The 144,179-nt window shown below is 39.2% G+C and overlaps 2 protein-coding genes across 2 annotated transcripts; both read right to left on the minus strand.

The window, feature by feature from the left end:
* Positions 1-8,982: 8,982 nt before the first annotated feature.
* On the minus strand, positions 8,983-119,135 carry igsf9bb (immunoglobulin superfamily, member 9Bb). The gene is made up of 20 exons (XM_051078711.1): positions 118,860-119,135; positions 91,177-91,368; positions 79,453-79,599; positions 69,512-69,663; positions 65,248-65,365; positions 54,169-54,310; positions 49,534-49,679; positions 45,793-45,935; positions 45,379-45,519; positions 45,123-45,239; positions 44,381-44,531; positions 41,169-41,280; positions 38,631-38,806; positions 36,606-36,832; positions 32,625-32,709; positions 29,657-29,821; positions 28,886-28,931; positions 19,112-20,749; positions 13,940-14,067; positions 8,983-12,668 (listed from the first exon to the last, which is right to left on the minus strand). The coding sequence occupies exons 1-20, from the start codon at positions 118,921-118,923 to the stop codon at positions 12,454-12,456; spliced, it is 4,305 nt and encodes a 1,434-aa protein (XP_050934668.1). The 5' UTR covers positions 118,924-119,135; the 3' UTR covers positions 8,983-12,453.
* Positions 119,136-139,045: 19,910 nt separating this feature from the next.
* On the minus strand, positions 139,046-140,733 carry LOC108893243 (BRCA1-associated protein-like). Its single transcript, XM_051078636.1, has 2 exons — positions 139,741-140,733; positions 139,046-139,621 (listed from the first exon to the last, which is right to left on the minus strand). The coding sequence occupies exon 1, from the start codon at positions 140,609-140,611 to the stop codon at positions 139,931-139,933; it is 681 nt and encodes a 226-aa protein (XP_050934593.1). The 5' UTR covers positions 140,612-140,733; the 3' UTR covers positions 139,046-139,621; positions 139,741-139,930.
* Positions 140,734-144,179: the final 3,446 nt, after the last annotated feature.

The following is a 144,179-nucleotide window of genomic DNA, read 5'->3' on the forward strand; positions in this document are numbered from 1 at the left end:
AGTCTGGTCTGATATTAGCATTTAGGTCACATGATTTTGTTTAAGATATCTGTCATTGTTTAGTCAGCCTGATCAGAAATCAAAATGGCCGCTAATGAAGCTGGACATGCCTCCCAGTGGATGAGTAATTACATACTAATGGGTTAATCATATTTATTTTCAATAAAACAACGACAGAAGTTCATAAAATGAATTAGAACCTTTGTCTTAATATTGTTTTTTAACTGTGTTTGTGATGTTATTTAGGAACTTTTGAAAAGTGTGTATCCTCTAAGATACATTGCCACATTATGGGGTAGAAATGGGAGAAATCTGGTTAGTGTCAGTATGTTGTTTCAAACTGGAAGGCATGTTAATAAGCAAAACCAGATATTACCATGCGCAGGTATGTATATTACAACAGTATAACTATATTTTATATTTTTACATATTTTTAGATGTATTTTCCCGAGTGGTTTAACTGAGGGACACTTGCATGTGCAGTCTTGAAGAAACCTCTTAAAGGTGCAATCCATAATAATTTTAGATATTTAAGTGATAGCAGCTAGTACATAAATGCATAATAGCTGCTACTTGTTAGCATGCTGCTAAACTAGGTAACTGTGGTGCATACTTGCTTATATGACTGCTTTTTACAAACAGCCTAGCACAGTTATGTACATATTACATATGTATAATTAAACATAAGGGTCTGATTGGGATTATTATCTATTATCATTGTGGTGTTCATTTGTATGTACCTTGTTTAAAAATGATTTAGGAAAACTGAATAAAATCAACTTAAAAATTAGAATGTATAATGTTAATGACCAGGGAAAACAACAATGTATATTTCCCCTCATGAAATTAAACATTATTATGTTAACCATTTTGACTCTGGTTTTTACCTTAATAGGGCAGCGTATCCTGGGAGACGCAATTCAGAAAATCCAAAATATACAAAATATTTTTTAAAAAACTGTGGAAATGTTTTACATAGGTCCAAAAGAGATAAGAAGTAACATGAAATTATTTTTTACAACTCATTTTCTACTGCCTGTTTAAGGGTTAAGGATAAAGTTCCTGTATAACCATTTTGGTTTGTCTTACTAATAAAAGGAGTAGGAAGGCCCTCTCAAAAACTCTACTGGATATTTCACCTTTATCACGAATATGTAGGAGTCTGCTGTAAAGTGTAGTAGTGTAGTTTCAGCTCAGACAGCCTGCACCATGCAGATGTCTAGTGATCATCACTTTGGGCCCAAAAAAAACCCAACAACACCTTTGTGAACATGAATGTCCAAACTTGCTGTTGGCCTGGATGTGACAATAAGAAGAAAATAACTGTGCTAGTTCACAGCCCTACCAGTGATGACAAAGTGACATGTGACATTAAATGTCATAATGAGGTGACTTCCTTCTCCATTCACTTGAGCTCCTGGCTGTGTAGACTAGTGTCCAGCCACATTATAAAACGTTGTATAATACCATACATGCAGTGTAAGGACTTGGAAATGTTAAGATGCTTTAGCTCCACCTGAAACTCTGCTTCAACTACAGTACCAATTGTACCTTTACTTCAAACAGATTTGTACTTAAACAACGCTACTGATCCACAATGACAACCCACTTCACCCAGAAGTACAGAGAGACAAGATTCAGCTGCAGAACTGCAGATGGATTAAGAAACTGGATTACAGTGATTACTCAAGGACAGAGGAGAGGCTTCTGGACATAATGGCCTAAAGAGCTATATTTTCTATTCATTCCACCCTGCTGTCAAAGGATGTTTTTGAGGTGCTATTCAAGAGGCCCACAGTTGGCACTGCAGATATTTCAGTGGGATTATTTTAGTAAAAAATAGGAAGTATTTTCTGCAAGTGACAATGACTTGGTTCTTGGGTTAACTCTGTGAAAGTCTACTGTACTGTACCAAAAACATCTGAAAAAAATAGTTAGACATAATTTTATGATGAAATATATGTCTTTCTTCTTTGTGGTAGCCAGCTAAGCTTTTACCTTTAATACCACTGGTACAATATCACTACAAACAAGATAAAAACAAGAGTGGATGCCCTGATACAAGCTCTTAGAGGCTGTAGTGATGAACACTTGACATTGTCAGCATGCTAACATTTACTAATGAGCAATAACCACATATAATAATAATGAATAATAACAATAATAATAATAATAATAATAATAATAATAATAATAATTTACATTTGTATAGTGCCTTTCACGAGACCCAAGGACGCTTTACAAAGACAATGTCCAAACAAAACAAACAAAAAAGACTAAGTGCCAAAGGCCTGGGTGAATAAGTGACTTTTCAGAGCAGACTAAAAAGTAACCAAAGATGTAGCATGGCGACTCTACTTAACCGGACACCAGTGTAGGTGAGAGAGGGTGGGGGTGGTGTTTTGCCAAGGCTTAGTGCAGGTTAGAACCCTGGCAGCAGAGTTTTGCACGTACTGGCTTTCTTGGGGAACCCAAACAGGGCTCCATTACAGTAGTCCAAGCGGGAGGTGATGACAGTGAGTACAGGTTGATGGCTCATGTAATTTGTTTTGCAGGTATTTGGTCATAAACCAAAGTATGGACAAATTAGATTTTTTTTATTTCTTTGTTTTTTCTTTTTTTTTTCCTTTCATGACTTTTTGTTGTCACCTAATTGTTCACTAATCTTAATGTTGTTAGACTGCTTTGAAAAGATCATACCAGTGGTTTTACATGCCAAATCACAATTGCTATAAATCATGTTTATCGCAGGATTACTTTGCTGAAAATATGTTGTGTTTTAGATGTGTATCTGACTTTTTTGTTCCATGCATCCATTGGTTTCCACTTCAGTTCACAATTTTTGTCATAGTAACAGTTTCTATGAGACAACATGGTCAGATTTATTTTACATGTACAGAAATAAAATGAAAGGAGATCAACAGCTGCCTGGAACAGTAGGGGAAATAAATCTCTAACCTAGTTAGCATCAAGCAATGAGGACCATTTTGCTCAATAACATGAAAAGTCATCTTAGAAAATTTAAACATTTTAATAAATAAAAACTGATGTAATATACACCATTATGAATATACAACTACAACAAGCATACCAAGACATTTGAAATACAAAAAACTGACAGTTCAATTTACTTGCCTTAAAAGCTTCAATTTTTAGGAAGAGTGGGGGTGAGCAGGAGTTACAATAGCCATACATTCTTGTTTGAGATTGTGCCAACAAATATAAAAAAGCATCATGAGTACTGACTTCTCAGAGATGGTCAACATAAAAAACTGAATAGTTACATATCTGGACTAAAGATTTCCATGAAGAGACATTTTGAGGTACTGAGTTGTCTACGACTGTAACTAACAGTGAACACACGTTTGTTGTTTTCCAGGAGGTCATCATAACAAAAACCCATTAAAAATGAAATCTGTAACTCAAGCCAGTTCTACACATCTCAGGAAGACCGAACAATTAAGAGGAGACAATGAATTAACCTTGTTCTTCTTCCACTTGTATTGCATTTTGTGATTTTAAAAAACAAAAGATATAAACATCTTCATGTAGCTTGTACATAGTTTTCATGTATAGAGTTGAGTTGAGTGTTTGCAGCAAACTATGAGACAATATCTAGGTGCTTTCTCTGGTCTTTAAACATAGTAACACTACAGGTCCCTTATAAACAACAACCTCTGCGGGTCTTGGAGTAATTTGGTTGCAGAAGAAGTCCAGTCCTATTGACTTGAAGGTGAGTGGAAGTCTTTATTTCACTCCAAACAATACAAGGGTACCTGCAGGGGGAGTTAATATGTTTACTTGACCTGACAGAAAGACTAGAGAAGAATTTCAATGTCTAAGATGAAATGAACACCATATCAAAGGTCATGGTGAATATATTTGATCGCTCAGCACCAAACACAATGTGTGGATACTATTTGCAACCACCAATACATTAGACTTTGAAGCACTGTGAAGGTCAACCAAAAAACTGTAAACTCAATCCCAAGAAAATCATTATGACACGTGTATTCAAATTAATGTCCTATTAAATTTCCTTGCTTTAAAATTTGCCATTCAAAATGTAAGTCCTATCTGATCTGTGTATTCCCTGAAACAACAGCAGCCAAAGAAAACCCTCTGAAACATGTGACCGCACCAGGTCAAATGATGACTTATTGGCCAAACAGTAACCTCCAGTACAGTACAGGATTGTGTAGCTACATTTGTCTGAAGCAAGGAAATAACTAACTTAAAAAAAGCACCACAGATGTTATTAAATAGCACCAGTTGTCAGAATGTATATGATGTGTTTTTGGCAATGTACAGCACTGAATTGAATGTCACCAATGTCAGGAGTAACTTTTAGCAGCTGCTGCTATGCTCAACCTCCACCTTTAATCAAAAGGCAAGAGAGTGTTGATCACATTACCTTGCACATGTTTCTGTTTATAACCTCCCCCCCATATTTTGATCCCCTTATGTCAGTTCAAAGCAGCATCATGAAGCACTGTGTCTGTTACATACATACTGTAAATACACGCTGTAAAACATCTCTATCTGCACAGTTTGTAAATTAGATGAATATACATTTATATTTCTGTGCTCTGCTGTGATACAGATTGCAAGGGAGCACCATAGTAAGGGGAAAAGATTCTCACCATTCTTTCATGCCAAAACATATTGAAAAAGAAGAATGTGTGACTGCAGAAGCCAGCCTGGAGAGTGACCATAAACAATCAACTAATAAACTAGCGAGGAGCTAAACTGCTGTCCCCTATAGAACAAATGATCAGTGTGATAAGATGATAGCCCACATATAATTCCAAAATTACATTTGCTATTCACACCAAATGGACGTTGCTATAAAAACTAGTTTGCTGTATCCTTCTCTGAGAGCCTGTGTGTAATAGACAGTGAGATATACAGTACAGTGACAGCCATTTTGGTGCACCATTCTCTTTTGTTTTGTACATAGCTGAAAACCTCAGACAGATGTTTATTTCTCTACTTTGTGTAAGATTCTGCATTGCTACAGTATAAAGCAACAAATGGATATAAAAATAATAGAATATAGACTTATACATTCTTGAAAACAATTACTGTTCAAATATAGATACTCATATAACCATTTGGTCATATATATATATATATATATATATATATATATATATATATATATATATATATATATATATATATTGTTTTTTTCTCTATATTTATTAAATTCATATACTAATTTCTAGCATTTAGAAGATTTCCATTACTCACATACAGTATACACATTGGTCTGTTACACCATGTTATAATGTGTCACTGAAGCAGACCCTACACTACTCAGTTCCCACTCAGTCTTCAATATAGATGATGTGCATCATATTTTCTTCTACAAAAAAATATATATGACAAGGTATGCTTATTTGAGATATTATTTACACGGTGTAACTAAACGTTTTTTAATTTTTTTTTCTCAAATCTGTAATGCCTTTTTGTACACTCAAGTTTGAACAAAAGTTGTCGTATCTCAATACTTTCTTCCATGTTGCCATGTTGATAGTGTATTGATGGCAAGTATCATAAAGAGTGATTTTACATGACCTTGGCTTTGTCTCAGGTTTAGTTTAGGTTAAGGAATCTGCCTGAACGCATCCTTCTGCTGTGGTCTTTCAGTAAATGATGATATCTCTGCAGTTGGCTCCTGTTTTTGTTTGTCATATATTGTTTCTACAGTTCCTGGTGGATGTATCTCTTAATATGCCCTCTTCTTTTAAAGGATGTTCTTAGTAATGAAGTGAATGCCCCCCCCCCCCCCCCCAAAAGTGTCTTTTAAAGTCTGACAGGTTAAAATATTACTGTGTAGCCTATTCATGGGCCTCTACTCATTGTAAGGAAAGTTAATGTCTAACATTTTACTGGCCTGTGAGCTATTATTTCATTGGAGAGACAGACTAAAGTTTTGTGATGCATTACAATGCACTATGTCATTGTATCAACTTGTCAGGATAATATTATAAGCAGTATGTCAGTACTGACCATGAGTCCACAATATGTCTGTTTATTTAAAGAGATCTCATTGATCTTTGTGGTATGATTAAACTCTATATCACATGTGGAAATTGCTCATTTGGCTTCAAATGTGTTCAAAAACATTGTTTCATTTTTTCTTATCTTTGTTCCTTTCTTTTTCTGTTTTTTTTTTTTTGTTTGTTTGTTTGGTTTTTTTTTGTTTGTTTGTTTGTTTTAGAGGAAACAGACAGAAGATGACATGACAGTTTTAGGTGCCAGATACTGTGAGCTCAGAGGGAGAGGTGCATTTCAAGAGCAACTCAATATGGTAAAAAGCTTTTTTTTTTTTTTTTTTAAACTTGTGTGGCATGTGTTAGCACCGGAGATTCTCCAATCTTAGCCTATGGGATAAAAGCCTGTTCAATATGCCAAAAATGTGAATATCTTCAACAATACGATGAGAAGTCTCTCTTAATGCACGTTAAAATATGTAAAGCCAGAGAAGAGTAGAGTGTGACTCCAACGCCAGACTAGTTCTTCTCAGCTCAAGTGTGATACAGTACAGAGATTTTCTTTATAAATTGTCTTTTAATGAGTGATAAAAAATGTGTGATGTTTTTTTCTTCAGACACCACAAACACGGCTAATTCTAGGCTATTTTAGAGTTGTGTACAGTACCACCAACTGCAAATCATCACTGTTATCTCAAAACGTTTAGCACTACTGGGGGCTCTTAACAAAGTTACAGTATATATGTGAATCATGTGCAGTTACCTTCATCATAATTCTGAGCTGGGCTATTTCACAACAAATCCATCATTTTCTAAGGTTACATCTATGGACTGTACTTAACACAAGCTACACTGCCATTTGACAAATAGAGCATCATAACTGACTTGTTTCTTTTTACTCCAAACTACAGTTTGTGAGGTAATGTTCACCTAACATGTACTATAAAAATATCAATTGATAAACATCACAGAAGAAGTAAAGAGCAAATCTACCAGCACATAATTATCAAATCATCTAGAGACAACTCTGGAAATTGTAGCTGTTTAAAATCCACTGAACTTATCGAACCACATGGCATGATGTGCTTTTATTGCATCAGAACTCTAATGTAGGAAAACTTCCTTTAGTATTGAACAATTTCTTGTTGTATGGTCTTGTTTCATTATCATTATAGAAGTGTAGAGTAGGTGTACAGCAGTGTTATCTGTTCAAACTAATATTAGAATTGTGTCTTCAAGTTACAGTGGGTGGTTTGAATAAATTTGTTGTCTATTCTTATTTCTCCAGGGCACCTATTGGAAAACAGTGTTTTATAGTCAGTTAAATGCCTTACTACTCACTTCAACCTTTCAGCTAAGCAAAGCTTTTTCACTAAACACATCACTGGTGTCAAGCTCTTCTTGTACATAACAGCTATAGAGTGTTTGCTCTGCTAGTGGTGATTCCCAGTTTTTGTCAGTGGCATTCAAATGTTCATACCATGCAAATAATATCTTTCACTATACACTATGTACACGGACACATTTTTCTGTGGCACATTAAGAGGTATACAGTACTTCTTATTTGAGGCAGATCTGACCTCGCCCTCAGCCTTGTTAAGATGTCTCACCCACCCAGCTCACGCTGCCCTCACTTCACATTTAAGTCTCATTAAAGCCCTTGGTGATGAAAGAACTGCACAGCCGCACAAAGCAACAATTTCCCACCACCGCTGGTTTGAAGAGCTGTCTTGTGACTTTGAGTTTTCGGTATATTCTCTATGTTGGTGTCCTGAAGTTTTCATGTAATTTTTTTTCTACATTCAACCTACATTTCAGTGCTTTAGTTCAGTTAGTTTATCATGTTCAGGATGTGGTTTTTCCAAAGCATTTTTACAGACTCACCCTGTTTGTTTCCACTGACTTGGACCTCCTCTGTGCTCTGAGGGAGACTTCACTCTCAAAGCTGAACTTAGAAAATATATATACTGCCTCTGTGAACACAGTCACAGCAGCATCTACATAAAAACTATTTCCATACTTAAATAAATAAAAAAGGGAATATATTTTATATGAATTTCTGTAACTGCATGCATATTATTGACCAATTTTAATAAAATATGCAATTTCTTATTTTATATGTTACAATATATAGACTAATTATATCTACAAATTTCAAAGAATCTTCTGTGTAATTTAGTTTTTTCCACATCAGTCAGTTGTAGTTTCTTTTAAATGTTGGATAATTACAACATGAAACAATATGTTCAGTGTAAAACTGGCAAAGTGCTTCAGTTATGATTTTGCAGATACAATATACGTAATAAATTGTAAAATTAATTCCTCAACAAAAATATTATAATAGTTATGTATATTGGGACAATATGTTGGTACAGTATGTACATTAGAAGCTATAATTTTTAATACAATTAATTTTGTTTTAAATTCTTAATTTAAACTCTTTAAATGAAGGTTTTAAATGCCTACCATACTGATCTAATATTGATTCCATTCCATAACTTTATATCATTGGTAGAAAACAGTGATTGTTTCAAAACAGCAATGTCTTGCTAATTTTTTAGCAGTGTAAATATTGTCATTAAAGTCCTAAATGGGGGAATACTTGCTAATTGATCGTAATCACCCTGCCCCTTTAGTGTGTGTAACTTGTATTTTCATACACAATGTACACATGCAACGACTTCTGTCTCCTCTATCATGCAAGTCCAGAAAGTCCAATGCCAAACAAACCCAGTGCCATCATTCATTCAGAGCTCTGCTAAAAGGACCCACAGCAACACAAACATCAGAAGGTCTGCAGTGAAACATTCAGTAAACCAAAGTACCTTCTGAAAGGAAACTATGGCACTCTTCTTCTTATATCAAATATTAATAATACCTTCCTAAAGACAGCATGAAAACAGTGATATTGAACAGCCAGCAACAAGGCACAATTATACATTTGACTTATGCATCAGAGTGCCTGCAGTGTTTTTTTTTTGTTTTGTTTTGTTTTTTTTAACATTGCTGTTGGTATGCCACAATAAAGACTTTTATGGAAGAAGAGGTCATTGCTTCCCTTTCAGTGTGATTTTGAATCCAACCACCACTCCAACAAGTGCCTTCTAAGCAGAGATTCATTTTAAACAAGCAGCAGTGCAGCCTCTTCTCATTGTTCTATATTAAAAAATGCACAAACAATTACATGGTTGTGAAAATGGAAGTGGCATTTTTAATCATTTATAGAAGAATCACCCATCGGAATAGCATTACTTCATGGTTTGCTTAGCACCTTAGGCTGCAAGAAGAGCCACTGTTTGACACCACTGCTAAAGCACCTGTGATGAGATGGTTTCTTAGCTGATATGTTTCAGTCCTTACATCTGAATATGTTGGTGTCACATGGTAGTTCCTTATCCCCTCTTTTATTTAGGCAAGTTAAACTATTGCGTGCACCGCCCTTCCAACACCATAGTATTGACAGAGATGGGCAGTGGCTCTCATTACTGCTGCAGTTGTTTAGATCACTGATTTTTCAGTGATGATCAATGATGTGGGTGTTCTTTGCACATTTTCACGCCACTTCTTTCTCACAGAAATTATTCATGCTGACTGTTATCTTTGGAAGTAGAGGCTGTGGCCTAACTTTAGTTTGAGATTGCATTTTATAAATTGTATTTTAAAGTTATTTCCACAATAAGTGCATTATATTGATACATATTGACACAGACTCAATACTTAATTGTTAGCCGCCAAATGCTCCAACCCTGGAGACATATTAATTCCATCGTAAATAAAGGCACTAGCTTCTTTACTGAAATGGTTGTTTTTGACAACTACACAACTCTAATGAATTAACTTTTTCCCAGTGCTGGATATGGTTATGAGTCAGGACACTTTTTAAAAAAATGTATAAGTATAAATTGCTCCCAGGGGACTTAGGATTCTATGTTTTGCTAAATAGATGTAAATTAAAAAAAGTGCGAGCTAAAAGCATTCATTGCGGAAATATCTTCAAGCAGCCAAATTCAGTTACTTAAAATGTGACTGGTTTTAGAAGACTATGTTGGAGTTGCAGCTGTGTCAGAATTTGCTCAAAATCACAAATGACACAAATCAATCAAGAAATACATGAAAAACATACCTATGAGATGTTGCATTAGGAGCCCAGTGTTAAGGATATGTTAACTTAACATTGACAAGTGAATACATCCTCTGAACAAATCAAGCACCTTTTGAGCAGAATTTAGGGGAAAAAAACAGCCTGACCTGTTACAAAACACACTCATCCTCTGTTGACTCTAAAACATGACTAAGCTACAGCATGTGTGATGTGTGATATAGCCGAGTTTCTGATGTTATGGCACTTCCATTACTTATCCAATAAAAATTGTTTTTAGCCCCTTAGTATCCTCATGTCTATGTTAGTTACACAGGCAATTCTAATTATCTCAATCAGTGGAATCTTTCAAAATAAACTGAGCAAAGAAGAAGAGTATACAACAACAACTTTTGGCTCACTTTGTGTTGTCTTCAGTGCCACATACTGTTAGTATTTACTCTCAGTATTTCCACTTTAAATGAGAAGCACATAAAGAAACAAAATACAAAAGGCTATGGATAGAAATCACCAAAAGAGGCAGGTGCTTACACAAGTGCCCACAAACACACAAATAAAATAATTTAAAAAAAGAGATAAGATAAAAATTTAGACACAAGTGAGGCAGGCAACCAACCAGATGCTCCATTAAGGCCAAACATTTTTTTTTACACCCTCTCATGAGTATGAAAAAAAATACTATCATATTCTATGGCACAAAATCCTATCCTCCAATATGTATGGTTTGTTCTTTTCTGTAAGTGGATTGTTTTTGGCATGACTAAAGTTCTTTGAGAATAGGATTTGGAGCCCTCTAAATTACCTAAAGTAGAGGAACTAGAGAGGAAGTTGTAAAGGAACAGACACATATCAATTGAAATGGACAAGATTTTGCTCCAGTGCAAACCGTTCTGACATATGAGAAGCTAAAGACAGAGCTGAGGAGTGGTTTAATTGGAGCAATCAAGTCAATTTATATTGTATCAAATGGTTTTCTCTATGTTTCTCGGTAATGTATTCTAACTGAAAATTTACAGTTTGTTTATAACTGAATTTCCACTTTTCATTGTGCCTGTCAGTGGTTTGATATGAGACTGTGTGAAATGTGAATGTAAGCCCCTGGTGAAACCCTGTGTGATTCACTGCTGAATGACATCTATTCACTAAGAAATTACATCTGGTGAGAATCAATAGAATTCCTTGTGTAGGCCAAGTAAAGCAGTTCAGGGTTGTGTTTCTGTTTATCAGACATTGCTTAAACAACACACCCATGTCCTGATCATTTATGGCAGAGAAGAAAAGATAAGTAAAGGCGGATTTCCTCATTTTTGTGGCAAAATTATTCTTCTGCAAGACAGATAAACTAAATTAACTAAACGCATGTACATCTAACAAACTAGAGGAAGCACATACATGAATGGGAAAGTAGAAAGCGGTATTATAAAAAAAGCGAATGGGGAACGATAAGGACTAAAGAGATGAAATACAACTAGTTTGTTCTGCTGGCTGATCCTGGTGGTTGTGTGGTCTCGTGTCCTGTGCTCTGAGGTATACTTGGTAGGAAGTGAGAACACCCATATTTGTGAGGTGAGTTTCTCGGCAGATAAGAGAGTTGCTGGCGGAAAGGATCCGGTGGGAGGTGCTGTAAACAGAGACCTGCAGGGCTTTTTGAGGGGATTGGCTCAGCACAAGAAACGTGACCCAGGCCTGGAGAAGTATTTCAAATTAAAAACAGTAACACTGGAGATTTAAATAAAATAGGAGAAATGGGAGTTGGTAATCAAGTATCGCCTCTTTTTGAATTAATCCTTTGCACTGGAGTAAAACTTTGGAAAACTGTGGCAGCTATCATTTTTGATTTGAATTGCTAGGAGTCTAACATTTTTAAAAGGGAATACAACTTGATTTAAGCATACACAGAGCATTCTTGAGCCTCTGGGCATCCCTATCAGTAAAATGAATCCAAACTTTTCAGAGGGAAAGCCTTAGAACCAGGACTACAACCTGTCATTGCAATTTGCCAATGCTGTAATTTCACTAACAGTAAGCTGAAACCAGCATTTTAGTCACAATCTGTACTGTTTCACTGAGTTTGAAAATAATTGTTGTAGGTTTTTGATCTCATTTCTCATTCTTCACAGATTAGCTCATGAACATGGTAGAATGCTTATTAATACAGACTGAACTGACCAAGGGCATAGCTAAAGAACATACCAAATCTGAATGCTGAAATTTAGTGCTATTCCCCTTTATAGATAATAAACATCTTTAACTGATAGTGTTGTCTTTTTTCCAACTGGGATGTAGCTATCGTTACCTACTGTTATTTTGGAATGGGGGCATATTGCATGGTTGTGACCATGTCCTCAAGGACTTTCAGAGGAGAGTGGCATGGTCTAGGTCTATGCTGTCCATGCTTGCCAAAATAGCCTTCTGGTCCTCCCGAGGTGGGCGGCGGTACAGCAGAGCAGAAAAGCGAGTGTATGGGTCATGGAGGATGGGCCGTTTCCTCTTCTTGCGGAGGTAGAGAGCTTCTTCCGGCTGGAGTACCTGAGAGGTGTAGGCCTGCTGGGTCTGAGAGGTGGAGACACCTGGAGGGGAGGGAGATGAATGGCAGGTCATTGCCACCAGAACTCATGAAGGCAATGTTTACAGGCCATTCAACATAGTAATCACACTGACATCACAATAATAGTTCTTTCCTATCCCACCACTATCTAATTACCTCCTCTGCCTCATGAAGTCCACATCAATATCTATTTAAAATATAGTAGATACAGTATATTATTTCCCTGAAATAATGCTTCTACCCCTGGACAAGGCTACAGAATTTCAGTGCTGAAAGTATATTTTCATGTGCTTATAAGTTTGTCAGCAGCTACTTTTCTAATGGTAAACTATTCTTTTCTGAAAAAGGCTTATGTGTGCTCTCTTGCAAAGAGTTAGATGAGAAACAACACAAGGAATTCTATTGATACAACTCTCATGTACACAGTACAGTACATTTGTACACTAAATACAGTATGAAGAGCCAGCAGGGAGTTAGCTTAGCTTAGCATAAAGACTGGAAGGGAGACAACTAGTCTCCATCCAAAGATAACAAAATCTACCTACCAGCATCTCAAACACCCCATTTATACCTGGCAATAAAATACATATCTAAATAAGGATTAAAACATGTTTATGGTCTGACATGTTTTGCATGCATTAACACATGTTAAATGCACACAGAACCTGTCAGACCATATCTATCAGATTTGTGGGAATGCAGGAAGTCACCTCTGGTTGCCACGCAAACACATGGTGATGACAAGGCTCCAGGAAGCCATTGCTCCTGTCCAAGAAGTAGTTCCAGCATGTAACGCCCAATAAAAACATTTTCATTTTTATCTGTCTGCAGAGATTAAACCAATGATGTCTGTGAAAAGATCATTTTTAGTATTATTTTTAGTAGTATTTTTAGATCATTTACACAGCTTTTTTCAGGTCACGCTAGCTGTTGCTAACATAAACCAAGCTAATCAGCTGCTGGATGATTTGGTAAAATACAGGTGATAAGAGGCAGCCAATTACAAAACTGGAGCACTTCCTTGTTAACGAAATATATAAGGCCAATAGACCTAGTTTTGTACTGACTCAAATGTAACACTCTGAAGCAACAATACCAGCAATGAGCATCACAGTCTTATGTGTACACTGCACACTATCACAGGCCAAACCAGCACTGTTTAATTCCACAGGTCTTGAGAAATTCTGTTTACTGGTACACTGTATTCGAAAAATTAAGAAGCATCATGATGCAGCAAGTTTTTAAAAAATATCACTGTTTAAAGAGTGAGAACAGAGAGAACAGGGTTCACACCTGCTTTCTTTCTGGTCTTGGAGTTATTGTTGTTCATTGTCATCTTCTTGGCCTTTTTAATACGTTGGTATCTCAGTGCATCAATCCTCTCAGACCCTGAAAGGGCACTCGGCGCACCTCGACGTTTTCTGGATGAAGAAGAGAGACAGGGGAGAACAGGTAACTCCAGGCCAAAAACAGTCAGTGGACTGTGTTTCTGCACTACGGAGCGCAACAAAACCAGAAACCCGCACAATCTCAAAACAGCACCGCTCGTGCTAAGCCAGAGGTGCAGCACATTGCCAAAGGATCAATGTGAGACACCTGTAGAGCTGTACTCTGAAATCCAATAAAAGTTATATTTTTTCAAAGGTTTGAAGAACAATGTGATTAGTTCTACTATTGCCATAACCCTGTGCATCATCTGGATTTACTAACATCCTTGTTTAGGTAAATGATGATTATGTTATGTTTTACAAAATAAGTTCATAAATCCAGATAGTATATAAAACTGTACACCTTGAAATTTCATTGTCCTTCAGATTAAGATATTTTGCTCAAATTGATCCAAACAATCTTTGGCCAAAGAAAACAAAGTATCACACGATCCCTGAAACAATCTATTTACTTCATGGTGTAGATTAAGACAGTGAGTTAAGTTTTTTGAAAAGATACAACATTTTAAAAGACTTGCACTGTTGGTTTCAGAGGAAATTCTGAAAAATTGAACAATATTTTCAACAAAATGTAAATAAGACTTTTTGATTGTTGACATGTTTGCAGATTGGATATTTCATCTAAAAATGAATCTGTTCCACTCTGAAAATAACAGATGCAAATATTTCTCAGCTGCTCATGATTGCATCTACAGACCTCCCTCCCATTCATGGAGGCACTTATGACTTGGCAGCCCACAGATTTCTGCCACAAACAGACACTCGGTTCTCTCAAGGCACAGAAAACAATTAGCATTACAGAGAGGCCATCTTCCCACCGTGGCTGCAGAGAGAAACCGAAGTTCATTAGTAGAGGGGGAGAATCACAGCTGAGCAACAAAGCATCATCAATATGTATTCATAGACATGGATACTGTCTACAATGGGCTTCACCATGCTGACAGGGGGAGAGATGGCGGGAGGGGAAAATGACTACTCGGGAACAGTCACATAATGAAAAATAAGCCAAAGAAAAGCGAAGCACTAGGACAACAAATGTAACAAGAATTTATCCATATAATTGTTTCTTTTTTTGAAACGGAAGAGCAATATTTAGCGATGGCATGCATGGCAGTTTGCACATGGAACACGACTTTAAAGGGGAATACATTCAAAAGCACTTCATTGGGCAGTTCACTCAAACATATAGGGGTTCTCATCTTCCCCCGTGTGCCCTCCCTCTGCAAGGCAAAATATTTGTTCCTTTGGATAAAAAGAAGTGCATAAGCTGTTTCGGCAGGGCACTTGCTTTATATGTCAGTAAGAACTGTTCTGCAGTCCAAACTTGCAAGTGCAATTGTATACTTAGAGTAGATGGCTTGATTCATGCTGCAGATGCTTTATACAGGGGATTAAAGCCATGTGTCCACCAGGATATCTTTTAAGTTTTTTGGGCTAAGGAGATGCTTGCGAGAAGTGCTGGTGATGGCTCCTGTTATTGGTTTGTGGCTGTTCAAAACCTGCAAGGAATCTGCTGCATTTCTGTTAAAAGCTGGAAGTTTTTTTTCTTTCTTTTTTTTTTTTTTTGTAACTTCTTGAAACAGTTGCTCAGGACTTTACGCATGCTAAGCTTTCATCACTGCCAGGAACATGCAACAGCATTTCAGCTGAACTGTTAATGCAAAAAAAGAGCTGTGAATGATGGCTCCCAGTGGACACACAGCTTAAGGTAACGACATAACGCCAATCTTACAAAAATATTTCTTGGAGATTGGAATCCAAAATATTTTCAGTTGGTGTCATACAATATAAGCATCTGTAAAATATAAATGGCAGAATGTGTCACGCTTGAGAAGAATGCTAAGATTGCTTTTAAAGTAATCATTTGAGTAAAAATGTCCATGTGGAAGAAATTCCACAGAGACAACTGTTTCCTTAATACACTGTATGCCACACCTTGTACTAATCTTTACAATGCAAAAAGACACAAGACCAAATTTAAGTGGTGACCATGCCTTAGAAAAGCAGATTTGCCTTTTAAAATGAAAAATAAATATCACCCAAATGTAATTCCAGTTCTGTGATTACATGCGTGGCCATCTAATGGACTTCATTATTGGCTATTTTTGATAAAGTAAGTAATGAGTGGGAGAATCTTTTATTATTAGCAGGATTCTTTGCTGGCTTCTGGCCAGGGGTTAAAGAGCAGGTGAGCCTGGTCTTTCAAACCTGTACTTGGCACATCTTCAGACTGAGAGAGAGGAGGAAGTCAGAAGTACCTGGAGCTAGACATCAGTTCAACATCTTGCTGGATGTCAGGTCCAAATAATGAGTGGGAGGAATAGCATGTTGAGGCGAGCTCATCACACATGCTTCTTTAGCATCAAAAGGCCCACCCAAAAGTGGGTTCCACCCTACTGTATGTTGCCCACATACACGTTCTCTCATGGTTCATAGCAAAGACCAGAGCCATCCTGACAAAAGGCTTTAGTGAGGGCCTCATTGTGAGTCTTGAAATTTTCTTTGGAAATTAGTTTTGCCTTGTGGTAGGTGAGAGAGGCAAGAGAGCTTGCCAAGAAGGCTAGGTTAGAGCTGCACTCTAAGCAGTATTAGCATATATGAAATTGGATGGAACTGAGCAGCAATTGATTCCATCCCAAGGAAGTTTACCCTGATAGGACAGATGGCTTACTCACTCGACTTGTATTCTTGATACATGCAATTCCTTAGTCTGACTGTTGGGTCTTGAACTTGACCTTGACTTGGATGTGAAGTTGGTGGTTGAGTCCTCCACTAGCATTTCAACAGTGGAGGAGGAAGAGAGATTACTATTCCACAGTGGCTGCCCTGGCATTGAGAACTGAACTGGTGTGGTGGGAAGAGGCAAACTTAGTGAAGTGGAGTGGGGATCTTAAGCCAACATGGAAGTAGAGAAAACCGGTCTTGTCCATGATATCTTGATTGTGACAGTTGTTATTGCTGAAAAGTTTTTTGTATTGATTCAAGGTGAAATGAGGGAGATGAACACCAATGGCAAACTACTAGCTAACTGGGTGTTGAGTTCATTGATCTGTCTCAGGATGTTAGGATGTTGAGGCACAGCCTCATTAGGTTAAATCAGTAGAGAAGTCCGGAGAGGTCTGAACTCATACAAAATACCATCAACCTTCAGTATATTGACAAAAAAAGTATAGGAGGCTTGGAGGAGGGACTTGTTTGTGCATTGAAAATCATTTAACATTTGGTTGATGTCAAACCCATGACATATAGGATAGAACTGAAGTGCAGTTTTATCTAAAAAGTTGTTTGTATGTAGAAAAATGCCTGATTCTCCTAACCATTCAGCTGGAGAATAGTGCAGTTTGGCTTTTGCGTCAAATACTATTCTGAAATGTATTACTATACATTCCCATGGGTGACCTTTGCTGAACTTATTTTAAGAACAGTGAACCAAGTAACCAGTAAATAATTCAATAAAGAAATAATCAAACTGGTTTTAGGCTGATGAGATTACCATTGTCTAATGTTTGTCTAAACCTGAGGCAGATTTATCTGTGGTGAGGTATTCTTATCAACAGATTAAAAAGTTGCACATGAATGTGGTCAGTTAGCAAACCACTCAAGCATGAAATTATGTGATACATCTCTAACCTAATCTCTTAGCTAATAGATGGCATATGCATATCAGTCAGAATGCATAATGTAATAAAGACTGCAGAACTTAAAATGCATAGCCACTTGGAGAAAAAGGAAAAAAGGAAAGAACTGAAATGAACTACACGTGTCGACTGAAGGAAGGAACAAATCAAACAAAGACTCAAAGTCTTGTATTCCCCTTTAAAGGACGAGGTGATCAAAAAAGTCCCACCTGCTAACCCCCCCCTTTCAGACATGGATCCAACCCTTACCTATTGCGGTGTAGAGGACCTGGTCACAACAACGCTGCCCAGATAGCTGAGATCAATCAAAAACAAAGCAGGTAAGACTCCAGGAGCCATCAAGAACCACCATACTGCCCCTAATTCATAATGATGGAAACATTGCAGTACATGAGAAGCGGACAGGCCCTGTGACACACTTTGCCCAACAACCTTTCCTTGGTAGTCAGACCTGGGGGAGTCCTGAGGGCAATTAAAGGTGTTGGGGAGAGGAAGGTTACAGAAAGGGAAGGGGTGGTAGGGTAGGAAAAAATCTGAAGGTAAGGGAGAATTGGTCATGCAGTCAGGTTACTAAGGCCGAGGATGGGCCGCAGGGCCTGCCAGGATGAACTCTTCTTAAAGCATCCCTCTGCATGATAAAGGCATCTTCAAAGGCTTGGAGCTAAACATAATGGGTGTTTGTTTTGTCTGGGGAATCAATTGGATGAATATTATGGGGTTCCTCCTGTTAGGTGAAAGCAGGGTAACGCATGATACAGATGGAAAAACAGGGAACCTGTGGTGATATCTGCAGATTCCCAGGCTTTTAGGGGCTTGTGCCAAACAAATTCCACTCTGCACTGACAAAGTATTTTTCATTTGAATTGCCTGTAGCCCCAAAAGGCCTGAAATGTAATCTGTGAAGCAAATGCATTTTCTTGTCAAGTCAGCAAATAATTTGTTTCACAATTTATATTTTTTTGATTTTTTTTTTCACTAGGAAGTGCTATGCATTTTTTCAAAGCAATAATTTTGAGACAATGCTTCACAGATGCAGTGGGTGAATACCTCTAACTTGATGTTTGACATGAAAAGCAGCACTGACCAAATTGAAACTAAACTGAAAACTTCCAGAGTTTATCAAATGAATCATCACAACAAAATGGTTTTCCTTCAACCATACAGTTTTCATTTTTCATATAAAAGTGTTGACAAATGAAAAAAATCATAAACTAAACTATCAAACTAATTTGCCACAGAGATGAATTTGAAAAAAAACTGATGGATATTAGACAGCTCTCCAATAACCAAAATGTCAGAGCAAATTCACACATCAAAGCATTATGGGTTGGGGCAGATGACTCAAATGGTATCCCTCTCTGCATGCCTAATGCACCTACCCTGAAGCTGACAACTGGGGTGGAGAGGGCTCAGATGGAAGGATCTCCTCCTCAGTCCTCCTCTGAGATGGCATCTGCCCAAATATGTTGCTGCTTTCCATGGGGGGTGACGGGGACTGGGAAGCTGGGTAGCTGGTTGCAGACGTGGCAAAGGCCATGTGGGAACGGTAGCTGGGGCTTGCTCTCCTGCTACCCTGGCCTTGGGCGGGTGAGGAGGAAGGGGAAGATCTCCTTGAGAAGCTGGCTGTAGAAGGAGGGAGGAGGGTAATCTCAGACATCTCTGGGGGTATGGGGGGCTGGACAATGCTGGGACGTGGCCTGGGACGCACTACAATCTCTGGGGAGCCCTCGTGAGAGCTAAGGGGACTTTGGGTGAGGGGTGAAAGTCGAGAGGGCTGAAGAACCACCTGATGCATGCCAGAATCCATCCTACGAGCCTGTCTGGGACTGAAACGAGGGGTGGTTTCAAACCATCGTGTGTCCAGGCTACTGAATGTGCTAGGGACAATATGGGCCATTGGATCGGTGTAAGGCAAAACCGGCACACCCATACCATGGCTTGTGTGTCTTAGCTGCCCTAAATGTGCCTCTTGCATAGCTAAATGCTTGGCTGGGGAGCCATGAGGCTTGGCCTTGCTAGGAGACTTGCTTGAGTGGCTCCTTGGGGCCTCCAGTGGCAGGACAGCTGGGTACGTGGGCATTGGGAGGGATGAAGGCTGGAAAGCACTAAGGGGAAGAACATGAGGCGGAGGAGGGTAGGGGGAGTCGTGGCGAAGATGCAAAGGGTGATGCGGTGGAAAAATGAACTGGGGCCCCTCCAGACTTGCAAAGGTAAAATCCAGTCCCTGCCAAATTTCCGGTGAACGAGAGGAAGAGGTGAGTGTCAGAGGAAGTGGAAAACCAGAAACAGCATATTGTGGGAAATCACCCTCTCCCATTTCTTCAGGAATCATGGGGTGACCAAAAGGACCTTCAGCAAGATATGGAGGGGAGGACATGACAGAGCTGAGAGGGCTGGTATCAGGCATGTAAAAAGGAGGTGGGGGATCATGATCCCCAGGGGGGCCTAGATAGCCATAGAAAGCCCTGTGGTGGAGAGAGCCTCGGATCTGCCCAGTGGCCTGGAGCCGACTGCTCTCCATGATGGTCATACCTTCAAAGGGCCTGTGGAAACGAGGACTGTAGGCTGGAGGTTGCAGATAGGATTCCTGACTGGAGATGGGGGAAATCTGGTGAGGCCGAAGGGGGGCCATAACTGGTGGCAAAGGCCTGGGATCATCATTCTCTTCATCTGACTGCCGGAATTCAGGATAGAGGTCTGATTCTTCCACAAAGGGGAAGCCCTCAATTCGTCGGGGCTTAACAGACATTTCTGCATCAGTGGGATCAATGACAAATCGTCCATCAGGGCCTCGGCTGATGAGTTCAATGGGTGTTGTTGCTTCAGCTTCATGCTTGGAGATGCTGTACTTCTTGCTTGTTATTGCTCTTTTGGTCTTCTTGTATAAAGACAATTCCTCCTTCTTCCCTGGACTTGGGGGTGGTTTCTTCCCACGCTGGTCATGACTATCTTCAGATGATTCAGACGGGGATGCCTTGGAACGAATGCTCTCTGGGCTCACCTTGCCTGAAGATGACCTACGAAAAAGAACATAGAAGAAGTGAATATTCAAACATCTTAAAAATCTATTATTCTGCATAGCGTCACTGATCATGCTGAAGACAAGTCCAGCTAAAATAGAATAAAAATTACAACACATCTCACCCCAAACATATGAATTATAAAAGCACAGGTGTAGGTGAGTTCTACGTCAAAACATCAGTTTGATCATAAATTATTAGTGAACAAAAGTATCCTGCAGAATATGTTGTCTGTTAATTTTCAGTTAGGGCAATAAAGATGCAAATGTCATGAATCTTCATTGCCTTGAAAATGAACATGGAATTATGAATAAGGAGTTATGAATAGTAATGACTCAGCGGTCTCTGATTTCCTTACCTACTTAGTAATGTAAACTATGCTTTTTTTGTTTAATCAATTAGCTACACACAAAGAGGGGATATCACAGATTACACATGGACCAGTGTGAATTTCTAACATATATTCAATTCATGCATAATACCACTACAAAGATGTTAGAAAAAACTGACAACAACAAAATGGTTTGTGAGTACTTGTGAAAATACCTTCCCTGAAGGCTCTTTGACAGGACAGATTTAATCATTTTATTCATTACCATAAATAACTGTAGACTGGACTTCATAAGTATGAAGTATGTTAACAATTATACTTCAGTTGTTTTGGCTTTTAAGTTAAAGAATTAAGTATTTTACTATAACATTTAATATTCATGTATTATTTATTATGTTATTCAGAATCCCAGCTAATCTGCTGCAGGACTGTGTGTGGCTTGATTAGAGTTGACTGACAGTGAACAAACAACACACAAACTGCCATTCAAAAGTTACTAAATGATCTGAAAGTGCCCTGAAATACATGACATCACATTTTTCTAATTGATTTCAAAGCAATGAGAAAAAAAAATCCTCTAGGTGAAATACCAACAACTATTACAACTAGAAAGAAAATAGTGTGTTCATGTAGAGCATGTGGAAGTTCAAGGTGAGCAATACCCTTTCTCTTTTTAACAAAGCCTCTTGTATACTTGATGCTCTAGGAGGATATGTGTTGATGGTTAAGATGTAAATGTCTGGAGTCAATCTTGGGAGTCAAACGTTGGAGAAACAAAGCTAAACCATGTCAGGGCCAAAACGTAATTGTCCGTGACAATGTCAGAAGAGGACATAATAAGGTTTTGTACTAGATTTGAGAAGCACTGTATCAATAGGGTTGAGGTAGGTGGCATAAACAGCAATGTAATGCTCTGGTATAAGGGGTATAACCGGCAGGTGAGGAAGAAGAGGCAATGATCAATGACACCTACAGAAAAGTAAGAGTATTACCAATCATGACTTGCTGTGAGACTGACTACTGTACCAAAATCTGTCAAAATCAGCTCAAACATCAGTCTTATCATGAAAGCAACTAGTTCAAATGACCCAACTGGGGCAACTGCCTTTCTCTTGTAGGCAGCTTCGGGTGTCTTTCTTTTTTATAACTGAGGCATCCTGCCCAGACTCATCACTATCAAAGACTTGACAAGTTAAGGGGTTATATAACTTGTATTTGATATATATCATATGATCAGTACATAACACACTTTAATATACATGATATGAAGCTCAGTTCCCATTTGCATTTGTTAGAGATGACTATAACAAGTACTGTAATAGGAAGGAGAAAATGAAACCACAATTTGCTTTGAAGCCACAATCACTTTATTTAGTGGTAAAATGAAACATATAGCCAATCCTCAGTGAAATTACTATAGCTTGTGCTTATAACGACTGAGCTATAAATATTTTTATTAAGCATCTGCCAAAACCATTGAAAACCCCTGTTAGATATAAGAAATATTCAAGGGTTGTTTCCAGGGTGCAGTGCCTTTTCAGATGTGGTTTCTGTGAAAAATCACATCTGCTTTATGAAGCTACAAAGACCACTTACACAGCTCAATTCAATTAATCAAATTTGACCATCATTCCTGTTGGTTACAATAAGATTTTAATCACAAATTTGTTCAGACAGACTAGGACAGGATTTGTTTTAAAGCTTTTTTTTAATTTCTCTAAAAAAAATGAGAACTACAACCATGAGGAATAGTGGCCAAAACGATAAAATACAGTCTGTATAAAATCACAATTTGCCCATGTGCTTAGCACACACACAGTAAAAAATACTGCAGATGCTCTTCAAACTGGCTGTATCTTTTCAAAACACAAATTAAGGCAACACAGCAATTACTGCCTCATTAAATCGCCACTGAATAAAGATTTGGTGATCACTACTGGTGCTGTAAAAATATAGGTCCTTCAAGTTTACTCTGTCATTATACAGTTAGTTAAAATACTGAATTTTCACAACATTTTCCCTAAGCTTACACATCAAACTGCAGAATAACAATTAAAACACTTGGCTTTCAATCAGTGGAACAAGGTAGACAAGTGAAGAACAAGTGTGATTGTGACGGCATCTGGGATGGGAAAGGAATAGTGATGAAGTCTATCAAGTGTTTCAGGTCATTTGTAGTAAGTGGGGACACAGTCACACACAGTTCCAAGTAGAACAATAGTCACAGAGCATAAGCAGAGTGCTGTGCAGAAAACAAGGATTGTGTTAAGGTACACTTATTTGCTTTACTGTTGACAGTTAGATAAGAAGGTTGACATCACTCTCGTATCTGCATTGTACACATAAAGCTATAGCCAGCAGCCAGATCGCTTAGCCTAGCTCCATCCAACAGTGAATACACCCACTGCCACCAGTAAACTTTACTAATTAACACTTTATAACTTGTTTATTTCAAACTAAAGCTGAAGTGTAATGACGCTAATTCACCATCCTACAGGCGCTAATAGGGAGATTTTGTGAGCTAGGCCAGCAGTTTCCCCCTATTTCGAGTCTTTCTGGCTGCTGGCTGTAGCTTCCATCTTCTCATTTAACGCTCTTACAGAAAGCAAACAAGTGCATTTCCCAAACCTTTAAAATATTCTAACAAATTACGTAAGGTAGTGTCCCTGAACACACATCTCAAGAATGATTTCACTGCTCTGGAAACAAGTGTCTCAAAATTTTGATTTTAACTTCAGACAAAATCAGCAGATTATAAGACCTATACCTTACAGCAATAATGTTTCATCTGCAGAGTATGTTATCATTCACTGCAAACAAAATTTGTTTTATTATCTGCCTTGGACTCATTGATCTTTAATTGAGTTAAACTATTACCATAGAGTGAATTGTCATTATACTCCATGAAGTTAACCAACGGGATCTCAGTTTCTGAAATCTATACTTATTCTCTTTCTCTTTCAAGAGTTGAATGAGACAATTGGTACCAATCTTACCGTTTATCTCTGAACTAAATATGAAGCTAGGGCCATGGGGCAGTTAGCTTGACAACAGCATTATGACTGGAAGCAAGGAGAAACAGCAAAGGCCAAAAGGTCACCAGTTAATTTGTTTTATCTCAATTGTTTACTCCACACAAAAACTAAAAATGCTAACATAATTTGTATTTTCAGGAGTAGGTGTCTGTCAGGTTGCTTCTTGGCCAGGATGTCCTTGAGTTATTGCCAGGCAACCAGCAGAGACCCAGGCTACCTCTTTCCTCTGCAGCCAGACTTTATGCTAAGCTAAGCTAACTGTTCCCTCACCTAATTTCACACATAGATGCAAGAATGGGATCAGTTCTGATGTAATTAAATGGAATGAGAATAAGCATATTTCCCAGAATGTCAAACTATGGAGTGAAAGGGAAGAGTAAATGTCCCTTTATCTACTCCTGCTGTGCTGAGTAGGTTGTTAAGTGTTAAGCTGACAGAAATACTGATTTTGTCATCCTTCCCTGTGTCTTTTTACGTGGCAAGATGAATTATTTATTTAAAATTCCCTCAACTTCTGATGATGAGGATCCTTCATTTGTCATGAAAGAAAAACTACGACCAATGTTGTTGTTGCCTGATGGGGACAACTGACCAGAAGCATGCAGCCGGGTCGGGAGTCTGAGGGGTTGGGGCTTAGCCCAAGTGCAAAGGGGTGAATACAGTGTGCAAGAACAGGGGGACAATGGTTGGCACACTCACTGAGGACTGGAAGGTTGGGGCCTGTACCTGCTTGCGTCCAGCCCTTCCCAGTAGGGCTCAGTGCTGGGAATGAAGCTAAGTGGACTCCTGTAGAAGTGGGGAGATCAGACAGTGAGAAGTGGGGAGAATATGGGGGTAAACAGGAAGCCTGTTAATGAGAGGTTTATTTTATTTTTTTTTTAAAAGCAACAGAAGAGGGAAAATAGCTTGGTATTATTAACTGGGTTGAAAAGAAACTGTCGTGACTCAGAGGGGATCTGAGAGAAAGAAATGTCAGAGGAAAGAGAGAAAAAGCTTGGGGACAAGAGCAACAAGAGGTAGGTAAAAGCAACAGAGAGGAAAGAAATATCAATAATGTGACTATTTATTGACTCTAAGAGTACAGGGCCAAAATCCCACACACTGTGATGCAGCTCAGGTTTGCCTTGTGTATTTGTTTTGATTTTTCTTTTTTTTTTTTAGTTCCTCCCACTTAAGACAAGAAGGTAGAAGAGCAGGTGATGAAGGAGAAACGGAGGCAACATGTATTTCATGAAATGAGACGTCCTTTCCAGTTACGTGCCATCTGAGGTGACATCACTTGCTGTTGACAGCCACACAGCTGAGGCACCGCTCTGTAGCATCTCTGTAGCCTCAGAGTTTTGAAATATTAGCCTATGTATGACAATCAATACTTCAATTTCCACACATGCACCAGAAACCTGTAAACTGTTGGACTGTGAAGATCAGTCAAACCAGGTTAATATATTAGGTATTTAGTTCAAGCACCCATGTATAGAAGTTTTACATGAAGGGTTATTCTGCTTTTATGTTTTTAGAAAAAAATTGGGCAATCAAGGTGATGATTTTTGTGTTGTTTGTATGTTTGTTTGTTTTTTCCAAATACTACCACTTCAAGTCACCAAAGTCAGAAATTTTCAATATCTAAACATGGGGGCTTTAATCTTAGAAAAAAGTTAGTTTTTGTCAGTCAAACTTTTAAGATAAGGCTGGTTATACTAGCTATTTTCTAGTTGTCAACAAATGCCATGAAAAGACCAAAACCAAAAAGACCACATCTGACCATGAGCCCCTGCTCTGTCTGTGGCTGTCAGCGCAAAGCCAATTGGTTCCTACTTAAGATGTACATTTTATATACTTGTATTTTTTTTTAAAAAAAGGCTAAATAATTTCCTGAAACAGCTGGTCACTAAACTTTTTTTGGAAAATATTGCTCGAAGAGGAAGTTAAAATGCATTTGTTAAGGACTATATTCACCCATGGAGGGTTAGCTACTATTTCTGGCATCAGGACGGTGCATTTGAGATTGACTCAAAATAAACTGCAGTGTGTGTTCATGGTAATAAAGACAGGTGTTATTTGTGTGTTTTTAAATTTAGCTGGACAACAATGGTGCTCTATGGCAAAGAAGATATAAGATATATTAGATTTTGAAACACACACACAATTTATTAATAGAATACATTCATTGCTGGTTTTGGTCTGGGATTTGTTGACAAACAGAATACTTAACCAGACCAGACTTATCCTTTAACACACATCAAATTACAGTGACTTCAGATTTATTCAGATTCTTCACTTTCTGCACACTTTGTGTTGTAGACTTTATTTTAGATTGATAAAATCAACATTTTCCCCATCAATCTACACTCAGTGACCCATGATGACAAAGTTAAAAATTGTTTTTAAGCTTTTTTACAAATATACAAAAAAAACCAAAAACTGACATCTTTAATTTACAAAAGATGCCCCGCTGGCAGCAATTACAGCTTCAGGTCTTTCTTGGTCTTCCTCTCAAGCTCCATCAGATTTCACATGCGTGAGCTTTCTCTGGCAGGACAGCCAACTCTAGGAGGAGTCCTGGTGGCCACTGCGCTCTGGGGAATACTTGAAGCTTTCAAAATGTTTTTATACTCTTGCCCTGATCTATGTCTCCCCACAATTTTATCACAGAAGTCTACAGAGAGTTCTTTTGGCTTCATGGCTTGGTTTTTGTCCTGACTTGCAGTGTGAATTGCGGGACCTTATATACACAGGTGTGTGTCCAGTATGTCCAGTGAATTCAGTTTGCCACATGTGGACTCCAATCAAGACTCTAGACACTCAAGGTAAATTAAAGCAAAGGGCATGTGCCTGACCACAATTTGAAGAGCGATAGCAGGGTCTCTGAATACACTGGTAAATGAAAGATGTAATTTTTTGATTTTTAAAAGCGTAGACTGACGGATGTTAATGGCAATGTTATCCATTTGAGTAAAATCTACAATAGAATGTGTGCAAAACATGAAAGGATCTGAACACTTTCTGAATCCACTGTAGTTTAACAAGTTGATTTATCAGAAAACAAATAAAGAAAATCAAAATTGATGTTGCTGTTATTTATCCATGCCAGCATTGATAAACTCAATTTTTTTGTAGTGATGTCATTTAAAAACAGCATCCAGTATGAAGCCGTTTAAAAAAAAAACGGGGAGCAGTGTGTACCTCTGAAAAGACCCATTCCTCATTCCTCATATTTTCTTACTCAGAACAGATCTTTCTCATACTAAAGTCTCTCTATAGTAAGCCTCTAGCCTGTGCATGCTAGCTCACTGGCACAGCTTACTGGAGACATGATTAATGTTATCAGTTCCACCTGTGCTCTTCCTGCTATGACATGCTAAGATGTCTGCTGTGAAAAAGGTCTGTTAAGGGACCTGAAATGTCCTTTGTAATGGTAGATTGGATCGATTTTCACACAGGACAGAGCAATGACAATAATGGGATGAAGCTTTTATCATTTGTACACTTGCTGTCATTAAATGCACAGTGTTGTCCAGTAATATTTGACAGATACAGTAAGTACTGTATATGACTGGATTTACAAATAAATAATCTCACTTCAAACAGATGTGTGAATCTAATTTATATTTATTTGAGCAATTTCCACTGTTTTCTAGTTTAGTGATGGATCTTTTCAAACTGAGAAAACATGAGTCAGCCTGTTTACTAATGCACAAAGGTTTGTGGTAAACACAGCTCTTAGCTCTGAGATACTCTAATAGCAGGGTGGCTAGCTTTGTAGAACATCATTATTTGTAGTTGTCTATCTTGCATCAACCCCAGTCTAAAAGCAAACAGAGGACTAACTGTACAGACTTCATTCTATAATGAACTATGAGGTACATCTTGAAGAAAATGAAAGGGGAAATACTCTTTTCTTGGAATTAGTAACAACATACATGGAAATTCTGAAGTGAAGCCAGAGGGCATCTAACAGCAAGAGGTGAACAATATGTTCTAGTTGTGCTTAGTTCAAAGACAACTACTTGTCATACATAATATCTGAATACCATATGAAAAGGGAACAGATTGCTTTCCATTGGACACCTTGATGAGTCATTTCCAACCCAAGAGGCAGAAATCTCCACAAGAGTTCAGCCCTTCCTGTGGGTTGACTTAAATTCAACATGTTTTATTCACTCCAGCATTTAGCTTCAAAAACTAGCCTTTAAATACACCTTTCTAACACTTTCTCAGGAGAACTATGGCAAATTTTCCATCAAGTTTGGAACAACATACCTGCTAAGTAGCCTACCTTAAAAAACTGTGTGCAAGCGTACCGAGGAGAGGTAATACTGCTTTCAAGGCAAATGATGGTCACACCAAATATTGAGGTGATTTAGTTTTTTTTTTTTTTTTTTTTTTCAGTTTATACAGTGTATATGCATGTATGTACAAACACAAGAAACATTCAGGAATGACAGCACATCCAAATGTAATGATGCAAAATTGCCATCAAGGTAACACTGACCTCTGTTTTTATTGCTATATACATTTGGCTCTGTGTTAGCAATAGTAGCAATGTTCCTCAATAATGTGAATAATAATGTAATCTATGGTTCAAAAGTATTGTGTAAATCTTACTATTGTCTTTGGTTTACAATTGTATATATATGCAGTTGTAAATAAATCCTGCCTGTTGTGCTCTTTGGTTATGGCTTTGTTGTAGAGTACTGTGCAGTCTTGCTCTTGGGAAAAAGTAATAGTGAATTATATTATGTGTCATGTGCAGTGGGGGTTACTTACGGAGTTTCCAGACTTTTTCTGCAATGGGTTATGGAAAGAGGGGGGTCTGGAAAAAGGAAGAGAGAAAAAGTTCTCAAGTTATCAATATAATATATATAGTTGTTATTCATTAACTACCTAAACAAAGGAGTTTGTGATACATGTTACAGCCTCTTTCCTGGCATTTGGTTGCAGATTGCAACTACTTAAGTCAGAGGCAGCTTAAATGCACGCCAGGTTAGTAACAGGTGGTGAATGAACTGTTTTCCAATTCAGTGATTAATTTTATTTTCAAGCAGAAGTTGTCTGCTTGTTGTCGAGAGAAATGTCTTTTTGGTATTCTTGGTAAACAACAAAGATCCAAGACATTTACATAAAAGTTTCATAAGAACTTCTTTTCCCAAAGACAACAGTGTTGCTGCTGCCAAGCCTAAGGCAGGGTTTAAAACACAGTCACAGAACAGTGTAAAATCACTAAAGACATTTTAACAAAAACCATATAATACAATGACTTTGACACGGCTGCTTTCTGAAGTGTCATTAAGCCACTCTTAGCGTATATTCTAAGTCAAACAATTGAATTAATCTTCCCTGTTTGAACACATGACACACATAAAACAGCATGGTTGCAAGTATATAAATCAGTTAAGTACATGTGTGGGAAGTGTGTCACAGTTGCATTTTTCCATGTATTCAAATGCAACAACGTGAAAGAAACTTCTTATTCCATTTTTTTGTGGTTGCTCCCTGAAAATAAGCTTAATAAGTGTGGAGACAGGACTTTCCCCTCACCTCTTTTCCTCTTGAGCTTCCGCCGGCGCTGTTTGTTGACAAAGCAGGCAGCCATTGTGCTGAACAGGACAGCTGCTGCCAGGAAACAGATGGTGGCCACGATGCCAGCCACCACAGGCCGTGCCAGTCCACGCTCCTCCACCATCTCTGGAGGAGGGAAGAAGTCTGTGATGTGAGGAGGGAACAGTCAGGGACAATAAGGCGTCTGCAGTAACTATGTAACAGCAAAATGCTGATGTGGTGATGGAGAGAAATTAATGTTAAAAAGGGGAACATAACAGTTTGCAGTTGGACATTCAGTTTGTTCACTAGACTTCTAATATGGCACTCCACAGGATTAATGCTAATGTCAACATTCATTTTCTAGCTCTGAAAAAGGGAGTGATGTCTACAATGTCAGTACATACATACTACAGTGTCTACTGAAAAAGAGCACACTGTCCCCTGCAAGAAAACACTGGACTCTGATTAGGCAGCTTTTAAATGATGTGAGTTCACAAACTGAGTCAGAATCAGATTTTTTGATGTTTTCTTGGGAGTATGCATGTATGCCCTTTTGCCATTTCCTCACTTGCCTCGTGATTTTTGCCACCCTCCTCAACCAAAAAGAGAAAAGCCCAATCCCATCATTCATATGCTCCTGCAGATGACCCTTTGAGTCTTTAAAGTTCCAATGAAAGCAAAATTCCTACCATATCCAATGAGCTGACCTTTATTACTGTGTCTTTGAATTGGGTATTTGCTGTGATGACTTAGCAGAATGTAAACTTTCTTTCCAACAGTATCTGCATACAAAACTTTCTGTATAGGAAAAAAAACAGTGACAACTAATGTTTTACTCCCAATATAAACTCTGCTGAGATGACGGAAATGAAGCTACATGTGAACTACACTGAATGGCTGCAGGTCTCCATTTCACATCTGTGTAGGTTGTATACTGGTCTCCTGATTAATTGTGATTTCACTAAATCATCTTGCACTGTACATGTTGAACAAAGATTTGAGGTGAGCACAGAGAAACTTTCCTCCCTCAGCAGATAAATGTGAAAACAGCTTCTAGTGTCAAACTCTGCACATATATTATTCTGCACAGTGAAGCTCATACATCACAGTCAACACATAAAAACACACTGTATGCCCGTTGGTGGTAGCAACAATGTATAGTTATAGTTACTGTTTAATTACCATCTGTGCAATAACACAGCACTATATGACTATGACTGATAAATATCCATTAATCTAAACATTATTTCTAAGAAAACTAGAGGACAACACAAGATTAAATGGTTAAGCAACATCTTCTACATGAAATGAAGTGTTCATCATCAAGCTGTGGCCTGCTCCTCATATCAGGCATATTTAAAGCAACTGCAATAAGGCCATAAATAAGCAATTAAAAGTTGTTTATGTTTATTGCTAATTATTAACAGAGGTACTTTGCTTTGTTTTTGGTTGTTTAAGTGCTGTGTCAGCACAACCTCTAGGGAAAGATGAGAGACTGTCTGTGTGACTTTATAAAGAACTTTCACAGGTGAAGAGGTTCATCACTGCCCTTCCCAAAAGGTAACAGTCTACTGCAGACAACTAATGGGATTTTGAATCAGAATTCCAACCTATACTCTAGCTTTTGTCTTTTAATGAACATCATAACATAAGCCAGCACTGTCTAGAGAGCTGTCATATATTTAGCTAAACTACAGTTCAGCTTGCTGAAGTAAAATACAGCACTGTACCATATTCTAATGCTACATTTCTTTCTGATGCTCTGTTCAACATGGCTGCAATCCTCAGCTTGTTGCAGTCAAGGATGCAACACAGGCAGAATTAATGCATCCGGAACAGTTGTGCAGTAACAAGATCATCATTACAATAATGAAACCCGGCTAGCTCTGCTGCAGCTACTTGAACTCCTGCTACAGAGCTCCCAAGTTTCAGAACTGTCCTCACTTATTAACGCTGGAGTTGCTTTAGTGTCCTACATGCTAATGAATCGCTCAGTGACGACTAGAGGGTACAAAGTGTCAACATTTGTTATGAACTAGTTAAAGTGGTTTATGTGCTGCAGGGGAGCATGATACAGCAAAATGCAAAGTATTGTAGCTCTGGAAATATTGATCTGAAACAACTACTGATCTGCCAAGAAACGCTTTCACCATCTTTAAAAGGACAGGGTGTATCTGCATCATGTTTTTAGCATGATATTAACGGAAATGCACAAAGAAAAAGCAGTCAAACCAATACCAATCAAACAGAGAAATGAGCAGAAGCCTCTATCATCACATTACGCAGCTCTCCAGCTTTACCAGTGGGGGGCAGCAGAGTACCTCCAGAGATCTGGAGGTTCCTGAGCAAATCTTCTCTGTCAAAGGCAACCAACAGCTGCTCTTACCAAATGATGTGTACTCAGTGACCTCTGCAGGGGGAGCAGCATCACATTTTGAGGGGTTTAATTTCAGATTCAAAACAGACTTTCAGTATTGTGACCAAAAAACGACTGGCTTTAATGAATCTTTTTTTTTTTTTAGCACAGAGCAGCCCAGTGCAATCTATGGGAGACAGGCAGAATGATGATGTCATACTTTTCAGGATGCTACAAAAGAGTGTGCATGTAAAGCAAGCTTAAAATTAATAGTGCTGAGTGGGCAAAATGTAAAGTTCAAGATGCTGCGTGTGCAATACATCTACAGCCCCTCCTCAGCTCTGAAATGTTAAGACAGCCTGAGGTTATAGATGCAGGTTACAGCCAGAGGTTGCCAGGTTGAATCACAGCATTGACAAGAAAAGCTCCTCTGAATTCAATGCAGTGAGCAGAGCTTCAGCCAGAACATCTGTCCTTTATCCTTTCATCCTCTAATTTCATTTTTACATGCATATACTATTTATACAATAGATGTTTGTACGCTTTGTTAATAATGACCACAGGTCAGATTGTTGCATTGCAAATGCAGTTTGTGATGTAATGGCTTACCTGTGCTGGACACTCCAACTACATTACTGGGCTCACTGATTAAGTCATCCATGACAGCCATGACGCGGAACTCATACCACGCCTCCTGGGAGCAGAAGAACAGAGAGATCAACGTTCAGAGGGTATAAGGTAGAAGGATTTCAGGACTGGTGTCAAAAAGGTTCAGTCAGGCTGTAGGACCCTCCAAAGATCAGCAGCAGCTCAGTCTGACAGTTACCATTTAGCTTTAGTAAAACAATTTATGAGATTTGAAAGACTTGGCTTAACAGCTCAAAAAACTGAATCAATGAAAAACAAAAAGGATTATTCCTGCATGACAGGCACAGTGGAATCAGTTGTTAGCGCAAACTGAAATTTGAGTGATTCTGTGTTTTTATTAAAGGGCAAACCACTACTCATAGTGATGCCATCAGGGTTTTCTTGGATTGGATGTGGGGCTTGAAATTTATAACAGAAAGCCAGTATTTTTAATTTTTTTTTTTTTCTTGTAAATCTCTATAAAGCCAAGAGATATGACAGTGTAGTGCTAAATTGCAGGACTTCCCCTTTAATGAAAATTCAACCAATTTGACACGTGAGAGTCTGTCTGAAAAAGTTGTGTAAGGCCTGTTGTGTCTCCAGAGTGAGCTGTGTAAGGTCTGTTAAATGTTTGTCAATGTCTTGTCATTGAGTCAGCATCAGTCTAAAGACTTAACTTTGGGAAAAATCATCTGGGGGTGTGAGGTTAGAAAGAAGTACCTTACCAGACCTCTGTAGCCCGCTCCTCATCTCTAATGCAGACTAGAGGCATCAGGCTACATTAGCTGCTATTAGCATAACATCCCTTAAAATCTGAACTGTCAATGATCATGATTGCAATGCATGTTGCACGAGGAAGAATGCATGAAATAAAAAAGGCGATATCGCTGGCTCTGCTACATCAATTATGATCCTTTTATTAAACTACACAGCATCTGTGTTACATGATAAATCAGTGGAGTACTCTTTTAAAGAAAAGGGAGATAGAAGAGTTTGCTGATCTAAAATAAAATTATGTCTTTTATTCAAGCAGCCGAAGGATGTAAACTCTAACAAATGGAAGCAAATGAGTTTAATGCGGCTTGTCAGATTAGGTTCAAATCAAAATCATCTGCTTATATCAAGAGGTTGCACAATGATGAGAACAATGTGTATAAGAGGGAACAAGAAATAATCCTTTAAAAACATGACAAGAATCTCAATAGAAAATAAATGAACTGATTATGTGACTATCATGATAAATGATTAATATGGCTAAGATGGATAAATCACCTATGACTAAGTCATTATGAAAAGATACATTAAGCCTTTTAGAATCTCTTTTTCATTGATGTGGTATGATTGTGCTCTTCAGAGTGGAAGGTCAGAACAGCAGCTTTAGGGATGGTAGAGATTAATACCTACTCAGCTGTACTGTTGGTGTAACGTTCATAAACCCTCTGATACATATGCTGTGGACTGAACTTGGTTGTTTCCCACACTGTCAGAAAAGATTGAGGATTTAAATATGGCCACTTTGACAGAAATTCACTTATGGTGACTAAACAGAGGATCCCTCCTGGTAAGATGAACTCAACTGATGCAGTAAGAAATTTGCAGCAGAAAAGTTATACAAGCTAGGTATAGCATATGTGTGGTGAGAGAGCTAGAGAGGAATGTGTGTGGGTGTTTGCTGTGCAATGGAAGGAGAGATAAAAGCATCTGCATGGATCTGAAAGTGGTGGTTAGATTAAAGAAAGAAGCTCAAACGTGTCATGGCAGGAGAATTGGCCAACATGAGCAAGATATGAAACGCTGCAAAAGAAGCAGTGTGTCAGAACTCATCAGTAAAGATATATTGATAATGGCTCTAGAAATTTATAGTCATCTAAAAATCCCATTGTGTTCATAATTTGTATTGATACAGTGTATAACATTGGATCTAATTTCATGTTTTAGCTGGGGTGACTTGTGACTTGAAGGCGTGTGGAGGTAAAAGCTTGTGTGTGTTCTTCACGCTAGATATGAAATACAATAAAGAGTGAAGCAAGAAATGGTAAGAGTTTCGTTGCTACACAGTAGAACTCAGAGAGATGGTCAGAAAGACTAGAGAGACTAGTCAGCGTGTGAACACCTGCACTGTTACTATGACAACCAAGGTGGAAATGGCAGCACATTATTATACATATGCAGAATCTGATCTGGGTACATGTAGTTTAGAACATCAACAGCAAAATTTGGAAAACAAATCAAGTTTGCCTGCGGTCTAAACATAGCCTCAATGTTCCCATACTGACAAATGCATCAAACAGATCAAATAGTATTTTGATTCAGTTGTTAGGCACCGTGGTGCTGCAGTGGTTAGCACTGTCGACTCCTAGCAAGAGGGTGCAGGGTTCAGCGATTAGCCCTGTCACCTCACAGCTGAGGAGTGGAGTTTGCATTTTCTCCTCATGCCTGTCGGTGTCAAGGTGAATGTGAATTCTTGTCTGTCTCTATGTGTCAGCCCTCTAATAGACTGGCGACCTGTCCAGGGTGTACCCCACCTCTTGCCCAATGTCAGCTGGGATTGGCTCCAGCCCTGCCGCAATCGTTGAGGATAAGCAGTATAGATATGATTGAGTTGATTGAGTGGATGATTGAGTTGTTATGTTCATGTGCAGTCTGATGACATTTGAGGTTCCTCAGTGACCAACCAGCTAAAACAGAGGTCACACCTGTTACATAGTGACATAACTGATGTCAGTCATCATGAAGTGTTATACACTTAGATCGGACACACCAGATTTATGATTTTAATGTGCTAATTTACTTGAGAGCTCAAGGCTAATGTGTTAAATAACTGTTTTATTGTATTGTTTCTGTCCTTACACCTTCATTAGCATACAGAGGGAAAATAATTGATCAATAGAAATCAAGAAATCAATACAGGTGGGAAAGAGCAACCAGCTGCCTGTTCACCTACACAAGCTCTCGACCGCATACAGCCACTTACAATGCAGTCTCGAGGTCCCTCCCCAGGCAGCTTAACACCAGTTCACACCAAGACTCATGTGACCCCAACAACTCACATGTGATCTCATTGACTATCAAGGTGTTAACAACCCCAAAAGAGGTTAAATGCCTAGGATACCCAGATAGGACATTTTAATATAATTTTATCTCATCTGAAGCAGAATCATGGTATACAGTTTAAGAAAGCATAAGTAATACATTTTTGTTACTACAGATGCAGATACAAATGAATAGGCAAACCAAACAGCGAGCCAGGTAAGCCAGCAAGTTTCCCTGGAAATATATCACTTCACATTTAGCTTTAGCTTTAACAGCTATTTCAGGGCTCTGCTTTCTGTTTACTTTGGTTTAGACTCTGCATTTCGAGAGATTTATGTGAAATGTAAGTTTATTTGGAAAGCCTTGTGCTGAAAGTCACACATAATATGTTGTGATGCTAGAGTTGTAATTCCCAAATCTCTATAATGGAGGTGACGAGTACAAATTTATTTTTGATCCAGAATCAGAATGGACAAAACTACGAGAGTAAGACCTGGGCTGAAAAAAAGCTATTTTCCTATAATCACAGATAGCAGTTTTTAGTCTTTGCTCAAATACAAAAAAATATATAATACCTTGACACTACTGGTATAGGCTGATGATGAGATACAAAAAATGTGATTTATTCTAACAGCCACATTGCAACTGAGAACCACAGAACCATAGAGGTAGGTATAGAAAAATGTGATATTCTAACACATTTAAAAGTGACATCAGGTAATATTTAGTTATAGCTGCCTAATGCTATACACAGTAGCTGAATTTATATCATAAAGATTTCTGTCTATGTTTTAGTGGTGTATGACCTGTTTTCTGTAAACTGAAAGGTATGTTTAACCCATCACTATGTTCCAGATATATCTGTAGTCGCTGACCTAGACACAGGTAAATACTGTGTATAAAGTCTACTTTCCCTGTCCTGTCTTTTACCTGGATGAGGTCTCGGGCAAGCAACTCCGTCTCCCCAGCAGGAATGCTGTCGTCCAAGACCTCCCATCGTTCCCCCAGGCGAAACTCCATGACATAATGCTGGATTGGTGCTGTGTGATTGGCAGGTGGGATCCAGGTGAGCAGGACTCCCTGCTGCGTGCGATTGGCTGTGAGGCACCGTGGTGGGGTAAGCAGCACCAATGGTTCAGGGGTACTTATAGGAAATACTGAAAGAACACATTAAGGTCAAGAAGATGTGTGAATTACATATTTAGCGAGTGGCTCCAGCAGCATGACACCAGTGAATCAGTCCTCCTCTACATTTTGACACTGACATGTACAAGTATCTTCAACTAGGACTGTGACTAGATGTGATTAAGCTTTTATACCAAATGCATCTCTAACATGCATAAAACTCAAACTCGCCATCACTTCATCTCTGAATCCTTGTACCCTTTAAGACCATTTCATAAACATTTCATCTTGCTAGCTTGTATCACAGTATGCTAAAGTTCATTACCACTTTTAAAATTGATATATGAGGACTGAACTCACTGCATCCTCTGACCACATATCATCATTTTTTTTCAAAGAAGATTAAGCCGTTAAAAGATGTGTCAAGATATCTGAGGAGAAAAAGACAACAAGGAGCCCCCGGGCTGAATGCTTTGTCTTCTTTGTTTCTGCTCCTTGGCTGACACAGAAGGTGATGCAGCGTGAATAGTTATCCCAATTTTCAGCATGTCACTTATCTTTAAGTAATAATCTGTGACAGCTTCATTAGCACTTAATAAATGTCCCTTTCCTCACTGCTGTAAGGAATGATGTAATGCATAACGATTAAACCAAAGCCCAGTTTTTACAAGATAGCTCTTACATTGCATTTCTGATAATCACCAATACAGGTCTTTGGCCTCTTAGGCTTATCTGTGATACTATATAATAGCGCTGAACACTTATCTGTTGTGTGTTAACAAGCTGTAGCAAGTGAACTACTGAGATGGAAACTGTTGATTTCATGGCCCATTGTGACAACTATCACTGGTAAATTTGCTCAGCACAGTTACTATACAGTACCTTAATTCTGTATGTTGGTCAAACAACACAAAAGAAATCTTGGCTGGACTGCACATTTTGATCAAAGATAGTTTTGTGGAAGATGGATCAGTGTGCTTTTGCAATTCATAAAATATCTTTTTGTACAAAAATGATCTTGAGGATTGAGCCAAGTTATTTTCAGATGGCTAGTTAGCAGGTAGCTCAGCTTTTGTGTAAATGGCCAACAACCATTACTGGCCAACAATGTAGCTTTACCATAATATTATTAAGTAATGTCAAGTATACTGCTGATGTAATATCTTAATAAATGTGAGCTAAACTGATCAATCTCCCAACAATTACAATTATTTTTGATCTAATTTCATTCAAAATCACAGTTACAACTGTTCACTAAACCACAATCTGAACAACTGAGCATACTCTCTGAACACTCCTCAGCTATGGAGTACATTTTGCATTTTTGATCCTGCTATGATATATACTGACTGAACACCTGTAGACGTGCAGGTAATATGAAAATGAAAGCTTATTAAAGATCTGCATGATTCTCTACAGCTGAGGTGCAGCTGAATTCTTCAGACTGTGAAACATCACACAAGCAGCACTCACACAGAGGGTGTTGTTTGGATTTTCCAGAACTGAGGGCATGAAACGTTAACTTGTCAGACTTCATTTGCAGCACAGAACTTTCTAAAATTATCGCTCTACCACTGTGACACTAATCTTATCAAGAACGTTAAGTTCATTTTAAAAAAGTGGCCATTTTTTCAGGAGCTGGTCAATTATTCAAATTATTGATATGAAAATTGAATTTAGCACAAAAGCACTTTATATGAAAAAGATTATTTTTATGCATTTTGTTTCTTCCAAGTAACAGCTTTTCCGTTCATCCTAGTTGCATGCCTGCCAAAGCCATTTTATTATTGGATCCCTTAGTCCTGGTTGAGCAGTAGTGAGGATACTCACCTAGTGTGTTCACAGTGACAACCTCGCTGAAGGGGCCTGTGCCAAGCTTGTTTTGGGCCAGGATGCTGAACTGGTATGTTGTCTCTGGCTCCAAACCAGGCACCAGCATCCAGTCGTGGCCTCCAGGCACGGGTATGGAAAGCCAGTCATGTGGACCTAAATGCTCCCTCTTCAGCCTGCACAGGACAGGCAGGAAAGATGTAGATAAATAAGTTAGGATGTGGAGAGGAAGATAAAAGGAGTGCCTTGCTTTTCTGTTTTAGATTCAGGTAATTCTGACTTCATGTTGATGATATAAAATAAAGGTTGAATCTGTACAAAGATAAATGTAAAACAATGTAACATAATGCTCAACAACAGTTCTAGTTACAACACTGATCTGACATTGCATAGTGATGAAAAAAATATTTCTTCCATAAATTTTGACCATTCACTTCATTCACAACACGACTTTCACTTGATGGTAACAACAAGCCCATGCTGCGCTCAGCTTTGCAGTTTGCTGTTTGCCCATGCCATACATTCAGTGTCTACTGCACCTGACCACCAAAGAACTGTAAGGAATTGTACACATGCAACAGCTGCAACAATCCTACTGCAAAGTCATAGAGCAAATTAATAGATTCCTCATATGATATTATTCATGTTGCAGGAAATTTGTCATATAACACGCAATTGACTGAGATAACTTCATAATTCCATTTCAGAGTAATGTGAACTATGATATTAGAAATATTTGGATATCTCCATCATGCCACAAAATGAAAGATGTGATGCCTCTAGTCTCTTCAATCCATTACTTGGTATCTGCTGATACAGTCTGATTCAGACAGCTGGACAGTCCATGCTCAGCCTTAAGTATGCCTGCACTGAAATTACTTATACTAGTACAGTTTACATATGTAAACTTTGCATTAAATGTCATCCATTTAGTTTACCTTATTCCCAGCAAGAACAAAATACAGACTGTGAAATGCACTCTTAAATAACAGCAGGATGGTAGAGGCAAGGCCCACCTGAGAAATGTCACTAAGATGGATGCAACCCTAAACTGCTCTGCTCCCATCACTCACTGATGTCTGCTGTCAGTGTGGATATCATTTAAAGCTACTGTCTATGTTTTTTGTATTTGTTCCACTTTGTGGTTACCTCGCTGGTTTAATAAAGCACAGTGGGTTACAATAACCAGATCCTGATCCTGTGGATTGGTTCAGGACATCCAGCATGAAATTTATTATGACAAAAGTCTTCACCTCACACCTGCAGTACTAGTTTCACAGAGTGATAGACCTAATTTCTAATAAATCCTCAGTTGCTATCTGGTCTGTTTGTAGTAAAGAGGGTCTACGCCTGTAAGACTTCCCTTGAAATCACAGATGGTAACACACAACATGAAATGTGACACAGAGCCCAGCAGGTTAGCTTCTTGTTTGTTGACTGTCTTATTTGTTTCCAATGATTATCATTCAAAACTGTGTGTGGAGTTATATAACCTAGTGTCCTGTAGTGAAATTGCATCTCACATCTCATCTGTCACTTCATTTAGTATTTTCTATGTATATGAACAGCACAGCAAAATATTAAAGTTCTTTTTTTTTTATAATTTTAATGTGTATGCATTCATGAGCATGTGTGCTGTCAGGCTGAACTGTGGTGAAACTGTAGTCTATATTGTATTCTTCTAGCAGGAACCAGCTGAGCTGCCATTACAATGACAAACCTGCAACAAATGTTCTCCATGACTAATTATTGGTGAAACACACAGATAAAGACAGGGGAGATGCATCTAACCATTGCAAAACCATTTTTACACATTAGTGGCAGCTGTTACCACTATGAAAAATCAAAGAACACACCCCCACCCCAAAGGCCACAAACCTTTAATAAGCACTAGTTGTACAGCATCACAGCATCCTATAAATGTCAGTATGAATTATGATTGTGACGTAGGAATGTTTTCACTGCCCTGAAACCAGTTTAAATCCAGCAATCCAGCTTTTTTACTTTTTTTACATCTAGTTGTTCCACACACACACACACACACACGCACACACACACACACCCATCAGCTAATATGCAGATGGTTCCCTTGTAGACCTGGGTTAAAACAGTACTTCAAACTCCCTAAAGAAGTTGAAATACTGTATCTATCTAGACTATCTAGACTGTGCATTTGGGTTATGTTAGTGAATGTAAAATCACTTTAGTGTTATTAAAACTGTACTGTGTTTTTCAACCCAGGCCTTTTCTCCAGTCAAGTAGCAGCAAAGCAGCAGCAGCAGCAGCAGCAGCAGCAGGACAGAGAACTTTGGGTCATGTTCAGTTTAGTTGTAACTGTTTTAAGCGATCCTCCAGAAATTTCAAGATTAGAGATGAAAACTCACTCTCACCGGATCGCCGTGTATTTCCATCTCTACGTTTTCACAACTGTTCTGAACACAACCCTGGAAAAGACATTTTCAGAAACAACAGAGGAAGTATTGGAAGAATAAAAAGCAGGAAGCAAAGCATGCTGGGATGACTCACACATGGCCATACCAGACTGAGAATGTCTGTTGGAAGCCTCCATCATAGCCTGCCTCCCAGGACACATTGGCCCAGGTGGAGGATGCCACCACATGGACACTGGTGGGGGCGTGGGGGCTTGTGCCTGCAGGGAGGAAAAGCAGTGAGAAAGGTGTTGTTAAAAGGGCATATTAGTCACTGAGTGGCCCTGCTGTGAGCTGGACCCAGTAATGTGTTTTTCAGCCAGCAACACAATACAACATTTAACTGCAAAAAAATGGAAATAAGAGGGATATACAATTTATTAGCAAGATGTAATCTTTAAAAAAAAATGTAGTCGAAAGTTAGCTTGTTATTCCCACCAAATGTAAACAATATAAGTAAAATGGCTAAGCATAATTTTTACTGGCCAAAATTCTTACTATGCATTTTTATAGAAAAAACTAATTCAAGTTCCGTTGTTCAGGTACTATACTTGAGCCAAAGCAACAGGAAACCAATTAGAAACCAGTTCAATACGGTCATTGTACTGCTGTGATTTGAGTGGGAAGTACAGTGGTCAGCAAGGATAAAGATTAACAACAGGGGCTGAGCCAGAAGTATTTGAATATTTTAGAAATTCAACATTTCAAAACTAATTAATGCCAAATGATTTTCCTCTAAGAGAGCTTGTACTGTGTAGTTATTGTTGAAGGATGCCAGAGTAATAAAGAGGCTGGTAGAGTTGTCTACCAACACTGTTCCAAAAGGGGTTCCTCTGGGAAACACTCCTTTTGCTCCAAACGTATCAACCACCAAGCAGTTTCATGCTTTGTTTAGTTTCATACATGCAACCAGTGTTACTGCTGATCACCATCTGATGTATCATTATCTGGTATTATTATTACACTATTCAGTTCTAGAGCTCACTCCCAAGTTCATAAATACAATTACCAACACACCTAAAGCTCAGAAATTGGCTACTGTCTTGTTTGGTACATGGTAATCGCTGAAAGAAATGTAAAAAAATGTCATTATCATAAAATTGACTGGTTGTGTTTTTTTGGGGACTTCTGTGCTGTAACTATTTCTTGGTGATCAGTGGCCAGGTGCAGGAAGTCAGAAGGAAAAGGCAGACAACACTCCTTAAAACCTCTCTTTTTTACACTATGGTGTGGCCACAAATGAAACAAATACTATACAATATGTCATCTAGTGAGGGCTGGTCTACCTAGCGGGTAAGCTAGGCTAATCACATCTCAACTTCAGCTCCAGTTAGTTAATGCATTTACATGACAGTGGTATTGACCTTCTCGTCTAACTCTCAGTAAGAAAACCAGTAAGCTTATATCCCAAAATGTTGGACTGTATCTTTAAAAATAAAAGGGTAACTTTCTCTTGCCAGACAGTGAAACACTTTGCACAAATGTGAAAGTGAACATAACCACGAGTGTGATAAGTAAAAGCTGAGACCACTCTATATTGCAAAAAATATTAAGGGTTCCCCCTTTGGCAAAAAGAATAAGTCAAGAGTCATTTTTATCTTTGATCACTACAGTTCCAGCATCCATGATGATGGCATCTAATGACATGTTCAGGTAACAAGTGGTGTTCCAGCATAAGTGACACTATTTTACCACCCAACACTCATAGCTTTCTTTGTGGAGTGCTTCTCAAAACCATAGGGCAATTCAGAAACAAGCGAGAGGGTTAAGAAGGAGAAGTTAGACTGGGACACTGTTCCATTATTTTCTCTGTAACCCTGCCTCCTGATTCAGAGTACCCCTGACTGGGCTCTTACTAGAAGTAGTGGGGTCAAGGAGTTGTAGATGGGGTGAGTGTCTTACAAATTTGCTTCTACACAATCTCCACATTTCACTTCAGAGGAGGGTCAGGATGAGACAAGAGTCACACTCAAAGGCAACTCTGTTGTTCCCTTCTGGTCTGATTCCAAACCAACATCTGTCCCCCTTCAACTTCCTGTGTTCTGATAACAAAGTGTGTTCTGTGTTTCAAAGATGACCTACCTTAGCATTTACAAGCTCCTCGAGAACCACCTCTGCTGGTTCTGCTGTATGTCATACAATCATCATGCATAATTCACACACCTCACAATTCATTACACATTAATCAGTAATGTGTGCCTCTTGTTCAATGACTCAGCACTCTGTATGTGTATGTATGTAGTCACAGTCAACTTGGATATTCAATATTCTTTGTCTAACATCTATGGTCATTATTTTATGATTTATATTAGACAAACACACAGGCACATTACCTGTGTACAGTAACATGTATAATGTTATTATCACTCCTGTTATAACACCACACAGCATACTGTGCTTTTATCTGTGAAACTGTAGTAACTGACTGTTCATTAACCCCTGCCCAGAACAGTTATTGTCACAGCTTAGCAACTGTAACTACGTAAAACACCTGTCAGCCGCTGAATTTCTCCACATTTAGTTTAAGTGGCAGAGAGATACTTCGCATACCAAGAGTTCTGGAGGTTGGTAGCTTTTGCAAAACTAAAAGTACAAGTGCAAAAGTGTAAGGAATGGATTAAGCAGAGTGTTTCTCTGCACATGCATTTCAGCATTTCATACCACACTAAACTGTAGGGTTACAGATTACAGTAAAAGCCCCTTCATGATAACACAATCAAGATGATGTTACACTACAATACGCTGGTTAGTCCTCCCTCCCTTTTCTATTGTGATGTTAAACATGACATGAACTGCATCTTGACTGTCTGAGTATGTAAGCCAAGCTACTGAGTTATCTTAGAATGAAATATGAGTTTGATCTTTCCTTACTATGCTTAATTTATATAATACCAGGACTAACTAGGTCAACACTGCAATACAGGAACGAGGATGCTGACCCACTAGGTTTAGCCCAGTCTTTTAACATGTACATGTTTGTCATGTACTATATGTAGCCATCAAGTGCATTAAGATGCTTTTACAGGATGCTCATTTAAAATGAGTCAACATTAAAAAGTAACCCAGAGACAAAAAATTCATGAAGCTAATGTTAGCTTGGTTAGCTAGGTACAGCTGATGAACTCTGCAGGTAACAGCTGTAATTTCAGCAGGTAAAAAATGTGAAGCCTGTTATTGTCTCCCCGTGTCTGAAATCAAGGAGCCATTGTTTAAAATGCCCCCTGTTATGTGCTGTGGAAAAATGAAAGACTTGACATATACACCCTGTATCTATATAAGCTTCACTATGTATGTGTGTGCATTTATGTACATGTTGGGTACCTATGACTTGGACGTGCGTGCTGGCAGTGATGCTCGTGGCAACGTTGGTGGCAACACACTCCCACTCCCCGTGGTCCTCCTTGGTGAGTGACTTGAACTGTAAGCTGCCTCTGGGCAGAACATTGTGCTTGCTTTTACTGGGCTTCCCTACCTGCAGTCCACCCAGGCACGGAAAGACAGAGTCAGCCCATGAAAGAGAGACAGAGAGAGGTGCACAATACGTTGGCACAGGCAATGAAAGATTCACACGTCTGAAGAAACGCGCAGGCCACAACAGTTTAACCACAAAAATATAAGAGTCTTCAAACTCAAATCTACTACAATAATATTGCTTTCAATATCTAACTTAAGTATCAAATTATACAGAATGATGAGTTATGAATTTCATAAGTGAGAGACAAAAACAATAGTTCATCATATAGTAGTCAATGAGCAAGATTAAACATGTCTCATATTCAGCAAACAATTGAGAGAATCTAATATGTTCCCTTGATTGCATATTTTATAGACATCATTAAAATGTGATTAAAATGACGTACAGAAGTTTGAGTAATTAAAATCTGAGCACCCAGCACAGGCCCAGGTTTCAGAAATTAAGATTTCTCCGTGGAAAACACTGAACATAACATAAAACAAAATGAAGCACTGATTAGCAAACAGCTTTTTACAGAAAATGTGTTGACCAAATTAGCAGGAGTGTTGAGTGTAGAGTGTGGAGTGTAGAGTGTTGAGCCTGTCTTACCTTCCTCCATGTGATGTTGGGAAAGGGGTCTCCCTCTGCCTCACAGGGGATGACCAGTTCTCTCCCAGCCTCCTGCCTGTACTCCCCTCCAGGAACCACTGAGAATTTGGGAGGGTCCTGCAGCCAAAATGGGATGAAGGTTAGGGTTAGGAAAGTAAAAACTGATGAGCTGCATAAGTTAACTTGCACTTGGGATGCATCAGAGTTGTTTTTGCTAATTTGGGATAATCTAAATGCACAGTGAATATGCACGCACCTTTAGCACCAGGGGAGCGGGAGGGGACCATCCCATGGAACCCAGGGCATTGTAAGGCATACAGGTATAGGTGCCGAGAGAGTCTTCCGTCACCTCTGCCACGCGGATGCTCCCATCGTCCATTTGGCTCCAACCAGGGTACTGCGGATGGAAACATTATGGAGAGTGTGTAAGGAAGTGTAATGCTTTATTACAGGCCAATAATAACCAGTTTCTCCTGTCAATAACTTGGGGGAGCTCACATTTGGAAATTGATAAAAAGAAGTCCTGAAGTTTTCACTCAATAGGAGAGATGAAAACACAGAAAATGAAGGGATGAGGTGAAAAATTGAATCACGCTGAAGCCACACTTGTTTCCAGTCTGAGGTGGGGTAAAGTGAGCGGAACCAAAGCTGCAGCACTGCACCAACTCACCTTATCTATCCGTAGAGGGAGGCCATCTTTCTTCCACTTAACCAGAGTTACAGGAGGGTTGGCATCTACAGGACAGCGGATGAAGCCAGGCAGACCAATGGCCACGTAGATGACAGATGGCATGTTTACCACACGGGCAGGATCTGGTGAAAAACACAGACAGAAAAACCGAGTGGTAAAACATGTCTGTGCAGCATGGAGAGTCTGGTGCCTGGGAGATTACAATAGCTGCATAGAGAAGATTGGGAAATCACCCAGTTTATGGGAAGTGGGCTCATCATAAAATGATAAATTTATGTGGAGCACAGCTGGTCTCAGAGCAGCATTTGAGTGTGTTTGTAGAAACACAAACAGACCCTGAGCACATCAGGTTTATTCGTTGACTGAAATTAAATGAACATTGTACATGACGACACATACAATAATCCAAACAAGATTTTAACAAGGATCAGATCTCACTACAACCTGCTCTCATGCATGTAAGCTAAACTGTCTTGGTCTTCACATTTAAAACGTTCCCATTCATTCCACTTACATGGAAAAAACAGTCATTGTCACTTGTCAAAAGAGTGGTTTAATAAGAGAGAGAGAATTTCAAAGAAAGCAGTTAGTTAAGCTACATAATACTGTGAAGCATCAAATGCATAAAAAATGATATGTAACCATGGCACCTAAACAAATTAACCAACTGAAATGGATCCAGCAGCAAGCTATTGAAGTCTACAGCCATGCTACTGTTATGGCTAAAGAATCACTAAGGTCTAAGATTTTAAAAAGTAATCAAATAACAAGGTGCATGGATACTGTGGAAAATATATAACTGTAGTGCTTCTTCAATGTAAAGGTTACATTCAAAATTTCAAAGCTTAAAGGAATGGTTTGTTGTGTGAAATACACTTATTATTAAATGAGCTAATTTACTGATTTGATTTGCCAACTTCATTTTAACGTCTGTCCAGAGGTAGCAAATTTTTACAGTTGTTTTTTTACAGATTGAAAAAGCAATATATAAAATGTAAATAAGTGAGCTTTGTAGGTGCTGGAAGGTGGATTTTATTACCTTTAGACTGCTTCCCTGTTTCCAGTCATTATGGTAAGTAAGCTATCTGGCTGCTGGCTGCAGTCTCATATTTAACAAATGACTAAGATCCTCTCATCTAACTCACTTAAACATTTGCAAAAATGTCTTCATGAAGGAATCTGTCATAAATATATCTGTATATCCTGCTGATAAAATGTTCATATTTTAACCAAATATAACTACTGTCATATTTAGCTAGAGACAGTATGATCATATTACATTACATCATACCTGATCTTCCTCACCTCAGTAAGTCTAATCAGATTAGCTTTGATTTGTTTGAGTTCCATTAGTATATTTGCTCCACATTACTGGCTATCTTTTTACATTTTTTCCTCTGTATTTTAATTCTTAAATAATTGGGATTTGATATGGTCGAGCTCTACCCTCTGGGCAAACACAGGCACACAAGAATAAGTCAGTCTGTCCATTTGATAGAGGTAAGAGGCTAAGAGGAGGAAAAGGAGAAATAAAAAGGGGGAGAAGCTCAAATTTCTCCTTCTTAAATCCTGAATTCTGAAGAGGGGCGAGAACAGCGTGGTGCCTAAATGAGGTCAAGGAGGAGAGCTTCAAAGCAGGCACTGAGTGATAAGGAGGAGAAATGGTGTGAGTGAGAGGAGGAGGGGTGAGTGCCATCAGCAGAGCAATAGAGGAAGGACGAACAAGGCTGAACATGAGCGTGGGAAAGAGGACAGGTGAGAGAGAGAGAGATGTGACTGGATGACGTAAGGTAGAGAGGAGCTGGTGGAAAAGAGAGGAGGATGAGGGGGTGTGACTGTCAATGCAATACAACAGGCAAAAGGCATTCTTTTGACATTACAAACGAGAGATGAGAGAGTAAGCGAATGACTGTGTGACATGGTGAGGTGGAAGGATGGAGGGTTTGAAACAAGGAGAGAGATCAGTTGACCACACTGTTGCCAGAACAAGTCTGAACTACAGCTGCTGTCCTCCAAAGTCCTAACCACCAGCCTGGCAGCGCTCTGCCACAAAGAGCCCAGAGGAGCGCCACCACTAGCACCACAGACAAGAGTATCAGCCAAGTTTCTAAATATAGCCCTCAGACAGCGCTATCGCTCACGACACACTGGTTCCCACTGCAAGATGCTTTAGGAAAGTTATTCACTGGCAAGCACTTCAGGGAGAAAGACAGAGGGAGAACACAGAGAAAAAAGAGAGTGTGGGAGAGAGATTTACGCAGGATGAGGCAGATGAGAGAAAGAGGGCATGACACAAATGGAGGAGAGCGGATGTCGAGGATTGAGAGAGAGGGATAAAGGGAGGAAGAGGGAACAAAAGGAAAAGATGAGAATAAGAGGAAAGAATAGGGCAGAAAGACAGAGAGAGCCCTCTGCAGTCTGACAGAGAAAAGTCCCTGGTCTTACAGCAATGATGTAATCCCCTCCCTCTCACTTCTCCCTCCCTCTCACGACTGGGTTGCCTGCCTCTGTTCGTCATACACACATACATTCACACACACACACACACACACGCCACACAACCTAATGTACAGCCATCGAAGGAGGCAGGAGAGCAGGGGAATGCAAAATGTCTGTTGCCTTGACTACTGCCAGTGGCCGGTCACCGGTCGACGAGGCTAGAATCTCAAAGCCGGTCCTGCTCCTGCCTGTCTGCTCCAAATAACAGCCAGATGCTTTTCTGAAGTGACAAATTCACCAAGCCTCACAGCTAGGAGTGACTGATGGACTGAGTGTTTGTTTTATGGAAGGAGAGACTAAGGAGGGAGCAATCCGTGGCAGACGTGTTTGTGTGCATATGAATATATATATATGCATGAATGAGTACATATGAGAAACAAAGATAGGGAGGGAAGAGGAAGATTCAGAAAACAAATATATGAAAACGAGAAAAGTGTATTTGAGAAAGCAAATACATGTTAGGGTGGGTTTAGGTGTTTGGCTGAGAGGCGGAACAGAGTTAGCCTGGAGACTGGAAGAGAGTCCAAATCAATTCCACAGAGCAGAGGATGCACCGAGCACATGCTCATCCCAAATAAGACTCTACAGCAGTGTCAGATTTAACAGGAAACAGGGCTGCTACAGATCAGATACACAGAAACTCCCATTTATGGTTAATTGTTCAGTTAGAACTGGAGTCCCTTCTCAACAACGTGTAGAGATGAAGACTAGTCATCTCTGATGTCATACTGTTGAGTTGTTACTCCATTACAGCTGGAGCAATTTGTCAAGATAATCATATTTGATTTCCTTTCCTTTAGAGAACTCATACTCCCCAATAGGAAGCCTTAAATGCTACAGAATGTCCTACTTTCTTGAATAGAAGCTGTTTGATGTTCCAACAGAGTTATTATTGGACCCGTCTAAGCTTATTTCAAAATCTAACAACTTTATATTTGTGGGGCCAGGCATGGCAGCCAGGCTACACAAAATCCAAATTTTTAAAGGGCAGTCGAAACAGTTACATTGTATATTGAAAATGATATCCCCAGTGTTTTTTCCAAACATGACTTTTCCTTCCTTTTGAATCCCAGGCAAGATCAGCCCTTAGATTAAGAGGTGACCTTGACTTTGACACACATAAAAGGGCATTAAGACGAATACTTATAATATACTAGGGCAGTATTTAAAGTTCAGCACATATAACAAAAAAATACAAGTCCAAAAACACAGGACACTCACATTGCACTGTTAGGTAGGCAGAGGCAGTCGGTGGTCGGCCCAGGCTATTGCTGGGAGCACAGGTGTATTTCCCAGCATCCTCTGGCTTGACTTGGGCAATGATGAGGGAACCATCGATGAGAATACTGACTCTCCGCTTAAGGTCACTGTGAAAATAAAGACATAAACATCAGTGTTAGGATCGATAAAGCTGGTGTGTTTGCTCTGACATAATTTCACCAGGAGGATTTCACTGTGTAAAATCTATAGTCATATTTCAAATAAGATTCAACCAGTGTTTGTAGCAGCTGTCTTCCAAACTGAAGATTCAGTTTTGTGTAACAAGTCTTTCTCAGTATGAGTATTTCTTTGAGAAGGTTTTTCAGTCATCTACTGAAGAATATTTATGATAGATGTACATGTATACTGTCACTGCTGTATGATGCAATACTCCTATGAAGATGATGACAGCTAATTTAGCCAGTGCCACAATTTCTTGCTCTTTTTTGCTCATATCCCAGTGGATATGTAGCTCTGACTTTCATATAAATGATAATCAGCACACAGCCTGATTCATGATTCAGTGAAGAATGGTTGGTTGCAGAGTCTGCAGGCTTGAAAGATGGCTGAAAATCACAGGAACATGTATTCCCCTGCTTATTAGTAAAGCACTGAATCGTTAAAATATGCCAGCGTGTGGTTGACAGATTTATTGATACCAGTACCAATGAGAACTCTGCCAGGTGCAGAGATTTCAGACTTTTAAAAACTCTGTAACCCACCCAGCTTGTAGGTTCTGTGTTGGCACAGTAGAAGAGGATCACAGAGATCCTGGTTCATGTTTGACTTAGCGTCACGCACAGTGCCTGCAGATTTTTCAGCAGCACATTCATCCTACAAAAATCCTATTTTCTCATCCAAAAAGTGCACTACTATTGTGAGATGTGGGGTGTGTAGGCCTCTGGGGAACTAAGCTAAAGTCACTGTCATGTCTCTGGAAATGGTTTCAAGTGCAACGTTTCAATGTCTATTTAAGATTAGCTTACAGACTATCACTGTGAAGGAGCTTCTGCCATTTTTACTGGTTCTGACTAATGATAGCAAGTACATTTATTCAAGTACTGTACTTAAGAACATTTTTGAGGTACTTACACTGTATTCTCATTTCATGTTATAGTGTTTTTAGCATAAAATCACTATATTTCAAAAGCAAAAATGTGTTGTGAACATAGGATGCATGTATAAAATACAATACTGTATATGTAGCCAGATAATTTAATTTTTTTTGATTGTGGATACTCCCTTCAGAGCCACAGAGGACATTATACTTCTCCTGGTCACAAGTAAAATCATGGATTGCCCCTGTAAATGCATACAGGATGTTCTCTAGCTCTGTTTGTAGTTTACAAAGGAGATACACTGTAACCAATCAACATTACAAGACAGTGTTTCTATCCTTTTTCTACTTCAGACATATTTTTATTTGAAGAAAGGGAGCTGGAATGAGTTTTGAGTCAGCGCTGAGATTTGGGTCTGCTGACTGGTGACCGGCCACTTGCAGTAGTCAAGGCAACAGATACTTTGCATTCCTTCACTTTGTTCCCTCCACTGCCCATTCCACAGTAGACCATGCAATGAAAAATGACATCATCCATGACAAAGACATACACTTGATAACCACTGTTGCTGTGCCACTTTGACAAGATTTTTTTATTTATTTATTTTTTTGCAAAGCAGTATTCCTGTTGACTGAACGTACTGTAGAAGGTCTGGGCCTTGAAATGTAATACCTTTTTCATGGTAAAGTTGGTCAAAGAAAGACAGAGGTGAGGACAATATGAATTTATTTATTCCTGTGTATTATATTTTTTATGTACTGCATTTTTTATGAACAATATAGCAGTGAAATCAATTACCTGGACCCAAAGAGGCACCACAGAATTTCATTTTGGTTCATTATAGTCATTGCAGAAATCGGCATTTGCCCATTTAAAAGCGATAATCATCCTAGCTACTGCAGCTAGCAGTATAGACTGATGGTGCTGTCTGAAACTCCACAACAAAGGAGAGAACAGCCTAATGCAGTACAATGAACTGTCACAACAACCCCACTTTTGGTCTATAGCAGACAGTTTTGAAAATCAAATTTAAGACTTTTTAATAATCTTTTTGGAGGGACATCATCTACCCTGTCTGGAGGCACTAACAAAAACGGTTTAGTGTGGAAACCTTAATCTTTATTCCCCATTCTTTTAAAATACTAGTCAAATATATATCATGCTGTTAGTACAGTATAAAGCATTCTGTCAACAGAAAAGCTCATAAAGCAGTGATTCAGGCTACGAGTGACTTAAGAACTCAAAGCCTGTGGCCACGGGTCAAACTGGGCCAAGCCGTGTTGATTGCCAGGCTGATCTACTGTCTCTGCCAGTAATTTCAAATAGTATTTGAAGGCATTACTGATTGCCTGAGCTTTGTGTCATTTCTCTCACATACGCACGGTAGTGAGCACATCACCAGCACAGGGTGGTAGTCGTTTGTGTTCACAAGCTCCTCTCACACAAACTGATAAGCATTAAGAATTAATTACTCGGCTCCAAGAATACGCATCTGGTGGGTCTTTCCCTTCCAGAGAATGTGAGATCTACAGTTTCAGTGGGCAACTTAAGCAACAAACTGGAAGAGGTTTAATTTATCCTTAGCTTTACTTATGGTGGCACACTCCACTCATCTATTCCTTCTTGTTTCATTAAATCTTCTCCATTGTTTTTTGACTAGCATGGTTTTATGTTTTCTTTTTCCTGTAGTAGACATATAACCATTTCCCCTTACTCTTGTCAGTTGTGCAAAGGCCTACAGATGTTTTTCTGCTGTGCTTCTGTCTATTCAGACTTAGAGATAAAACTTTCAGATATCTGTGTCTGCTCTGAGTAAATATTTCCCTTTGTACAAGAGAAATCAAAAGGGAACTAAAGCTTTTTTTTTTTTAATTGCTCAAATTTTCATGTTAAGGTGGTATTTCAAGCTTCATATTTACTCTGGAAAAATAAAATTTTGCCTTTTTCAAATCAGACTTCCCATTTCTGAAGGGACCTTGCAGTGTATGCTGTGAAGACTGTCTGCTATTTTCATCTAATATAATTAAATAATATTTTGGATGGCATGAAATGGTAATACCAGTAAAAAGGGAAAAAGCTACTCTTTGTTCAACATATGTAGTATAGCAGGGCTCATCCCTGTCTTCTTCAGACACAGTGCACTGAGGCAGACATTGATGTAATATGATGTATTGTGAATGTGCATCGTAAACCTAAGCTAACTTCAAGCTTTGGTGGCTGTGGGGCACTTTATGGTTAAATAGAATGGACAAGTGCATTGTCTCTGTCCGAACAGCTTCCAAACATCAACAGTGGAAATGTCATTGCTTGTGGCAAGAGATGGAGAGATGTGCTTCTGACTAACGTTTCTGGAGATCCACCATAAAAGATGAGTGATACGCTTTCAATTATCAAGTTTATTTACTCAGAATAAAATGGTTCTTCAGCCGTGGAAATGTCTGTCTGTCAAATTCATCATACTGAAGTGGCTCAGCATCATCAAGCTCTGTCTTTTCCCTACATGGCAGACTATTCTAAAAAGATGTAAACCCATGCATGTGAATGTAAGTGCAGACACAAACACAACCATTACATATACACGGTCTTATGTTTCCAGCCATTTTCAGCTATGAGATACTTAACTTTGTTGACTCCATCAAATAGTTAAAATCACTTTTTGTCATTCAGAGATACTGTTACAGACTGTTACAGAAAGAGCTCCATGCTTGGGTTAGGGTGATGAGACCACATATAGTTGAAGCCAGTAATGAAATAAAGGACGAAGGCTGTTTACACCATCACTGGTGTGACGGAAACTCTGCCTGCTCAATTAGTGCTAAGGTATAGAATGACAAGACTTAAACGTTCATGTTGTGAAACATTTTGGTAAATATTCATTCATTCATTCATGCAGTTGGCAGCAATGAAAGTTGAAGGAGAGAGTGCTGGTCTGATTAATACTGTGGTTTTCTCAGGGAGTTTTTTTTTAACCTCATTTATGCCACAGTGCAAAGGTAAAACTGATTTCTATAGACTGATCTGACATGTCTTTGACCTGATGAGATGATAATTAAGCTATAGATTTATTACTGTGATCTTAATTAGTTGAACAAGATGCACTGTTATGTAAAAGTAACTTGGAATGTCTGAAATGGTCTTCATTATATAGTGTCTTGAGTGGACCTGAACATGAGTCAAGTTTTATCCTGAATATCTCCTCTCAGGCTAAATACGGTCTGCCCTACCTTGTCAGTAGGGTTGTTTAGGACTAAAAGATAATCTATACTTTTATTTACAGCTAATCTTCATGTTTACTTTCCTTGATAGAGCCTGTTGATCTATTTACAATGTAGATACTAAGAATTAGAATGAATTAGTTGATCCATTTTGATAAATGTAATTGTTTTTGGTTACATAAAAGTTATGTAATTTCTGTCTAGCCCTTATCCACCACAAAAACAGCAACACAACACAGGACTCTTGACAGTGGCTACTGAACAGCAGGGACAGACAGGTGACGCGATATGGCAGACAATAATGAACCCGATCATAACTTTACTTCTTGAAGAAGACGTTGTCCTCCTCCCAGAACCAGGTGTAGGTCAGGTTGCGAGGGTAGGCCTCTGCCTGGCAGGTGAAGAAGGCATCCTGCGAGATGTTCACTGTAATGTTCTCCGGTGGTGATACAATGAATGGAGGTCCTGGTGGAGAGAAATAAAATGTATGTATGTAACAGACTTTGATGTACTCTAGCAGGCTGGTCCTAAAATGTGCACTACAGTTATTTGATGATTTTGCAAAACACAGTTGCGTTAAAATAACAGCCTGTCACTCAAATGAGGCAGTGGAGGCACTATGAATGAATGGAACATTTTTGCTTTCCAAAATGTACTTGCGTACTGAGGCACAAATTGCTGAAGCTAGTGTGGCTCAAAACAGTATTCTACAAGTGCAGTGAAAGACTGTTTTTGAACAAATTATGTGTTTGAAATAATTTGAACATTTTCAGAGAATTTTGACATTAGCACTGTTAACCTTTTCCTGATTACAAGTTGAAAACTCACTTCAAATGTGAGCAGGGCTCTTGCTATGGCTTGAAATAGGAATATCCATATTGCATAAGTAATAGGTAACAGAAACTTGACTTGATTTGTGTATATATATACATATATATACACACACACAAATATAAATCTTGACCATATTGTCCCCAAGGAGAAAATGGGTCAGTGTGACATCCAACAGATATCTCTCAGTGGGAGACTTGATGACTTCACACACAACACAGGAATTAGTTAACATACTGGACAAGGGTCATGTGTACTATTTATGGCCACGCACACATACTGTTTAGATACAGGGATTAACACTGGGATTATATCCACGCTGGATTCTTTCTTAGTATCGTCACAGACCTCTAAGTCATATCACATACTTATTTTGCACTCAGTAAAGGATTATGAGAATTTATTGAGTGATCCTTGCTGTGCCAGATGGATCATCATCATCATCTTTGCACGCATGCATACTGTGATCCTTGATTTACAGTCATTCCCCACCTCTGACCATAACCATAACCTCCAGACCAAAAATAATGACAGTTTGGTCTGGAAACTAAAAACAGCCTTTTCTACCTTGATCTGCTTTCAGCTACTTTCCACACACTAGGTGCTAGATTTATGTGAGAGCACCACTCAACACTTAAGTGAGAGAGTATGCAGCAATACCACCCAAAATAGGACATACTACACATAAGTAGCAACTATAAAGGCTGGGCATTTGTGCGTGGAAGACCTCATCTAAATGTGTCTAGTCGAGCATGACAAGATGAAGACTTATGTGGAAGACTTGTGTATCTAATGTGTGGATTAAATTCTCTCATTTTTTTCTCTACAAAAGAGGAAAATGTGGCATAGTTGAAAAGGTCCAATGAGAAGATGGCAACAAGCAAATCTCAGTGAGCCTCTGCTGGAGAGGGAGCACGTATCAATGGACCTGAACGCCAAAGAGACGTGCACTGACTGGAGATGTACAAAGAGATCGCTGAGCATTAAAAAGGAATGAAGAGACTCAAAAGCTTGTACTCACACTAAAAAGATAACTGGTGCCACCAGACCCTAAATGCTCAGGAGAGGAGGAATGGTGATGAGGAGACTGACCGAATGAAGAGATGGCTGAGTTCAAGGCTGAGCAGTTGGAAATCAATATTACGTATTTATTTCATGGTAAAATAAATCACTGGCTGATTTTCTGTGAGTCTTGGAACTTGATTGAACTTGAGCTGAAAATGATACAATTTAACTATTTTTGATAGAAACAGGAGTGGCACAGTGGTGCAGTGGTTAGCACTGTCTTTGTGTTTCAGGGTTCTGTGTGGAGGTTGCATGTTCCCCCTGTGACTGCGCGGATTCTCTCTGGGTACTTTGGCTTCCTCCCACAGTCCAAACAGATGTGAATGTGAGTGTGAATTGATGTTTGTCTCTATATGTTGGCCCTGCGACAGACTGGCAATCTGTCCAGGGTGTACCCTGCCTCTTGCCTAATGTCAGCTGGGATAGGCTCCAGACCTCCACTTTTAAGGATAAGCGGTATAGATAATGCATGAATGATATAAATGGCTATATATCTCATGGTTCCTGCTTCTTAAATGCTATTCCTTTTTATAACTTTAAGAAATGAGAGGTTTGGACAAAACAAGCACTAAGAAAGTTTCACTTTGGACTCTGAATAATGACAAATAAGAAACTTCTATCAGCACTGGTATGATCTTTCAGCACTAGGTTGACAAAAAATATTGGAATTTCTCACTATTTTCTAAATTTTTAAAAACCAAACAATCAACTGATTAATCAGGAAAATAGTCAGGATATTAATCCATAATGAAGCCTTATATAAAATGTCTTTAAAATACATGCAGTTATCTCTGTGGTTGCACACTGTCTTGTACAATGTGATTTAATTCTTTGTTCATTCATGGATTCAACTCATCAAACTCATATATCCAGTTTGGTAACCCATTATGGTATTTTTTTGGTGCAAATCTTTCACACCACCATAATCTATACACAAATTCTCTTGGAGGCTGAGCTCTATCCATTACATACAGTATAGTTCCAACTGAGGATACAAACAGCAGTGCCTCCTCCAATTAGGATGACTGCAAGGAACTGTAGAAACAAAACAGTACCTTGTCAGTAACTTAGCCCTTATCTTTGGCATTCCTGTCATCCGAACCCCCTCAAAACCAATCTTTGATTCCCACCCACTCTGTCAGATACAAATACAAACACCCTGCATCAACATCCAGCTGTGAGACAGCAGTAACATGAGGCTGGTGGTTCATAACCTTTGAATTGAGCACTTTCTCCTGCTGATGGATACACACACAGACACACACACACACACACACACACACACATACACATACACACACGCACATTAATCCTAATATTTCTTCCAATTTGTTGATAACTTTTTGTCCACAGACAGATCAACCTAAAATAACACACACAGACGCACACACTCAGATACACAGCTGAGCTGAGCCAGTGTTGCAACTATAAAGTGCTAGTCCCATATGTTAGTCCTGATCTGTAGCCCACAGCCTGATCCTTTAACAGGCAGAGCATTTCCATCTGCCAGCCCCTTAGCAGGACAACCAGGACTAGGCCTGTGCTGGATGACTGTGTTGTTAGTGTTTGAGTGGGTGTGTGTGAGTGTTTGTGTGTGTGTGTGTGTGTATGTGTGTGCCAACCCGCCCTATTTGGGACCAGCTGAGTGCTGGAGATTTGTTGGCACTGTAGTCTCTTAGCTGATCTGCTGCTCAGTGGCTTTCCAGGAGGGCCTCTATTAATCCGTCTGTCCTGTAAATTATACAGGACGGGTCAAACAACCGCTCTGGCTCAGTCCTGGCTTTGTACTCTGTCTCAAAAAGAAATATGTGATCTCTGTGAACGTGTTCACTGTCTGCTCTCTGATGAATGAAAGCAATTGACAAGTAACATATACACCAAAGAAACCTCCTTTTTATAGCACTGATTTGATGAAAGCAAGCTGACAAAAATCATATTCAGGAAAAAGCCAGGGGGAATCATTCACACCAGGATAAAAGACAGTTGTGTGTTGGTCTATAGTATATTCCTTTTTTTAACGTTACACACACCTGAAACTGTTCTGTTCTAATACACTCAAAGACATTTTAAAGGAGTTTTCAAATGTCCAACTGAATGAGAATAACTAAAGAAGTCATGGTGCTGATCATCTTAAGTGATCATCAATCCAGCCAGCTATAGCTAAGGTGAGTAAGGTAACTGTCTCTGCTGCAGAACTGCAGTGATTACTTCCATCCATGCATTACTGCCTATCCTTTAAGGGTTGTTGGGGGGGAGGGGGCATAGCCAATCCCAGCTGACATCAGCTGAGAGGCGGGTTACACCCTGGATGGATCGCCAGTCTATCACAGGGCTAACATATAGAGATCCAATGACAAGGGAATTCTTTGGCATAGTATAAAATGCAGGATATTTATTGTGATTATTTAATGAATATATAATATGTTTAAATGTCAACCAACTGATACCCCAAAGAAAGAGAGGGAAAGAGACAAATACTGTTGAAAGCATGCAAATGTAGGTGAAGGCGAGAGCCGTGCTTTGAACAAAATGCTAATGTCTCAATGAAAATGTTAACATGTTAAGGTTTAGCAGGTATAAAGTTTACCTCAGACATCTTCTTAATTTATCGTGTTAGCATGCTAACATTTGCTATTATGGTATGGCCATGAAGTCATTACAATTCATTCTGAGAGGGACAATGACATCTATACCAAATCCAGTGGTTGTCAAGACATTTTACTCAAAAAAATTGAAATTAGAATCACTAAAGCCATTCGGGATACACTGTCTGGGGACCATGAATGTGAATTCATCTGATAGATATTGAGATATTTTACAGGATGAATGTTAACTTAGATCTGCTGCCACATCACTAAGGGGACTGTGATCACTCATCTTGGTCAAGGCCATTCTCTGCTGTGGATCCAGAATGGTGGAATGAGTGAGGACAGCAGAGTCCCTGCTCATACGCTGCTGCAGGTTAAATCCCCACCTTTTCAAATAAATAAATAAAAACAATTTAAGCATCTGTATTGTAGCACTGAACACGCTTTTAGTTGTCACCCAAATTTGGATGATATCTAGCTCTTGCTCCTAAGTGGTCTAAATGTATTTATTGTAAATCTTGTTTGATAAAAGCATCAGCCAGTTAAATGTCATGTAAAGCTTTTGGCACTAGATGAAAAGTTAGAGGATAACCAAAGTCAGTAAGATTCATCCTCTGGAAACCATTAAGGTCTGTACAAAATCAAACACACTGTCATTAAGTCTAAATCTCTTGCTGTCAGGTCACTTTAGGTTACACAGTTGGTGTCATGGTTTGTTTTTTTCTGGTACAGAAGTTATTGCAGATACACAACTGGCAATTATAAAGCACTGAAGTGAAACCGGATCATGCTGATTCTGTCCCAGATGCAAGAAAACCTCGATCAAAATCCCACTGACATTTGTAAATACACTAATAATCATACAAAAATCCAGCCTTGGAGCATCTCTCTTAGCAGTATGCCATGTGGATCTCTCTCTAATGTATGTTTTGAGTTTTTTTAATATATATACTGATCTAAAAACATTGTTTATTTAACATAAGCCCTAGACTTTCATGAGCTAAATGTCATGGCTTGACAGAAGAGATGAGTCCAGGGGTAGTGGCTACTTCAGATATGTCTGTAATAACAGCAGAGCAGAGAGGACTGAATACTCTGGATGTTTTTAGACAACAGAGATTACAACTACAAAGTTGTTTTTGGTTCTGGGCCCATAAAGTAATCACTGTTTAATGTGGTAAAATTACTAAAGTCATTCGACAAAAATCACTTATAGCAACTGTTGGAACATGTTGGAGATGGTACTGAGTTACTGAGGTTAATGAACAGACACTTGGCCAGTGGTGATGTCAGGACTTTCTATAATGAACTGAACATGCCTCTGCTACTTTGTTGACTTTCCACAACAATGATGGGAATCAATCTGGTGAAAACTCTAGAGATTGAGCCTCAACTCCCTCAGTTTTAGATGAGGTCATGACCACTCAGCTGTGTTCATCTGGGGCAGCAATCTTTAAATTACATGACCTGGAATGCCATGTTTGCTGCTTTATCATTTATCCTCTTTGGTGAGGCGTATCAAATCTAAGGTTGGTGCACAGGAGCACATTTGATACTGCGTTTACTTTCAATTTATTTAAAAAAAAAATGTGACTTTGAGCAGTGATGTGTGCATAGTGTGGCACATTGTAGACAATAAATGATTCATTTGCTAAATGTGTCTTGATTTTGTAGCAGAGTGTGAACTGATACAGACAGATTGCTTTAGTTACAGAGGCTGACATTTCATTTAGAGCTGGAGGCAAACAGCTTTCCCATCCTTTGTTTTTGTTTTTTTTCTCTTTGGGCCTCTATAAATTATAAACTGCTCAACTGTATGAATACAATTGTTAAGCTCCAGGTCGTCTTAAATGATCCTGAAATAAAATGCAGTTTTTAGTCGTCCCCAAACTGGTCTAGTCCCACTCCCTAACATACTGCTGCATCACTGTTGTGTTCACATGGATTTGATGGCATTCTTAGGGGATGAGAAATTTTTACTGCTTAAACAGCCATATGGTTCAAGGGCTGGCAATGTTGGTATGTCTTTCTGCTGGTCCACAGACTTTGGTCCAGACTGAAATATCTCAGCAATAATTGGATGAAATACCATTAAACATTGTACAGACGTTCATGTTCCCCAGACAATGAAGCCTATGTGATCTCATGCCACTATGAGGCTCACATTTACGTTTTAGAATGAAATATCTCAACTGCTGCATGGACAGCCACAAAGTTTGGTGCAGGCATTCATGTCTCTCTCAGGATGAACAGTAATGACTTGGGTGATCCTCTTAAACTCAACTGCTTTGCGTTTAGTGTTAATCAGAAAATGTTACCATGCAAACACATTAAACTAGATGCCTGATAAAGACTGGCATATTAATACCAGGTTACCACACCGATGTTAGCACTGAGCTCAAAGCACTGATATGCCAGCTGTTTTCAATAGTACGTAGCCAAAGCTAGCTCAAAACATAATATATTGCTAGATTATGCCATACTGCAGCTGTTGTTAGAAACTTTTTACTTTGAGAAACCTTTACTTTGATTACTTTGTGAGAAAAGAAAAAAACGGCTGCTCCCTGGGAAAAAAAATAAAATAAACATAGGCAACGCAGCCTTGGTAACTGCACCAATGTAACTTCGTTTTGTCCATATCCAGAAAACTCATCAACTTCTCTTCTTTTTTTTATTTTTTTTATTTTTCTAGTTATAGTCTTGCTGGCTAAACTCTTCTACAGCAGGCTTGTGGGAGATGGTGTTTGTTAAAGCTGCTAAAATATTGAATAAACACTGATATTAGATCATTTTTCAAAATACTAACATTGTTATCTAGACATATGAAGCCAACCACATGACGCACTGCTGAGACAGGCAGCAAACAAGAAACTGAATGTTACACAGACAACTTTTAGGACACACTGTATGTTTCTATTTTGATGGAGCAAGGCTTGCAGTTTCCTCCTGCTTCCAGTATTTCTGCTTAGCAACCCTACAATGTGGACCTGAAGAATACCCAGAAAAATAGCTCCAGGGCTGACTACTTTTAAATCCACCACCTTATTTTGACATTTTCTACATTTATTTAAAAAGACATGTGGTGTATCTATTGTACCACTAATAAACATTATACCTGCTAAACATCACCGTATTAGCATTATGATTGTCAGCCATTGTTATGATGTTTTTTGTTTTTTTTGTTCATATAATTTTATGAAAAGCACAAAAAAATGGTTGGGGTGTTCCCATAGTTTCTGCTGCTGTACATCAGTTAGATCAATATAGATTATGTTCTATGTCCTTGCTGGTGTACAGGTCTGGTAGCCTGCTGTGTATTTTATTGGTCTGTTTGAAACAACATTTCCAGTGGAAAATAGCACATCCAGAAATTTGCTCCATTCTTCTTGATTACTGACACAATCACTCTCTATTTTTTCTCTCTCTTCAATACTACTCTTCCAAACCACTCTCTATCTTACAGCTCCTCTTCATCTTTCCTTACTTGCTCCTCTTTCACAACAGTCAGTAACAATGGAAATATGCTTTAGCCTAAATGCACATATGATTGTTGATAGTATGATTTTATAACTGACTGGCAGTTGAACTTTTTCATTAGTTTCCATGTTCTGTACAATAGTTAATTCAATAAGTAAAAGTACATGATGACCAGAGGTCATGTTAGCGCTATAGGATGATCATCATATGATATGTCTTATGACTACAAGCTCGAACATGGGACATGACCTATGTGTAAAACAATGTATCTTATGTTATGGGTGACTTCTTGGGCTACTTTACTCTAAGTTCTCTGTGTGTCGTTGTCATTCTTTCTGGCAGCATGAGCAGACTGTATTTGACCTGGTACTGATAATAAAGTGCCTTCATGAAGATTTGATTGACTGCAGAGTATCTGTGCCTATTCTTCACTAGGCGTCTTCTCAAAGAAATCTGCCTTACAATTGTCTTTTAAATTTGCTTCACATCAGCAACAACACACATGATTTAGTGCCCCTTATCATATTTCGCATATTATATGGTTGGTATGAGGTGTATTTGTTCTGTCACTCTGCACCTTTGGGAGAAAAACAGGGAAGCTGTCTCGGACTCTGTCATTGGTCATTACTGAAGCCTGTCCAGCTCCTCTTGCAGATAGTGCATTCCTCAAACATACCCACAACAATGTACTCATCCTGCTTCATCTATCAAAGGCCACACATTACATTGTGGGGATTTAAGCACAAGTAATGTTCATGCTATAGACAGGTTTAACTTATATGACCTTTAGTCATATGTTATTCAGTGAAACAGAAAACAGGGATAGTTTGAGTTTTCTATAGATGTTAACCTCAGTTTATAACCTTATATCAAGTCAGGTTTTTCAACCAGACCATTCTTGCAGAGATGATTAATTCTTTTATCATAAGAAGCTTATACCATTGTGACAAACTTGAAAAGTGCAGTCAACAAAAAATGTAAAAATACATGGTCATGAGAATAAAGAGAGAACAAAAGCAGTGTATGAAATCCTGATAAAGGGAAAGTCACATAAAAGAAAGACCAAAATAAAAATTCCATAAATAGGCACAATAGCACTATTACCCTAAAATATTAATTTAGCACTCAAAGCACTACTCTTTAATATAACATTCCAAAAAGTTACAAGTTGCTGTATTTTAGTGCTACCTGTACGTACATGACTGCACGCTAAGATGTCAAACACTGTTGCTGTTAAACATCAGCATCAAGTAAGTAGCAGGAAAATGTCTAAAATATAGCAAAACATAAAACTGAATTAAAGGTCTTTCCAACAGGTGGGCAAATAAAACATTCCTGAGTGCAGAGTGGAGCTTCAACTGAAAACATGTCAGACAGTCCTTTAAATATCAAGCAGTACAGGGCAAGTTGGTGCTCAGCATCAGTTAATGTCAGTGATATTTCACGCTGCCTGAGGTGCATTGGAGAAAAGCATAACTAGAATAAAAATGGACAAACTCTTGCACACTGTTACACTTCCTGCTGTATTATTTATTCAGCTTCATCGGGTATCTGGGGAGACATCACCACACTCTCACATACACAGAGGTTGCCCCAGTTATCCAATCACTGAACCACAGAGATCAAACCGGTGACTGAAGCACCTTGAATGGACACATGCAACATCACATTCAATGTCAAAAGAATTAGAAAATTACACAGAATTTTAAAAATATTTTTCAATGTCCAACTCCAGAGAACCCTAAATGGACTGTGTAGTAATATAACCAGACATAGTTCATCATTCAATCCCCTGGGAGACAATGTCTGTAAGGTAAATATCCAGAGGGCCTCCCTTCTTTTCAGTAGTAAATTGTGATCTCCACCCCTTGGTGGCTTTTCAACCTGCTCAGTTGCACAACAGAGGGAGGGAAGCCATGTATCACTGAAGTGGGTCGCCATGGGATAATCATTTCAGAGAATTGCACTCTCATGTTCACTTATTCTTTGGTTTAAAGGTCACAGGGGAAACGTATCATATGCTGCATATGGCATGAGTGGAAGCACATGTAATAATAACAGGAATTTTCTTTCCTGTGAGTGGATGATTTCAGTTGTTTAAAATGCATTATGGCACTGAGCTCGGTTCCCACAGTAGTGGTTCCCATTTAAGAGGGGACTTAAAATTGTCTGTGACCTCTGGCTGGTCTGATGTTTTTTTTGGGGGAAGATTTGCTTGGATCCATGATCTCTTAAATTTTATGTTTTTGTTTATATACAAACAAAGTTGGAATCAATGTTCCCTCTAAGCTGCGTGCCTGCACAATCACGCACTGCTCCCACTTTCTCCGCGCACAGCAAAACTATGTTGCGCATAAAATTACAGTGTGCGACAGTGTGCGACAGTGTGCACATCTGATGTTGCTCACAGTGGTCCAAGGAATTCTCAGAGAGTTTGTGTGTATGCTCAGACACATGAAAAATTAGGGGGAACATTGGTTGGAATATTAAACTTTTGGGATAATTCAGGGTCCAGTTTTCATATGTGGCAACTTTTCATGAGGATTGACTTTACACTATGACTCAGAGGAGAATATGTAGTTATATGTCACAGAAAAAAAATCTCTCTTGCTTTTGATTTCAAATCAACTGCTTTTTCCACATACTCTTGCTTAGTTTGACATCATCTCCACAGTCTAGAAAACTTTTGGGTAAAACCTTCTTAAGTGAGTGTGCTCATAGCCAATAACAAGAAACGTGTTTTTGTCAAGCCTAATTAGGCGCCATGATTTTCTTTTATTCTGAATGTATACGACACAATCTTTCACCTTTCAGTTCATCATCATTCCAGAACTGAGAATGTAGCTGACATATCCATCAGGGACACTGCGGGTTTGCAAAATTGGACCAATGCAGACTCTAGTGAACAGACATCCACTGTTTATCACTACACATGTTTTGATATTTCTATGTCTTCTACATTATGTGGATGTTATTATAATGTTTTATGGCTTACGACTTATAAAGAACTGACCCTAGTGCCCTTATTTACCCACTGTCTACTTCTGAACCTTGGATGACCTGGTGCAGATGCATGTTGCTGTGATGCTGAATGGATGATATCATTGTGGGATTTGTAATGAATCCTTCTGACATTGAATGTGATGTTGTGTGTGTCCATTCAAGGGTCACAGGTTTGATTTGATTGGTCCTGTGATTGGATAATTGGGGCAACCTCTGTGTATATGGGAGTGTGTGATACTTCCCCAGATACCTGATGAAGGTCTACTAGATACAAACATTGCAGGATGAAAACAGGATGAGGATGAAAACATGTGGGATGATGGATATTATAAAAACAACTTTTCCTGAAAAAATTCCAGCAACTAATTCCTTCATGAAAACAAGTTTATGACATAACAACACGTAAAAACATTCTGTAACACATTAACATGTACCTACCTTGTACTAGCAGCCGTGTGGTGTGAATGGCCTCTCCCTGGGGACTGAAGGCTCGACATGTATACGCCCCACGATCCTCCCGAGTGATGGATAGCACCGTCAAACTCCCATCAGACACCTGTATACATACATAAACAATGAACTATTTAAAGCCTACTTTACGAAACAAAAAGTAGTTTGTTTGGTTTTGACTTGAGTTTCTACCAGCTGAGTGTAACTGAAAGATCTAGGAGACATACTGGCATACTACTCTTTGACAGAAATGGATTTTGGCTTAAGGTTGTTAAATTATATGCTTTACAGCATTACTGTATTACTCAAAGGAAAACATATACTGTGATGCAAAAATCTAATGTTTAATGTCTTGAATTAGAAACTTCTGTGGCAAATATAGAATAGAAAAAACTATAAACTAATGCAATGAAGTACAAATACTATACTTTACTATTTCTGCATGCATTACTAATTTCTTTCACATTTATGTTTGCATATTCTTGATGAAATGTTGCATACACTGTTTTGATGAGAATTTGAAAGGTATTATTTGATAGTGACTGTTTCATTCTAAAATTCAATGATGAGCAGCATTTTGTGTAAAGCTTCTTGCAAATCTCTATTGTGAAAAATGAGCTAAAGCAATTTTAAAGTACTGTAAAACACCAACACTTCTGACTTGGCATAAAGGTGAGGAATTCTATGCCAAATCTGGTGCCTCAACAGACAGGACAACTGAGGCAGGATATGGAAAATTAGATCTGGAGGACACAGTAATAGAGCTTTTAATACAGTTCAGTAACAAACATTTCAACATATCTTCATTAGAGCTGCTTCTACCTTGGGCTTTGTCTTTACAGTTTGGGAATAAAGCTGAGCATTAACTTTCAGCCCTTCCTCCTTTTTAGCCAAATACAGTGATTTATGTCTTGTCCTTAACTTGTCTTGTCCTTTAACTGAAGAAAATATAAGTGCATCCAGTTATTTACTTGCAATAAAAACAGGCACAGAGTCTACTCACTTGGTGAGAGACCTAGCTAAATCTGGCTGTCATCTGCATAGTTATGATACACAGTGCTGTTGTCATCTGTGATTTGGTGTTAAGGGAGCATATGCTGGTTGAATAATAGCAGCACAAGAATGGAGCCCTGGGGGACTCCACATGTCATGGTGATCCACTCAGATTTATGATCACCAGTGGCAACAATACAGCCTCTTCCTTTGAGATATGATCTGAACCAACTGAGGGCTGTACCAGATAGAACTACAGATTTTCCATTCTATTGAGAAGTCTATTTTATGGTCAACAGTATCAAAGGCTACACTGAAATCAACAAATACATTTTGGCTGTCTAATGAATATGTTAGCTAGTCAGTCAGTCAATCAATGCTATGACCTTAACTTGCTGTTTGCTAATACAAACCTGAGCACCTGGGAAAACAGAAAACCCTATACAGTTGATCACAGCCCTGTACAACACCTGAAAGGTGATGATTGCTTGAGTGTGTTATACACATTGTGTAGTAGATTCGATTTTAAAAGAATGAAAACTGTTATTTTGCCCCTCAGTCTATAATCAATAATGCATAATGAGTGAAAACATGTTTTTAGATTTATTTTTTTTATTTTTAATTCATAAAAATCAAAAACTGAAATCTCTTATTTACAAAAGTATTCAGACCCTTTATTGAGGCCCCAAACTGTGCATCCTGTTCAAATTTTCCCTGAAATGTGTCTAGAACTTAAATAGAGTCCACCTGTGGTAAACCACATTGATTGGACATAGTTTAGAAGACTCACACCTGTGTTTACAAGGTCCCACAATACACTCTGCATTTCAGCACAAAAACCAAGCCATGAGGTCCAGCAAACTCTCTGCAGAGCTCTGAAATAACTGTAGCAAGACAGATCAGGCCACTTTGAGTTAAATGCATATTACTTTTTTTTTGCAAAAAATTGATACCCCCTTAATTCTGCTGAATTTTGGAATGCATTTTAACACAAAACCAAGACTGTGGATATAGTTCCCCATCACTTACATTAAAAGTGCTGCTTTAGTGTTTTCAAAATTTAGCAAGTTAAGCAGGTTTACCACCCAAATCCACCCAAATTCAGATGTAAAAATCATATACAGCTTTTACAGTTGCTCTATAGAGCAACACTGTATACTATAGTAAAATTGGAAAAGCTGCAGTGTGAGACAGGGACAAATTTAGATATATGGTGTAACTCTCATATAAACAAAGCTCAGTCATTTAAATAATTGAGCTAATGTGGGGGAGTCATTTTCATTCCCACATGCAGGATGTAGTGGTTGAAACTGTACAACACACACTGCTTACATAAATATGTCTTTTCTCAACACAAAATTCTAACTACACCCAAACTCTGAACAGCAAGTTGAAAGGGGGCACAGAAAGATCCCAACTGTGGTTACAGCTTATTAACTGAGGTAAAAGACAATATGCCAGAAATCCAACCCTTAAAGGGTACTGTATGTGAAAAGGTACTGATCACAATGACAAAACCATAAATAGTATTCTTTCAAGCTACAGAGGGCAGCTGCTTTCAGTGAAAATACAACAACAAACCAACTTACCTCAGGAGTTGGTGGGGACTAAAAACTGAGCTTAAAGAGAATGAGCATCGAGCTTACATCCATCATGGCATTCAGACGGCCAGAAAAATGACTGAATGTGCTGAAGTGAGTTATGCGGATCATAGTACTGCTGCTACAAGCCAGAATACTGTGAGGGCACCACAGCAGACAGTCAAATACCTCGGTCTGCAGTGTCCATGTCATCTTGGTTTGGGAGGGAATTTTGGATAAGGTGGTAAAAATCTATGCTATTCCATCCATATGTACAATGAAGAACCTTGCAGAACGCTGAAGCTGAGAGGACGGCGAAGAACCAGCACCCTCGTCACCCAACCCCCAAGTAAAACACTGAGCAGGTTAAGTTATCTGATGATGTTACCAGAAAATAAACATTCATTTTATTATAGGATTCAGAGTGAATTTCTTTTTAATCATTGTATATATATTTTTGGTTACCCTGAAGGAACAATATGAAGGAATCCTCATGTATTGTGTAAAAGAAATGTGGGATTTAATTTCATTCATTTTGTTGTGTTTTGTTACTCTCAATTTAAGGCATTTCTAAGTTATGCTTTTGTGCTTACAGGTTATTCATCTGTTTGTTTAAGAAATCCAGAAATATGTTTTCAGCAGTTCACACGAGGCCCAAAACTCACTGCTGTGCTTCTTAATCCTCTGTGGAATCACAGACTTAATCCCAAAAATATAGAAATAACAACTGAGTGTGGTGAAATTCATTGCAGCACGGCGACTTCAATTTAGTCTCCATTGCTGTCAGTCTGCAGCACAGACATGCCACCAGACATCGCTGGTTGCTACAGAGTGAGCCACCTCAACTGCAGGGGCTCTCTCTCTCAGCTGTCATGAAGCTGCCTCCTCCTGCATATGGTTTTGGTTCAAATTCCACAACTCTATATTCCAACTTGTAACAGTGCAGTGTGTGTGATTCAAACATTGTACCAGGATGCTAATATGTTCATTTCAGTATCAGCTTCTCTGTCACTACAGGGTTAAAACTTTGTGCTGTGCTCCTTCATCCTCAGTGGAATCAGTGACTTCCAAAAAAATAAATGAATAATTGATAAAGAAACTGACCTCAGTGTTCATTGCAGCTAGGTATTTTCAATTCTGTCTCCATGGGCGTGCATCTTCCACACAGACGTCACACCAATCATCACAGAGCACTGGCAGCTGCAGCTTTAATGAATCTCCAGCAGCTGCCTCCTCTTCCTTACAATGTAGTGTCTGATTCCATAGCTTTATATTCAGCCTCATTAGACAGTTTTTGTTTTTTGTTTTTTTTTGTTTTTTTTTACTTTTCTTGTCTGACCTCAGCCTGCCTGCTGAATTTGTCCCTCACCAATCACCCTCACCTGCATTACCTTCCTAATTAGGGTGAACTGTCTGAGACATGTGCTTGAGTCCAGTGTTTTTTCTGAGCCATGATAAATGCTGGGAGCAAGTTGCCTCACATCCTGGTGAGCAGATGGTATACTATCCAGGAAGTGGTGTTCAATACAATGTACACACACGCTTTTACAACTCTGGCAAGTTTGACATGTGTTTTGTCTCTGTATGACCATGTGGTATCATTATTAATATTATCAATCATTATTAGTAGCTGTATTAGTGTTATTATTGGTGCTGTTGTTGGTTTGAAGATGGCGTACCTTATACTTGGCACTGCTGACCATGAGATTGCCTTCCCGCAGCCAGCTGACTGAAGGTTTGGGGTTGCCAAAGGCCGTGCAGGTCAAAGTGATGCTCCCCCCCTCCTTGGCCTCTACGTACTGAGGTGGTGTATCTGTAAATGTGGGGGGGGCTGAGGAGACAGAGGATAGGGAGAAATTTGGAGAGAAAAAGAATAACATGTCAATAATGTTTCAAAAGGATCAAGCACAGGCAGAACAAGGTGCATTGTTTTGACCCAATGTAAACTTGGTCAGTTGCAAGAATTCATTCACAGTATACATTTTTGGCAATAAGGTTTGCACAGTCACAGCAGTCAACTTACCCAATAATCACTATACAGTCACTATTCAATATACCCTCAATATTTTTTTTTCTGAAAATACCATAGAAATACTAGGTTGGTTACGGTTTGTACAACGAAAAAGCAAACACTCCTCTCTGTTTAGGAAAACAGAGCCACATTCTGGTGGGTCAGCTGTATTAAGTAACCAAATTCTTTGGTTAGAATTGGGGAAATATTAAAAACAACACACCTGCTCTGCTGCCTCAGCTGTGGGCACAGTATCATCTCCTGTTTACTGTTAAGCCTTGATTAGCCACTGCTACTACAACCACACTGCACAGTGAGAGAGCACTGCTCAGTGCTTTCAGAGCATGACCTGGGCAAAATTCCAAAAATGAACACAAAACTTCACTGTTAGCTTAATGTAGCTACATTAACATACATGCGTTGAAAAATATCTTTTTATATACTAAATCATATACTGGTATAATGTGGTTGCCAGGATACTGACACTGTAAGAGAGCTGAATGATCAGCTGTGGTAAATTTTGCACTTGATGAACATGTGGGAAAAAACTTCCTCCATGAATTTAATTACATTTCCATTAATAGGTTTTCAGTTCATTTTCATGTCTTGTCTCCTCACATACAGTATTCTTAATACAGTATCTTTTCTCAAACATCTACTGACCAGGCTGACTGTATTATTATAGAGATTATGATCTTTCAATATACCAGTAGCTATAGAATAATTTTTTCTAGAATGGATGTGTACACTATAATTGTACACAACCGTATTGAATATCATATAATTGGACTGAGACAATGATCATCATCATTAAGTTTTCACCTTAACACTTTAACATTTAATACTGATAATGTGGAGGAGTATATTTGACTGAAGATCAGTTTAAAGAAACAGACTGAGACTTTGCTGCACTGTCACCTGAAATGTATCCAGAAAGCCAGAAAATACAGATAAATAAATAAAGCCAGTGAAACATCTCAATCATTGCACAGAAATGTCGTGAAATATTGCTTAAGTGCTATTTCTAGAGGAAGACATATAAATCTTTCAAGGTATCTTCTTACTCAGAGTAAAATAAAATGTTGTCATTCCTGACTGGTCAATCAAACAAGGAGACTACTCAATACTGCATGTGTGTAAACTTTGACCTGGCTTTACCTTTGCTCTCTGTTTGGCTGAACATGTCTCACAATTTTAGATGTGTAACAAGCACATGAAATAAATGTGCTTGTCACAGCAGGAGGAACTGAGGAACAAACATAAATGTATTTCACTGCTGGTGCTGTAAGCGCACATACACCAACACGCTCATGCATTTACATACATATCAGACACTTACAAGCAGTTCATGAAAGCCTGTTTGTAATCTTAAACACCTCTGCACAGACAAATCTGTCCCTTTCTCATAAAGGGAGAGACAGGTTTGACATTTTCTGCAGCTGCAGCATTGTTTTAATAAACAGGAGAAGTTGTTGTTGTCCTTTTTCAAAGGCATGACTACCTTGAAGTTGGAGTTGCTAAGTTGTTCTATGCGTCTCAGACCTCAAATTAAATATGTATGGTAAAGGTAGATAAAATAACATGTCTTAATATCTCATCAGTAATCCATCAGAACAAAATAAACTGCAAAAAAAGTTTTTCACCTTTCCTTTCAGGGCTTTTACACTGACGTGAAGATAGTGAGTGATGTGCCAGGCCTGCTGCATTTTGTAAAACCATTTTCAAAATCCTCTTTAGCTCAGAGGCTGTCTAGATTATGAGGAGGGATGATCATACGAGACAATTGGCACATCTTCCGACCAAAACATGCTTAAGCTGTGTTGTCTGACTTCCTCCCAGCGGTTTAACCCAGACCAACTCCATTCTATCCACACACATGCCGATATTGTCAGTGATTCAATACAGATTTTGTTCGGTCATAATTCCTGTTTTGATATTCTCAGTCTAATCACTTTAGAACTGAAGCTGATCTGCTTACATGTGTAATCCTGTAGCCTCTCAATTGCTAACATGTCATTCCATCTGCAGCCATAAGCCAGGACATAGTGCTAATTCTACGCCACACGCTTTGCCACACCACAGAGACCGAAACAATGGAAGTACTCCAAACATGCAGCTTCTTACAGACATCTATCTCCATCATTTCATTTCATATTTTTTAGCAAAAGTAAGAAAACAGCTAAATGTTTGGAATTCCCTTCTTCCAAACTGCGTACCAGTCGAAATGACATTGGGGCTAAAATTCTTGGTTGTTTATTTTTCATCTTCCTCGTCCAGTGGTCGGAAGCAACAGCCATCTCAACATACGCACGAGTTATTGAAACACCTAAACCCCTAAAGTGTGTCTTATTTTTGGATTAACTCCAGTTGCTGAAGGATGGCAGGGTATAAAAGACTGATGAGTAAAACATGTAAATGTTGTGCATGAAAATATCAATATTTTTGATTAAAGTTGTCATAGTAGACAGTAGAGGAGATATATACTGATAGGTACAGTAGATATCTTCTGGGATTACTGTTACTGTAATATTATGATATAGTTTGGCTTGTGGTTTTTCATATTTTAATGCATTAACTACAACCTGCATATACTAAACACTATTTTAGACCACTGTCCACAGATATTGAAGAAAAACCATTTCAGCACACTATAGAAATCAGTTTGCACAGCCGTGGAACTTGCTTACCTTGACCTTTTGCCAAAGTTATATTATTGTCATGTGAACTGCAGTTGTGAGCAGGTACTATTTTTATATCTCTCCTCTGTGATGCATTCAAGGACACTTAACTCCCAATAACTGATACCCAGCTTTTATAAAGAGTTGCATTCACAAGCTACACTAATTGCTGGTTAATTATATTTAAAGTAAAAACAAAGTGTGGATTTAAAGAATTCTGCAAATCCTCTGTTTCTGCTGCTATTTATCATTCTTTTTGCAATTTCAGTCCAGTCACTATCTGAGTGAACAGATAAAAATGCAGTTTTTACTTGCTCCCATGCTCACAATGTCTTAGAAATGAAAGTTTGATACCAAGTGGGACTAGCTGCCTGTTGCCCCACTACAATTTGATTGACTTTTTGCTACGTAAAGTTGAAGTCACTTGCTCATAGTTGGCAGAAGTTAGTATTTCTTTTAAAGAGGAGAGCAACTGCAGTCACCATGCAAAGTGGATTATCCTCTACAGCACAAATTTGAAAGTCTGTCTCTTGAAGAAAACTGAACAAACTTAGCTACAGACTGACAGCAGATAAAAATAGGGTAGCATAACCAGCAAGTTGAGGAGAACAGGTACAGTGTGTGCTGTCCTGTGTTTTCTGTATGTAACCACAGTGACTGTGTGTTAACCGCTTCCAAAATGCAGGTGACCTACAACTAAATACAGTGCCTGAATGCCTCCTATGTAGACACACATGGAGCACTGGAGCTGCTACTGCTGCTCTGCTAAGCTGCTCACGCTTTTCTCACAGTTTGATAACACCAGATACATGTGACCCGTGTAGAGTGTTGAATCATGTACTGTGCACTTCTAATGACCTGAGCCTTGTTGTAAGAAACTGTAGTTTTGGATGGGTGTTTACAGACCTACATGTCTATCAAAGATATTTCTCTTGCTGTTAAAACAATCACAACAGCAGGCATCTCTCTGTAAGATGTCACATGAATAAATATTTATCTACTGTGAAAATAATATCCCTGACTTTGTGATCATTCTCTGCTCTACAGGCGTGTTATTGTTATTGCTCGATAAAGCTGAACTGGAGTGACATACAATAAAAGAGCTGTCAGTATTAGCTTTGACCATTGTTTGACAGGGTTGGGAATGTTCACGAATGTTCAGCTGTGCCATGAGCAACCACAACCGTTCAAGCTGTGCTGACATGGTGCCAGTTTTTTTTTTTTTCCACAGCACTGTGTGGCAGGTAAAAGACAGGTTGAAGGTGTGTTGGTTTGCACAAACCACAGTGGAGTCTGTCGCTTGTAGCTTTTCATCAAACAGCTCACATAGCTGTTTCTGTTTCCTAAACAAAACAGTGCTGAGTATGTTCACATCTTGTTATGTAGACTAGTCTGCAATGCATTTCCTACAGCTGCTTCACAATAAAAGCCTCCTCGCAGCAGGAAATGTTTGGTTTGCAAGCGGTAAACAGTAAAATACAGCTGATCTGGAAGTACAAACAGAAACACATGAGTAAAACTAAAGTGAGAGCTAAACACTGAGAGAAAACAGAGTTGTCACTCTAGTCTCCAGACACGTGTTAGCAGAGGTTTTAAAACTATGATGGTTGGAGAGGGTTGATGCAGTTGAATGTGGAGGGAGAGACTTGATAAATTTAATGTGCTGGGTGAATGGGACAGGTGCATTTCAGTCTTCTTAACCAACAGGAAGTTAATTGGTTATTGGCTTTACTACTGGCTAATAACCCTAACTAATGCTTCATAGAACAGCTGAAAGCCGTCATTAAGAACAACTGTTAAGTCTGCAGGACATTTGGACCAAAATTCATTTATAAACCGCTTAGTAACATTTACAGCTGCAGACTTATGGTAACTTTTCATGATGATAACATATCGTTTTGACAAGCTGTTGTTCTGCTTGCAAAAATTAAAATAGTACAAATGTAAAGAGAACGATACATTCAATGTGTCATCCTGATCGCGCAAGCTATTCTAATTTCAAAGTCTTATTTAAATTGCACAGCAGCAATAAAGAGGCTAGTGCATTGGTCCTGGAGCATCTGTTTCACTAGACTGATACAGTATCATGCAGAGGCCTTCTGTGTCACCACAGGCAACATCAAGCCACCAAAATACCAAACTGCAGAGGTGGTAAAAATTCCCACAGAAGGCATCAGCAATTCACCATACACAACAACCAAGGGGGGTAATTATTGTCCCATAATATCTTAATCTCTCTGGATTCTGAAAATCCAAAACAAAGCTATAAGTAAAATGTTCTTATAGATGGGAAATAGGTGTATAAGCTTTTCAGATTCTAAAAGGATGATATTTGTTAATGCAGTATTTTGTCAATTCTGTGTGTGATAAGCAGTGGCCAGTGGTCATGTGTAAATCTGTTTTTAGGGAGGGGGCACAGTGCCATTTTTATCCCCTGTTATTCAAAGACCTCAACCTGTGCTGAGATAAAGAGTGTGTGTGTGTGTGTGTGTGTGTGTGTGTGTGTGTGTGCGTGCGTGCGTGCGTGCGTGCACCAAACATCCCTTAAAAAAGGAAAAAAAGACGACAGAAGAGGTAGGGGGAGACAGAAATGCAGAGGTATATGAGGGAAGGAAAGACACCAAGATAGAGGAAAAAGAGAGAGTGGGGCTGTTGTGCAGCATGCAGGCACTGCAGAGTTCTGCTGCAGAATACAGGGATGGCACACGGGAGGGTGTGTTGAAGCTATTTTAGGGGGAGCGGTTGAAGACTAACCCTGTGAGATATGAACCTTGTTTCATTGGCATCACCTCACGCTGGATTGGGGCCTGCACTGTGAGGGAAAGCGGGGTAACAGTGGGAGTCTAAATCATCTTAGAAGAAAAAAGTGGACAGTAATGTCCCAAGAAGCTAGAAACTGGGATACTTCCCACTGGACTGTGTGAAGTTACAGTGATCCTCTTCATACTTCCATCTATCCATACGTATATATCCATTTTATAAACTGCTTGTTAAGTAAAAACTGTATGTGTCTAACAACTACCAAAACTGAGGTAGATGTATATGATTCAATGCAACACTGATATTTTTTCACCTAAACTTTCACAATTATTCAAGCAAACAGCTTGCACAATAATTTCATCACTAACAAACAGATCATCCTGTTCTCCACTCACACTCTGTTTGGAAGTTTGAGGGCGATATAAGTTTGCAGGAATGAAACAGAGGTGTCAATCTGTTGAGGAGAAGCATGAGTGCGATATAGCACTCACACCCACAATCTATATGCATCTCATCCAGAATCTATATGCATCACTTATTTCTTCACTGCCAACAAGGCTGACAGCTAAAGTGCTCAGAGTAATCACTGACAACCACTGATGTTTGACAATGATAGGGAGAGGTGGATTGCAAATGGGGGACTATAAATAGAGGACTGCACTGCTGGAGATTCATCCAGCACGGGTATATAGCAGATACCTGCATTTTAAGGATACTGTAAACCCTAAAAATATCAGCCACACTTTAAAATATAGTGCTGACACACTTAGTTAAGCATTCAACACACTCATGACACCCAGGTGATGAGAGCTGTACTCTACGCATTGACAGACATTATGGGAGTCACAGGTTTACCACTGAAAGATGCACACCAATGTTGCATGGTACTGATTCATGGTGATTACATATCTGCCAGCACTGTGTTATCGACTGTACTAACAGAGACTTGGATGTGAAGCTGGGATGGATTCATCTTCTGTAGGTGATGCCTCATAGATCACATAAAAAGTAAGCAAAAAGAAAAAAAAAGGTTTTGTTTTTCAGTGTCTTTCAGCTATTTCACAGGCTTCACCGCCTTATGGAGCTCGGTCTGTGATCAGAAAATCTGCATGTACATGCTCAGCCAACCACAGAGAAGCTGGGCCTGTATTTATTAAATTGCTAAAAGTAAAATCTTGGATGTAAGACAAAAAAAATCATTAACTTTTGCTCTCACTCAGAAGAATAAGAATAATACAAACTCCTCTGTTTTTCAACATTTGGAACATTTTTCAAACTCTATATTAAAGAGAGCTATAAAGGTCTCTTCAGTTGATTAACAGTATGTTCTATGACGTCTACAGACACTGATTGATCATGTTATTGTGTACCTACACACCCATGTTGCCCCATCATGACTGCTATGACACCCAACTTATGACTGCACATCTGCTACAATACAGCACACACACTGCTGCCATCAAAGACTGGACATCCTGCCTGGACTACTTCTTCCTGCCAGACAAGAGAGATGTTTTTCTGTTTTGTTTTTTTTTCCTGTGGAGCTGTATGTGGATGACATCAGCAGTCAGTAAAACAGCAGGAAATCCCCAGAGCCCTGGTCCCCTGACCCTGCCACAGCTCCACTGCTGTATGTCTCTCCATCAAAGGATGAGGAAGACTCCTCTCACCTTTATTGCGTTGAGCACGCCTCATTGGATTCAGCAACCTCACCTTCGTTGTCAGTGAATGAAGGTGAATGCGGTGACTGTCAAGCAGGGCACTCCCCTGCCACTTCCTGCCCTCCATGTGAACTTCTACCTCCTCAAAGAGCTTGACTGTTGAATGGTCACCAACCAGCTCCCACATGTCTTCCAATGCCTTTCACTGGTCAGCTCCATAACACATACCATCTTATAGCCTACTATTTTTGAATCAAGCTAGCTTTTCGTGTTAAGAGTTTATTCTCACATTGACCTCCACCTACAATGGCTATTTCCTACACCTTCACTGACATCTTGCTTTGTCTTTCTTATCTTAGTGAAAAAAATGAAACACTAGAAACCCATAAATTCAATAGAATGTATTTAATTTCACAACTATCTCATCACTTAAATATATTCCCTATTCAACAAAGGCAGCAGGGAGGACACAGTGATTAAGGTGTACAGAACATCAAATTTGTAAGGCTTTGTAGTGGAGTCATGTTTCAAAACTGGACTGAATGCAGACCTACTATTCTCAGTAGTAGTAGTTTGTGATTTGATTCCACCGGTTCTGTAGAGATAAAACACTTTTCAACATTTTATATGTTGACAATGACTTTTTTTGTTTGATATTTCTAACTATACAGTTTAAATCATAAACTGACAGACTCTAGTCTTTATTTTTCTCTGACCAAAGCTCACCTCAACATTTTTGTAGAACTAGCAACTCAATCAGCTGTGTCCTGTACAACACCACTGTCTGACTACGACAACTGATAAAAGCGCTGCAGCTCATGTCTAATGTGGCAACAAGGCAATAAAGGACAGTGCTGGAGTGATGGACATGAAGAGAGAAACAGACGAGAGGCAGCCCGAGGCCTTTAAACACTTCTGGGAGAGAGAGGAGAGGTGAGGGGAAGTCAAACAGAACAAGAGCAACACTGATGAAACTAAGCTAATGTGCCGTGACCACGAAGGGGGAGGTGGGGTCTGTGGTTTGTCTGTTACCACAGCAACTAGCATCATCATATGCTGTCTGATTAAGTGACTAGATAAATGCTTGAGCTTCTGTACCAAATGAAGGGGAGAATATTTGTTTCTGAGAGAGAGTACTGTGAGTGTTTACACTTGTGTGGGGGACTTATTTTTGTCTGCTGCTCCTCTCCAGAGACACTGTCAGTGACATAGCACGTAGGGACTTCAGTGTTTCTCCTCAGGGACAACTTTGTCCTTTGTCCAAAGGTACACTGGACTTCTTATAATGAGGACTGAACCTTTGTCCAGTAACCTTTTACTGGACAGTGTCTCTGCCCAGCTCACCACTTTATGAAAATTTGGCACCAGAAAAGAAGAATTTTGCTTTATATGTTCATGGTATGATAACTGCTGATTTTTGGACATCCCAATCCTCCAGTCCCAATCCAGCTTCTCATAGATGAGGATTGGCTGTGTTTTTTTTCTTTTTGGTTGGACAAAATATGTAAATCATCACCTAGGGCTCTGAAACTTTTCCTCTACTATCTGCCATTTTATAGCAGAGCAACCATTTTAAGTGTTTTAAGCATTATTGTGAAAGAGATGCAACAAAGGAGTCAAACCAGGAGCACTGTGTTTTATGGTCGGCTACTTAACCTCAGCTACAGGTATGCCCCTTACAGCAGATGAGTTTATTAGGCTATTGGACAAATAATCAACAGATTAATCTGAAACAGCAGTATTTGTTGTTTGCTGCCCAAAAAACTAGTGAAACTAGTGTAACAATACCTTCAAATAAGCCAACGTGTGAATAATATTGTATGAGTGTTCTATTAAGGCAGGAGACAGTGGTGTATTCAATTCACTGCAGTCCGAACCCATTTATTTGCTATAATATTTCATTGGTTGTTATGTTGTATGTGCCAGCCTCACAGTCTTTCTGATCAATCAAGAATTAATTTCATTTCAATTCACAATTGTCTATAATTGAATTTACTAAATCAAAACTCTGATCACTCTCATCAGCTATATGATCCTCAAATCCTGCAGTCATACACTGTGCAACATCAGAGACACAACAAACAAAGAGCAAAGAAATGGAATGTTTTACAGCTTCAAACTTTTTCTACACTATTGCAGTAGTTTTTCTAAGTTTATCTAATTTTATGCTCTTGAGCATAAGAAATTGTATTAAAGCCTGACCTTTAAAATACCAGTTATCTGTAATACTGTGTGTACACATGCACTGAATGTGTGCATGTCTCAAGGTGAACAGGGCCCTCGTGCCTGTAGAATCAGACACCAACAAATTGCACAAAATTGCTATGAGCATCAACTGCATACTTCCAAAGGCTTGATACTTGATTACAAAAAAAATCAACATACCTGTGTAATAACACGTAAGTCCACATATGTACCATATATATCAGTTTTTCCACCACTGCCTTCACATTTTTTAAGTCTGATGTTTATATTTAACAGTTATAATAATATCTGCAGGTGGTCCTTACCATTGACGGTTAGATGCACCCAGCTACCATTGTGGAAGGTGTCATACTGCTGTTCCAGCATCAGCACCTTACACTCATACCAGCCCTGGTCGTCTGAACGCACATTCTCTATCCGCAGGGAGGACTTGCCATGCAGACTGGCCCGGCCTGGCCAAGAGAGACAGAGATGTAGTGTCAGCAGGAAGGGACACAGAGGTGAGAAGGACGGGTGGATTGAATTTAATGAAGGAAATGAAGGGAAGGCAGGAAAAGGTGAGAGGCGAATGAACAAAGAGAAGAGAGAAGAGAAACACCAGATGAATGTTAAAGAGAGAATCAACCTTTGAACAGTTCAGATATAAATATGCAGGGATCACTGAGTACACTGTGGTGCGTTAGTGTGGGTGTCTCTGGGTAACATCACAGTACATAAGACCTGTTTCTAAACAGAGGCACTGCAGCAGCGTTAATGTGCAACACAACATCAAAGTAGGATACCAACTGCAGTTGTATATGCACAGTGAAATCTGTCACTTAAGCCTCAGTGCGGCTGAAATGTCCTCATCTCCATGTGTGGCGGTCTATTTTGGAGAGGCACTGAGGCAAGGACAGGTCATTACTTCCTTTGAGGAGAGGGAAGTGGCCAACATGACAACATGACAACAGAAAACCCTCAGGGTTACACAGGAGTCACAGTCCGTCAGAAGAGATATCGGCTTTTGACTTGGGAAGCACAGAATCAGGGATAGCTGCATTTTACTTTTACAGATCAAAAGCTGAAAGAGGGGGATTGATGATGTTGCTCGGGGCAATCTGGCAACTACATCATAACAGATGGCGACTGGCAATAAGGGCTAAACAAAGTGCTTTCAGGGAGCACACACTGGTTCAAAATGTTAGCATTATCAAAGCCTAGCTATCCCTCATTAATCCCCTCACTCTCTGCTATCCTCTCCACTTTGTGGGTATTCCTGACTAATTTTTTGTTTGCCTCCCTAAATCCCCGCTTTAGGATGACACACCAGGTAAATATATGAGCTGCACTGGTGGCTGTCTCTGTGAGTTAAGGTAGAGAGTCAAAGTGGTGTTTGTTCCCCAGCCTGTGTGTTTATGTGAGTATGTGTGAGGTGTGTGAGTATGTGTGTGTCCTGGTTAGGCTATTTATACATCAGATTATATTTGTCCAGCTTCCAACCATGTCTGTCTCCTCTCTTGCCTAACTGGAAGGAACTGTGAAAGAGACTCTGTTACTTACTGACTGTGAACTATGTATTTAATATATACTGTATACAATATCTGTGGATCTTTCACTATCCACTTGTTCATACAGCGATCTGCTCTTTGATTCCACTTCCATTTCTCTTTGCTTGAGAGTAAACAATCTGTCCTGACAGTTTACTGGATGTCCTTTTTGGATTTGATGCATTCAAGTATTAAGCACCATGCATAAGTGTTTCTGTATAAACACAGGGTACTATTCTGACCTTCACCTTCAAGTATGAAAGCACAGTGGTGCTTAATTTTGGCATATACTCCTTACTGCACCATGCTGCAATGTATTTATGTATATTAAGATATATTTCATGGGGTGTCCTAATAGCCAAATGGTTGGGGCGCATACCACATGGGCCTTAGTTCTCTGAGACTCCAGATCCGCTCGGACCTTTACTGCATGTCACTCTCCTACTACTAAATTTAAAAAAAAGATATATTTCACAAAAAAGTACAGAAAATAACAGCAGTTTGAATAATGCAAATCAGCCATCTGCAGCGGCTTCAAAAAGTATTCAGACCCAATCACTTGTGTCGAAGGTTTCATTGTAAATGGATAAAATTACCATTTTCAATTGATTAACAGTCAATAACACCTAAGCACTTTATGATTTGATAGTGGGTTTCAAGTCTGGGCTTTAGCTGGGCCACTCCAGCTTTGTCTTGTATGTTTTGGGTTATTGTCTACTGAAAGGTGAAGCATCGCCCCAGGATGTGTGCACTCTGAAGTAGATTTCTTTCAAGGGCCTTTCTGTATTCGGCTGCATTCAGTCTCCCCATTTCTGCCACTGAGAAGCACCCCCACTGCATGATACTGCCACCACCGTGCTTCACCATAGGGATGGTCTAGGCCAGATGATAAGCAGCGCATGGTGTTCACCAAGTTTATTGTTTGGAATTGTGGAGCTGGAGTTGTCTTCCTTCTAGCCACTCTACCGTAAAAGCATGATTGATGGAGTTGCTGAGATTGTCAGACATCTGGCAGGTTCTCCCATCTCTGCAGAGGACTTCTGAAGCGCTGTTAGACTGATTGTTGTGTTCTGGGTCACTTCTGACCAAGGCCCTTGCCCAGTTACTCAATTTGGCCAGACAGAAAATTGGTCCTGGTGGTTTCAGACTTCTTCCATTTCACAATTATTGTGGCCACTGTGCTGCTGGGAACACGCAAAAATTATTTTATACCCTTGCCCTGCCTGACAACACAATTTGATCATGGAGATCTACAGAGAGTTTGTTGGGTGTCACAGTTTGGTTTTTGTCCTGAGATGCGGTGCAACTTGTTGTACCTTGTATACATATGTATGTGCTGTGGTTCTAGACACATCCCAATGATAATTAGAAGAAATAGAAAGCACCTGACCACAACCTGGGGTGCCACAGCAAAGGGTCTGAATACCTTAGTAAATTAAAAATAATAATAAAAAATAGTGTTTTCACTTTGTCATTATGTGTTATTGACTGTAGATTTACAACTTAATCTACAGCTCAAAAAAAAAAGAGTATAAAAAGTGGAGGGCTCTAACTACTTTTTAAGGGCACTGTATATCTGTGCCTGTACCTAATAATTAAAACCAAATCAATTTGGATTCATACACCTTTATTGAAAGCTTCATTTTCAGTGGTAATTTGTCTATACCTCTCATATGCATTGTATGTTTGTACGTTTAGCTGCTCACAAAATATACAAAATAATGTAGTATTTTAAGTTTTTTATGATGGAAAACAAAAGATTTTAACAAAGATCATGCACTTTAAAGACAGTCCCTAACTTCAGCTTGTCAGTTTCTGTGTGCTGTCAAGTCACCGAGGTGTCAGGCTTCAATATCGGAGTAGGAGGTAAAAATAACAGCTGTGAAACATCAGATACTTTATCACTCCATCCTGCACTGTATAACACATCTGGTGAAAACTGGTGAAAACCTGAACCTCACTGAATGTTTGAATATCAAACTTAAAACTATCTCCATCTCTGTGTTTCTAGCCTTCTATTTGTTTGCTTTTTGTCAAATCTGTGTTTGTAAAATGCTGCTGCTTGGCTGCCAATATTTCTTGTTCACACTGTACAGAAGGCAACCATTAGCTTTCTTTGATACTGTAGAAAAAATTTTAATCTAATTTGAATTTTGAAAATTCTTATGTTACTTATATCTGTTTAAAGCACATTATCTGGACATTTCCAAATAATGCATCTAGTCTCTAATGAAACAGTGCAGAGTGCAGGAGAGCCTATGAAACACAAACTCTTTTGCGTACAGTTTTCTGCACTTTACTAAGTGTATAATTATCAGTGATGGTCATAGTGGAAAAAGTTTCATCTTGTCAGTCAAAGATATCCTGGAAGGGGGATACAGCACCTGTATTTGGATTACCTCATATCTGTACAAAATTAAGATTCATCTTGACGACTGAACGGCTGACAAACTGTCACTGTGAGTAATTAATGAAAAACAGATGTTTGACAATGCAGGGAAAAATCTAACTCTGTATGAGCTATTATTTTCAGAGGTATCTTGTACAGATATTTATGTTTAGATGTATCTAATTAATCCACTACATGATTTTTGGAATCACCAGCTAAAACTTAATGTCTTCTAATGCACACTTAGAATTCAAAACTGCATTGATCTAACCTATTTGTCTCATTTCTATTCTGTCTATTCTTTATAACTACATACAGGAAACAGAAATATATACAACAATGTCAAACATCGTCATATACCACAACACTGATAATGACGTATATTATATTTACCACGAGTTGCTGACAGGTCACATGCTACTCAATTATCAATCATCATCTCTGGAGTGAGAACAAAACCAGTGCTGTGATACTTTCCATTCACTTTCTGCAGTGTTCACCAACTCTGACTACATTTTCAGCAGCTGGAAAGTGTCAATCTATTCTGGATTTGATGAAGTTTTACTCTTGTTTTCACACTACATTCACCTTACAGCCTGTGCTTATGCAAAAAGATGTCAAGAGGAAGTTTTATCATCATTCTAATGGCACCTGCATTGTGACGCATCAACAGCAAGGGTGATTAAAATTGTGACATTTCAGACACATTTCTCTGACACATAGCCCACTGCAAAAAAATGAATTTTCTACCAGTTGAACTTAAAGGCTGACATTATCCTGCATTTTTCTTTTTGTCCACAAATCCCATTAAATAACCAAAACCAACAAGGTGTTGGACCATCCCTCAATAATTTTTGACTTCCATACCCTGTCCATGGCACCTGGGCCCAAACCCATTGGTTTTTAGTGAAGACATAGTTCTTTAAATACTATTCCATCCACTATTCAACATTATACTCTTGTAACATTTTGGACTCAAGATGAATAGTTAGTCAATGCAGTAGAAACCAGAAATACTGTCTTTTTAACACTGTTCATTCTTCTTCCACAAGCTGCTCCTGTGTTCAGAAACATATCTAAGAGTCACTGGGAGATATCATTTGACAAAGGAAAAACAAAGTCCCCCTTCAGAAAATATATGAATGCTTCATCTGAGATCTTCAAACTTTCCCACTGGGCTCCATCCTGTCTCTTACCATTCTTCTTCATCTACTGATATGTGACTTCTAAAAAATATTCCAGACCATCTACCTAACTTTAATTTGATCTGCTGATTAATGGCTCCTCAACTTTAATGAGAAGACCTCTCTCAAGCAAACCTGGTTATTAGCACATCAGTACAGAGATGAACACTTCTCAGAATGAAGACTAACCAAAAACATGAGCAGAATTGTCATATCACACACAGCAAATCACAGATCTTTGTTGTCTTCCTTTGTTAGAAATCTGGATAATGAAACACAGGATTTGAGACACAGGACATCAGAGCTGGTTGACTACTTTATGGCAACAATTTACAGGAATCTCCAAGACATTTAGTGCATTTAGAAGAGTGATACACAAGGCTTTACTGTGGCTGAACAGTGCATCTTATCCGGATCATCTTTGTACCAGCCTTTTAGATTTGAAGCATGGATGATGTCATTACCATGCAATCCAGTCCTGGCAGATTATTATTTGAAACTATAGGGAGGAAGAGGAAGCCTACATGGAGCCTAATTCACAGCTATGGTGCTTGTGGCTCTTATTTATTTAAGGAAAGCTAAACCATGCAGAAACATTTCATTGACTATCGCTTGAAAAAAATGGGCCAATTAGGTCCATTCTTTTACTGTTATACCCTTTGGAGCAGTGACAGTGTGTCACTACATTGTTATTAAGCCCTGCAGAGGAATTTCCTCGTTAAAGGTTTTAATTCCATTCAATTCATTAGCAGGGTTGTTTCACAGACACACATGAATCTCTGGGGAGGAGCCCTAATTTTTCAGGGCCAACAATCCTCTGTAACCTCTCACTGTACATCACAAGTCGTGGCCCCAAGCTTTCAGTTGAAACTGTACCAGGATTTTTTTTTTTTTTTGGCCAAAAAAAAGACTGGTTTACCATTATTATTTCTCCTAGCAACATATAGTATTTGAAATTCAGAGGATAATATTATTGTTATCAATGAAAATGTAAGTTGTGTTTTGTTGTCATTGTACTTACATGGTGATTCTCTAAACAGGAGCATCTTTTTATTATTCAATATCAATTCTACACATGCTGTGTTTTTTTGTTTTTTAATTGTATTTTTCCATTTTGCATTTACAGTATTTTACACATAAAGCATCTTAGAGTCATCTAAACAACACAATAAAACGCTACCCAAACTGACAGCACATAAAAACGGGGAAGTGAGCAGTAAATTGAGGAGAACAGGTATGTGCTCAGTCAGATTACCACCTGAGTTTAACTGTGTGGAAAATGTGAAATAGTGCATTATCGCATTAGAAAATTGTGTCATTTTCTCATCTTGTATGTGTTCAAAGTAGTTGTTAGGGGTGTTGTTAATGGATGAAATTGGCTAAAATAAAGCTGATCAAATCCTGTTCTTTCCATTACTGTACTCTACTGCGTTACTCTTGGTGCCGCTTTCTGCCGGGTATAAGATAGAGCCAAGTGAAACCCCAGATTTAAACCATAAAGAACATCTGTGGAAACACCTGAAGATGACAGCTCATGCTTCCCATCTAATCTGACAGAGCCTCAGATGATCTGCCAGGAAGAATTGAACTGCCCAAATCCAGGTGTGCAAAGCTTGTACAGACTTACCCATGAAGACTTGAGCTGCAAGTTCTGCAAAAGCAGCTTCTACAGAGTACTGAATTAAGGGTCTCAATACTTTGAAATGAGGGATTTCAGCCCTTGATTTTTAATAAACTTGAAAAATTTAGATTGATGGGCAGAAATAGCAGTTTACAATTAAATCTACAACACAGTAAAGTGTGAAAAAAGTGAATACTTCCTGAGGGTACTGAATCCAAGCTACCATGATAAGATATGTGAAAACTCCTTACACGTGTGACTAAAGTGAGAGAATCTATGTCACAGATATCCAAACCACTATAGAACAGTAATTCACTAAAGGACTATGCACCAAATATTTTAACTGGTGGGAATTCTGAGTGATTGTTAACTAAAGCAAACACAAATATGTTATAGATTTAAGTGATTCAATTAATTGACAGATATTGTTAAGTGGGACAAGTGCCTGGCAAATCCCAGTCAATATTCTTGTCAATGGTTCAGATCGAAAAAAGTGCAGACTGATCAATAGATTTTTTTAAAGTGATCAAAATTTTTATTTAATTATTTGTTCAGTTCACAGTTGGATTACACAGTGCATAACTGCCACAGAACTGTTCACACAATAATGATACAAGTGAACAGAACAGTATCCCTAAGGCAGCAAAAGCAGCACTCAGCAGGACTTTTGTTCATTGCAGTAATTATGACACAAGTCCAGCTGTTCCTCCAGCCTTGTTCTGTTCAGTCAGTGTAGCCTCAGTTCTTGTCTCTTTTATCTGCTTCCTGCAGTCAACACATGGCAGTCTGTCACAGAGCTCCACTCCTCATGACTGGCATTAACTGTGATAACATAAGAGGACGTTGCTTCTGCTGCGGGTTGACACGCTACAACTGCAATAGTGTTCATCAAAGGCAATGTTGCTGAAATACTGTAGGCTGTACAGACTCTTGAATGTTTTATATGTATTTGTCTTTTTCAAGTATGAGCCCCACACAACAATGTCTGCTTGTATTGGTTTTATGATTCGTATTCAACTAGGCGAGCTAATTTAAATGTGAGCCCAAAATATTCTGCATAACTTTGACAGAAAAGGGGCAAAGCAGATTTATTAGCTTCAGAAAATGTCAGTTGGGGTAAGTCATTTTCAAATGTCACCATTCTTCTGGACCAGCTAAGAGATCGTCCACATTGATTGGGGACATTCAACAGTGTAATCTGGGACTTCCTTCTATTTCTTTATTTTTTTCTTTGTTCCTCCATTTCCATTTTTCATCTGGAAAGTTTCATCTTTTCTATTGCTTTCCTCCTGCCAGAGCTATCCTGTCTATCAATGTATGTCTGTCTCTTCCTCTCTTCACTTTCTCATGAAAATGTCTTATATTTGGCCTGCCATTTTCACTCCTTCCTGTTTTGTCCTTCCTCCTCTCTACAGAAAATAAGACAAAGGTTTGTTTGAGACCAAGGACAGATGAGTGTCTAGGAAACAGTGCCCTGTGGTTGGCTCGACTCATTAACCCGCAACATCTAAAGAGGACACAATGTAAGCCTCTATGTATCTCAGCAGCTCTGACTATGACCTGTGACTTTATCCCATGACATAATTTTATGGTCACACTGAAGCACAGTGGGAGGTTGGCGTCAGTCTGCATCCGGCTATAGACCTACAGATATTTCAGTGCTGCACTTTGAAACAAAGAGATAAATCATCGACTTACTAAAGGCTAAAGCCTGTGATGTGTCTGTTGGACTGGAAAATGGAAAATGCAGCAAGTTAAGACAGTAACGGGAGACTGAGCAGAGGTGGAGTGTCCTTTAAGACTAATTGAATGTTGATACATACGGTAACAAAAGTATTAACTGCATATCATATTTTCAAAACTTTAATACCATCCAGCAATACATGATTCACACAAACATTATTTACTATACCAGTGGCTACAAGAAGTATTCAGACCCCTTCTGTTTTGCACACTTTATTGCGTTAACTACCATCTTGACTACAGTCTGACTGTAATGTTAACATGCTAACAGACTTAATGATGTAATTGCTGCCTTCTATAGGGACTTTGGATTGCATTCACATCCTACTGCTCTTTATACTGTGGTTAGGAGTCTGTAAGCATAGCCTCTGAAATTCAGCTTTCTTTCCTGTCAGTGATCTAATCAATGAAGACAAAGTGTGTGAGGATGCAGAGAGATTATACAAAGTTTCTGTATTTTTGCCTCCATCTTTTAGTCTGTCAGACTATTCTTCTTCCTGCTGCAGGAGGCAGGTGGGATAAGGAGTGTAAAGGACACTTTAAAAAGAAACAATTTCCTAGATCTGATGCAGACGATGGACAATCAATCAGCTGGCTTTCAAACAGATCTGGAGATTAGTATATAATGGCAAAAGGTTTCTAATTAGGGTAACCCTATTTTTTGACCACATTTCTATATTTACAACTTCAGACATGTTACCACAGCATATATCGATATATATATAGATATATATATAACTACTATGTAGTTATATAGTCTCTTGTATTTGAGAAAATGGGACTTAGCTGTAAGACCAAGTCTTTTGTAATACAAATCCTATCACGTAAGTAAATGATGACCACAGTAATATCTTCTCTTTATCTAATCTAACTACAAATCAAAGTGTCCAAACAAAATCCTCAAAGCTGTGCTTGATCAGATAATCACCACACAAAAGCATCTGAGAAACAGTGTGTGGAAGTGTTAATTACCAACAAAGATATGACTGTTTGTCAAGTTCATATTAAAAAACAGTAGTTATCAATCTATAACAACAAAAACATATCTGAGGACTCACCTGTTATCTCCAGAGTAACCAAGCAAGAATGGAGTAAATGTCAAATGTTCAACCTCACCTGACTACCGTCTGACACGTAGTGCAGGTGACAACACACACGAAACTGTAAGCTCATTTTTTTAGTGTGGTTCAAACAACAGGGAAGCTTAAGGGAACACATCTTTCTCCCCAAAGACATTTTTGATCAGTCTTGTATTCAGCAGGCCAACAGTTCATATGTTAAACTCTGAGTAGCTCCTAATGAATTCTGAGAGGAGGTAAGGGCCCCCCTGTGTAACAACAACCACTTATCAGTTACAGTCCTGGAGGACAGACAGAAGTTTTCACTGATCATGTGTTTGTTCGCTTGTTATTTATTCACTAAGGTGTGCATGTGCTGAGATGTATACCAATAATTCTTGCTTTTAACACAGTGAATGGTTTTGTTATTTCATCTCAGGGTAGTATTTGCATTTGTGTTCTCATTTAATGTTCTTACTCAGTGGGCTTTATTGTTATGTTGGGTGTTTACACAGCAATTCCCTTAATGTGATACAATCTTCTGCTATGAAAGACAGTAAAAGTAACTTTGACTAAATGGAAAGATACTCTCTAACCACTGACAGATAGACATCAGTGGCCACACATTATGTAACACTAACTGCTCACTGTATCTAAGACTCACCTGTCAAATTTTTGAAAAAGTGAGATCAGAGTTCATTTTATGGCTCAGGATGAACATATTTTAGAACATATCTTAGACAGGGATTCCAATGATGATTAGTCAAATTAAAAAATATATACTGTATATATTAGTCTCAGCTATCACACTGAATCTATGATTCAAGCCTGTTTTCTGAATCTGAACCTGTTATTATTTATTACCTGTTGACTGAGTTATTGTGACTTTCTGCTCTCTGGCATCCTCAAGAAATCTCAATGTTGTAACTGGAACAAAGAAACAAGACCATGGGACCATTTCACCAATTCTGGCATCCCTGTAATGGCTTCCTGATGCTTTTCAAATTGATTAAAAATCCTCTCTTATTGTTATGCCAAGATTTAGACTCGAACAGAATCAGGGCATTCAGCATTTTTTTAAATCACTTAAAAAAACATTTTTACAATCGCTCCTCAGTGATTTATTCATAAGTTTCCATGATGAACGGTCGTATTGAAAAGGAAAAGCTATATTTTTGAAAAGTGCTATATGAATATAGTTTCTCATTATTATGTTTTAGTGGTTAGTAGCCAATTAGCCAACATGTTTCATCACTTTCCATTGGCCATTGTAATTTGAAGTGGATACATACAAGTCTGTCTGAAGCTATACTTGTGTGATGGTTATCTTTTTTAAAGCCTGCATGGATAAAGAAATAAGATAAAAATCATCATATAACAATCAGAAGTATAATGCAGTTTAACTCTCCAGATTATCCAAAATGTGTGTCAGTGTTAGTTGCACTGACTCCTCCTCACTCTGGGGAAATTCATGTTTCATTTTTTATGATATGAATGAATGCATGATAAAAGCTCTTTGAATCCAGCACATACCAGAAAGGGGGATTAAGTGAAATTCAATGATCAGAGGAGAGGAAATCAAAAGCACACATGGGGAAAATCCCTCTCACATCCCCAGCAAACTTCACATTGAACACAACACACAAATAATCTGAGGTGCAGAGGGCTGCTGCCTCCAAAGGAAATGTCATCTCATTAAAGCTGTCTACATTCGTTAGTAAACATATTTATTACAGTCTCCGCTGGTAAGCACACCTCTGATCAAAGAAAACACTGTCAAAAAGGTGATGGTGTAAAATCTTTGTTTAAATCCTTTTACCAAAACAGAGTTTGAAAAAAAAAAAACAAAAAGAGTACAGGAGTGTCAAAAATGTGATTCTATGAATCAAGATGTATGAACAGCAAGAGACTTTGATCTTCTGGAAAACACAGTATCACTAGTTTCATGAAGATACATATCATGAATAAAACAAACCTCATTTGAGAAACTTTCATTATTGCTGCAACACCTGGACAAATTAAATAGCTGTATTTGTCATAAAATGTTCTCATGTTCATCAGAGATCTAAATGAATCCAGGTGAGAGATTCTGCAGAAAGCATACTATCACTTCTAAATGAGCACAAAAGAGAGCCCAGCAGACACATATTACTGAGATAAGGCAGGAATACAGTATAATGCTCAAGGCAAAACATGCCTGGGTGCTGAGATGGTGGAAGGAGTAACTGGCATAAGCAGTAGCTGCAGTGGTAGACTGAACAATCAGAAAACCGAGGCTTTCACAGTCACTTAATATACTGTAAGTTAAAACATTTGTTTTGTTTAACTCCTCGCTGTACTGCAGTGATGTAAAGTGTACTAAAGGGCTTTGCAGTATACTGTGATATCACTGTTGGGTGTGGTTACAGGTGCAGCAGAGCACACTTCTGACCAGACCCACTGACACTAACAGACCCAACAACACTGTGAACCAGAGAGCAATAAATGTGACAGCAGTCACTCTCTTACCAGCATATTCTGGGTCCACATGAGGAGGGTAGAAGCGAAAGTTGATGAAGAAGGGGATGGGCATTCCATACTTGAACCATTCCACCACATAGGGCTGGCCGTTCAGGGGGTGGGACACGTCGCATCCCAGGATGACGTTGTCTCCTGCACGTGCTGTCACAAACTGGGGCTCCTCTCGCACTCCGTGGGCACCTGGGGAAACAGTATGCACGGGTAAGCCAGGTCAACAATCCAAGGTGATCTACAGTCTGTGGCTTACAGCCCATTTTGAGGCTACACAGCTGAGCTACAGCATAAAGAAAAATATTGCTTCAATATTTAATGTTAAAATTAAACATTTAAAAGTTACATTTAAATTTCAATGTTTTCACATGTATCTGACGCTCACATTGGTGCAGGTACAATACTCCTGTAACCACAACACAAACAGTAGGAAAGAAAATATGTATAGGCACACAGATGTGATTTTCCATTCTCATACAGTGTGTCAACAAAGAGTAAAAAGGACTGATTAGTTTGTCTTAATTTGTTCTGGGTTGTATTTCTTTAAGTAAGTCTTTTCCACATCATGGGGATATTGGGACTTGTGGTTTAGAAATTTGGTTTATTTGTTTGGAACTACTTTTGCTTTTTGATCGTCTTGTTTTGGTTAATGGTTAAAATGCTCTGTAAATAACTGTCCTGTGTGGCCACTGACCTTTAGTTATTAGTGGTTGTCTTTGTGTTACCCCAGTTGTTTCTGATCAGGCAGTACATGCAGTATGTTCACCTTTGTGTTCAGTCTGTTAGGTCAGATGGTCTGTACAATTTAAATTCAGCTCAGTCTGGTTCAGTTGTCATAACCTGAGTCTAGTTCTGTTTAGTTGACTGCTTTTATGGAACCAGTGTTTTTCTTTGTGTAAACTGTCCCCTCTTTTTGGAACATCCACCGGTGTCTCCTGATGTCTCAGGAGACTCCTCAAACCCCCCCACCCATAGAACACAGAGCTGTAGCTTTTACACTTCAGTTTCTTTGAATTACAAACTAGATATAAAGTCAAACTGAAGTGTATAAACAGTAACTAAATCTGTTCAAAGGTAACAAAAATCCACCTAATGCTCACATTGTAGTTTTTAAACTTCAGTTAGCTCTTTCACCCTGCTTGCAATCTTATGCTAAGATAAGCTAACCAGCAGCTTACATTTAACAGACAGATAGTCAGAGTGGTATCCATCTTCTCATCTCAACACTCCACCAGAAATATTGACAGTAGCCTAGAATTTGAACTATTGGGGAAAATCCTCTGTTCACCTGCTTCTTTAATCTTTAGACTATCCTGAGATCAGTCAATTTGAAGTAAACAACATGGGTGTCTGGTAAGCTGATTTCACCAGTAACAGAAGTGCTAGTGTGCACATTAGAGATGGTTCTGATTAGAAAGAAATATAGAAAGAGGGTTTCTAGAAAGCAACAGAAATTCACCTAAGAAGTGACTGTTTGTGTGTGATAACACAAACATGCTAAGCTTCAAGTTCCATCACTCAGGATGGCAAAGACTGCCAGCGACAAATCCAATACAGAGCCAAGGCCAATGGAATGGGAAAGGCATGATTAATGGCACTTGTAGACACATGAATGTGATCTATCCCGACAGAAGCTTTTCATCTCGTTCGTCTGACAGAACGTAGGCAGAGAAAAACATGAAAGAGGTAATGTGACAGTAATGCACCTGATGTTCAATAATATCTGGCCCTTCAACCTTTTCCTGTAGGAATTCACTCTGTTAGCTCGGTGATGGAGCAATCTCAGTGAAACTGTGCATCTGTGGGCTAGCTGCTGGACAGCCACATCGATCCCAGGCTAATTACTATGTAGCTTGGCTTTATGAGCGGAAACCTGGTGTGGTAGCATTTTACCAGTCGATATGGCTAATCAGATGTACTCACTGTTCATCCCTCTGTGGCCTGTAAGGAAGACAGGCAGGCCTGCCTTGTCTCTCATTAGTGAAAGCAAACAATATAAGGGTATGTATCAAGTTGTGTACACCAAGAAACAACACCATCTATTCAATTTGCAACAAGGACAAATTAGTAGTTGTGGTGTATTCTGCAAAAAACTTTCAGTAAAGCAAAGCATGACATTGCCTGATTGTGTAGTAAGGCTGTAAAAGAGCATCTCTCCAACCAATCAACTGGTTGGTTGGTTGATACCAAACTGCAATAAAAGACAATCTGGAAACTATTACTATTGTCAGGATTATCAAAGAGAGATGCTTCACCTTACAAATGTTTCAAAGTGGCCAACACTGGGAGATGATGGCACACAAACTGTATTTTTACTGTCCAACATGAAAGAAATAATGGAGAAAGAACAAAACTGACCCAAAAGACATTCATTAAATCAGTGTTTTCTTAATGTAGAGACTAATGTGAGGAACTGACCTCTGGTCAGTGAAATATTGGACACATTCCTCATTTGAATTCCAGTACATGAAGTTATTTTCATGAGGCTCTGGTAGCTGAATATATTTTTTAAAAAAAGGTTGTTATACAAATTATTTATCACAATACTCACTGGTTCAGTCAGTATTGTAAAAAAAAAAAAAAAAGAAAAAAAAAAGCAGTCTTACTGTCATAATGTGACATTTATTAGAAATAAATAAAAAACTATATTCAGTCAAATCTTTCCACAGTAACAGCAAATGCAGAATTCAGTTGTATATAACTGCCTGATATATAAATGTCGCAATAATGATTTTTTTCTTTCAGGAGGAAAACGAGGAACAGAGGGAGGACGATAAACACAAGTCGGTGTTAGCAGAATGGGACAGTGAGACAGTAATGTTTTGGGCTACCTTGGTGCTGTGTGTAACAGCAAAGAAAAAGGTCAGGAAAAACAGCTCACTAAAAACACAATTACTCAAAGGATGACAGCCTGCTAAGCTTCAATCCCAACACTTGATGTTTCTTCATTTTGCAATTACCAGAATGTGTTCACCATAGAACAGACCAAACAAATTACATTGCTGTTAATAACTAAATATTCATTCAAGGCCACCCACAAATTCTCAACTATGTTAACCCAAATTATCCTTCTTGACTTGACAGCCTGAGCTTTCAAATGCATATTTAGCCTGCAGAAAAGCATGAAAAGCCTCCACAGTCACCTTGAACTGAGGTCAATATGAAAAGCAACAAATTCTCTAGGTTTTGTACTAAACAGAAGATGTTTATCTTATAATTAGGCCTAATTGTGAATGTCAGTCTGATGGAATAAAAACACTTGCAGATTCAGAATGAAATGTAAATTAAAAAAATACCACGGAGAGCTGTGTTTCCCCAAACCCAGAGCTGAGAGGTACAGCACACATTAACCATTTCATTACAACACCATACAATATGGAATATCTCTGAGCACTGCATTACCATTACAGGCAGAGAATTTCCACATAGCATACAGTACGACACCTTCATGTAGCATGCATAGAGTATCTATAGATTACATCACTGAGAGGCTGTGTGTATCAGAGGAGGCCTGTGGATTCATCATTTGATGTGTATGTGCGCTCTCACGCTTGCCAGCAGAGGCAGATAGAAACAAGTGTGCTTTTCCCAGTGGTGAAACCCCCAGCCTCACACACACACACACACACACACACACACACATATGCACACATGCTACCTCAAGCAGCGCTACGTGTTGATTGGCTGCTGGTGACATCATCGCAGATAGCACAAAAACAGGCCCCTTGGAAGGTATGACTTCACTGTTTATAACTGATGAGATGGAGAGGGAGCGAGAGAGCAGAAGACACAGAGGAGAGGCAGAGCTGATTTGCTCAACACCCACCCACCTCTCCCTCCAGAAGGGTTTAGCTCATTTACAATCAAAGACCCAGGGGAGGGCAGCATCGCAAGGTATAACCACTGAGGTGCACTCACACCCACACATACACACACAACCTAGAATGTAAGCAAGGTGAAAGAGAAGGGGAGGGTATACTGGCTGGGTATTTGTGATTGTTACAGGAGTGTTGCAGAATTGTGTAACGTAAATCATGCTATGAACCCAGATTAAAAGTATACTGTACTGAAATATTAGTTAAATCAAGTCAGGAAAAAGCAGATGTTTCCTTTTAGAAATGGGCAAAAAAAATAATAAGACTCACAGATCAAGTAAAAGATTACGAAAATCAAATTTTCTACATCATTAATAACACTGTTATAACATTTTATTCAAAATTCACACCTTAGAGTTAGAATTCCAAACTCATGAAATGTTACAATCTAAAAGATTGTTTTTGTTCTGTTGTCATTTCAAATCAATTTATAAGTCAACTGCTGCCATTTTAGAAATATGGAAAGGCCTGGACCTGTTTGCATGCCTGCCATATTAGCAATGGGACAGCGGTGGCTCCTTGTGGCCACTGAAATGGCCATAACAGGTGGAGAAGTCTGAACATCTCTCAGCTACAGTGATGAGTGGTTGATAAAAAGCTCTAATTTAACCACCTGGGAGGACACTGTAACGAGGATGTTAGAATAATAACTGGCTTCCTGTTTGAACTGACATGAGCTGGTTTGGGGAATAAAATTCCAACACGGAAACATGTAATTTACACAAGTATTTACTTGACTTCTCTTTCTCCTTTTGTTCTTCTCTTTTTGTAAGAAAGAAGAACAGAACGTGATATTTGAGTGTTTAGGGTCTTCTGTATTCTGCTTCATAATTTCTAGTGCAATGCAATTCATAATCCAGTTTAATTTCCCAGTGATATTTGTTTCAAGGGCCTGGGGTGTCAGAAATAAACTGATCCTCTCTTGTATGACAGTATAATAGGTGATATATGACAGTGTAATAGGCGATATATGACAGTGTAATACTATAACAGAACAGACTTATTTTCACACTGAAGCCTCAGAAAACTGCATTTCTATAGTTATACAATGTGACAAATGAAACCGTGCACGATGATTCAGTGAGATGCAATAAATAAACAACACAAGTATGGCACAATACACTCTTGCATACTATTTCAGCGGAGATTCTGTGTTGGCACTTAAAACAGAGAATATACTCAAGCTTCCCCCGTCCCTGTCTCATCTGGTCCCCTGGCTCCTTCCTGGCACTGTCTAGCAGTGACAACTGGCCCACTCTGCTAAGTGCCAACCAAAATGAAAAATAAATGAGATTTTTACACAATACAACATAAATTATTGATGACTATAGCAGGACCAGTGCATTATCATACAGCCTATCATTCTTGCACCTGCACTTAGTCTTCCTGTATCTTATTCCAAAGTTGAACTCATATTGTAGCGGTAATAAAACGACAGCCCTGTGAAATTAATGGAGGCATTAATAATGTTGCCAGCCAGCCCACTAAGCCAAGAGGGTGTACAGTGCATAGTGGGCATATGATGTACAGCAAATGGCCACAACATTTTGAACTACACTTCTTTGAGCTTCGTTGCTCATTGTGCATGTGCTTTGCCGGTCACTGCTCAATGCAACACAGGAGAGGTCAGCCTGTCTGCAGTAAGGTCACTTCAATCCTACAAAGACTAGTTCTGGATGGTGTATAAAAGTGAGTGACTAACTCACTGAGAATGTATAGTGTAGTAGAACATTCCCTCCTTCTTTCTTTGGCCTCTTAACTCCAATAATATCTGCTAACAAAATATTAAGGGGCCAGAGGACCAAACATCCATTCTTGTTTCACCAGATTTTATTCATCACAGTACACACGGAAAGACTGCAAGTCTGCTAAATGCTGACATACTCACAATGACAATGTTAACATGCTGGTGTTTAGCGGGCATAACGTGTAAAATGTTCACTATCTTAGTGGAACATATGCTAGCATTTGCTAGTACAGTTGAGGCGGTTAGCTTTACAGTTTAGTCATAAAGCAATTTAACTTGTTGATTGTGCTGGAGGAAATGTCATCATGAACATCTAGGCCAAATTTTACGACAATCCATGCAATAGTTGACAGGCCATTTCACTCTAAATTACAGGTGTCAATCTCATGGTGGTACAAGAGGAAAAATGAGGGGCTGAGCAGAGTCAGCTGGATTCATCCTCTGGGGACCAGGGATGTCTGTAGAAAATTTTATGCCAATCCATATAATACTTGTTGAGACACTTCAGACAGACCCTACTACTATCTATACTATCCCTCGAGCCATGCAACTTGGTGCAAGTTTGTGTGTAAAAACTAATTCACAGTTGTTGTACATTCCCTCTTTCTTTCTGTCACTTGGCATCACCATCTGCTAACAAAATCTCATGGCTTTAATCTTGGGGCTCACAGCAATGCAATGGCAACCATTCACAACACACAGTATTTGCAAAATGTTAAATAGCAAACAGTGAAACTAAGATGTATTTGTGCTACCAGATAATAAATCTATTCACTCTTAAATTTCAACAGATTTTTCAGTGCAAGTGACAATTAAACAGACCACTAATAACATGACTGAAAACAACAAAAAATATCTGCATTTAAATCCAAAGGGGGAATTTTAAAAAATGGTATCAGAATAGTTTCCTAACCAAAAAGCATTAGAGGAGGCCATTAAGAGCTTCTATTCCCCTGCCTGAGATCAAAGACAACTACATTACAGTTTTAGATCAATAAAGCAAAATGTGCAAAACCTGCAAACTACAGTGTATTCACTGTGCAAATACTTCTAACAGGAAGAGGGAATCCATTTGGATGGAGCAGCAAGTGAGAATATATTGTGAACAGTGGTGTGTTTGAAGAGAAGACTCAGTTTAAATGAGGAGAAAAACAGAAAGCAACATCCAAAGAGTCAAAACATTTTGCCTACGAGCTTAGGGAAATTGCATTGCTCATTTGTGTTTGTCAGTTTGTGCTACTATCCTCAGATATACCAGGGTGGCTTTAAACACTAATGCTACACCAAAGGCTGGGAGACTTGACCTAATTCTGGTTTCCTTCTCTCAAGCAAGCATCCCTCATCATTTGGAATTCAAAGGAGATCTTTCCAGGGTACAGCATCTGATCCTTCCTGCGTCAAGTGGACTAAGGCAAAGAAAGGCTGTAAGTTATAATGTCGGTTGCCTTTAGACTCCTACACTGTAAAATGAGATGTAAAATGTAATGAGCAGTTTGGACAACGAGACAAAAAAGTTGATTTTCAAAATCATTTAATCCTGGATGCAAATTTTGTTGTTATCCTATGCAAACAGCCAAAGCCACAGATCGAGGTGTCTGTCTGGTTTCTGTCAGATACCTTTTTAACACAGACTTCAGATCAGCCAGCTCTGTCATGTTTATGCTGTCAACAAAGTGTCTACTAAGTATTTTGTCCATGAATCTCGTCCTTCTCTGTGACCCATTTTTACTGGTGCTGATGCTTATCATCAGTGTCCAGGCAGGTTCCAGAGTGAAATTCAGATTTTAGTGTCACAATGCATAACGTTCCAAAGATCCTGTTAGCAGCCAAAGAAGTAACTGCTGATGAGAAATGACATCCTTCAACAGTCCCAACAGTTCTATCCAAACAACTGCTGCTTCTTATAGTGTGCTGATGATTCACCTTAACCTGTACAGCATCTCTGCAAGCAGTTAAGATATTGCCGCTGACAGCTCTTTTACTGCTGTCTCCTTGGCCCTTTGCCCTCAGGGTTTACCCCACTGTTCCCTTTCCCTGCTTCCTTTCCCTACCAGAGATGTCTTACAATTTCAAACCATTGCCTGTGATATTCTTTGTCGCTGCAGGAGATGAAAAAGGGATATAACTGATGTCAAAATTGAGTAATAAATCCACATTTATTAAGATTCAGGTGGAAAAAAACATATGGATAGGGCCATTACAGTTTTTGTGTTTAATAGTAAAAAAAAATAATAATAAATAAATATTTTCTGTAAAACTTACTCCAGAGAGACATGTATAAGCTTTTCAAATACTGTCCCACAAAACTGTGCATTTAAAAAAGGTTTTTTTAGAGAAGTGATGCTTCAGCTTTTGAACCTGTTGCAGGCTTTTACCTACTGTAAGATTTTGCTACTGAGAGTCTGTGAGGAGAACAAAGAAGGATTTTTGAGCCTCTTACCCCCTGCTGACTGGCTGGAATTAAGGTCAAATGGCTGAGGGTGGATCAGCGGACACTCAAGTTCAAGAATGGCCACAAAGAAGCAAGGGAAACTCAATGACTGAAATAAATCTGATATTTGACTCTATACACTGTGTAATAAATTACCTGCATTTGATTTCTCTATCATTCAAATATTGTGCATTATTTTACATTACAGCTGCACTACACAGCTCTGGATAAAATTACATAGATGTTAAAATTTGCTGGAGTCTGTATACAAACATGTTTTAACCTGGAGACAGAGAAGAAACACTGCTGTTTCTGTGTCTACTCTTCACTGGTGTTTAAATGAAGGTTCTGTGTTCTCTTCTTGCAGCAGCATGGCAGGTGTGAAAGCACCTGCCATGCTGCAATGGAATCAAACTCTGGCACATTTACACCCTCCGTACAATTCATTTGGGAAGGTGAGAACACCCTAATCAAACTCTGGGCTGCCACAGAGAGGTAATCTTGGAGCACTTCCAAGTGAAGCCTGCAACATTATGTGAGGGAAAACTAATCGGAATAAATGCTGCACATTATAGGCCGACTATGCAGTGATGCATTCTTGTCAGGAGTGGTGTACACAGACATTTTGCATCTGTTCAGCTGTCAGCATGTATTACAAGCTTCAGCTTGCCTCACTTGATTCCCCTCTTAGAAAATAGGAACAGGTCATGATAATATTACACCACTTCCAGTATTTCTTCTGCATTCTGGTGTGTGATAGCAGCCCACCATTTTTTTAGAGCATAAGTATAAATACACATTGACATTCACACTTACAGCATCTACCAGATGCTCTTAGCCAGAGAGACAAAACTTTCTGAGTATGAATTATTGAGGCAACACAGATCTTTCAAATTAACAGATTATCACAGTGATTAGTCAAACTGTGTACCGTAATTTCCGGACTATAAGCCGCTACTTTTTTCACACGCTTTGAAACTTGGGGCTTAAACAATGATGCGGCCAAAATATAGATTTTTACGGGCTAACGAGCTTCATGCTGCAAAAACATTTAGACACCTGCTGCTTATAGACAAGTGCAGCCTGTATATGTACTTTTTTTTTTCTTTTTAAATTTAGTGGGTGCAGCTTATAGTCAGGTGCACTCAATAGTCCGGAAAGTACGGTATGTGTAGAGCCTCCAAAGTCTCCAATCAAACGCATGGAGGTTTATTTCTGATACAGTTGAAGGCTCAGACAATAGCTAAGGAAGTATGTACAGTACCACAGCTTTACTCAAACGTCTGTTATGAGCAATGATTTGATTCATCAACAGCCAGCAGACATCACACAGCTATAGTAACAAAATAGACTAGTCTGCCAGCTGACTCCACCATTGCTGCAGTGGTATAGTCAAAACGAACACAGTTTTACTGACACAGATGGTCAGATTGGCAATCAGCTATCCTATGTGTATCTAAGCCATCATTTTTATATGCCAGTTGAATCAAATGACTCCCTAGAATTTGGAAAGTGACTGAGCATCAACATTACACTCCACAGTTCTCAGCCAGTTTCAGCTGGTTAAGCTTTGTTGCAGCTGCATGTTTAACACAGAGGTGGTGGTGGGATTGTTTGCACTTCAACATCTAAAATTACCCAGAAATGATGCTTACTTTAGGATGTTATATTGCAGTGAAAAAGGCCAGAGGCATTCTGAACTTCATGCTTATGAATGAGAACAGTTTAATCAGGAAGAAAAATCTTCAGTTCCCAAAGATGTTCTGTCCTGTAGTCTGCCAGTGCTCCACTATAGCTGACTTGGACAGCTGTGTTTCATAGTACAAATATGAATCATAAAACAAATCTTTTACTAGTTTTCACTTCAGTTTTGTACTGCTGCCAGTGGTACAGGTTGTCTTTACAGTTTCAGTTCGTCCCTGGATCTTAACTGTATGTTTAGAGACAGTGAAATGCATACACTGACCAAAAAGATGGAGCTATTTAGGGTTCAGTAAATGGACTGGAGGAACTGGGGATCAAACCACTAACCCTGCCGTGAGTGGATGACCTGCTTTAACTCCTGCACTATTTACATGTTGTTCATCCGTTTAGATCTATTGGTCTTTCACCGTGCCATGAAAATCACAGAATTTAGGGCATGATGCTGCTCCTGTCCATTGTTCCACATTATTAAAGCATGCATGTGCACTGAGCTGAACAGAATGTTCATGGTAAACACATGCAGCTCACAAAGGCTGTCTGGCATTTGAGTCTAAGTAGATGATGAACTGACTCGCCAAATAGTTACCAGTTACTGTCTTCCTAAACAGAAGTGTCACATTAAACAGGTTAAAAACTATATAGCCATTTGTCACCTTGGATTGTTACAACACTATGCCCCTGTAACATCTACTACTGTGTTTTAATCATCTTATAACTGCAAACATGATTTTGATACATTACTAATATTCTAATAAATAAAAGGCGTTATATTAGCCATATATTATAGCCCAGAGATTTTCAAAGTCTGACACTGTGGCCTTCCCCAATATTAGACAACAGCTTCCCCCACACAACAAACCACCCTGCACAATATGAAGGTTTGAGTTTTTTTAGTCTGTATGTCCTCAGGTTTGCAGATGCAGTAAAGTAATCTAAATGTGAATGAATGGAGAGCAATGTCAGTGTTGCGGGGATATTAGATCAATGTTGATGGAACACCCTGATTCCTACATGTAAAAAACACACACACAAAAAAAATTCTATTTGGGGATAATCATGCTACGCCTGTGCTGAACTTGCTGTGAGATTAGGGTGTGTGTTAAACAAAACTGAATCTTTTCTGACATTAGGCTGGTTGCTTTGTAAACCCCCTGTACCACTTGCTACTGTTTATTGATTTATCTTTGCTTACAGCAGTAGAAATGTTTATTAAAAGCACCACTAATCACCCCTTAGTAGAGACAACTTCAACTTTTTACAAGCAGGTACAATCTGAGATAACATTGTGAACAAAAGCTTTCTGCTAATGGACCGTTTTATTTAGATTTCTTGCACTGTTATGTTCAGTAACTCTCCCTGGTGCTATGAACTACTGTATCAATGACAAATCACCACATCAGAAAACACACCACAGCACTACAGTGGGAGGAGTTGACTGTGCATCTCTACATGACTTTTTAATGTATCTTTGCTATTACATAACTCCTAACTGAGCTATAATGAATTTTACTTTTGGGGCCAGCTGGTGTCCTGTATTTTCAGGGAAAACCACTGGCTGTTCTTTTTGGCTGCTTCTGAAGATTACTTTAAGGCCTGGTGTAAGCTTTGATCAAAATCCTCCAGTAAACTGGTTGTAGATGTAGTTACAAATCAATGGTACTCAGCTTGACTTCTGTGATAATTCAGTGTGTGCAAGCATTTTAGTCTTCATCATTAATGTGCCTCTTGTACCATGTCTTCCCACGATGAAATGTAAGTAAATCACAGTTAAAGGTCAGACCTGAGGAAAGCCTGGCTGCTGATCCACAGCCTCAGTCATTCTGAAAGAGTAAAGTTTTCTGCAGCACCAGTAGGCCATGCAACAAGAGACACAGATGCACACATACAGTACAATTAACCTAATCTACTCTATCCCAATGTACTGTTCAGGGGAATAAGTCAACTCTACTATTTTTAACAATGGTAGTTTTTACATTTATCTCAAAACAGGGACATAGTTCCCTGTATAGCCTCTGTATTCACTAGTGGGATATTCAGTAGCTCGGGGAAGCAGCTGTGTGCTGCACCTTTACTTTATCAAAATATTACTCAGACAAAATAACTTAAACCTAATCTAAATAATGGGAAATATAGTATTTCTATCAACAGGCAACCTTCATGTACAGCTGCTAAATTGACAACACTTCTGCCCTTCAATCCACAATTTAGCAGCAGTGGCCTTCAAAAGAGACATTTAAATGATAGAGGATATTCAACCTTTGTGGTGTGTAGCTGATGGCAGAAAGCAGAGGGAACACTTGCTCTGAAATAAATCTCTTTCCATCTCTCTCTCTAGTTACATGAGCTATCACTCTGATTAGTCACCATCTGTCTCCACAGACCTGACTTGTGTTTTCCAACCACAATCGATAAACAAACACCCAATCGCGATTTGGAAGGGAAAAAAAAGGAAAAGGCTGAGGAGCAACCCATGATGTTCGAAGCTTCAGAATTGTTGATTAGAGCAACCCATGTTCACATGTGTACAGCTGATTGTTGGGTGGTAATGTGTTGTTGCTCTGACAAGGTCATGGCATCAGGTCACACCAGATGAGGGGACACCATGAAACTACAATACATACAGCATATACTGCAACTATCAATAATGAAATAATGATCTAACTCCTCTAACTTCATCTTTTCCATATATTGTTTACTCTGTCATGGTACAGAGTTAGCTTTACATTATGGCTGGGTGCCTCCTTATTTAACAGGAGAGGTCAGAAGAAGAAAGGGAGGAAACACAAACATTATAACTGTAGCAGATACTGAGTGACTGACTGACTGAACATACTCTGATGAGATTATAAAATAAGATTCACAGCAGCAGCAGGACACAGATCCTGTATTGTCTGCAAAATGCTCTTGTCTAATCTTCACAGTAAGCAAATTTCACCTGGTGGTGGTGGAGGATACACAATGCCAGCTCCCCTAATATGTCTCTATTTAGACATGACAGCTATTCCCTGCTCACCTCATGTCCACAGTACACTCTAGCTGCTCGGTACACAGGGAGCTTTCCTCAACTTCTTTCCAAGAGGCTTACTGTTTTCCATTTCCCTCCACAATCTACCTCTTTTATTAGATATAAACCCAGACACTATCTATTTACACTCCAGGCTGCTGTATGATATTTACTATGTTTTAGGGGATTACCAGTGTTGTGCACTAATGCCTCTTGTGTTTGCATTGTTTCTTAGGCAGACAAAAGTGATCTGACCTTTTGATAGAGAGATTAAGAACAGTTCATGTCAGCATTACGCTAAGTTGTTACTTGACACCTTGAAACCAGCCACCTAGCAGGCTGATCCATCAGCCTCACCCTTTAGGGGTTATGGAAAGTCATGGATACTGCCGTGGGCACATGGGCTGAAACAGCTGCACATACAGCTATATGACTGGGAGAATACAGCAACTGTAAAGGCCCTGAAACATATTTCAGAAGAGATTCCTACATACATACAGTACTTTTTTCAAAAGACAGATCAGTTTTGGTTACTTAACACTGGTGATTTCTGTTTGTGTCAGACCTGGACATTTGGTGGGTTTATTTATCAATGAGTTTTTGAGCATTTAATTATTGATAAATAAGTATTATCTAAAGATGTTTCAACTGATAGTTGCTTATTTGTATCATGAATATTTAAAGTTGTCAAGGGCTTTAAGGTCAAAAACCTAGTATATGGCTGGACCCTGTATCAGTTTGCTTCTCTTCTACTCTCTGCGTTCACATGTACAGGATTTTTATACAAAATTGTGACTGAAAAAAAACAGCCCATTAAGACTACATGTTAACCAGCAGTCACTTCCAACCTGTTTGCAAGCTCTACACTGCCCTGCTAAAGTCCTGATTTCCTACCCACAATGCTGTCTGATAAAATGACCATATACATAAGTTAAAGACAATGGCTGTGCTGTGATTTCAGCTGTGTTTACTTGTAAAATGATCACTCAGAGAGAAATTCATTCGTGTCTATCTCAGATGCTGTGCAGTCAATTGAATGGGACACAGAGAGGTGTGCCTGCAGAAGGAAATCCTGACTTCATGCTCAACGGGCAACACTGGCAACTCTCTTCTATAGAGAGTAGCTAAGGTTTGTCCAGAAAGTCATTAGGTACATCACCAGGTGCTTAATAGAAACTGCTTGCGACATAAAACTCAGACTGATTGAATGGGCAGACTGTTGAGCAATGAGTAATCCAACACAGACTCGCTTACAATAAAAATATGATCCAAGCAATTTTTTTTTAGACCACAAACAGATTTGTTTAGCTTTGTTTTCCATTCAGTGCTCATTATTAGTAAATCTGGTGTATGTGTGACCTAAAAGGTGGTGACATGGTGGATTTAGTGGTTAGATTTGTTATGACATGCTCTCTTATACTTTCTCTGCAAAGAGATAATGAACCTGAAACATCCTAGTAATCATTCACTGTTCTCATTACTATTATTATCAATCCATGAACTCTGACACTGATGCCATCCAGCAGGGAGGGGATCATGTGTCATGTACTGTGGCACAAAGACCAGCATAATCAATCAGTTTGTCTGCTGCACATATTTTCTACTCTTTCTCTTATACGCAGCCATGCCTATAGAATTAGTCTCTTGGTTTGCAGTATCAGGGTTAGGATGTAAAGCTAAGATCTTGGGCTGAATTTAGTAGCACAGCCGAGGCTATGGTGAGGTATCTTATGGCCCTATCCAATGAATGTTTAATAGGTCTGGAGAAGTCGGTATGGAGGAAGCTGACTGTGCTGCATCAGTAGGCCAGGCTGTAAAATGAGACGGGGAGGAAGCCAGCCAGCTCAGGATGGCTGGAGGAGAGGAGAGGGGAGGGGAGTGGAGGAGAGGGAGTGTAATGGAGCACAGTAGTCAGAGAAAGTATACAGAACAGGACAGAGCATCCAAGATGTATGTTAGCAGGAAGCCATTACCAAAAACCACACTGCTGCACTAAAAACCCTCCAAATGAGAATGGTATGGGTATGAATCATATAAACAACAAACACTCTATTCAAAACCTGCACTGAAATCAGGGTTATTTTAGGGAAAACACAGTACACACAATATTAACTTCAACTCCTTTACACGGCCAACTGTTTGCTAAAATGAACATACTTCATCCACTCATCTGCTCCTCTGCCTGACGATGCCAGTGCACATGTGTCCATGTCTGTAGTGGCAGTGTGTGAGCACAGTAGTAAAGAAGCACTATAGTGTGGACACTGGGATCTCTAAGAAGGAGACCAGGAATACACTGTTAACTCGAGTGAAGGCTTTCTTTTGAGCACTTTGGATAAATTTGACTGCAGACACAAACTAGAGCCAGAATGCATCACCATCGTCTATAAACAATGTCAAGATTATTTCAAAGGTTTATAAAATGTCATAATAGTTAAGTTACAAAGCCAAAGAAGATGACAAGCCTCGTGAGAGACCCCAGACCTGCCATGCAATGGCTCCATAGCTGCAGGATCTCAGGATTGTTGGGAGGCTGAAAGGGGGGAACAGGAGAGTTGACAATAATAGTATCAGAGCAGATTCAACTCCTCACCCAAACTCTACATCATCCACAGCTATTTTTATGGAACACTGAGATGTGGCCACACCAGGCGTTTCCACTCTCCACAACATGTTAAACTGGCCATATCTAAAACCCAGGGTAATTCATGGAGTTAGTCCTTCAGCCAAGCAAGAAACTTCATTAATATTTCTCATGCTCCTGAACTGTGTCCTTCACAGTCGGTCCCTAATCACTGATTGGAATAAAGCATCCACTGCCCATCAGGGACTGTGTTACTGTGTACATCTGTCTATCCATATGCCAAACTGCAAACCCCACACCGCTGTGAATGATGTGCTTATGAGGCCTATAATCTATGGGACATACCAGGGAAAAATGTATTCCGCCTCATAAAAAAGTATGTCTTCCTCCCACAACTTCAAGTTAGAAAAAATTCTGCAGAGTCAAGTTAGCATCACACCAAAATACAGAATTCAAAAGAGGGCTATCAAGAAACACCACTGATCCAATTTGGGTTGGTATACCAGTTAACTTGGTTTTACACTGTCTTGCACTCTGATTGGCAGTTGGAAAATTCAGTTTGATTGGTAGGTGCACGAGTAATATTTTTCCCCACTTCCCAATAATAGTGCAAAAGTATCTGTACATCCACCTCAGTCCTCAGAGTAGGAAGATGTCTGAAAAGGTTCAAATCCATCCACTGCACTGTTTAATGAATGGCTGAGGGCATTTTGCCTTTTCTGAATGGCTTCATCATTTCTGCTGTCAGATGTTGACACCTCAGTAAAAGGATAGCGGTCAATTGATTTAAACTTCATTTTTATGTCCACAAACCACATTCACCAGATGTGTGTTTTACAATGATGACGCAAACTGTGCAATCTCGTACCCTCCTTAATTTGCTGCATATAAACAGATGCACATTATGTTATCATGACATAACATGTTTGGTCACTCATGTGGTCTTTGAAAATAGGCAATGGCCTATCATGAGCCAACTGTCACCTGTAATTAATGTGAGGCTAAATGAGAGTGCATTGTCAATTGGCACCAACTGGACATGGAAAGCAGCTTAAACAGCTGAAAAATAGTTCTCACAGTCATATGTGATCATTGTGCCAGCATTGTCTGTTTTATTATTTAGACAACACACAACAACAAACTGCTACTTTGATATTTTGAATACAAAGTACTGTTTGAACTATGACGCTAATAAGACCAGTCACCAACACTGCATGCCAGCAGTAATAAAACTCAACAAGTCATATCATTGGGTATAGAGAAGAACTAATGCTGCTAGCTTGGCAAAATCTCTGGGAAATATAACTTTAATTAAATTGATCAATGTAAATTTAGTCTGTTTAGAATCCCATTCACTCAGCCTCTTTCTAGATCCAGGACCATATTTATTTAGGAGTCAACATTACACTGCATGCACAATTATTAGGCAAGTTGTGTTTTTGACAATTAATTTTATTTTTTAACAACTACAGCGCTCTCGCTCAATCCAAAATGTTAATAAAGCTCAAACCTGAATATTTAAGAAAGTAAAAATCAGGTTTTGTCTTTCTTAAGAGAATATCTCAGCGTGCACAATTATTTGGCAAATATTGGTGCGCAGAATTATTAGGCAACTAAATGAAAAACAAACATTTTCCAATCTCACTTGTTTATTTTCATCTGTTAAAGTGAAAATATTGAACAAACAACTGAAAATTTACATAGAAACATTTCTAACATTTTCACAAAAAATAATCAGTGACCAATATAGCCACCCTTCTTTCCAATAACTGTCACAAGCATTGCATCCATGGAGCCTGTTAATTTCTTTATCTGTTGACGATCACCTTTTTGTGCAGCAGCAATCACAGCCTCCCAGACACTGTTCAGAGAGGTGTTCTGTTTTCCTTCATGGTAAATCTCCCATTTAAGAAGAGCCCACAAGTTCTCAATAGGGTTTAAATCAGGTGAGGAAGGGGGCCATGTCATTTTCCTGTGATCTTTGAGGCCTTTACTGGCAAGCCATGCAGTGGAGTACTTTGATGCATGTGATGGAGCATTGTCCTGCATAAAAATCATGGTCTTCTTGAAAGATGCAGGCTTTTTTCTGTACCACTGCTTGAAGAAAGTGTCCTCTAAAAACTGGCAGTAGTTCTGGGAGTTGCTTTTTAAGTCCTTCTTCAACCTGAAAAGGTCCAACTAGCTCATCTTTAATGATACCAGCCCATACCAGAACCCTACCTCCACCTTGCTGGCATCTGGATCAAAGTGGAGCTTTGTGCCCATTACTGATCCAGCCATGGGTCGGTCCATCTGGTCTGTCAAGAGTCACTCTCATTTTCAACAGTTCTTGGCCCAGTCTTGATGTTTTAACTTATGTGTCTTGTTCAATGTGGTCAGATTTCAGCCTTCCTTACCTTGGCCATGTCTCTGAGCACTGAACACCTTGTACTTCTGGGTACTCCAGGTACGTTACAGTTCTGGAATATGCCAGCACTGGAGGACAGTGGATTCCTAGTAGCTTCACGCTTTTTTTTTTTGTAAATGTTTTGTAAATCTTTGGCAGTTAATTTGCTTCTTTTTTTCTCAACACATTTTTTCGACCCTGTTGACCTTTTGCAACAAAACGTTTGATAGTTCTGTGATAATGACCCAATATCTTTGCAATTTCAAGCGTGCTGCATCCCTCTGAAAGATTTTTTTTTTACAATTTTTGACTTTTCAGAGTCAGTAAAATCTCTTTTGCCTGGGGAAAAGAATCTGCCTAATAATTCTGCACACCTTGATATAGGGTGTTGATCTCCTTAAGCCACACACTCCCTCATTACACAAATACTCATCACCTGATCTGCTCAGATCCAATAAGCAAGTTTTTACAGCTTGGAGTTGGGAAATATGCATAAAAATAATGATATGGTCAAAATACTCACTTGCCTAATAACTTTGTATTGACAACTACAAATACATATATATATATATATATATATATATATATATATATATATAGAGAGAGAGAGAGAGAGAGAGAGAGAGAGATAGATAGAGAGATAGATAGATAGATAGATAGATAGATGATATATAGATATAGAGTCGTTATTAATCTATACCCCTCCACGACCTGCTGCTACCACTGCAGGTGCAACCTGTTGAGCTCTCATTACGTTCACACATATTTAACTCACAAAATTATTTTTCTATTTAACGTTACAAGTACTACATGTATTACACATTATACCTATTTATTTTCTTCCAACAACTCCAGCATGTGTTACATAACTATTTTGGTCCAGTGATGATTGAGTGATCATGCCTTTGGTACAAGTTAGGCTAGTTTAATTTTAATCATTGAAAGTGACGTTTGGATGTTGGATGAATGTTTTGTACACTGAACTTTGCAAATGAGAAAGAGAGAGTCAGAGTCAGAAGCAAGGTGCTAATCAAAGAAACTAAACTAAAATATAATATACAGTACTATCTAATGTATCCAAACATCACAGTGGCACTACTAGTCATCAATACAACTGGACAAAGTTTTGATGATGTGCCCATTCTATGTACCCTGACTACAGCAATTACTGGCTGGGCAGCTTTAAGATGAGTCAGCTACACTGGTACAGTATATTCAGAACAAACACAGAGAGCAGTGCCCTCCCGAAGTGCTGCGCTGCAAGGACTGCTCCAAGTCAAATACTTGATCCTGATCAGTGTACCGTACACACACTTATCTGTAACTACCACAACCTATTTTAGTCCCTCACAGATCTGAAGAGTAGCTGTGAGGGAGTTAGCAGGAAGTAAGTTTTGGATAAAACAGAGCAGTTGTCTTTATATGAGCCAAGGGAAAACTTGAGAGATAGTGTCTTTATCCATGCTGAACTACACCAGTGGACCCAAACATTCTTCTCTCTTAGCTCCCTGCTGCTTTCAAGAGTGATATATAATTGAAGTTACACAAGAAGGCAATACCAGATAAGCAACCCCAGTCCTCCCCTGCAAAGAATTAAGTGACAACCCCCTGGACACTGAGTGATTGTGCAGACAAATCCAAATGCACAACACTTGCACCTTCTAACTGAAAGCCTGAGGCAAAATCAGCTGTTGGGTTTACAGTTTCAGTTTGAAAAAAAAAAGTAAAATTGTATTGTATAAAACTTGAAACAAGAGAAAGAAAGCAATGACAGGTAAAGCTTTTACCAGTCTGTCTGCTTCAAACATGACTGCATTAATATTAATGTTGTAAATATGAACAGGTGTGTTTCTGGGTTGAGTGGACTGGAGCAGAAACACACTGACCTTAGTAAAACACCAAAGCTCTGTGGACTGCTCATATATAATTGACAGGGACCTACAACAATCAAAAACTACACATGAAGCATCTCTCGTGCACAGTCTTTTCCATCAGTTCATCCAGCCAAGAACCCCCAGCAGACTGGTTCACTGAACCAAAATGGAGGCTGCTGGGAGTTTGGGGGACTGACATCAGCCGCCAGTCACTGTTCCTTGGCCCAAATACCAGGTTGATTGACATCTAAAGGTTGGTGACTTTTATGAAGTGTGCCATTTGCCATGGGCCACAGGGGTGCTACTTTTCATTACTCTCAGTGGGAGAGAAGGCTTCCCCTGTACATGAAGCAGGAGCTGTCCACAGCAGATTATGCTACACAACCATACATGAACCATGGGTAAAGGAATTTGAAAACATACTGTAAGATCATTTTAACTGATTCCACTTCCATTTTCCCATTTGCTTTTAAAAATCTACTGTTTAAACTACAGTATAAGATTTTATATACAGCCCATTCAATATATTTTTGCTAATATATATTTATATATATATTTTTGTAATTCTTGCTCAAAAAGTAAATGCCAGAATAATGGAGAATGAAAATAATTTATCCCTACTGCCAAGCGAGTTTGCCAAACACACCACACATTATTGTTTTGGTATCAGAAGCCAGAGAGATGGGAAAGATGATTGCTTCCTCTGAGGAAATATTTTAGTGTCAGCACAGAAAAGGAGAGTTCAACAGTAACAACAACCTTAACTAAAGGTAGATAAATTGGGTAGATGGAGTAGGTTGTCAGTGTGTTGGGTAATTAAAGCCCCTTTTGGCCATAAAGCGGTTGAGAGGTTGAGACCGTCTCAAAGGCTTCTTACAGTCCAATGCTAAACAGACAGGTGATATACAGTGTACTGCTGAGCCAGAAATTACGAATTTTTCCTTACTGAAAAATATAGCACCCATGTGAGAGACAAGTTAGGATTATTTTGAGTGTGGCTCAGTGTGCAGGAGGCTTTAAGCTGAGATGCATTTTCTGATTTTAACAGGATGTGTGACCTCAATCCAGGAAGCTGAAAGTTGGAAGAAAAGAAAAACTTTATCTGAAGACTCAGTGCATGCCACCTTAGTGTGATTTAAGTCTAAACTCTAGTAGTAGTCAAGAAGTAATGCATACCGACACCCAAACACATACACACGCATTCATAATAATCTTAGAGGCTGAACTTTAAAGAACATGTACTTCACAGAAAAGAAAGACTGTCTCACATTGACAGCTTTAGTTACTATTTGACCTTCCAGCTCATTGTCAGTCTAGTTGTGTGAGCTATAGAGCTATAGAGCTCTTCTATGGAACATCACATTCTGATGTTTAAATATACTAAGTAATTTAGTCATTAATGGCAGTGATCAGCATCAGATCAATAAAAGCCCAGATTGGTGCATTCCTAATAAAAGCACACAGAACACTCAACACAGGTCCTCCTTCAGTGAGAAAATGCTGAACACCCACAGGATTTAAATCCATGCTGTGAATGAGACACGAGTCTCCCTTTTCTTGGTCAGCAGCTTTGTTTTTGCCAGGCAGCCACCCACTTACAGGGAGAACACTCATTAAGTGATCATACTGAAGGAATCATCAAAAAAACAAGGATACAGGGAAAGTTTCTGGGAATAAAATTAATTAGGCACCAGCGCACTTTGCCAGCTCCATTTACACACACAGTTTACCCAAAAATACACATACTCTGACTGGAGAGACAGCATCACTGAATCACTAACACAAGTTCAAAAGTTTTCTGAAGCATCAGAGTTCCAGATGAATCTCATTTCACTCAAACAAACATAGCCACATAGCCTTAATGATATGCACCCTAAGGATCGCACTGTAATCAGTCAGAAAAAAACATATCCATGTGTAAATACAGCCAAGAAGCATTCAGGATCCAATCATTCACCTGCATAAGTGGTCAGAAGTGCCAATACAATACTCTTCCTATCAGTTTAGAGGATAAACACAAATAAAAACATAATCACCTGGATAAAACTGAATAAATTTCTCTGTAACCTTCTCCTCACAAACAAGTTGTAATGGACAAGGAACATTTTGAAGGACATAATTACTGTGTTAGAGGTGGAATTACAGTGTGTGGGAGAGGTAAACTCAAAGTTTTAAGTGTAGAACACAGATGTATTTCAGTATCCATAATAGCTAAATCCAATTTCTAGAGATAATGCAGCTGTAAGGGTGCTTTCAATTCGGTTTCCCGCTCCTTGCTGCTGCTGTCGGTTGTGTACATGCTCAGTTAAAGGCCACTAATTGTAGAACTTTTCAGCTTCCCACCACCACTGACCATGGCAATCTCAGAAATAATGTAGGAGCTAATTTTACTGCTGAGTACCTTGAGGTATTCACATATTTCCCAGCAGTGAAAAAACATGATATGGTGCCCGTGGGTTGTTGGCTCATGCTCTTTCTTATTTATAGTGGGATGTATTCAGACACTTGAATGTGTTGTAGATTTCATTTGAAATTATATTTAAAAATTGCCATTTAGTTGATCAATTTATGATCAATAAACCATGATGACATATTATCTGGTCTAATGGGACAAAAACAGACCTCTGTAAGAAAAACTCTAAAAACTATGTCTCGCAAACACCAGGCAATACTCATCATCTGGTTACTACCCCTCATACAGTTAGGCATAATGGTGGCAGCATCTTTCTATGAGGGTGCTTCTCAGCTGCAGGGATAGATACTCCTCAAAACTGAGTGAAGGATGAATGAAGCCAAATACAAAGAAGTCCTTGAAGAAACCCTGCTGTGCAAACAACCTGAGACTGGAGCATTGGTTCAACTGTAAACACAACAATGACCCAAACAGCAGAGACAAAGCTTGTGTGGCTGTGGGACAGGTCTCTGACTGGTCTTGAGTTACCCAGCCAAAGCCCAGACTTAAACCCCATGGAACCCCACAGAACATTTTGTGATTTTTATAGATTTAAAAAAAAAAAAAAAAAACAATTACTTAGTCATTATCGGTTACTGAATTTAAATTGCTGAGCAAAAATGGAAATTTGTCAATTTCTAATTATATCTACAACACAATAAAGTGTGCAAAACGTGAAGGGTCTGAATACTTTCTAGAGCCACTGTATATTCTGATTCTATATTTTTGTAAACACTCAAATTATTACTGTCTTTTCAATAAACCTGATCTATAAATAAGAGAACTATATCATTCTTTTCCCTGCAGATGTGGTGTCAGTTAAGCTGAGCACCACCACACCATACTGCTGTACTTGAGTCTTATGTTTAACCAAAACCTCACATTTTATTGTCTTTGTTCATCATCTAAAGAGTGTAAACAAGAGATTTGCACACAGAGAAAGTAAAGTTGGCATCCTGGTCATAGCTCAGTTATGAAATCCTACCGCACCGTGAAGTGTCTCTCCTGCCGGGATGCTGACAGCGCTGTCAGCCAGACACCGGAGCTGAGAGTATCGGAGCGGCCAACAGAAACAAGTCGTGCTGCCTGGCACGACTTGACTTCTGTGCTGTCTGGCTTTGTGCTGCCCTCCATTTTCATCACCTGTCTCTCCACTCTGTGTAGTGTGAGGCGACAAATAAAACTGTGCAGTGAGTCAACTAGCAAAAAGAGAGTTGATGTGAGATCTTCTCAACTGATGCGTCGACTCATAGGCATCTTGACATCCACAGTTTATAAAAAAATCCCACTAATTATAATAACCAACCTTGTAACCATCAAAAATTGAACCCACAATTGTGTTTGTCCCATATTGACCCACACTTTTTTTTTTTCAAAACTGCAACTTGACTTTGTCACATCGGTAGAGACTCACTGACAAATACAGAACAAAAAAATAGGCAAAAAAGCATTTTTATATCATGGTATTACAGATATGGTTGAGTCACTGTGTATTTTAAAAATAACCCGGATAGGACACATGCACAGTACACCTCTGTTTTAAGTCCTTTTCACAGTCTGGTGTGAGGAATATCCCCACACACATCTGCTGATGCCCGTATGTGTTACCATGGCTACTAAATAACCTTGCATAAATATGGGTTACACCAATTGGCCACAACAGTAAAACCAGTAACTAATGTTAATGTTGTGGCTGATCAGTGTGCATCACTTATAGTCTACAGAAAGAGAGAGCAATCTCCTACCAAGGAGGAGGAGATGGATTTTATATTATTCTATGATTTCATACTAAAATTACACCGACTCTCACATAAGTTGGTTTGCTTTTCTCAAAAATATCTCAGACTGTAGTGTTAAGCCAGTCTTGCGTTGTTCTGAGATGAGTATAATACAAGCTACACAGTTTTGCAAAGCCAAAGACTGACTTATTTTTTAAACCTAAAAAGTCACCCTAAGAGCCATGTTTCCATGGTAACAAACAGTCATACCTGCTGATCAGTGGCACCACATGACAAAAAAAGGAAACATGCTCACAATCTATGTTTTGCTAACAATGTTGTAGAGTGAGTAATAAGAAGGGAAAGAGATTTTAGAGAGTGCAGTAACCTGTTGGAAATATACAATAGTGACTGACACTGTCAGTCTGCTCTGCACTGAGATTTTACGCTTTATGTTTTGTAATGTGACAGTTGAAAAGTCATGGCTCAGATATGTTTTTCAGTTTGAAAAAAAGTCTAATCTACCAATTTAATTTACTTAAGCTAGCCAAGAAGTAGAAAAGTTTATGCAACAGATTAAATCTGACATCTAACAATTCTGAGTCATAGTCTATCTTTGTGAAACCAACCACACAGCTTGGAAACAGACCGATACCCTTCTTTTTAGACAGTCTCAGCCAGTTTAACATCATCATTTTAACAGTAATTAAAAGCAGCCGAGTGCTAAAAAAGCATTTACATCAGCCTTCGACTTGTAAATCTGAGTCAGAGATGTCAGGAATTCCTTACACTGATGATATCTCCCACTTTGTGAAAAGAACCACAGACACGTCAACAAATTGTTGGCAGAATGGCTGCAAGTGAATCACTGCAGGCAGTTACATCATGATAAAATCTAATATTAACACTAATGCAATCAATTTAGCTCATTTCATAGGAGCTAAACACTAGTTTGTTTATATCTTGTTTTATGTGTTATTGAACTGCTACAAATTTGTAACACAACAAAAGAAGCTAATTTAGGGCTAACCACCTTGGAATAATGAGTAAAACTCCCAATTCGAAATAAGGGGTGCTTTTCCTCTTCTTCTAATTCTGACAAAATGCATGAATACAGCATTATTCCACACCACAGTCTGTGTGACAGTATTCACTCTCAGGCTAACTGAACCAAACTAACCAAACAAACAAGAGTTCAGCTGAACCAAATCAAACAGGTTAGGTTCAACATTTTCAGTGTTAAAACTTTAAACATGGAAATGCTCTTCATTATTTTTTTGCCCTTTTTAGTATAATGACAATAAAGGGCATTCTTCTATTCTATTATTTTTTTCATTTCTATCCACTACACTCCAAACAGCACCCCCTTCATATATACATCCGCGCCCCCACCCCCTCCTCCTCTATCCCCATCCGTCCCCAGCCCCCTTGGCATGTTGTGGCATATGTATTTATCGAGCAGCCGAGTGGCATTTATCTCACAGCTTAGTCATAATTAGTCCAACTTAGTCTGGGGCAGACAGCCTGTTAGTGGGCATATGTTCACATCCTGGTTAAAGACACACTGCTCCCCGAGGGGATGGCTGCGTGTTGACATGTGTGTGTATGTTGTGTGTGTGTGTGTGTGCATGAGGAGGGGTAACAAGTGTGTCTGCGTATGGCAACAGACGGTTGCTGTGGAGCGCGCCCTGAGCCTCCATTAACACAACCCACCATGTTCCCTTCCCTCGGCTACCCAGCCATGCTGAGAGAGGCTACTTGAAACCTGGAGGGAAGCAAGTTCATCCAAGTGCGCGGAAGAGGAAGACGACATGACGGAACAGGAGACACGGGAAGAGGAGGGGTGGGCGACAAGGACCTGAGTCAGATGGGAAAAGAGAGAAAGGAGGGAGGGAGGGATGACACAAGGTAAGGAAGAGAGGAAACCAGAGAGGAGGGGAGGACAGACAGAAAAAGAGGCAGCCTGGCTCTGGTCCAGGGTTATCACTGGCAAAAGTCAAGCCATTTGCCAGCTGCCAGCTTGAGACAGCAGCACCCAGCCAGAAGGATGCTGCCCTGTGCAGCCTCCGCTGGCTGATGTGTTTGTGTGTCTGTGTGCACACGCATGGATGCTGCAGAGCACTGAGCGCGCTGTTGATGTGTTTAAGCACAGGACAAGGACCATATGCATAACCAGTTAAACTGACTGAAGGGCCAGTTTTTACAAAACACAAACAAGCCCAGTCACAATCGCTCCTCATCCACCATTCAGAAGTTAGTGCTCATTTCTGCCAAGTTGCCTGCTGTCCCAGCCATGGAGGAGATGGGTGAAGCCGCTTAAAAACATCCCCCTAAGTCGCCTTCTTTTGGCAGACGATGCTTAAGTGTATCCTCTTTAGGCAGGACATTACATAACTGTTTGCTGTGTAGCTGGCCGAGCCCAGTCACATGCCAGATGGATGTCAACAACAATAAATACAAATAAACCTGTGAGATTCTGTCAAAAGTTTAACACACGGTGACAGGAAACTTGTTCATATCATCAACGCTCCTCCCTGATCAGTCATGCTGAAACATCAACGCTTTCCCAGTTTCCTCCATCTCACTTATGTCTTGAAGATGAGTGGTAGGAAGGGAAGGAAGGAGCCCGCAAAAGTAACAGGGATTTTATTTATTTATTTATTTTTGTTGGGTACAGTGTGATGCTGCTGCAGCTTTTCTTGCTCACCTCTTGAGGATGATGTCATTTATAGTTGCAGCTGGAACATCTGTCAGTTAATCAAGTATCAATTATGAGAGAATTAAGTTTTCATTTTTAAGCTCCTTTAACTTTCTCACTATTCAGTCTGAAACTTTGGGTTCTGGACTCTTGGTCAGGAGCAGTATGAATATGTCAACTTAAATGTTTATAAAGGCAGTTCTGCTGCATTAAGGTGGATGACACCCACAGATTTTATATCAGTGTGGCTTTTGTTTAGACGTCTCTGCTTTGAAATGCCAGAGCTTAACCTTCACAGGGAGAGTCTCTTCTCTCTGTCACCCCTCAACAGGGAGGTCAGAGGTTAGTTGTAGGTGGCCTAACTAAAACCCTGTCACCCATGAAGCCATCATGTCAACAACAAGCCAACATGTCTGTTAACATAGTTTTAAACTCACATGAAGACAGCTACATCACACGTGACTGACTGAGATACAGCCTCAGTGTGCTGGGGACCGTTTAAATGCACCTTAATGCAACGCCGGCTCAGAAAGCGCTCCCTCTAGCGGACAAAGCCGGTGATGACTCGGCTTCAGCAGGAACAGCTCCCTAGGAAGAGGTTAATCCACTCATAGCATTTTAATGTCATCTACACCAGCGCACCATACTAATCACATTTGCCTTCACATTTCACGAAACGCTGGCAGCCGGTGTGCAGCTCAGGTAGAGCGGTTGCTGCAGTCCAGCGGCTCCCCGCAAAACGTCCTGGAGCTCCAGGACAGCACAATCACACATCTTGGGAGGAATATGTCAACCCAGATAGGCTGCAAAATCTATCACTCTGAAGCCTAGAACGTCACAACTCCGATAGTGCCGTTTATCACTGAAAACCACCCATCTCCGTGATGTATTACAGTGGGAATAAGCACCCTGTCCTCTCCTAAAACCGGTTTAACCAAATGAGTTACTTATTTCCTCCGCACTAAAGCTGCGTTACAAATTCATTTAACGGTGAAGCGGTTTCTCATCATTTGCCGGCCGGGTTCCACTCAGGTGCGGTAATGAACACACGTATGAACTTCATAAAGCGTGACATTTTTAACATACAAGCGACATATTCAAAGTTAGCTAACAGACAAGCGGTAAAACGGCTTTAAAAAAGAAAAACAGGTAAGTTGAAACTTGAGCAAAAGGTGCCGGAGGATACAGATACTGCACTTCGACTCACCTTGAGCGGCCGTTCCTCGGGTGCTGAATACACTTGCTATCAAAGTGGCCACATACCAAATCATAGTACTATTGCCGACCAGAAATAAACCTCATCATATCTCAAAGTGCCCCTTTCGGTGAATCTCTCATCGCCGAGTGGCCCAGGACAAACTGAAGCGGGCCGGTATCCTGTTTTCTTGTTAACCGAGCCCTGGACACTTTTCCATCGGCGCTTTCCCCTCTCTCTTCCCCTCTCCTCCGCTCTCCTCTCGCATCCTGAGACGGATCACCTGCGCCAATGGGACGAGAGCAGACGCCGCTGTGAAACCAAGCGCGAGCTTTTAGATAACCGCGGTCCCGCCTCTGCACTCGTTTCATTGATGGGCGTGGGAGGCTTCCGGCCGCTGATTGGTTACCTGCCCTGTCGGTTCCCCAGCTGGAGTGATATGTTCGTGGCATATGGTAATACTCGGAGTTTCCTAACTTCATTTCAAGGAGAGGATTTCAGTGTAGTTACTTACCGCTTGCTCATTATTGGCCTTTTTTTTCGCCTTTAACGCACACGAATTTACAGCAGTAGTAATAATATCAAAGAAAATAAAGTTATCTATATCACTTCTTAATGATGGAATTTGTAGCAAAAGCTTTTGCAGGTCACTGTAAACCGATGCAAGCTAGACAAAAATACGAATCACATAACAAGGGGGAAATCATTATATGCATACATACATGAAACCCGATGTGGTAATTAGTACGACTGTGTTATGGATTGGGTAAGACTTAAACTGTCTTACGAAGCCTTTCGTCTTTCAAAGAGAGGATTCATCATCACTACTTTTTTCATGAATGAGCTCATTGTGTACAGTTGGCTATAGCAATGCCTACCACAGATGATAAAATCCAACAGGTGGTTGACCTGTGTAATAAATGAAATGAAAAACAACTCCGGTTTGTCTAAAAGACATACTGTTGACTTGACTAAATGTGTGAAACAAAAGAGTGATTCTAGGGAATAAGAATCTGTCCACAAACAGCAATTTTCTAACTTCTGAGTTGTAAAATGATTGTTGCATATTCCCTTTTTTATCGGAGGGCTTGAATGCAGCACTAGGGGGAACCGTTTCAAGGTGGGTTGGAGTGTGAAACCGTAGCGGAGCTGCAGTATCATCCTGCGCAATAAGAGGAGAGGGATCCTCCAGCCTGTGCATCATCAGAGCACTGTCATCCACACAGTTAAATCCTTTGAAATTTGAAATGCTCACTATGTATAAATGAAATGGTCAGGTTAAATTAACATTTTTTTGGCATGAAGACCACTGTCATTGAGGAATACTGAATAAAAGAATTTGCAAGTCTGACACCATCTGAATCCATCACGATTTATCTTATACAATGATACAATGATTCAGACAGAGAGAGTTTAAAATTCAACTGACTCAGTCTGCTTTGCTCATAGAGCATCCATCATGCCTCAGAGCCAAATCTACTCCAACTCCAGGGCTATGGACCCCCACTGCTCCTTCAGGAGGAGGTTTCAGTAATATAAATCCTTTATTAAATCCTTTTTCTTTTCAACTTGTACTGTCTATGTCTATATACACTTCACAGTCTCCTCAAAGAAACAGAGAAGCTTCTGATGAAAGTAAATGATGTCTTCTTTAAGTATGAACTCTTTCAGAAAGATTGTCCCACTTGTACTGTGAGTTCCCTACAGTTCAAAATTACACAGAGGGTACATAAATTATTCCAAACTGGCCAAATGACAAATATAACAGATGCTACAAATCAGACTTAGACACCTTTAGCAAACTCTACCTTATTTTATTAACTTATGTGTCAGAGACTGATTTTCTCTCATTTAATCATCATCAAATAATTGGTGATTTGCTCTAAAAACTGTATGAAAGTACTGTAAAGTGCTTTCCTCAATTACAAGTGCTGTCCAAGCTATAGACCTTTTGGTGATGGGGATTCCTTTAATGATCCACTGACAGGTCCCATATAGCACCATCATCAGGTTGAGATATATGGTTTTAACTGAAGTGTCTCCAGAATTATTGGATGGATTGCCATGAATGTTGCTGCACACATTCATGTTCCCCTCAGGATAAACTTTGGTAAGCCTTAAACTATTCTTCTAAAATCTTAATGTGTCCAACACCATGACCAAATACCCACTAACTAAATTAACAACATTCCCATCAGTACCTGTTGACTACTCTGTGTCAACTATTAACATTAACAAAAACAAAAAAGAAATTGATCATGAAACATCTCATTGACCAGGGAAAAGATTTGAACTGGATTTTACTGCTCTAAACTTCAGTACTTTCCATTATGTAAACCCATGTTGGAAACTTGAGAGCAATTCTTATTTATCATCTTTTCTTTTTCATGAGTGATGGAGATGTTAATATAAAGTAGCATTTTGGGGCAAACACCCAGGTACAAAATATCGACTCTCGCTCTTTGTCACGCTGTTTGTCTCTCTTTCCTCAGGCAACCTTGATCTCCATCTCTCCTCCATCTCAAAAAGCCTGTGAGGCCTCAGTCACTTGTGTTGGCTCGTCTGTAAGCAGCAGCCAGGAGAGTGTGGCATGTCAAGCCCCAGCACGTCAGCATCTCTGACAGAGACATCACTGGCTACAGATGCAGCTGAAGGCACTTTTCCTGATGCTCAACAGCCATGGGCCGCTGCAGTGATGGGAGCACAGCCATGTCTCACAGCTAACTGTCACATGGAGAGCTGTGCTTTGTAAGAGCTGTGTGAAGTGCAAATAGTCTATTCAAATTCAGCTTTCATCAGGCTCTGTGATCTACACCATCACACTCAGCTCCAATTAAGTTTTGTTCCTCTCTGGTGTTAAATGGGCCAGTCTTATTAATGCCTGTTTGATAATCAATGAATTTGCAAAGTTGCAGAAAATTCCAGTTTCTCAGATGTAGATATGTAGATATTAGTTTTCAGAGAAGTAAACTTTGGACCATTGATTGGACAAGTGAATATGTTAACCTGGGCTCTGGAAACTTGCACTGTAACATGTAACTTAGATTTTTTTTTTTTTTACATTTCTGACATATTAACAAACAATTTAACAACAATATAACTGAAAATAATCAACAGTTGTAGTGGTTCTATGTAGCAGTTTATATAGAGACATCAAAATACTCTGTTCAGATGGTGAAAGCAGATTCATGTTTTGAAAAATACAAGAAAATGAATAATATGTGCTGAGTGAAAGGCAGCATTACCAATTCAACACTACATCCTTTAAAAACACATTCAAAATGATAGCAACATATTGTCACCCAGTTGTGATGTAACATGCAGGTCATGTCTTTGATAAAGTCTATTCCATTTTTCTACTGTTTTGGGAAACAGTTATAGTTTATTGATGATCCAGCAATAGAACAAACAAGACTAAGAGTCTTCAGCTATACTATTGGCTCTATGAGGCTGCACTACAGCTCATTTTTGGACTATGTCAACACATTTAAGCCACAGTGGAGCATTAAGCTAAATGCTAACATCAGCGTGTTAATATGCAGTTCTAACAGGTAATGCTTGTCACCTCCCTGTGTCGGGGTGTTATATTCTGGACCTGGTACTGAAGATTTTATCCATAACCAAGTGATATCACCAGGTTTTGTGTATCATTTGTCAGCAGATATTTGACTTGTCATGTAGAAAAAGCGCAGGTGTTCCTAATAACATCAACGACAGCTCCCTTCTCTCCAAGTGTCCCAATAAGCCATGACAGTGTGACAGTGACCCAGCATGCACAGTACCAGGACCCTGAAAGAGAAGCAGCTGAATGAAATTCAGACATCATTATTTTATTGTTTACACCTGTGCTTTTCTTGTTGAAACATCTCAAAATGTCTTGGTGAAAAAGGACTATTTACAAGTACATGTTGTTTACTTGGTTTAGTAATGGATAGTGTTCAAGACTGTAGTCTCATGTGCCATTAGCTTTCTGTCACTGTGTTATATATATTCTCACTGCAGTCCAGTATGTGCAGTGTTACTGTTTGAGGACAACGGGCAAATCTGACAGGAAAATGCACAGTCTTTATGTTCTCACATAAGGTATTAGGAGATGGTGATATTTTACAGTTTTCCAAGAACAGGGAAGAGACATACCATAACACCATGCAAATATCATTCTAACTGTTGCAGAAATATTTGTGATTATGTCAAATTGTTATAGCAGAAATACATCAAATAAATACGTCTGTTTGTCTTGGAAACTCAGGAATGTGTTCCATTCTGAAACTGTCGGTCGGAAACAGCAGTACACTTATATATTGTTTTCAGTTGTCTGTTATGTTGTTGGTGGGCTTTCTGCAAGTCTATGTTCAGCTAAGGGAGCTGGCTGATGTGGAAACAGGTTTATCATGTGCCTGGGAGCGCTCAGTCTGGAACAGGGAGGGGATCAATGTCCCCCTTGTAGCAGTTTGTCAATATGGCTCCAAATGGTAACAACTCAGCAGAGTCAGACTCCCTTTTTTCACAACTTCAATAGTGGCCCAGTTGTATCTCTGGTATTAGTTTTATTATGTTGGACAATGGTCAGATGTTTAGCTGTTGACTGTGTCTGTTGGATTTGCAACTAAGAAGCCATTTAACATGGACAACTAAACAACAAAAGTGGCTTTTTAGCCATGTCAGTGGTGTGCCTCTGTCGATGGTTATGTCTGTCTGTCTGTCTTGTTGTCTAGCTTTTTGTGGGTCCACCATTTTGGTCCTGACTGAAATATATCCACAGATATTGCTGAATTGATTGATTGGATGAAATTTGTAAAAAATATTCACATTCCCCAGAGACTGACGTCTTCTGACTTTAGTGATCTCCTCACTCTTCAGCTAGTGCCACCACCAGGTCAAAGCTTCCACTTATCCTGTAAAACATCTACATTTCTGTGCAGACATTCGTGGTCCCTAACGGATTATCCCTATTGACTTTGATCACCTGACTTTCCACTAGTGCGATCATGGGGTTGGTACATAAACTGTTCTGTGTAATGTCTCAACAATTGATGGATGGATTACTGGATGGACTGTAAAACTAATGATATTTCAGTCAGTTGTTTTACTTTGCACTGATCAAAGCACTGATGGTGTTTCAGCTGTACAGAGATGATAATCAGTACAAGAATGCTTAGATGTTCAGAAAAGACTATAGAAAGACTATACTTGTAACTATATACTTGTACTATTAACTTTCATGCTCACAACATAATCTCTTCTGATGTAGGTTGCCATAAACCTTCATTCAAGTCAAGTCAAGAACTTTATTGTCATTGTGCAAAGAACAATGGGACATTGTGCATGACAACGACACTGCAAGGCAGCTCCAAGGCAGCGTAGAGCAGTAAAGTCCATGTTTTCTTACATGAATAGAAATAGAATGAAATAATAAATAAAATGAAATAAAATTAGAAATGTATTTAAATGTAATTTAAAATAATTAACATTTTAAACATTTACAAGCTAAGCAAAACAAATTTTAAACTTCTATTTTCAGCTGTCTTTACATTGAACACTACAGCCTCAAAGAACTGCTCACTGGCTGTAAACTCTTGGTTTATTCATACTGGGGAATGTTCTAGTTAGCTCATGGTGAAACTTACAGCCACAGTGCACACAAGAGTAAAAAGAAAGGGCACAAAGCTAAATTTTCTTTTTCTGTCTATTTCCTAAACAGCTACAGGGCATTTACAGATGCTGGTCCCTTCAGTTACAGACCTTTCCAGGGGAGACAGCTCATCAAGATGAATAACTGGTCTTTTAGGGTGGGGACTTGAACAACTCAGGGCTGTGGGGAAAGCTACAGCTTTTGGTAATGTTGTTTTGTGTGATGAAAGTGAAACTCTTAATTTTACAAATGTAAGAAGCGCTTTCTTTTAACCTTCAAACACTATACTGTAATGGGGGCGGCACAGTAGTGCAGTGGTTAGCACTGTTGTCTCACAGCAAGAAGGTTCCGTGTTCGAGCCCCTGGGGCTTTTCTGTGTGGGGTTGCATGTTCTCCCTGTGCCTGTGTGGGTTCTCTCTCTCTGCAACTGAAAGATTGAAAAAGATGTGAAAGAATATGTTGGATTCAGCCCAGAAGAGTGTACAATGAGAGCTTGACAGCAGGTGGTAGGATGCTGTGTGGAGCCTTATTCAGAGAATGGATGTGGATGTGTTTACAGGCAGTGACGTTGAAACAGCTCTGGGTTTGAGGCTTGATATTGCCCCAAACTGCCTGATAATGTCTTTCCACAAAGAAATAAAAAATCTTTATCTTTACAAAATCTTTACAATTGTTTTGTTTCTGATATGAGAATTTTAAAACCCTGAAATGGTCTCAAAGGATTGTTTCTGTCAAAACAGCTGCAGGTTTGTCCAAGATGTCAGCTCACCACCATGATGGTGCTGAGACAAAACTGGCTCCCACTTTCCGATAAAGCTCCTGCTGTAAAGGGTTTACGGGTTGTTACAAATGGTTTCATACACAATAAATAGATCATCAATTCCTTATAATCAGTTGTTAGCAATGGCAACTTTTTGGTTTCCAGGTTGAGAAAAATCCACTCTGGTGGTGTAACTTCCTTCGTTTGCTTTGTCTTTTTAGCTAGCTCTTGCATTTATTAGGGAGACACTGACAACAGATGATTGTTGATTCAACCACTTCTGGAAACAGCTGGAAATCAATGAGACACAAAATCCATACATTAACAATTTATCAATGAGGCAAGACTGAGTGTTAGATCTTTTAAGCTGGAGCCTGCACCAGACAAGTGATGTTAACTGTAATGTGTTCAAGCTGGAGCTTCTATGGTAAAACATTTAAAGCTGCTGTAATCAAATCAATATTATTTTGTGTGTGAAGTGTATAGTTATGAACACACATCAATCTTTTGGATTACCACATAAAACAAATCCTGAACAGATCCAGTTTATGTAGTTAATGTACAAACACATGTACATGTTCTGTCCAGACTGCTCTGTTTGTTTCCACTCTGATCGAGGTCTTAATTGTGAATCTACCCTCATGCTGTGCGACACCATAACATCCAGCTGGGAATGACTGTGAAAAGTGTTTGAGCCAGGCCCTAAAAACCACTCAACTAGCCCGATGGCACATGCATTGGTTTGAATTAGCACAGTACATGTGCCAATACCCATTAGGGGCATGGCACTAATCAACCTATGAGCTTATTGTAGAGGCACATCGAGTCTGTTGAAACTGAGAGCGCGGCTGGCCGGTGGGGAGCCTTGATTGTGTTTGCTGTGCTGGCGGATGTTTTTGTGTTCCCCTGAGCACCAGAAAGTGCACACCCATGAGAGCTGTGAGAGGGAAATTGTGGTGAGTCGCAGCTTCAGGATCGAAGGCAACAGAGCAGGGTGAGGTTGTAAAGATAGAAGAATGGTGAAGCTGTGTGATGCTTGGACAATTTTAAGCACTATTATCTTACACATTTTAGCATTTTCCATATCCTACTCTTGGAGTTTGCTTTTAATTATTTCATGTTTTTGTAAACTAAGTTTTAGCCACTGTTTTTTCTCGTAATGTCACTAAATGCTGCATGATCTAAACCCTGCTGGGTAGAATAAGAGCACACACAGTGCTTTTATTCAAAGGTGAACCTGTGACAAATAAAACCTGAAACTGAATCTAATGTGGGTTGAGTCACATCATTGCTGATAAGCCTACCTTCAGTAAGATCTATTCATATACAGTTTGGCAGGGGGGCTGAGCTTCCTACGGTGACCTCAACTTAATGTCTCACCATTTCATTGCAGTGCAGGAATGTTTTCTCAAACACAGCACAGGTTCAGCTCCACCACTATCCAGGAGATTCAGTAGATTTTCAGTCATAACCCAGGCTACAACTTTCAGTGAATTCAGACGTCACATTCCTCAGTTTGTGTCCTCTGGGTCTGCAGTGCACATGACTGGGATAGACTAGCAACTGGGGTGGAGGAGCTCAGTTAGGGTTGTATGCCCTCCCTCCTCTCTTTCCTCACACACACACACACACATATTGTGTCTCCTCACCAAACCTTTCCCCGCAAACCCAGAAGAGCTGAAGGTCCAGCTGGCATGCAGCCCAGGCCATGCCTCCTCCCCCTCAGACCACCAACATGGGGAGTGAAACAAAAACCACAGACACAATAATATCCAGGTCAGCACACAACTGTGGCAAGATATGAAGGAAGCACGCTGATGCTCATGCTGAAACTGTCATTTATATCACAAATTGGGACTGTTCTTAAGTTTGCATTGAAGGATGCAAAATTACGCACAGACATGTCAGAGGGAAATTATGGGTCCCGCTCTGTGATTTCCACCATATGTGTATTTAGGATTCTGTGATCAAAGAAGTAAAATTACAATCGAGCAAGGCTACAATAAAAAGCTCACATCATCTGTGGCTAAAACCTGCTCATTTGATGACTCTGTGCAAGGTGGTCTATATGGTCTATATTCATTTATGTTTAATATCATCTTTCATTTAACAAACAAACAAACAAACAAAAAATCTAAACCAGCTAAAGCATCGAGGTGAACTGAGCAGTCAAAACCAGACTTTTCTCAGGAAGAGGCTGGACAAATGGCCACTGATAAAAGAGCTGCTTTTGATGCCAAGAATAAATGGGCCAGTGGTTCTGACCTATTTTAGTGGTGTGTTAATTAAGATATATAATAAAGAAATGGAATGCATGAGATGGTTCTGATCCAATCATCCCTGTAACCAAAAACTGTTCTCTTTCTGTTGAGGTCAGGGTTATGTTGGTGTACTCTCCCCTTCACCATAATGTTCTGTTGGGTCTTAGAGAACATATGTAACATTGTTCAATCAGCCTGGCTGTTTTTTTTTTAAATCTTTATGAGAATTGCTTATAAACATGATTTAAACTGACATGTTTCAGAAGTCCACAACAGACACTTTACCTTTTATCTTACTTTGAGATATCAGAGACCCCAGCTATAAAACTGTTGTGAGTCACCCACATGGTTGCATGTAAGATCAAACAAGTGGAAATTAGGCCTCATATGCCACTCAATTTAGCAGATACATGAAAGCACTATTCTGGATGACTTCCTGTTTTTTTCTTGTTTGTCTCTCATATACAGCACTACTTGTTGTCTGGATTTAAATAGATGATCTTACATCCTCACACACTCTATGGCTTTGTCTTGGTTATTATGCACTTCCATGTTCCTATTTCAAATAGTACTGGTACAGAAGAAAGCAAAGGATAAGATCTGATGTTTGGCACATTTTTAAGACCCTTGATCTGTCTCTGTTAAACCTACAGAATGTAAATATACACCATATTCCTTATCTGTATAGTCTGATTCACTCCTGGAAATGTTATAATCTCATAGAGCATGTGTGCTTTATGTCTACAGAGCAGTGCAGCAGCCAAAGAGATAATCCTGTGTTGACAGAATAACTTGAGTTGACGGGTGGGAAAAATACACTTTCTGTCTGTTTGACATTGGTATAGTGACAGCAAGGAGAGAGAGTTCCTGATCCTGTTCTCCTCTCTTCTCTCAATCTGTTCCATGGGTGTTTTCTTATCTTTTTAAAGTGGCAAAGTAGACAACCCAATATCGGTATCAACTTGATTCAAAATGCATTATATCTCATATAATGAATTATTGAAGATTGCGGGCTGAGTACTGGTCAATCCCTGTGTTTGTTCTGATTCCACTGAATCTCAAATAAAACTGTAACGACCATTCATGCAGTAAACAGACATGTTCCTCATGTTCCCAATGTCAGCCAGTGTTTTAAGATTTTATGAAGAAAAATCTCAAAAGCTTGAGGAAGACTCCCTCTTCACAGTTTGAATGGAGATGAAACAGGATTTTACCACGAGAGCCTTCAGAACAGAAAGAGATTAAGGTGTATACATCCACTGAAGGCCAACGGTGTGAGTGAATAGTTCAAAAATCCAAAGAAAATCTTCCTTTCTGCTTAACTGAGGACACAGCTTATGAAAACTACTCAGAAAGGTATCTAAAGATACTAAATAAATGGTGAAGTTAATGTTCTACTGTGTGTGTAAACACATACGGATACAAAAAGTCTAAAAATGCACAGACACACACCTGTTCCCAAACTAGCACCTGATTAGTATAAATGTTGTATTTAAGGAAGCCATGGTATCTGCAGTCATGTCACTGTGGTTTTCTGCTGCCAAGTAAACTGCTTATTTTTGGTCTGTGTTGGTTTTGGTTAAATGCGAGGCTAATGTTCTTCCCATTCATAGGAGGATTGTGAAAGAAGCAAATCCTTCCAAATATCTATGCATAATTCAGCTCCGCCAAATAGCTTAATTTAACTCTAGTTTTCAACTCATAGAGGGCGTTCTGCCGTCACACACCTCTGAGTCAAACTGCTCAGAATGACATCTAATGACATCTCGACATTGATAGTTTTCAGTTTCATAACACTATATACAGTAGCTGTTAAAATTCAGACAGCGCAGTGATGCCACAGCGACCTTTAAATGCAATTCACTCCAGGTACAAACAGCTGCTTTAGCTGCTGATCGATGTGTGTGGATGGCCTTTCTTGTTTCTTGAATAACCTAAACAGTCATAGCATTCTGTCTGATACATGATTATATTTCCTTTTTTTTTTTAAATCAACAAGTAGAAATGGTGTTTATTTAAATAACATCCCTTGCTCATGTGAGCCATCCTCTGTACAGATCTATTCTGAATAGAGCTTTGGCTGCGTGACTGACGTGACATGTCATCAGTGATGTACTGTGGATCTATAATGTATTTCAGCCTGCTCTATGAAAGAGATGGAGGACATAAAATTCAAAATTCATATCTAAGTTGGAGTCCAACTCAAAAAACATCAGAAGAGAGAGGATGTCATCCTTCAGATAGCTTTCGAGCCTCAGTAATATTCCAGTGTTTTGAAGCATGGAGTTCTATATGTTCCTCATGGAGCCATTCACAGCTTCATGCCTCTCTGAAAGTCTCTTTATTTTTTATAAAGCTCATGTATTTATTAAGGGGATAGCATTAAACACTCAGTCTCTTTAAAGTAATCCTTTGAAAGCTTAAGTGCAGGAGAACAACCATCTTTCATATCCTTCAAACTATTCTGTATACTGTACGAGTTGTATTTAACATCTGTATTATTTATTGGCTGCCAAAGTCCATTTCACCAGACCACCAGCACTAAATGGAAATTTGACAACCGCCAACATTCATAAATATGAAAATATAATGAATTTAGTCTTAGAGGCCAACTACATAAGTGTATGAAGTGTGACAACCCTCCTCTGTCATTATGTCCTCATGCCTCATCAGTGTCCTTGATTATCACTACTTTTATTTCACTATCTATTCAGCTGTTTTTTTATTTGTCCTTCCTTCTTCTTCTTGTACAGTGTCTTTGGTACAATAAAAAGAGGAGGGAATTGCACATGACTAAGGTCCTCAGGCAGATTTGAATCAGGGCTCTCACACTTCTGTGGCAGTGTACGTATGTGCCATGGCTTGCTGAGCCACCGGGACACCTTTACATCTGGTGTCATGCCAGTATGACAGATAAAAGTGACAAACAGAAGGCTGCAGTGAAGAGATATCAAAGGAGGAATAGTTTGAAGGTGGCAGTGTGAAGACTGCAGAGCTCTGAGAGAGCTGCCATCTCATTACTTACAACCTGTTTGTTTCTATTTTTCAACTGGCTTGGACTGTGCTGTTGAATACGATTATGATGAAGTTAAGTGTAATGATCAATCTGAAAAATCCTTGGTTGAATATGTTCTCCAAAACAGAAAACATGGAGATGATTTCTAGTAATTTGTGACTGAGTATAAATTAAAATAAAGTTGATATTGACTTAATGCGGGAGAGGCCAAGTCATAGCTCTGGGCCTGTATGTATTGCAGCATGTAATTTCTGCCATTACAGATCTGTCAATCAAAACAATATTTAAAAAAGGACATTAATGACGTTGTGAAGTGGCATGGGATCATGGGAGTCGCTGTCTTCACCACCACTGCTGTCATTGCAATCTGCATCTCCCAGTTAGGATTCCCTCAGTGTCAATCATTCAGGAGTGTTTTTTTACCAAGAGCAGAATTATCTGCATTATCCAGTCTCCTCCTCTCCAGAACAAACAGACCAGGCGATTTAAACTGGTAAACACACTGAAAAGCAGTTTCACATTAAAAATTGTCCCAAATGGACTGTGAGCTGAGGGTCTGCTTACATTTGCTCAGACGTTCGGTGGGTTTTTACCTTGAGCTAAATTATCCATAGAGGTCTCCTCCTCTTCAAACAAATGGAGACGGTGATTAAATCCAATAAAAACACTGTATAAAGCAGCCTCACATTCCACCACTAACGTTTGCTCAGCTTTTTTCTCTCAAGATCCAGACGTCTGGGTGATTAGATCCTTCATCTGGTTAAAATATAAAGTTAAAAACAACCAAGATCTAAAAAGTGTATCTTTAAAATGTGGCTTAAAACTGGATGAAAAGTCAGTTTTAACCACTTTTGGCAACCAATACTCTGAGGCGCACACAGAGGAGATATGATGCCATTGACAGGCGACCAAAGTAAAAGAACCTTTGATTAAAATTACAGATTTCTCAAGGTTTAAACATTTCTGGAAATATTTAGGATAATATAAGTTTGCAACTCGACAAAATATATAACATAGGTCTAGTTGTTTTTAATATGCAAAAGTATCATATTATACCTTTAAGAAACTATGGATTACACTTAGAATTTTTCTAAATAGCCAAGTATCCCAGGTGATCACATGATTAACCTTTGGTCTGCATGGAGCAGAAATATTTGACCCATATCTGTCCCATTGTTCACCCCTTAAAAAAAAAATACTCAACATACATTTTAAAACTCCTAACCCCTTCATATTTCCAGTAACAATTAACAAATGGTACACAAATACACATAAATCAAATTATGTGTCAACAACAGAGGCAGTTGATTAGACAGAGAGCCCAGAGCCTCTCATGTCCATACCAACAGAGCTGTTTTCCCAACATCCCCCACTTTCAGCAAAATGCAGTTCTTATTCATTGAAATACTACAGTGATAGCAGATTGTCTCATTTGAAATTAATGGACAGACACCAGAGAGCAATACAATCAAGCCATGAAGTGTCATCCCAGTGTAAGAGCCACTCCAGTCCTCCAGAGGGACCACAGGCTACCCACGCTGAACCTTATATCTCTTAGCACTTAGAGGAGGAACAGTGTAATGAACCTACAACAACTATTAATTAGATGGCATTCTCCAACATGGCCTGATTTCATAGCTGCCAGTATCCCCAAGAGGACTGCTGGAGATGTTTAATCTATAACTTTGGAAAGACTGAAAGGCTTTTATTGAACCAGAAACATAGTGAACAAGGTTAACATCCTGCACTTCGATCTCAACAGTGGAAGAGACAACTAATGTTCTCAATGGGGAATGTGCAGTCCCAAAAACCAGACCAGCTGACTACAAGTTAAGTCCAGAAACAGAGAAGCATGACATCTGTACCTGGCTCAGGAAAACACTTAAGGAGTTCCAATGAGAACTAGGAAATTGCATCCATGGTGAAGCAATGAGCACCTGACTCTCACTTAATCCACCAAAGAAAGGAAAGCTGTATAGTGTGCTTTTCAGACACACTGAAAAGCCTTCACCTTTCACCATTCTACTTTTATCAATTTCCCTACCCATGTCAAGCTGAAGCCTGTGTTCCCTCGGTGTGGACACATCTGGACAGCCAGGTTGTCATTCACTTTGTCTGTTCTGGCACAAACCACTCAGCTGACCGAGTGTTTGTGTAAAGAAGAAGCAAATAAAACAATTAGTCTAGTAACTTCACACAGGAGGACAGGTTCAGAGTGTCCATCTTAGTCCAGCACTCATATGTTAGGTGCATAGTTCATCATTTCCCCTGTCCATATTGAGTGTGGGGAGATGCCTTCAAGCAGAGACTACACTGGAAGTGATGGAGAACAAAATCTACAGTCCACATTCTGTGCAGAAACACATATATGAAGCTGATGAACTCAGGATGCGTATGTTCACCAGCAATGTTTTTCCAGTTATGGGAATGTTTGAGTTTGAACTGCTTCTTACTAATTGTCAGGAGGCTTTACAGAGCTTACAGTGAGTTTCAGCTCATTGTTTATCTCCAAATGAACAGTAATGTTGCTCTGTAAGAGCTGAATGTGCTCATCAAGTTGGATATCAACTTAAAAGAAGATAATATGTCAATGTCATGATCACTATATGTTTCTGCTGCCGCCTTTTTTTTGAGTAGAATATAAATGTAACTCTCAGCAGCTATAGTGGGTTACTTACTGCAAAGACTTGCAACACAGGAGAACAGGTAGCCTGGCTTTGTCCAAAGGTAACCTTGAAAGCTCACTAATTAACAAGTAAAATAAAATGTACAGTTTGTGGTTTTACAGGGGGGCTATCTCCTAAGTTTATTTACTCAACATACACAGTGCCCTCTACTTACAACAATGAGCAGCCAGGGTCAAGGACCAATGTTCTACGTTACATTTCCTGGTGGCTTAAGGAATCCCACCCAAAATGTCATGGTAAATTTTAGATATTGCACTTTGTTTCTCCTTTTGTTTCAGCAGTAAACCCAGTGTGTGTGCTCTCTTCTTCATGGCCTCTGTCTTTTATTTTTCAGAATCACGCAAGAGGCAGTGGCTCAAGCAGCTTGCAGTATTTTTCTTTAGGCAAGATATCAGGTCAAATTAGAAAAACCTTAACTATAAATTCAGTAGAAATCCTTATGGTGTATATGTCCATCTGTCACTCTGCTCAACATACTCTAATAGGTTAATAGGTACTCTAGGTTTTATGGTATTTCTTCTTAGTGAAAAAGATTTGTTCCTTTTCATGCGCAGATAACTTACACATTCTTTGACACCACGCTCATTTCAGGACATCTCAGGACACCAGGCACAAATTTCCCTGGGGTGCTTTAACAATGACACATTAAATCATATCCTGATGAGCCTGGCTGACTAAGAAAAAAAGGGTTAAATGTATCTGATCCCACTTGGGGTTATTGAATGTCGATGAGATGATTAAATCTTAAAAGCTGTTAAGTGTACACAAATTGGGTGCAGAGCAGATCTCCTTCACTAATGTCACTGTGAACAATTTCCATAGGACTAACATTTTTCTTGTGGAATGAGGTGAACATTACTAGAAATAATCATCCACCTTTGCAGAATAAGCTTTAAAAAAAAAAAAAAAAAAAAAAACCCTCTGTAATCCGAGGGGACTGGGTCAGCCCAGTCTGTCCTGTGAGTTGGCAGAACATGCAACCACCTGGTTGCATGTCACAAAGGCCTGAGTTCATGCCAAAGATATACACCGACCGTGTTCATGGGAAATCTTACTGTTTTGCTGATGATTAAGGAGATAGAGAAAAAGCATCCGATATAGCCATAGTGTCTTTGGGCATCTGCAGTCTTTCAGCCACATCAGGTCACCTGATGAGCTTTATTATTTTATGTTTCAATAAAGCAAGCACATCATAACCACAGGCAAATTAAATTCTCCAGTTAGCCTGTTGTTAGACTGTCAAATTAAACAGAGCACTAGGAGGTTTTATGCCTATGGACAGACTTCAATGCTAGACTCTGACCCTTACTGTGGAACACCATCAACATGAAATACTGGGGATGATCAATAGTACAGAAGGATCTGTACAGTGTAACATCTGATTACCTGAAGCTCCTAATAACCTGAACCTTCAAGGATGTGTAAGGCTTTGGTACTGTTTGCTTTTTCACTGTGTTTCACAAGCTGCAACTTTTTGGTTGAACAACACTCAAGGTAGCACTGGATTCATTTTATGTGCTGTTTGGCAGGGGAGTGTAGCTGTGGGGCAGACCACAATGGAGTAAGAGTTACTAACACTGATTTTCTTTCAGTACCACATACAATACCTTTTTAACATCAGTATCATTAAGTTAAGGAAATGAACCCACCTGTAGTAGGAGCTGAGCAGAGGCTCTCCAGAGCTGAGACCCTCAGAACAGGTTGACTGCTGGTCCCGCTCTCTCTCTCTGTGTGCTGCGTACAGTCAAACCTGAGTCAGAAGACGGGAGGTGATGGTGAAGAATCTGATGGAGAACAGAACACACATTTCTGAATTTTTCTACAACAAAATACAGTGATGTAGTGTTAGGTCATACAACACTCCTTAACTTGGAGGCAGCTATTTCTCAGGAGGTAGAGTGGTCGCCCTCCAACCAGAATGTCGGTGGTTTGATCCCCGGCTCCTCCAGTCTGCATGTCGAAGTATTCTTGGGCAAGATACTGAACCCCAAATCGCCCCCTATATGTCATCAGCTGTATGAATGTGTGTGTGAATGGGTGAATGTGACATGTAGTGTGAAGCGCTTTGAGTGGTCAATATGACTAGAAAAGTGCATATACTGTGTAACTCAGTAAAAAATAACAAGACAGCAAAACATGTCAGATATTCTGCATCTGAATATTACCCATATCCTGAGACACACTTCCTTGCTGTGCTTGTAGCTAAACACATGTCCTGTGTTATCAATGGCCTCTGCAAATTTTGCGCAAAATCAAAATACTCACTTTTTTGCAAACAATTATTTCTTGATTTCTTCTCAGACAGTGAATTCACATGGACAAAGTCGACACGGACACATTAGCAGAAAATTTACAGCTACAAGAAAAGCAGAGCAGTGTCCAAGAAAACAGAGAGATAAAGATACATGTTAATAATGATCTATTGCATATGAAGCAGAAAAGAGATAACTTTAGAATCTATACATCCAATCCAGCCAAAGAAATAGGTATCTCTGTTGTAAATAGTGATGTAACCCCTCTTATTATTACATTCCTTTTACAACATCAGTGAGTGAAAGAGAGGACATTTCCTTCCTCACAGAAATGGCATCTTCATAATGAAACACCTTCCTGTCTGATTCAACTCCTGCATTTGATTATCCATTCAGACCAGACTAATGTATATGGACACATGGCTCCTCATTGTTCTTTGATCCTAGTTCAGCATCATTAAACGCAGCATTGCTTTTGCCTTGAACATTCATGACATGACAGATGTGAAAGATCTGGTGTATTTTTATAGGATTTATTTTCTAACACAGAAACTTGACCACAAATATGATTTTCAGGCATCTTTATGCTTGAGAATGGAACAATGAATGGCTGTGGAAGCTAAACAGTATCCTAAATAGATTTTCCCTGTCACTGCTTTTGTGTGAAAGAGGTATGTGGAACATCAGTGTTCATATACTGTACATGCCACCTCTGGTGTCTAAATGCAGTCTTCTCTGGTCCTCGGTGCATGCCTACTTAATGGTCTTGGCATGCTCTTTCCCATCTGCCAGTGCAATCCTAGAGCTCACCATGCTGCTTCTCTGCTGTCACGAGAATCAAGAGGCTCCCACGTGTATGTTTTATGTGTTTTTATACTGTTGCTGCTAACATGCAAACTTTTCTGTCCTTTGCAGTCTGTTGCCCCTTTTTCTCACAGAAGCAACAGCAACACTCCAGCAGCTCACATTAAAAACAGCAGATGGGATGGAGAAAATGTTTTTCCACTAGAAACACAAACTTGATGGCATTGGAAGGATAGTGGTCCTTAACACACATTGCATTATCCAGAACACTTCTATAGACCAAAGTTAAAGTGATGCTTGCACATTGGCTGTGTCATTTACCCAGGTGGGAACAAATCAAGCGGGTAATTTCTTTTTTTTTTTTTTTATGCCTACATTTTTTCTTACTTTCTACAATATCTGCACATAGCAGTTACTAACAGTAAACTAAGGTTAAGATATGGTCGGCATATTGTGTCGATTAAGGATCAGCAACTAAACCACTTGGTTTAAGGTTAAAATAAGCTCTTGGTTAATAAAAGCTATTGCAGTTTTGTGATGGGATGAAATCTCTCATCTCCTGCACGGCAGTTAGATGTGCTACACACTCAGTCCACTACACCCAAACATCAGACCCTTGACCTGCAGTTGGCCTCGCTAGATATAAAACATACTACGGCCTGCATTGGCATTGAATATTGGCACTGGACACACATCTTATCAGAAGATATCAACATTGTCCAATATGGACGTAATTCTAGTGGACACTGTGTCATACAGCAACCCTGAATGCTGAATGCACCACAGTTTGAGAAAGCAGCTATGTAAATATACAAAACATGAGCAAATTCAGAAAATCTTAATAATAACAGCCTCTGTGCTCTCATGTAGCCACTAGTTAGCAACTGCCTTTTTTAAGACACATAAAATCTTTAAAAAAAAAAAAACAGGCTGGTATTTTCTGATGTATGTAATGGTGTAGGATAAACCATGAAAATGTCTTGAGCTATGTTAACCACAGACATTATTTCAGACATTTAACAAACCCCCCCCACTCAGAAAACCCTTTGACTTTGTGACAAGGGAATGGGACATTCTAAAATGCTAACTTATTTCTGGGTTTTAGGACTCATTTCATTTAAAGTCATATTTGTGTCCACCTGATGAGTGTCCAATTCTCACTTCTGGTTTGGTTGCAACTGCTTCATCATTTACCCAGATAGGATATATTCAACCAAGTAGACACCTATTATGTAACTTCATAGAATGGTACTTTTAGTGCAAACAGAGAACCCAAAATGGCAACAAGCCCTCAAACAAGCATTGCAAAACACACTTAAACAGAACAGATGTCCCTGGTTGCACTCCTGGTGACAGGACTCGCTTGTCACGTCCATATGCAGAGCTGCACAGCATCCTCTTATCTCACTCCTCCATCTATGAGTACAACTTTGCATATCAAGGAGAGACCAAAAAACTGCACAATAGTAGACTCTGAGGAAAAGGAGGAGAGGGATGGTGCACAAACGAGATGTAGAGGTGAGTGTAGAGAGAGGGAGAAGGCTGTGAGGGAGCAGGAGAAGAGACAGATGTGGTGTGGAAGGAGAAGGAAAGGACAGGAGGGTTAAATGTAATCTGTGGCCTGAAAATGTGCTCTGGCTTTGTAATGGGAAACTGGATGAAAATTGATGTCCAGACGTATGGATAATACAGGAACTCATCTGGAGAAGATGCCAATGTGATATCTAGTTGTAGTTGTTGTAGTAAGCTGTACATTTCTGTGAAAATATCAGCAGTATAATCCTGGTATCTTTAAATGCAGTGCATTACTGTTATTTGTTCTGGCTTATAATGGTATTTTACAGTGTTACCCCTTAGAGGAGAGAAAAGAGTACTTCTAGTATTTTTAATTGCACTTTGGAAACAAAGAACACATGATCCCACATGTTTGACTGGACAGGGAATTTTTCACCCATCTTCATCCTGCTGATTAAAATGCAAGAGCCTTTAGCATCTATAGGCAAAATAAGATCATCAACATCAAACAGGCCCAAGATCTCCTTCTGACTTAGACATATATCATTAAGAGTGATCTACGATTGGTAAAATGAAATAATTTTCATCTACCAATGTGCTGGCTCCTGAGTGAACAGTACATCTAGGAGCCAACAAATAACAGTAATAACATAAATGACCTGTAACCTACAGGAAACTTCCTTACAACCTTGTTATATACAGTCTATATTCACAGCTAATAGCTATGCATGATAAATGTATGGTGGATTGCACCATGCAGACGTCAGGTAGACTCAGTTGTGTGGATACCACCACTGCAGGTGAGCACCAGTGTCAACAAATTTCAAATTGTACAAATAGTGCATAATAACTGCTGCCCAGCAACCATATTACTATTTATTCATACATAACGGTTTCTTCAAACTACTATTAAACACAACATATGTGCAGTTTATCTACTGTATAGATGGAGACAGAGGTAGAGTTACAGTGAATCAGCTCACGGTGCAGATGTGTTTACCATCAGTCTAGACAGTATTTACAGTAACTGGTTGTTTATAATATCTAACTATTTTCATACTTCTAATGTGAAATTAGTATGTGACTCAATATCAGATCCTTCCATATCATCTCAGTAAAAGAAGAAGAAAGTTATAAACTAAATATCTGAAATCTTTGCTGTCAAGTTGTGTCAGGTGTATTTCTACTATCTCTGTACCATAACAACAGAAACGTGGATATGATTGAATTCTATTTATTTAATTTAATAGTTTTTATTTATAATAAGGTCAGTTTAGCCAGCAAGATGTCATGGGATGATGTATAAATATGCAACTTTCAAGAACGTTTGGTATGTCATGTCATGCATTTTAAGCTTTTCATGTGTCATTTAACACCGGTTTGGTTAGGCTTATCTAGGATAAGGGTTAGGGGTAGAGAAATGACACGCGAAAAGCAAAAACATACATAGAGATGACACACGAAAGGGCTCAAGAATGGGCAAGTTATTCATTAACCATTTAGTGACATCAAGCTGGTTTTCCTGACCTGTAAAGGAAGGATGGGAGAGGGGATTAGGAGGGAGTAAGGGGGTAAAAAGGTGGGGGACTTGGGAAAGGATGTTGGGGGTAAAGGGAAAAGGGGTTTACTCCTATCTCTTCTCCTTCTTTCCTCTCCACTTAATTCTCTCTCCTCTCGCTCTCTTTCCTCTCCCTCTTCTCCCTCTTCTCTCTCTCCTTTTTTGCTTTCTTCTCTTGCTTCTCCCTCTCTTTCATCTCCTTCTTCAGCCTCTTCTCTTGTGCCTTCTTAGCTTTCTTTTCCTCCTTCTTCATCTTCACTTTGTCTTTGTCAGACATGAAAGCTCGTCTCTGAAAATACAAAGACACAATATATTTCAGGATTTTCTCTTTCAAAGGCTAAATCTAAAACGAATTTACAATCCAACAAATAGTTATTCACGTCAAAATGATAAACTGTTGTGGTGTACCTGAAGCTCGATATCTTGGAGCATCAGGAGCTCGAGATCTTCTTCCATCCTGTTGGACTGGAAGAACCAGTACTCTTCCTCTGCGAGAAATCTCTCCAAAACCTCTCTGATGTATTTCTTCATCGCCTCTATTCTCTTAAGGCAGGCCTTCTTTTCTGTCTGTTCTTGTAGGAGATCGCGCTCCAGAGCCTCAGCTTTTGCCTGCCAATTTAATCTCTGTCTGGTCGATCTTGGTCTCCATAGATTTCACCTTGGCCACGTGCCCCAGGATTTTAACAATCAGTGCCATGGTTTCGCTGAAGGCACTGGCCATCATCTCATCCTTCTCCTCCATGAGGTCTTTCATGTTCTTGCTGCAGCTCTCCTCCAGAGCTTTGAGGTCGGCGGCCGCCTTATCTTCGCTGACGGTCAGCCGGCTCTCCCATTCCTCATTGAACTGCATGATGCTTCTGTTGAAGGAAAGCTGCATCTCTTTGACCCGGTCACTCTCGGTCTTCCACTGCTTTTTGACTCTCTTGGTCTCATTCTGCTGTAGACGCAGACTTTCCTTCAGGGAGCAGATTTCCTCCTCTTTCTCTTTTAACTTTTTGTCCATCTCCATGAACCTGGTGTTCAACTCTTTCTGCTGGACATTTTTGGTCTCAAAATCTTTCAGCAGGTTGTTCAAATTCTTTTGGGTCTTGGAGAGTGTAGACACCAATGAGTCCATCTCATTACGCATCTTCTCTCTCTCTTGCGACCAGTTGAATTCCTTTTTCAGCATCAGGTTCTTCAGAGCAGTGTTTTCTGCTTCCAGCTCCTTATTTTTCCCCTTTAAATCCGTCATGGCTCGATGGTAGGTGGAAAAAATATTGCTTGAGTAATTCTCCATGTTGGCTGAGCACAGGGACTGCAGCGATGTTGGAGTATTGTAGTCTTGCTCGTACTTGTTGGGTACTTCTGTCGTTGTGAATCTGTTTCTTCTGAGAGATGTTTCTCTGTTGAAGGTCAGGATACAAGTGTCCAGAATTCTTCAAGGAGCTGTGATTACAGTCCTTCTAGATTCTTTCTGAACATTCAGTTTGATGTCATGGCAGGGTTCAGAATGTGATGGCATCATAAGAACCCTGAGTGTTGGTTTTGCCAAGTGACATGGACTCAATGCTCAAACCATACACCACACACACTGCATGATTTCTACTTGAAACATTAAAAGTATAACAGGCACAACTACACTTATATCTCCCAACATGGCTCATGTGATATAACCACCTCATGTCTTTTTTTAACAATATTATAATGTAGAACAACATGACAGCAAACAGCAATGAGCGAGTTGCAGGGTTCACAAAGCTGAGTAAACTCACTTCAGCTGGGTTAGTTCAGTTTAAAGAAGGAGTGGGACCAATCCCACACTCACGCTTTTCATCATCACAGTGTATGCAGAAAAAATGTGTCAAAATTCAACAAAGTAATACAAACTGACTTCAGAATCTCCCACATTCCTTTGGGCAAACTGTAGTTATATGTTGATGATGGTTTTGATGAAGATGGATGACGGAGGAGCAAATTCATCTGAACAGAGAGACAACAAACCACAAGGTCCAGTTAGAACACAGGCAGGAAGGAGGACATGTGTCTCTGAGTCTTCTGTCCCTTTGTCTGATTCTGTCTCATCTTTTCGCAGTCATTTTTTCCTCAAATTCAGTTCTTCTTCATCTCAGTATCCTAATTGCTTCATATCCAGATCTCTTCCCCTTTGTCATTCTCTGTCACTATCTCTCTCTCTCAGATGGTCCCTCCAGCTGCAGTGACCTTCAGTAGTCAAGATGTGAAAGGAAGTCTTGTCATTACAGTCTTTATACAGTAAAACTGTGTTATATATAATAGGAGTATGTGGTTAATACAATAAGCTATGATGAAGCAATCAGAAAACAGCACATGATATTCAGATTATGACAGCCTGGATGCAACCACTCATGCTCACATGAATAGACTGAAACGAAGCAATCAATCTTCTGGCTGTGACACTACAGGTTTAAGACTGCAACAGCACACCTGCAGCTCTTTGATATTAATTAAGATCAGGACTCAGTATGGCTGTAAGGCTGTTCCAATTTTCACAGTGTGATGACCTGTAGCCACTTGAAAAAATAAACTAGCAAGCTCCGCTATAGCAAGCAACTTAACTTTTGGCTTAGTGACTTGATTTGAGTAAAACTTAAAACAGAAAAGATGTGACTTCACCTCCACATGCAGCATTAGCCCTAAGTCCATCTGTTCTGTTGTCTTCAGACTGACTCCCTTTCTCTGTGTCAATGGGACTGTGAACATTTGGTACTTAAAAGTTTTCTGGGGCCAAAGTGTGCATTATAAATGGTGGATTTTCTTTGTATTCTTTTTTCCCTTGCTTATTTCAGTGCTTTGAACAGCATAGTGACATAATGGTGGTGAAAATAATTTTATACATTTTAGGAACTATAAAACTGGGAGAAAAACTGGGGGGCAGACTTTGCAGTAGGTCAAGCCAATGCCCCCTGAATGCTGAGTGCTCCTCTGTCTTGATGGTGTAGGCTTTGCCATGATGTATGACTATGAAAATGACTAATGGCCATGAAGATTTTAATCTTACTGAATGCCCTGAATGCAATCACCATGTTAATGAAATATCACTGAATTTATATTAATTTATTGAATTATTTATTTTATTTATTTATAGCACTGAGATACTGTATATTACTTTTAAAAACTATGTGAATGTATATGGTTTCAATTCTCGTCTCAGTTGCTTGAACTGACTTGGTTAAATTCAAGATACAGAATTCAGATCTGAACATGTGGGACATCAAGGATAAGCAGTCAAGCCTGAATGGAACCATCATTGTTTAAAATGTTTGACCATCATACAGGTGTATTTATATCACAAACAATATCAACCCCTTGACTCCACATAGATGATTAACTAATTTTGTGATATCTAAAAAGTTGCGGCACCAGTGATGAATAAAGTGTGTCGTATTAGAGTATGAATACTTATGCAAACAAGTATGTTTTTTATTTCTGTTTCCATGTAGAGAATCTTTTTCTCTACAATAAGCCCCTCTTGGTTCAATGTTGTAGAACTTCCATGGAGAGTGACACATTTTTATAGGCACTACAATAACAGGGAAATTATTGGGATAGGTGCATTAGCCATTGACTCTGTAATGCACCAATGAACATAATGATTAATTTTGCAATGAAACTCATTTGCTCATAGATGTTTTACACAAAACCTGTAAGCATATCAACTGAATACGCTTTTGGAACACAGCAGCTTGAACACAGGGTGCAGCGTTCACTGAGGCCAGATGGCAACTGCTGGTTAATTGCTAAATAATCTTCCCAAACACTGGATTGTGTTTTTTTAGGTGTAAGCCAGTATTTCCAGACTGCATGCTGGGAGATCAGAATTTAATTCTCATCTGCAAGGGAAATTTCTCAGTGGGGCCTCTACTGTTTTAAAGCAGATTATGGCTGTGAGACCGTCAGTCTAGGGCTGGTTTAGGCTGCCTCGTCACCCTTGTTTTTGCTATCATTTACAATAGAGAGATGTGTATTAAACAGTTATGGAAAGTAACATGCACAATTTTGCTATTTATTACTTCTTCGCTACATTTGATAGGGAAATATTGTCGCATATAGAAATGACATGCAAAAGTGTTGTAAACTGTGTGGTATTGGTATGCAATCCCATGAGATCACATTGTACTGTTTTCTTTGCTGGCAGAGCTGGGCAGGTTGGGGTTGTGCTGTGGTTTACATGGCGTCACCCAATTCCATATACTTGTGCATGCATACAACTTGTCCTGGAACAAAAATAATGGGAGCATGAGAGAGGTGTTAAAAAAAGTTCCAGTCTGTTCACTCCTACACACGTCCTCAAAAAAGGTCTAATCGTGCAATGTAAGTGAAAATACCTGTGGGGGTGGACCATGGCAGTGCAGAGCTTTAAACTAACACGGTTTGTAAAATTTAAGTTAACTACACATCACAATGTCTGCAGCCATGCAGGCAGCCCTGTGAGGCAGCCCTGAGGTTAATGTCAAAATGCTAACATGGTCACAATGACACAGCAGACATGATGATGTTAAGCAGTTACAGTGTTTACCATGTTCACCATCTTAGTTTAGTGTGTTAGCATGCTTACATTTGTTACTCGGCACAGCTGAGGTTCATTAGTTTTGCAGATATTTGCTCATTAATTAAAGTGTTGGAGACATTAAAAATTTGACCTGATGATGGAGGTTAGAGGAAAAGTCAGAGCATCACCAAAGTTATTACAGTCCCTCCTGTGGGGAACACGAATGCCTAAAGTTTGTTGAGACATTTCACTCACTCATTAAATCACAGATGTCAGCCTCATGGTGGCACTAGAGGGAAAGACAGAGAATCAGATGAGAATCAGATTCAGTCTCCAG

The sequence above is a fragment of the Lates calcarifer genome, linkage group LG20 (assembly GCF_001640805.2).
Source record: "Lates calcarifer isolate ASB-BC8 linkage group LG20, TLL_Latcal_v3, whole genome shotgun sequence".
In the NCBI taxonomy this organism is placed as follows: domain Eukaryota; kingdom Metazoa; phylum Chordata; class Actinopteri; family Centropomidae; genus Lates; species Lates calcarifer.

Coding starts and splice junctions, on each gene's coding strand:
- igsf9bb (XM_051078711.1), bottom strand. CDS start 118,923: ATGATTTGGTATGTGGCCACTTTGATAGCAAGTGTATTCAGCACCCGA. Junction 69,664..79,452: donor GGTGCATCTAACCGTCAATG/GTAAGGACCACC, acceptor CTGTCTCCTCAG/CCCCCCCCACATTTACAGAT. Junction 28,932..29,656: donor GAAGCTCAAGAGGAAAAGAG/GTGAGGGGAAAG, acceptor TCCTTTTTCCAG/ACCCCCCTCTTTCCATAACC.
- LOC108893243 (XM_051078636.1), bottom strand. CDS start 140,611: ATGGAGAATTACTCAAGCAATATTTTTTCCACCTACCATCGAGCCATG.